The sequence below is a fragment of the Lycorma delicatula genome, chromosome 1, assembly GCF_047948215.1.
Source record: "Lycorma delicatula isolate Av1 chromosome 1, ASM4794821v1, whole genome shotgun sequence".
Classification (NCBI taxonomy): domain Eukaryota; kingdom Metazoa; phylum Arthropoda; class Insecta; order Hemiptera; family Fulgoridae; genus Lycorma; species Lycorma delicatula.
The window spans coordinates 196,242,536-196,386,714 of record NC_134455.1 but is presented as its reverse complement, the minus strand read 5'-3'; the positions used below and the strand labels follow the sequence as shown (position 1 = coordinate 196,386,714).

At 29.9% G+C, this 144,179-nt stretch overlaps 4 protein-coding genes and 1 non-coding gene across 5 annotated transcripts; 4 read left to right on the top strand and 1 right to left on the bottom strand.

Moving 5' to 3' along the window:
* The first annotated feature begins 25,258 nt into the window (after positions 1-25,258).
* LOC142318243 (sodium channel protein Nach-like) lies at positions 25,259-61,421 on the top strand. Its single transcript, XM_075354807.1, has 9 exons — positions 25,259-25,418; positions 27,612-27,815; positions 32,102-32,270; positions 40,969-41,114; positions 46,942-47,131; positions 49,859-50,138; positions 54,475-54,531; positions 56,101-56,352; positions 60,619-61,421. Exons 1-9 carry the CDS (start codon positions 25,306-25,308, stop codon positions 60,828-60,830), a joined length of 1,623 nt encoding a protein of 540 aa, XP_075210922.1. The 5' UTR covers positions 25,259-25,305; the 3' UTR covers positions 60,831-61,421.
* A 9,885-nt stretch (positions 61,422-71,306) lies between these two features.
* Orc2 (origin recognition complex subunit 2) lies at positions 71,307-103,510 on the bottom strand. Its single transcript, XM_075369621.1, has 9 exons — positions 103,254-103,510; positions 100,607-100,771; positions 98,849-99,229; positions 93,960-94,171; positions 90,295-90,515; positions 87,699-87,831; positions 78,772-79,015; positions 73,076-73,309; positions 71,307-71,615 (listed from the first exon to the last, which is right to left on the bottom strand). Exons 1-9 carry the CDS (start codon positions 103,360-103,362, stop codon positions 71,416-71,418), a joined length of 1,899 nt encoding a protein of 632 aa, XP_075225736.1. The 5' UTR covers positions 103,363-103,510; the 3' UTR covers positions 71,307-71,415.
* A 161-nt stretch (positions 103,511-103,671) lies between these two features.
* On the top strand, positions 103,672-130,783 carry LOC142326893 (peptidyl-prolyl cis-trans isomerase NIMA-interacting 4). The gene is made up of 3 exons (XM_075369628.1): positions 103,672-103,942; positions 113,770-113,889; positions 130,562-130,783. Exons 1-3 carry the CDS (start codon positions 103,820-103,822, stop codon positions 130,718-130,720), a joined length of 402 nt encoding a protein of 133 aa, XP_075225743.1. The 5' UTR covers positions 103,672-103,819; the 3' UTR covers positions 130,721-130,783.
* LOC142326902 (uncharacterized) lies at positions 105,188-107,607 on the top strand. The gene is made up of 2 exons (XM_075369634.1): positions 105,188-105,340; positions 106,758-107,607. Exons 1-2 carry the CDS (start codon positions 105,277-105,279, stop codon positions 107,021-107,023), a joined length of 330 nt encoding a protein of 109 aa, XP_075225749.1. The 5' UTR covers positions 105,188-105,276; the 3' UTR covers positions 107,024-107,607.
* Positions 130,784-143,852: 13,069 nt separating the features above from the next.
* Positions 143,853-143,956, top strand: LOC142318616 (U6 spliceosomal RNA). Its single transcript, XR_012754990.1, has one exon. It is a non-coding gene; the product is annotated as a U6 spliceosomal RNA (small nuclear RNA).
* Positions 143,957-144,179: the final 223 nt, after the last annotated feature.

Below are 144,179 nucleotides of genomic sequence, written 5' to 3'. Positions count from 1 at the left end.
TATCCTGTCATCGTTGTTACAAATCTTTGATACATAATTTATGTGATACATAACTCAATATACATGTGATAATTTCTGGTAGAGTAAACATTTAGTGTATAATTTAAAGAAAAATTAATTGAGAGATTTCAGCTACTGTGAGTAGGTTCATCTGCTCAATTTTAAGAATACTGATGTAAGTATAGTTCTGTTATAAGGATTTTGAATATGTTTAGTTATTTTATTGTTAGTTCTGTTAATTTTTCAAAATAATGTATATATTAGAGTTAAATGCCTTAACAGTAGATTCGTAAAGTTTTATCTATCCATGATGTTTTTACATTCTAAATTTTAATATCACAAGGGGTAATAATATGTAATTAATATTTTATGTAATAATTCTACTATATTTTTAATTTATTTTTTTGTTGAGATAATGAAATATCTTTAATCTGTTTTCTTGGAACAATGAATAGATGAGTTCAATGTCTATAATTGACTTGAAGGATAGAAAGTCCAACAGCAGGTAATTCTTCTATATTCTGTTTTTATTCTGGCTGGCTGGCGCCCTGTAACAATTGCCAACGAATGATAATGAAATGAAATTTTTTGTAGTGCGTGGAAAAGTGCTGATTCTGATCAGGACTCGAATGCAGAACCTCCAGATGAAAAACAGACATTACCACTTGCCATAGAATTTGGGAAAAATTTAATTAAGAAATAAATTCTTTAAACATCTTTGCATAAATTCATTATAATGTTTTAAATATAAGATAATTGCTTATTTCATGTTATTTATTGAATTTATTACATATTAATTTTGTTTTTATTAATACTTGTTATTAATGCCCAATGTAACTTTTTATATTTTATTATCTATTTGTTTATAAAAAATTAATTAAAATTCTCTCGGTGTCCATATTTTTATTTGTACTTTATGAATGTGTACATTTCTGAATATGAATACATACTTGTTTGAATAGTTACTGCATTCATGAATGTAAATAACATATCAATGTTAATATTTTAAATTCCCTCTTCAATATAAATTTGTATATCTTGCATTTCTGAATTGATTTATTTGTGGATGCTTTTGTTTGTTTATGTTTATATTAAATAAATAAATATATATATGTGTGTGTGTGTGTGTGTGTGTGTGTGTGTGTGTGTGTGTGTGTGTGTGTGTGTGTATGTGTGTGTGTGTGTGTGTGTATGTGCGTGTGTGTGTGTGTGTGTGTGTGTGTGTGCATGCACATATATATATATATATATAGTATATGTGTCTGCATGTGTGTGCACACATGCATGTGTACATGCATGTATGCTGTAATCAAATATGGACTGTTCTTCCATCTTCTTTTTACTTTCATTTGTTGTTTCTCCCACTTAAATTCAAGAAATCAAGAGTAGTTTCATCACGTCTTTGTAACTATGTCAGAGTGAGTATTTTTTTAATGGTTTTTTACCATTTACCTTCTGCACCTAAGGTACAAACATGAAAACCTGACTAAAAAAAGTCAGGTTTTCATTTAAATGATATGTAAAATTGACCTAATATAGGAGTATTCTCAGCTTGTGTTAATTTGTAGAGCCTTTAAGAAACTGAGAAGGGAAGGTAAATATACTAAAATGTGCTTGTTTTACAAAATAATGCAAAGTAAAATTGTTACTGCATTTATTTTTCATTTAAAGTCTTTAAACAACTTTAAATATAATTTTTAGGATCCCACAACCTGAAAAAAGATTGAGCTAACAATTATTTACTATTAATCAACAATTATTTTTCAGGTGTTTGGTATAGTTGATGTATGTTTTTAACCAGAATTACAAATTTTTATTTTTTGTTTGTGAAATGAATAAAATAACTAATATTTACAGTACTTACTGCACAAACATCAGATGTGTGTCAGTTTTTCTATCAGGCATAGTTTTTTTAGTAATTAACAGTATTAACTAAAAAAGAAACATATTATCATAATAGACAAAATATATTGAGTTAAAAAGATACATAATAGTAATATTAACAGTACATTACATGCCTAACTCATGCTTAACATACCAACCTAAAATCTACTTCTTCTATTCTTTCTGCTGTAATTGGCATGGGTTAGATTAGTCTTTACATTCCAGTAGTAAGCAGTTTTTGGATTTTATTTGGTTTCATTCTCTGTGTTAGTCACTCAAAGTGCAGATTGTCGTGGAAAAATAATAAGTGAATTTGGAGAAGCAAACATGTTATATGCAAGTTCTCTTTAGATTTGAAGGTGCTCAGTCACAAGTTTTCTGCAGTTTTCTACTGTGGTATTATTTAAGAGGAAGCTGTTATTCACATTTTTCAATGATTTCTATATATCAACCTCAACTTAATTCAGACCTTCTTCAAATACAAATATTATGCCTTCCTTTATGTTTGCATAATTTTTATTTGGGAATCTGTCTTTCAGAAACTAGAATCCTGTGCAATTATGATTCATTTCTTTAACAAATTTTTCATTAAACCTGGTTTAATATGTAGTAGTAGAAAAACATTTTTCATAGTGTTACTAGTACCTGACTTATTACATAGATCTCTACAACAATCAGTACCCCCCATCTCTCTCTCTGACTAATTTTTTTTTATATAATAATTTTTCATATTCCTGATATCTTTTTGCAGAAAATCAACAAAGTTTAGTGTGCTGAGCATGAATGCGATCACTTTCAAATCTCCACAAACATGGCATAAATATTTTCCATACTGAATCCTACCTAATACAAGCTTCATATTTTCAAATGACTCAACTACGTAAGCTAAAGGAATTGGTGGGTATTTAATTCCAGTGTCAGATAGGATACTTTCAAAATAAGCTCTTAAGAGTCTAAAAAAAGACACAATTCTTCAGAATAGTGTTTATGTACTGAAACTTCCAGTAAAGAGTTCTCCTCATTACAGTAATACTAAGTTATATTCAAATTCAACTGCCTATCACAGATGACATTTATTTTTTTAATAGTTAAGATTTAATATTCTCTTGTAGAATATTTCAACTTAAGGATCTTGATGCCAATATTCCTGTTTGACATTTGGATAGATTTAGATCAGGAACGAGATCATTTAATTCTAATTGAATAATTAAGTGAGCTTCAATGTATGTACTTTCCAGGAAGTCTGGGTATCTTCTTACTGCATTATGTGATAAATTTTCATAAGGCTTCTCATTATTAACATCTTCATCTTCATCTAAGTTCCATGTTGTGAAAGAAATGGAACTGGAAGCTTTGGACTGCTGCAGAACTTGAAGCTTTGTTAGCAAGTTATGGCTAGCGAAAGATTTTGCCTGAATCTCAGTTTCCCTAGTGAAGTGAAGTCGTACTGAAATTTTTTGGACGTTAATATAGAGACAAAATTAATGGTTTTCCATGGTTTCTGACCTGAAAAATTCAATAAAATAGGTCTCACAACTGTATACCGTTTAGTTTTAAAGATATCTGAATTAAAACCGAAAATTGGGGGTCCAAAAAACAAATTTATAATGTTGATAACTTAAAATAACTTTCTTAAATAAGTAATAAACGTTTTCCATAAAACTTGTAGAACATTTAATTATTAAAAAAGTGATGTATTCAACGTCTATGAATACTGAACACAATGTTTTCAAATTCGTTTTTACTGTAAACCAAACACAATTAAACAGTTATGAAAACTGAACACTACAAACGAAGATTTAAATTATAGGCCTATTTCTCACAAAATAATTTTAACCAAATGTTCATTTAAATATTCCACAGTATTTTTCATGTAAATTATTTAAGTTGATAAACTTACAGTGAGTGTTACATTAGCTGTTCAAAATGTCCACCTCCACTGGCAACACATATTTTAGCGCGACGATTTCAGGACGCCGCTGCCCCTCCAACATTCATGGGCGGCAACCATGATTCTTTGTAGAAGTTCACGTTCATTGTTGGCTCTTTGAGTATACAATAATGACTTCATGTGTCCCCATACAAAGAAATCTAACGGGTTCAAATCAGGGGATCTGGCTGGTCACGCTATGGGTCCTCCTCGGCCAGTCCACCTATTTGGGAATGTTTCATTAAGATGCTGAGTTACACGGCGATCAAAATGTGCTGGGGCTTACTCATGTTGAAAATACATAACTCTTCGCGTTACCAGAGGAACATCCTCTAAAGTATAGGAAGTTAATTTTGAAGAAAAATTTAGATAGGCTCCCCACACAGTCGACGATTAAGACGTAAGGTCTGATCACAATATTTCCTATTACACCGCATGCAGAAATTAATTCTCAAATTGTAATCACGTTCTTTTAGATGTTGTACACGCTGAAGATGGTATGGCAAAAGATGTTTACGGCGTAATGTTCTCCATATGCTAACATGCGGAATATGTATACGCGCAGGTAATCTTCTTGTACTTGAAGGAATTCGCTGTGTCATAGGTAATATCTGTTCGTGACTGTTGTGTTTCCATTCAAAATGTAATACAAATGACTCACGTTCTCTCAGTTTTCTGTGAATACCTGTCTCTTGGGAATAATTCGATTAGGTATTGTATACGATATTCCTCAACAGACTCATAAGCATTACCATCGTAGAACCCATAGACAAAATGTATATCTGCATATTCGTCGTCCGTAAATTTATACAGTATTTTTCACTGTTATTGCAAATCAACATTAACTTACAGATCACAATAAAATAAAAAAAAAAATAAAATAAATATGAACGTTATTACACCAAAAACACTTAGTACCTAACAGTTAACACTCTTCTCAGTATTATTTCACATTGAACTATATACCGCAGCACAAAACTAAACATTAGTACAATGTGTAAAAACATAACCAATAACTTTTGCAATGGAACATATAGTAGATGGCTTCTATGTGAAATCGTTAAAATGCTGGCTGTTCCATTTTAATGAGAAAATTATGAAATAAATAAATTGTTATAAATATATGCATTTTCCATACGTATAAATATGAGTTAAGTCTCTTGTCTACTCACAATAATATTAATTATTTTAGAAATCATGATAAAGTTTGCAAAATAACTGTATTTACAGAATCTCTTTCCAGTCATCAACTTCTGTTATTATCATTTCACATTAAATCTTTATTTTTTAGTCTTGTTCCTTCATGAGTTTTCCAACTTTGAGAAAACTGAATATGACAGAAAAAAATATTCTCTCTATGAACAGAAAAAATGAAGAAAGATAGATTTATTACTTTCTGAATGTATAATGAAACATCATCTAGCCTGTAGTATTCAAATTTAATAACGTTTTCATTGTTGGAAACTTTTCATTTGATATCTCTTGATTCAAGTATATAAATGAAGTCTAGAATTTTATCTAAATTTTCTACAGAATATCTTAGCTACCTACCTATTTGTTCATATTATTAATATGATTTGGTAGATTCAAGAATTAACTAAAGAATTTTTTCATTTAAATTAAAAATTTGAAAAATGAAAAATCTCTAAAAGTCTGTTAATGGAAGTAAAAATAATGAATTAAAAAAAATACAATTTGAGCATAGATGACTGATATATGATATGGTGAGTATCAACCACCCTAAAATACTGGAATGGGACGCAGATTTTTATGCCTGGTCAAGTGGCAGAGATACACAAAGTTTTAAATTAATCTTTCTATGTATTTAATAAAACAAAATACTGATAAAAATCTTTTAAAAAGTTAGTTATGATTAACTAACTTTTTAAATGTCTTGACATTTTTATTAATTTGTTATAAAAAAAAAAAAACAGTGCACCTGGCATCCGGAAAAGAACTCCACTGTTTTAAATTAAATTTGCTTTATTACATTTAGAAATACAAATGTAGATGTAGTTTATTAGATGAAAGAACAAAGTCTATTTTTTTTTTTACCTCTTAATATGAGCACCATTTACAATCCTGCAGATGTCAAACTAATAATCTGCCTCCTTACACACTCTGGCGAATCATGGCTTCCATGACTACTATTCTTTGGCAGGTGAAGTGACTAAATTTTTTTCTTGACATATGATGTCTTTTTTGTAGCCACAAAAGAAGAAATCCTTTGGTGTCAAATCAGGACTTCATAATGGCCAAACAACGAGAGCACACAAAGTTCTTTTAGCATATCTAAGAATACTATACCCATAATAATTTCTTCATGGGAAAAATGGCCAAAAGATTTGATTATGCAAGATGTGCCAAACCAGACATTCACTTTTCAATGGTAGCCAATGAATTCCACCATTCATGTGGATCTTCTCTGACCCCCAAACTTGGCAATTATGACGATTCATGACTTCATGAACTTAAAATGTTACTTCATCAGAAAACGAAATGCACTGGAGACAGTTTTCATTAGTAGAAATGAAGTCTAACGTGGTCATTACAAACTGAACTCCTTTTGTCTTATTGTTAGGTTTAATTTCATGGAGTAGCTGCAGTTTATAAGCACAGACTTTTGATTGCTTGCAAACAACATCATAGAGTTTTTTTAGGAATGTTTAGTTGATGACTAATACTACAAACTGGATGTTTTGAACTTCATTGGAAAGGCAGTCCGAATTCTTTCTGTGTTTTCGGCACTTGTTTTAGGGCTACCTGGTGAGTGTCCTTTTGCAATTCTTCCAGTTTCCAAAAACTACTGTTGCGTCTTATGTATGCTTTTATTTTGTCACAGAATTTCTACAACAGACTTGTATAAAATTTCTTTGTATTACAGTCTCTGATTTTGTTTCTGTGAACTAGTACACTCACAGTTGTTCCTCTTGTAGTGACGCCATAGTACTGATGCCAGGGCTCATAACATCTTGTCCTGTGCAACAGTCTAATGTAACTGGTATCTGATAGAGAATGTGTAAACAAAACCTAATTTTTGTTGCTTCAAGATTATGTATTAAACATTATTAAGTACCCAGTATATCTTGACTTAAGTATATCATAACTCTGTCTTGAGAGCAATAAACATGATAGAACTTAAGAACAGTTATAATAAATACTTATTTATAAAGATATGACTGTCCTTTTCACCTATCTAGCCATCAGTTTTTTTTTTTCTGGAGCAGTAAAATTATTTACTGCTGCTCTATAATTAAATGAATACTGAGAATATGATGAGCAGTTATTATTCTGCTTTTAATCATGGTGATAATTTTAAGTCTTTTACAGAACATGTTTTAGTTTCAATGTTATATTTCAGTTTGCATTTTCTTCATACATAATTTTTTTCAGGAGAAGTAATCTTAAGAAATTCCGCAAAGACTCATTTGGTCTGTAAGTATTACAAAGTTTTCCAGATGTCTAATAGAGTTTTCTTGATTCAGGATTCCTTAGGCAAACTCTACCCCTCATTCAGGTAATAGGTACTTGCAGTCAGTTATATCCATGGGTTGTCAGGCCAGGATGTTTTGTGAACTATAACCCAACAACAGAACAGAGCTCAGTAACAGTCAAGGAATTCTTAGCATTAAAGTATAATTGACCAACAGATCAGGCCTCAGGCCACAAGCTAACAATTTCCTTCATAAGAAGGCTGGCGCTCAACCATCTACACCATTTTAACTCCTCCTCAAGAACTAATGTAATTAAGCATGATTGAGATAGAAAAAATATTAAGTGTAAGTAAGGAATTAAAATAGGGACCTACAGTTAGTTTATCGGAACAGTTAAGACCAATGTACATCACAAGTTTTTGTAAAAAAATTTTACTTTTTTAATATCAATTTTTGTTTTCGAAAGTTCATTTCACTAGGAAAGCAGCAGCATTTTCATCTGTTTAGATGTAAAATTGCATAAGTTTTGCTATAGACCATATATTTTATTGTTTTACAAGAGCCTGCTTAAAAGTAATATGAAAGTATCCACTAAGCTGATAATCTATAAAAGCGGCCTCTGTGGTAGCAAATGTGCTGGTTACCTTTCATGGTATCTGGTGATTGATCTAGTTGAATGTTGAATGAAGACATGTGAAACATTTTTATGATGCTATCAAAATAAAACGTAATCTAAATTCACCTTTCTTTTGTTTTTCCGTTTATTTACCTGTTTAATTTAGCAATATAAAATATTTTATAATCAATTTTATGTAGAGATATCAGTAGAATAATTTAATTGGCTGTTTGAGATGTTGAACTGTAAACTAGAAACATGGGTGATGTTTGTGTTTTAAAATGTAGGAATACAAACTAGTATTTGCTCAGAAATTGATCTCAGGTTGTGAAATAGGAAAAATACTACTACCATCGAAGTTCTGTTTTGAATTCTATGTTACAGCTGACTAAATAAAACAAGTGTGAAATTCAAAAAAATTTAAAAAGGTTAACTTAATGTTTATTTATAAAATATTAAAAATTTTGGTTATTAAGTGATTATGATCTTTGTGTTGACACTATAATTCATTCATCTTTGGTAACATATGTAATTTGTCATTCCTTTTCATTACACAATAGCTAATTTTTGAATCCCAAATATTTTTCCAGTAACTGTAAAGTAACTTACAAAAACATAAAACACAAATAAATAATTTAGTTACATATAATATCAATTTGATTTTTAATAGTCAATCTTTTTAGTATTAACATATCATCTGTATACTAATGTCAAGATTCATAAAAAAATAAAGGTATCTCAGCTTGTTGTTTCAAGGCTACTTTTTCTTGTGCTGATCAGAAATGCCAACTTATTCCACCTTTCTATAACACTATATGAAATTTTAAATTCATTAATTTATTTGCTTGTTTACATTTATGTTATACGCATAATCAGTCACTTGATATCTACCTGTTTACAAAAACAAGTTTTTTTACACAGCATTTTTTTCTTTAATTTCATAAAAATATTTCATTACTATTCAAGTTAATTTATAAAGAAAATGGGTTAATTTATAAAGAAAAGCACAGAAAGGAAGCTGTTGTGAAAGATTTTATGTTTTGAATGTTATCTTTTCATAGAAACAGTATTTAATAAAATTTTCATAATTGTTGAATAGGAGAAAATTTTAGCTAACCGATTAAACATTTTTTTACTTATTTTTCACTATGTTAAAATTTAATATAGCATAAGAGATTGATTGGCACTGGTTAATGATAGCTTTAATTACTTTATCTATCTGTATTTATTTACCACTTACAAATAATCAAAATAAACAATTTCACAACTCACTTAAACTTTAAATAGAAAACAATTGAAATTACAGATAGTATACTAACAGATTATTTTGTATTATGAAGAATTGCCTTCAAAAAATTAAACTAAATTTTATAATCAGGAAGTTTCATCCCTTGTATTTTTTCATGCCTTCAGCACATGCAAAGTAATCAAAGCCAGCAGGTGTGTTACCTGTCTGTAAGTAAAATTGCATAAGTTTTGCTACAGAGAAGTGTTAATTATATTTATTTTAATTACACTGACAAATGGAAACAAAATTTGATTGCTAGAAAATGAATAAGAAAAAAACTATTAATTTGAGTTTTACACTGAAGTTGATGACTGCACATTGAGCAGCTCAATTGATTGAGATTTTATCAGAGTATGATTTCAGTTATCTGAAAACTTATAATTACTGAAATACTTCATCTTTGAAAGGAATTCCAATCTCAGATATCTAAGAACTTATAATTACTTATTAAAAGAGTTCAGTCTTGAAAGGAATTCCTACCTACATTCTAAAAAACAAACTTTAAGTAAATATATATAGTATTATTAAAATATACATATAGTTTTTCAGAATCTATCTGCATGTTCAAATTATGTTAATATTTTCCCAAAGGTTTATGGAAAAATGTGACACCATAATCTGCTTCCCATACGTTAAAATATAACATTTGTTGTATGAATTGATAATAGTCTAAATATGAATTTAAAAATTTTGGGTGCTAACTTGATTTTTAGATCCTAATGGGTGTTAGTTAATGTTACTTTGACTTTTTAAATTTAATGGACACTAGTACATGAAGGTAATAATAACATGTGAATAAGATAGAAACAACAGCTTGAAAGGAAGAGTAACTTGTGTAGTTGTGATATTTCTTACTAATTTTCCATTCTGATGTTTCTATTAATTCCTTTTAACAATGGGATTAAGTAATTTTACAATAATACCAATGAAAAATTATTATTATTTTGTTTTTATGTATAGGATTTAAAATATTTTGATCACTCTTTGAAAAAGTAATTTAGTTAATACATTTCAGCATTTTATTTGAAAATTGTTTTTAGATAATGATGAACTATAACAGAGATCATTAAAGAACTGATGAAGAAGATAAAAATTAATATTTCTGGCAAAAACAGTAAATAAACTGAATCTAGCTCCTCCTCCATACCATCTTTCACCATATTTATATTTAGTTAAAAAGTTGGGCTACCATGATAGAAAGATATTAAAATTGTAATAATATTATAGCATGAATTATTTTCTAATCTTCTGTCAGTACTATTAAAAATGTTGAACCAATATATTTTTGCTATTAGACACACTCCAACCTGTAAATTTAAATTTAAGTATTATTTAGAAAAACACACCAATCAAGCATACCTCTGCCATGCTACCTTTACCTCTGGAAAAAAATTAGCAGCACAGCATGAAGCTATGCATTTCAAAATTGCACCATAAACCAATAATTTTGGGTAAATGTATTTATTCTATTACATATAGCTTTTTGACAATCTGTGTAGAATATCCAAACTGATCTGCAAATTTGATGGTTAAGTAATTAAAAAAAAAAAAAATGAAGTTCATATATGATTAATAAGGATTACTATTATCAAATTTATAATTATAAATAATGTTTTCCTCAGTAGTAAAAAAGAATTTCTCTTTATTATATAAATAACAAGTATTTAGAAATTTTAAAACATTTTGAAGATTGGACCTAGAAATATTTAGTTATTCCTTTTAAAACTATCGACTATAGGAAACTTATTAAAAATAAACCACGGATTTCCCAATTTTTCTCATCTTTTCCACCTTGTGATCTAAATTCATTCAATAAGTTAAAATAAATTTCTTTGCACTTCTACTAACTGGTGTCATACATAGATATTTATAACAATACCCGATTATTATTTTTTGAATAACCTATTAATATTAATACAAATTCTTACATTAATTTTAAGAACATATGGTTATTAAGGACAATTACCTAAAAAATTACAATTTACTGCTTTATGAATGAAACATGTAAATTCAACTATAAAAACAGAATAATGTTAGTTGGACAGATAATAATATGACAGCTGGAAAAAAGTGTTGCGTGAAAGCACGTAAATTAAAATTCGCAAAATTACATGTATACTGTAACTGAATTTATAGAGAAGCTATCATTTAGAATATATATAATTTATGAGTTAAAATATAATGTTTAACTGTTTATACAGGTATATAGGTTTTGTTAAGTTTATTTATAGCAGTTGACACCTGGTTGTATCAGTCGGCAAACAATACATGGAGTTGGGTTTTACTTATCCAACTCAGGGCTAAAACAGCTCGTTTACTTCAGTGCCAAATATGGATTACAATTTTCTTACAGAAAAAATCATTTACACAATGGTAAATCCACAGTTTGTATCAGATGTACGAATACATGAATATTATATATATGAATATTGTATATATTACAATATATATTATTATTATATATTGCATATATTTGTATATATGAATATTGTTTAGAAGTTAGATATCATTTAATGAAGAGATGTAACCAGTATCTTGATTTTAGTACATTAACCCTTAGACTACCAAGGGGGGCTTTCAACTGTCTGCACCTTACAGTTTTATCGATTTTACAGAAATTGCTTGTTTTAAAATCATTTCTTCTAAGCTATGTATCAAAAACAATTCTCTTTTGTGGAAAATGTAAAAAAAAATATGAAAAATACACATTTTTGCATGTGACAGATAGAAAAGTTACAAGTGGGCTCTTGGAATCCCCCTGTTGGTAATTGATGTGACAAGTTTTTAGGCATAAGAATGTCAACTTGTCTTAAAACACATTTTACTTCATTCAGAGGATTATTTCTTTAAAAATTCATTTCTAACTTTCTACAAACAATATTTTTTTATTTATATCTACCCAGGAGTAGAGGTCAAACCCACTGGGTTGGTCTAGTGGTGAACGCGTCTTCCCAAATCAGCTGATTTGGAATTCAAGAGTTCCAGCGTTCAAGTCATAGTAAAGCCAGTTATTTTTACATGGATTTGAATACTAGATCGTGGATAGATCGGTGTTCTTTGGTGGTTGGGTTTCAATTAACCACACATCTCAGGAATGGTCGAACTGAGAATGTACAAGACTACACTTCATTTAGACTCATACATATCATCCTCATTCATCCTCTGAAGAATTATCTAAATGGTAGTTATCGGAGGCTAAACAGGAAAAAGAAAGGAGTAGAGGTCAGTGTTACATATGCACAAGAAGCATTCAGAAACTGTAATAAACTGCACCCAATGTGTTCCCTCAAGTAACTTGTAATGAACATATTTCAATTTACAAAACAATGTCATTAAAAATATATACATAAAGTAAAATCTTTTTTAAAGTAAATTCTAGTAATTGTAGTTGTGTAAGCCCTAAAAAGTCATTTTTTTGTAATATATAGATTAAACTGTATTAATTTTAATAAAATAGTGTCATAACAAGGTTAGTCACCAATGAAGTCTGACTACTGGGGGCTCTAGGAACCCCCTTTGGTAATAATTGTAACAAAAAAAAGCTTGTTAGTCTAAGGATTAATCAAGTAATCAACATCATCAGCTTCAAAGAGGAAAAAAATGTATAAATCTAATGCCTTTTACTATTTATTTAAGTCTCAGGCATACAATATGACTTGAACAATCTAATATTTGATTCTAATAATCACCATCAAAACTGTTAGTAATTTTTTTTATCTACTTTTGTTGACATTTGTGTCAACAGTCAACAAAAGATGTCAGAATAGAAATCTGTACCTTTAATAGTATATTACTTTACTTAGCGTTTTAAACTTGAGTTCTTTTAATATAAAATATATACTTCGTTAGCCAGAAAGTAACAATAATAGCATGTTCCACAGGATTCATTATTAAAAATGATGCCGACTGATTAATAATCCATGAGCCTTTAGGATTTCTAAAACTCATTTCTCTTCAATTATCTATAAGTGGGACTCAAAGTCACTCACTTTTGTATCATTGCTTGCTGTTGTCTGCTACTTGCACACCCCCTACAGTCATTTATGTTTAAGTTGTAAAGATACAAAATGGATCTACATTGTTGCTGACTATGAAATTCTGGCAGTTTTCGGACTACCAAAATGAAAAATTAATTAGGCAATATGTTTCTGTGTACAGTGTTAATGGGAGAATATAATAAATGCACAAGAACAATTTGAAATATTTCGAATTGATTAACTGCACGAGCATGCCTCGTTCAATTACCAACGACTTGAATAAATATTGTAACGATGCAGTGAAATCGTTAACATTTTATGTTTGGAAACGATTTTTTCAGATATTTCAAGAGGAATTCTTGTGTAAAACAGTACACATTGATTTTGAATACAACCAGATTTTTTTGTATCAGGATAACTCAATACACACAAAAATAAGTATTTAAAAGGATTTTGTTTGTTGTTTTGACAACCACAAACAAATGTGAAGTTGGATTGGAATTTTTCTTCTCAGAGTTAACTGGAAATTTGTGTTTGTTTATTGGTAAATTAACAAAATTATTTCATTCCAAACCTAAGAAATACATTTTCCCATAACCTTTTCATGTTTTACCCCGTTTTTCATAAAAAGTGAGATAGAGTTCTGGGACCACTTTTATTCAATTTCATAGATCGAAGACCATTAGGAAGCACCAAATTTACCCCTCAATTTGTACCCCAAGAATTTTGGTGCGGTTTAATCTCACAGAGGGAGCAGAAAACAGGGCTAAATGTTTCACGAGTCGAAACTCGCTAACGAACCGTTTTCTGACCTATATGAACTTTATTATTTTTGGCTGTAGAATCATCTCCCGAGAGATTGCTGTGCGGTTTAGAATCACTCTGCATGTATATAAAACATCTGTTCTCAGTTAACTGCGTTATTTTGTTGTTTCAAGGCTGAACAATTGTCAGAGGATCAATGAAAACTCATAAATAAAGATTTTATGTAAACAAAAAAAATTATTACAAAATAAGATTAACAACTCTAGTAGAATTCATACTGACTTATAAAAATCAATTTCATGCATACAAAATAACAAAAATTTGGTAATAAAATTACCAAATTATATATATTATTTAAAATTAAATAAATATACAGTAATACTAAAACTGTGTTGGTAACAAAAATTATTTGGTTATAAAATGTTTAAAATTAAAATTTTAAAACTTTTTTCTACTTAAATTACATACTAGCCTACTTTTTAAGGTACACTCTTGCCGCCGAAACTGAAGAATTGACCGTAACGGTCACGAACTTCAAAATAACCTTATCATACTCTTTTATCGACCACTCAATCAATCGTTCTTGACACTCGTCACTCGCCATCTCCTTCAAATTTTCTGCACTTCACATTCCTTCTCTTTTTGAGTAGATGGAAGTAGCTCGGAGTAATGTCCGAACTGTACAATGGGATATTGAAAACGTCCCAGCCTCTTGTCACGGCTGCGTTATTGTTTCACAATACAACGTCCTTTGTCAGCACGACCCATCTCCTCCAATAACGATTTCGGATAGCTCAGGCAACTTTGAGGCTTTTCACAGTAGGCTTGTGGAGTAATTGTTGTTCCTTGTGTGTGAATTTGAACTGCAGGACACTACACCACCGACCTCAAAAGATTACACTTATCAATTTCTGCGTAGACAACGTTTGCTTGCCTCTTTCGTGTTTTTTCGGCAACAAAGAATGATGCAATTCAACTAACTGGCATTTAATTTCTTAGAGTGCTATTCAATAGCTAATAACAAACAAATGGAAAAATCCAACACTTTCTTTTGTTAGTGTCAAAAATTCCAATCCGACCTCATTTACATTTGTTTGTGGCTATTTGATGACCACATTTCAGTAACCTACTTATGGACAGGACGATCAAGTGTCTCTCAGTTCTAGAGTCTGCATAATAAAGATTAACTGTTACAACTTAAAAGACTAACATTTCTCAACATTAATTTACTTGTATGTGATCCTTATATGTATAAAACTTCCTTAGTTTCAACCAAATACAATAATCCAATTACTGTAGTTAATTTTTTTTGTTTTTTCAACCAGTAATAATTAATAATAATTTACTTATTAATAAAGCAACAGCAGGCTGATGCCCAATAACAGGTACTAATGGATGATAATGAATTTTGTAGCATGTGAAAAAATGCCATGCCTGACTGAGACTCAAACTTGGAACCTCTGAATGAAAGTTGGAGATGTTATTACTCCGTCACAGAGATTGGGCAATTATAATTTTTATTTAAATTTATAATTTTAAATAAAAAGTTTTTTTAAATAACACATTGCAATCTGCAATCGTATATAATTTTTCAAAACCTTAATCTTGTAAAAATATATTTATTTCATAGAAGAATATAATCTTTTTATAATGAAATTAGCCAATTGTTATAATCATTTTATTTACATAAACTTAAGTTTTAATAATAATGCATTGCACATACACTAAAACCTCTATACTTTGTCCAGATTATTTCTTTAATTATAGTAACGGTAAATAAATTTTACAAATCGACAATTTACTTATTGTAATACAAAATGTAGATTTTATGTATATAATCTTCACTCTTTTCTTACTTAATAATTTGCTGAAAATTATATTATAATGTAATTACCAATTTTAATATAACACCTTTATTTGTATAAATTATATTTCCACTTAGCAACAATTTAAAAAGTGTAAAGCCTAGTATTTTCGGAGCTGTTACTCCATCTTCAGGGATTTTCTAAAAGATGTTAATTTAAATTCAAATTAATGATTGTTTTTAAATTAAACTTTTATGTTTCATAATAGTCAGTCATCAAGAAATAAATTAATTCATATGTCAATAAGACAGTAACATAATGTTTGTAAGATGTTTGCGACTATTATAAAATAGATTTAATATTAAATGAAATGTTACCAATCTATTAATAATTAATTTTAATTAATTATTAATGAAAAATTAAACTTAGTAAACCAGTAAAATTAAGCCTAGCTTAGTAAATTAAACCTTTTTATTTTCTTTCTCATTTTTAGACAAGTGTATTAAAGACGATTTGTTACAGATATGCTTAAATTTATATCATCAAATTAATAACAGATAAGTTAAAATTTTTATCTTCAAATTCTCTTTGAAGACAGATTAGTATTTCTCTTTGTGGTTGATTAATTTGTAGATTTCCTAACTGCCTGAAATTATTCCATTAAACATAAGTTATCTCTTTGAGCCTAACAGAGTCATATTACGACATACTTTCTATTTTCTTTAAAGTATTAGAATTATAAAACGTTTTGCTAACATCAGAATTCATTGTTAGTTTAGGATGAAATTAGGTGTAAGATAGGTTAATAAATGTGTGTCGATAGTTAACAACAAAATTCCCTAACTTAGGATAGCTTATTTTCCATATATGTGGAAGTGAAGTATTTTTTGGGAGTGAAATTTATTAAAACTGTAAATATTTAAATGGCAAACTAAAGTTTTCAAAATTTATATTATAAAATTTTCAGTTGTTTTTGTGTGGCCATAAGTAACTGATATTATTTTCACTCTGATGTTAATGTTTGTGTTTTTTATTTGTAAATAAATATCTAGAATTTAGAATTCACTGGGTTTCAGTTGTGTTTGTTCCTTTAGCATACTGTCATGTATTAAAAAAAAATTCATAATGTTTAAGTGTGTTAAAATGTATACATGTATTATGATCCAAAAATCAGTTGTAAAATTTTACTTAAAATCTAAACCAACTTAATAATCTTATTGTTAAACAATCATCCAAAGTACACACTAGTTTATGAATTAAAAAAAGATAAAAAAAAGATGCAAATCCCAGCCAAAAATATTTATTTTGTAATGTTTTATGTATTCTCTATTTGTCAATTAATATATATTTTGTTGGTTTTCCATTATTTTTTAATGTTAATATAAATCATAAACCATTACAGATGAAATATTATATATATATATATATAATTCTTCTGTGGTGTCTATTGATGACTGATGATATTGTTTAACAACTGAATTGGCTATTAAAGTTTAGCTTTTAAGTAACATTTTTTATAAGTGGTTTTTGAAGCATAATTTTATTTCTCAGTTTAATTCAATAACCACTTAGCATAGCTTTTTATTTACATTTTGTATTTGTTGATTTTGATAACTTTTTTTGTATGTATAATATCAATGTTGATGGATTTGTGATTTGCACTATGAGATGGGGTAACAAGTATTCATTTGTATTCTTGCAGTATATTTATGTTGGTGATTTTGTAATGATTTGTTTTGTTTATTGTTCTAAAATGCTGCATTATGTTCAGATTTTGTTTTTGCAGTTTTGAGCTAATATCTGAGTGTTGATTTAAGTGTACTAATGAGATGTATCTTTTGTTTTATTCATCTTTGTTTTTATTTTAATATTTGTAAGTATAGGAGGAGCATGACCATGAGTATGGTGTTATATTTATTTGTGAATGCTAAGTATTTTATATAGTTGAGTTCTTTTATGCTATCTGACAGTTGACATGAGTTTGTTAAGTAGTCTACAGATCATACTTCTAAATGCAGATAGTTTGGGTTGAGATTGATTAGTTTGAGGTGTTGTAAATTAGAGGGTCTATGATTATTAATTTTCTTTGTACTATTTATAAAGTGTGTTTTTATGATGGTGAGATTGGGAAAACTGTGTGTTGAGTTTGTATTCGACTGAGCAGCTTTTTAATTTTGATTTTAATTTATTTGAAATTAATTAATTCGTAAATATTTTAATTATTAAAAAAACCCATGACATATGAACCACAAAATTTGTAAAAATATTTATCAAAATTGTGATGCTAATATACTAATATTAAAAATTTTATATATTGATTTATTTTATTGTCAAATTAAAAGATTTAAATGTAATAAAATAAGTATTATTATATTAAAAAATAAATTAATTAATGACTTTAAAATTTATTACAATGTATGTTTTTTAAAAAATATGTTTGAAAAAAAATGAATTGTGTAACTTGACTGGTGTAGCGGAGAAAGTTATACAATTTATTGCTGTCTTTTTTTCAACATGTTCATGCTAAATATTGATACCAAAATGAGCAGTTTATTCTTGATGGAACTTTCAGTTTTAAATGTATATACTGTGTGATGCATTTGTAAATAAGATAGCATCAATAAATGCTCAATTTCATTAGGTCTAGTTTATTAATTGGATTAAATTTACCCAGTACTCATGCTTTACTTAAGAATATGATGCTGTAAGAAAATTTTGATAGCTTTTTAAAGATTGTTGTCATTTGTTCACATGATAACTTGAATAGTAAAGCATTATAAAGCTGTTTAATGGAAGCAGTCATATAGGCAGCCCTTTGTTAGCTGTTAATTCCTTCCTCCAAATTGGGAAATAAGGATAAAAATAAGCCTCCTCTTTATTCTTATTCTCTTCCTTACCTTTCATTCTTTCTTTCTTAGAAAAAGAAAGAAAATGTACCCACTCGCTTTCTTTGTACGTGTTCTCACATAGTTGAAGTCCATCTTCGAATTCTGCTTGTAATCTAAGCCAAATTGAACGCACTCTTTCCACTAAAAGGTTCATTTTAATTAATTATGAATTTTTATTTAATGAATTCATAATTACGATTACAGTTATAATAATGATAATAATTAATAATTTTTCAGATTACCGTCAAAATGTTATAACTTTGTGCAAGATTTCTAAATTTAATTTTTATTTTTAATCTTATTAACCCTTAAAGGTCATCTCGGTGCAAATTTGAACCATCAAAGAATTAAAACTTGAGTTATTTTATTACAGATAAATAAAGTATATACAAATACTAAACAACTTAATTAAACAAAAAATATATTTTAAAATACAGGAAATGTCTATAAATACTTATTCGAAAACACTGTTATAAAAACTGCGCCACGCTTTTATTTAACTAAATATTTTCATTACTTTTAATTTTTAAACTTAATAATTATTACATTTATTTATTGGTTATTTATTATATATTTACATAATTTACTTTTTACTTTTCAGTGCATTTTTATATTTGTTAATATATTATATATTTTTTTTTTAAATTCTCAATTTGATTTAATTCTTATTTTTTACTTTTTAGAGGAGTTTTCTAATTTGTTTCCTTTTTTATTAATGTTAATATTAGTTAAATAAAAGCTTTTTTAAAAAATAATTTTTTATATGTAATCAAATATATTTTTGTAATTTTGTTTTAATATAAGTATATATATAATATTACTAAATTACAGCAATGAAAATATTATGTAACATTATTTAAATAACCTTGACTTGTACATAATTCTAACTGTATTTTGCACTGTTTCTTGAAATACAATTAATGGAAACAAGCTCTTTTACTGTTCCTTTTACCTTTGTATGGATGGATATGTTTATGTAATTTTGGTTACAATTTTTTGTTGTAGGAATGTTAAAATTATAAAAAAAGTTAAAAATGTAAAAGAGATCTTGCTTTAAAATCTAGAAGTTGCATCTTAGATTCTGTTCACTTAAAATGTTAATAACTTAGTAAAACTGAGATTCTTGATGGTATAATCCACTTGACATCAACACTTTGACAATCAAATACTTTTATATGGTTTTAGTTTGAAGTAATTACTCTACTGTGGATTTGAGTGCAAAATGAAATGTTTTATTCACAACTCCCAAACCAACAAAAGTTTGACTCGATGGTGTACTGAAATGATTTCTATGGTATCCATCATAGTATTCCTCTGCTGATTAAAGTTACCATGTATATTAAAAACATTTTAATGTAAGTAAAAAGCTTTAGGTGCATTACAAATCTGGTTTAGTTCCTCTTAAATTTAATTATTTTATGGTAAAATTTTATTTAATTTTAATTTTAATGTATCTAAAGAAATAATAAACTGTGTATAATTATAATCATAAATGTGGAAAAATAGGTTCAATAAGTTAGTGTTTTCTGGTTCATATGGATTATTTTAATATAAATTTGCTTAAACTATCAGATTAATGCTTATGCTTACTTTTTAATATTAGATAAATATGTGCGTTATTTTATAACAAGAAAATTAGTTTGGTCTGTAACATAAAAATTAATAATATGCAGTCCAGTCCAAAGCAAAGTAATATGCAATCAGTCCAAAACAGTCATCTGTGTTTCAAATAAACTGATCTATGAAACTGGTTTTATTATAGTTGCATCTATCTAGCTGTAGTAATGATACTGCTATAAGCAGCTCTAAGATAACAATGTATCACTGTATATTTTTACCTTGATTAATATTTTATTTTGACATATAACTGCTATATTTTATAAAATTTGGTTTAGTAATTTAAACTGTTCAGACGTAATAATTACTACAACAGATTGTTTTAGGTGTTACATTAATAAAATATGTATGACTAATAAATTAAATCTAATAAATAAGATTCAAAAACAAAGTTTTAGTTAACAAATGACTTTACTAATATTATTTATTGTATACATAACATTTTTTTTCAAAGAATTTATACGAGTGCTATGTGAAAATATATAGTTGTTTATGTCTTTTGTTCAAAAATTCTACGTACTCACAAGAATGAATAATAAATAGCTTGCTTAGCAGTGAAATAAAAATATAAGCAAGTGTACAAAGTTATTCAGATAGTACAATACATATGAGTAATATATATATATATATATATATATATATATATATATATATGTATTTATATGAGTAATATATATCTGGTTACATTACACCATTGTGTACTTACTACAGCTTTTGCAGTGCATTTGTCAACAATAACAAATTTAGAGTAAATAACTTCTGTATTCTTTTTTCTTAAATAAAGTTTATGTTTTTGGACAGACTTTTTCACATTTTAATACCAACTATTCTAACTGATTTTTAAGGTATGTTTTATAATTATTTCTCAAAATGAATTCTAGGGATTTTAATTAAAACTGGAATTGTCATCTTATATATAATTCTGAAAGTTTGTCTGTTTGTTTGCAACAGTATCATGCGAGAACCAATTGATTGATTACTTTCAATTTGCAGGATACGTTCTTGTTATCCCAGGGAAGGTTTTAAACCATAGATCGAGGCCCTAGCCCTCTTAGAGGTGAGGTTGTGGATTAAACAAAGTAAAAGTTAATCCTTTTTCTTCATTATTATATTTTTGTCACCATGACAACAGAAATAAGTTGTGGAGTTTACAGTTTACCTTGTCTGAGGTCTGTGTACTTTTGTTATTGTAGTTACTACTATTTTGTCTTTAGTACTTTAGTTTCTTTTTCACGTTTCTATAAAGTTGAATACTTTAATTGTTATTTATCAGTATTATTTTCAATATCGTATGTAATGAATCCTGTGGGGTCCAGGGGACGGAGCCATCTGGCTAGACTGGAATGGCGAGTGAAGCTACCCCTATGGTGGTCAAGAGGAGAACCCCCTGGTCCTACGGAGATGGTGAGCTAAGCGGGCCATGAGGGTCCAGGTTGGCTAGATGATAGCCAGGTATCTTTCTTAAAGAGGTGGACCCTTGTATTTGTCAAGAAACTGCAAAGAGGGCTAAGCTAAGGCCATGCAGGATGTCGGCTGTTCATGTAATATTGGAACCTGATAAGCTAAAAGGATGCAACATTATTCTTGGTTCCAGGTGACTAGTGGTTAAAAATCCTGCCATGCTATCCGTTATCTGGTTCGCAGATGAAGTTTGGTTCCACTTTTTTGACTATATTAATCATACAACATATGCATTTAAGCTACACAACATCTTCTGCCATTCATGAAGAGCCTGCGCACCCATTGAAAGTCAGAGTTTAGTGTACATTATTAGCAGAGAAAATATGGATTCAATATTATTTGAAGGAACTGTAAACATGCAAAATAACCCTGCATTTTCTTGAAATTCGTTGAACAACTGGATGATATTGAACTATATCAAGGGTACTTTTTACAGAATGGGGCACATGCTATACTTCATGGGAATTCATGTATTTGACAGAAAGTTTCTTTGACAACTACTACTGAGCCAATTTAACCCAACCAGATTTCTTTTCTTTGGCGTAATCTGAAGACAAAAACACACTACATGTCCTTGGAGTTAGATGATTTGAAGCAGAACATTATGTGCAAATCAATAGTACTGACAAGGCAATGCTCCATCGAATGACCAGGAACATGGAATGACATGTTTAGTTATGTCTTGCGGTGGATGGAGCACATTTTTCAGTGCTTGATGTATTGTTAAAATAATCTCCCCAAGATATTATACATTTCAAAATCAATTAAATGTTTGTAGACCACCATTATTATTAAAATAAACACATAAAGGAATTCATGAGTTTTTACATGGATTATCTACACAATATACGTTTAGAAATTGTAGTTTATCTGATAAGTAAATATTCAGTGTATAAAAAAATAACATATTCATTCTGAGTTGTGCTTGTTTATTTAATAGTATTTCTGTCAAATTTAGTACGTTTATAAATTTCATTTTGCTCAATTGTGTTGGCTCTTGCTATATTTAAAATATAAATATTGTGGTTAATATCTGTGTCTTGTTTCTCTGAGGTAATTTATGATAGTTTCTGCTGATGAATGAAGTTTAAGAGAGTGTTGGGGCAAGATCGATAGATGCTACTGGAATTTAAAGGGAAATGTAATATTTAAATTATGAATTTGTAATTTAGCATCCTAGCAGTACATAATAATTATTATCAATAATAAATAAAATAAAAAAATATCACTTACTGCCTACTTTTTAAAAAACATTTTTTTATATTAATGCTTTTGCAGTGCCCACTGCTTCATCAGATGAGTGAAACTTAAAGATTTAAAAAAAGAAGGATGCTATTTCTTCTTAGTCAGATTGTTCAACAATCTGAAGAAAGCGTTAATGTAAAAAATCTTTTTTAAAAAATAATAGCAGTAAGTGATATTTTTTTATTTTATTTGTTGTTGATCATGATATTGATTTTCTAATGATTAATCACTTTTATTCTGAAAATTAATCAGATGTTTGGGACTACCTTCTAATATTTTTGAATAATAAAGCTTGCAAAATGAAAGAACAATTTTTCCTTCAGCTGTGAGTTTTATTAGTATCTTTTTTCATTATCATAGTACGAAAAATAGGTAAGTAAAACAGTTCTGTGTGCTAAGATAGTAATACCAGCAATGTGGTGGTATCGGTGGGAGCAGTTATGGTATGGTAGTAGAACAAGGATAGGAACTAAAGGATGATGTGCAAATAACTTTGAAAGATATCTATGGAAATTTTAAATTGTACTAATTTCTTCATCAGAAACATTTTTAACTATGACCATGATCACAGTTTTTTGACATAAATGTCTTTGATAAAGTAGCTTGTGTTAATGACATATACTCTTATTGTGTTTTCTAGAACAGGTATTGCTTTTGACTACTTTATAGTTATTGTTTTGGTCTACTTTTGGATTAAGTCATTCAAAAATAGTAATTTTCTATTGACTGACAGATAAAGATAGTTTAATTGCTTATTAAAACCTGAATATTTAAGATGCTGCAGTGAGTAAGTTGATGAATAAGATCCCTTGGCAAGCAAAAGAAAATTTATAATGGTTCTGTGAGGCTACACTCTCTTTGCATAATAATATAACGGCATCAAACTAAAGGAACTTCTAGTATTTACAGAAATCCTAGAGATTACTTTATTAAGAACTAATTATTTCAACATCATAAAAAACAAACATGATTCAATGAAACAGAATATTTTCATTATTTAATTTTTTTTTATAATAAAGTTTATGCAATGAATTATTAAATATTTCTCAGTCTGTTCAGAGAATCAGAAAATTATTATTTCTTCTTATTCATTCAGAAGACTTACGAATCAGAACTAGAAAATTGGATGATAAGAGATCATCATCAAGCTAATCACTATTCCAGCCAGCCAATAATTATATAAACAGTATATGAAATTTTCATATAAATATTTTGCACATAATAATATAATCTACATTAAGTTCCATAACAGTAATTGTTACAGATGGCCTTGCAATAGGCACTAGTTCCTCTCTTGATACTGGCATAGCTATTTCCAATAATAACATAATCTTATGCCTGGTTTATGAGGGAAAGTAACCAGTGAAGTGGTTTCCAATTATCTTCTTCACCTAATTGAATATACTGTTGCATAACATCATCCCAAGCTCATGAAAATTGAAATGATATTCAGCCCTGCAAGTGATACCTACATTCCGCTCATCTCAGAGATGGCTGTATAATTGACATCATTGCTCTTAGAAAAAGTTACTGGGACTAGTACCACTTGTAACTCAGGTACTTTGTGTGAATTTCATCATAAGAAAGACTGGGTCAGATGGCGTAAAGAAACAAATTACTATATCTTGTGTCTCTTATCCATTATATTTACTTTTCAACACAATGAGGTATATATGTAGAATATAATATGATGTATTATTTGTAGTGCTTTGTAAAGGCATTGGATAAAATATGATTAAAGAGTTAAATGAATGAATAAAAAGAAATAATATCTATTATTGATATATGTTTTATATTATTATTCTATTATTGGTAAAAAGAATATTTTACCAATGTCGCCGCATGGCATTTAATTTTGAGTGACAAGTGTAATGTTTGGTAATTAGTACTCTATTCAGCATTTTTTTCTTTAAGTGGTTTTGATGTAATAGGTTCTTTTTTGAAATGAAAGAAAACATACTTATGATACTCCATTATTATATTGAATTATATACTATTCATATCATGTGACAGTCAAAGAAATATAAATTATTTGAGACAAGTTCTATTGTAAACTACTGCATTAGACTTATTTACTCAGCTGGAGGAAATTACTAATAACTGTTTACTTGTTCTATTTAATACTTTTAGTAAAAATTTATTACTGTAAAAAAACACAACTCTAAAAAGTAAGGAATTGTTTTGCAAAACTGAATTTTATTATCACTAAACCATAAAAAAAATCAGTTAAATGAATATATTATTAATTTTTGAATTCATTTTACCAGCACATTTAAACTGATTTTACATTTCTGATATTCAAAAGATAATAATTATGATTGGTTATACAGATAATAAAACAAAAGGAATTCGAAGAAACTTTGCCTTAAAAAGTAAAAGGACAAAAAAAAATCAGATGTTAAGAGATGGAAATCAATCATTAAGTATTCTATTAAAAGAATACAGTAAGCATTGCACTCTTCATGGTGTTCATTATGTTTTCCGTGATGATGCATCTTTCATAGAAAGGTTTGTATCCATATTATAAGAATGTTTGTTATATGGTATATTATAATTTTATTTGATATAATTATTTCTGTTATTCTATGTCAGAAGCATCACAGTATGTATGATAACATATCTTAGGAGATATAGGTGATATTCATCAAAGGTAATATAATATTGTCATGTGTTCGGGGTTTGACAAAGATATTGAGACACACTTAAAAAATATTATTATTTTTTTTTTATACAGAATTAACAAAAAATTATAACAGAAAGATAACAATCACAAAATCAACAATTCACTTTATGTAAGAATTATTCACTTTCAATGTTTACAAAAAGAAACCTTTACAAATGAATAATGTCACTTTGATCCTGATCACAAAATACTCATCAAACAGTTTCTGTACTTAACTCACTGTCAAAATACTCTTGATGCATTCTTTGTTCGTTTGTTACTGAACACTCACTCTGAATGTTCCTGCATATTGTCCTCGCATTTATCACACACTGATTGGAAACTGTTACTCTGCTGGTCCTTGGCAGTATTTATATCTCCAAGCCTAGGGTCAGACCTGCAGTATCAGTACCTGACCCACCCGTTCGTTTGTTCAAGCTTATGATTTCTATTGCCACACCTTCTATGCTTTTCTATAAATTCTTTGTTGTTTCTACAAAATTTTTCATTTTTAATTTTCTTCTTCTGGAAGCTGCTCTACCTGTTACAATATTTTATATCCATTTGAGGAAAGATAAATAAGATTAATACTTACGTAATTTTTGCCCAGAAGAATGGGTTATATCATTACATTACATATTTTGTAAAAATTAAAATTCAATAAATAACATCTCAATCTTTACTTCTGCCACAACAGCTGACTTTTGTATAATTTCCTCAACTCTATTTTTCCTCCTTCTACTCGCCTCTGTCATAAACTGAAACATAGATTTCTCTTAGTACTGCATTTTTTAAAGTCTTCACTCTTCTTTCATTTTTTTTTGTTTAGTGAATGGGTAATGAGCAAGATTTCTCCTTTGAATAATAATAATACAATTTTAATTATTATATTACGGAATTTTGTTTTGTTAACAGTAGTTTTAGTTAAGTGCTAAAGGTTCCCCTGGCTATAATTTTCATTCTACAGTCTACTTCTAAATCTTCTGAGTTTCTACTGACTGGTATTAACTGAAGTATTTAAACTCACTTCTGCAGTTAACTTTAATTTCAATATTTCATTTCCTTAAACCTGAATTTTTTCTAACTTGCATATACTTTGTTTTTCAGTGCTCACTTCCATCCCACTGACTTAATTTTCTCAGAAAATATTCCTGTCTGTTTTTCAGACTGTTTATGTACTTTGATCCCAGTTTTTTCTGGGTATTACATTGTGCAAATCTACATTGTTTTGACAGTGCAGTGATGATTTTGATCAAAATTAGAGAAGGATCCATCTAGCACAACAGTGTCGTGAAGTGGTATGATAAATTTCAGGATTCAGCTGCCTGTGTACTGCTACAACAGTGTCATGAAGTGGTATGATAAATTTCAGGATTCAGCTGCCTGTGTACTGCTCCTCAACCAGAATATTTAAAGCCAGTGAATTGCTACGATGTGTTGAATAAGTCAACACACATAACCCCACAAACTTAGAAACTGGCAAACTTAGAATTTGGCATCACATAATTTACAATTTGGCAAATTCTTCACAGCACATAGCATTGAGTGGGATGCACACACAATGATGTGTGATGTTAGTGAAGATAACAGGATTTAACAGCATGTAATTTTTTCTTATGGAGCTTCGGAATGAATTATGCTATGTGACCCTTTCACTGCTGATTTCAAGGAATTTGAAACTTTATGATGGCAGTGCTGCAGATCAGTACTGATTAATTATGATATTCTCAAATGTGTATGGGATGAAACAGAAGTAAGTAGACGTCTTCCAGATATCTGCTGCATCTGTATATTTGAATAATACATTGATAAACATCTATGAAATATGAAAATAACATTTGAATAGTTATCTTTGTTTTGATGTAATACAATTTAGAATCTGTTTCATACTGAGTTAACTATAAAATGTTTCATGCACTTGTGAATAACTTTGTACAGAATTTTTCTAAATATCCTAAGATTTCTTTTGAAAAAATCTTAAAATTATATCGTATGTTGCTGATCAACAAAAAATCTTAATGTGAAAACATTTTTTTCAGGAGTATATGGCTAAGCATTATATTTTTGTGTTTCATCTGTGCAAGTCTTCTTGTAAATACAATGTGGGTGAGGTTTAGTCTTGCTCCAACAGTAACTGTTGTGAAGGATACTCATTTGCCACTGCATCTGTTTCCTTTCCCAGCAATAACAATTTGTCCAAACAATAAGATCAAGAAATCTATTGCCTTAAAGTATATATCCAGGTGAAGTATGGGTTATTTTTACCAAGTTATCATTTTATTTATAAGCTTTATAATGTTACTTAACAAAATGATTATCTATCATACAGATAAACATTACATTTATTTTATACTTTTCTTGAAATTAAAATTTTTATTAGTTTTTCTTGAATAAGACTTTATACAAGTAGTAAACATTACTAACCTATCGTTCTAAGAATACATAATGTACTTTGCTTTATTTTATTTTCTACAAGTAGGATAAATGACCTTATTTTGCAAAGTCAGAACAATAATTCTGGCTCTATGGTACCTACACAGACTTTTCATGAGATTACCATTTCTCAATTGAGAATTAGAAAGTTCTAACTAGGGCCAAAGTATCTCCATTTTGCTTTGTGGTTAACACATAATGAGTGAACTAGTAGAAATTTTTCAAAAAGTCTCTTTAGATAAGTATCAACCTTGAGGTCAGTAGTTCCAAAATAATCATAATATATAGAATTATATATAACATATTGTTTCTTTAAAATTAAGAAAATACTTACTAAGAGTAAATAAAATGATACATGACATGATTCACTGTTGTCAATGGTTAAAGTTATAACTAATACATGAAATCCTTGTTATTAATTTTAAATTTATATCAAATTTGTCTTACTGTTAAATTATATTATTCCCTGATTCTAAATGTAGTTATTAATAATGTGCATTGTTCACTCATTTACATTTGCTAAAAGAGAAACATTAAAAAATAATATTGAAAAGGGATTCTTTATTACCCAAATTATTGTCAGATTTATCAAAACTGTAGTAAACTTTTCAAAAACTATCCTACTCATAGCCTTTCTGACACTATATAAAAGGAAACATTAAAAATTTATGTGAAGCGAGATTATGGATTCAGAACACAATACATTGTACTGTTCCTATACGATACAATATTCTTTTTCCTAAATTTAGGATGAAAAATTCCTGAATAGTATTTTAAGTTTTAATAGTCACTACTGGCTCCTGTCAGGGATAGAAGTTATTTGAACATTACCCAATCTTCACAAGAGACTGAATGACAGAATTCATTATATTTCATTTAAAATATAGTTTAAATTAAGCATAACTATTGCAAAATTATTGTTGTCTGCAGTAGCTCTTCTTAAACATCAATTAATCAGTTTCTAGCAGACAGTGCTATTACAAGCACTGTAATGTAGTACAAGCATTGCAATTCCTACTTATTCTGTTATGACATTTTTTGTTTTTTGTCATGTATTAATCAAAAATTTATATCATAAACATGTTACTTTATTCAAGGAAAAACAAAATTTTGGGGAAGTGGATTAACAAAGAAAGGAAGGAACTTTAATTTAATAATTTTAAGTACATAAATAGTATTTTGCTAAGTTTTTGACCATGATGGTTGGCAATGATAGTAATTTAAAGGTATAAATGTTTTAAATGACCAATCGAATCATCTTTTACAATAAAATGGATTGTTTCTTCTTAAAAACTTACTTCAAAATGTTTTCAATCATCTTGGTAAAAATCTTCAGGGACTGATGCTGCTATTCTCATACTAGCATCCAGGTGATATTACTACTGGAAATTTGTTTTGAATTAGCTGGAGGTTTTTTGATGGAAAAAGTAATACTTAAGAATAAAAATAGCCAAAGAAACTAATATGTTCACATATATAAAAAAATATGAAATGTGAGAAGCAAATGTCATTCATGGTTAAGAACAAGTAAAAATTTATTGACTGCAGTACAAGAAAAAAATTTTCCAGAGTCCAAAATGTAGAAAGTTTGATGAAATCGATGAAATTACTTTTGATTTCTTTCAAAAAACTCAATAGCAGATTTCTCATTTCTAGTAATGAAAATAAAACAAAACTTAAAGTTATTACTAATACAAAAATTCCTCCTTAATCATTTTTATTCATTTTAAATTTATGCAGCATTTGTCATGCTGTTAAATTATATTGTTTCCTGATTCTAGATGTAGTTATTAAAAATGTAAATTATTCACTCTTTTACATTTACTAAAGAAACATTAAAAAGTAATACTGAAAAGGGGATTTTTTATACCTCAAATTATGTGTTAAAGATTTATTAAAACTGTAGTAAACTTTTTAAAATAGCCTTTCTGACCCTATCTAATATCATCCCTTTCTAAGGGCCCTATCTAAGATCAAGAAATCTATTACCTTAAAGGAAAAGAAAGTTCAAAAAAAAGAAAAAAATAGGCCACTGAAGGGCATCATTGGGGTAAATTAAGTACTGAAAGATTCAAAATGCTTTTGTATCCAACAAAACAGGTGGAAGGAAAGATGTGACTTTCTGAAAACTGATAATTGTGAAAATAAGATTATTTCTTTTCAATCATTCAGCTTGGAAGATAAAAATTTTGATGAACTTCAAGAGGTATTTGAATTAAACTCAAGTAATTACAATTAATTTTACTTATATTTTCAAGATTTTCATTTTATATTTACTAATCTTTTTTTAAGTAATCTGTTAATTTTGTGCAATCATTACTCTTAAAAGATTGTGAAAAATATCTACATACACATAATTACAAAGTTTTAAGGCAATACCATATATTCTTAAGGGCGGTAAGGATTTTATTTTTGATAGTTTCTTTGAATGAATATATTCTTCTAAATTGTTATACCATACCAAACAAAAACATTTTTGGATTTATTTTTACTTTTAGTAAAACGTTTATGAGTTTGATATTATCCAAAAAAAAAATTTTCCTTTTTTGGGTTTAAATATGTTGTACTTATTTCTCTATTAATATTTAAGAATATGTAATCGTTTAAATGAACATAAATAATATTCAACAAGAGGTATGATGGAAAGCCTATTTCTTCCTACCTCATTATGAATTCTTATATATGCTAAAAAACAAACTATTAACCTTGAATAATTGACAGCAGCTTTGGCATAACAGATTATAAATATCTTTTGATAAATAGAACATTTTTATTATCTTAATCATTAAATAACACAAAACAAGTTTACTTTATAACAAAGAATTTCTATGATGAGTAATTATGAAAAAACTAAATTAAATTTAAAAATGAAAAATTAAGAACTCATAAAGAAGTAAGAGTTGTATAGACTCAGGTTTCTTTCATGTTATTTAAAATTTACTGTTAATGAGAAACAATAATTTTCATTTAAAACAGTAATTTTAAAATTTAAAGATCTTTCGGATATCTGCGATCGGCGGTACTTGCACGGTTTGATGCACTCGGCTCCTGACGTTTCAACGGCTCCTAACTACTATGTACGTAGGTCATGCTCGTGTCAGCCGTCTTCGATCACTCGCCAAGGACTCAAAATGCACTAATTAACTTACTTGATGTTACATATAGACTTAAAGATAATAATGTTACATATATTAATTACAAATACAATGAATTTACACAGAGATTTACCAAGTTTAGTAATGTTATATATATGTGTGTATGTATGTGAATGACAATTCAAATTTATAATAAAAAATAATTTATAAACAACTGCATAAAGGCTTAATTTATTTTAAAAGAATCAGCGAACTTCGACATACATTTATATTGGTCCTTCGGGCCGGATATCTTCGGAAAAATTTAAAGAATCAAAATTTGGTCTTTCAGAACCGTGGTTATAATTTTTCAACAATATTCAATAATAACAAACTTCGTACTACCAGGGTTCGCAACAAATATAACTACAACACTATCTATCGTAATATAATTTAATTTACATTGTTTCATCATTTATGTAATATTATTGATTAATTTCACATTTAATTTACTTTAACATTTTATATCATTAATTTAAGTTAATACAGGAGTTTAATAGCTGATGTGCTATGCCAATAGTAAAAAATTGAGCATGTAACCTGGGCAGAAAGCTCATGAGAAATACAGGCTTAATCCAAGGAAATTTTGAAAAAGGAGGTAGATGATAATTATTTACAAATTCATAATGAAATGTTTAAAATTATGAATAATCTCATGTCGTAGTTCAAAAGTAATTCAGTTTTATCAACATACAAAATATTTATCCAGAATTATCATGGTGGATATCGTCAAACATCAGATAAATATTTATACTTCAAAGCCTTCAGCATTAGTTATGTAAACTAGGTCAACATAAATTAAAATGTTAAAACCTCCATATTTAAATCATCAAAAAAAAGGGTAAACATGAAAAATTGTAATCACTATCATTATTTATGCTCAGAACTTTATAAATTTGTGTACAGTAAATTATAAGAAAGTGGGTTAATTTTGGATGAAAATTAAAATATTAATATTTCAGATACTTGAACATATCTGATGATAATAACCTAAAACAAGCTCTTCACTTCTTAAATGTTCTTTCTTTATTTCAACATCCATACTACAGTAGAATGTTTGAACATTTGGATCAATGTGCTGATATTTTACCAAGTCTTCAAGATATCAATGTAACTGATCTAATGATACAGGTTAGTAACAATTTTCCATTTTTGATTTTCATCTCACATGCAGTCTACTTCATAGTTAAGGGTTACTGTACTATTCCAAGTTGAATACAGTAGAACTCATCTGTGTGGATGTTAAAACAGAGTGGAATGTATGACTACAAATTTATATGTGTGTAAAGACCTTTCCACAAACTCAATCCAGTCTTGTTGGTTCAGAAAATGCTAGCAGGAAATAAAAATTTTTTGTCCATTAAAATTATATACAGGAACCTAAATGATTCAATAAAAAATTATGATTGAATTATTTAATTAATTAAATTAAATGCAAGTTAAGATAAGATTATTAAAAATAGTTGTATCAAAAACTAATTATATCAGGGAGAAATGTTAGAGCTGATGGCTCAAGGAATGCTAATGACAATTATAATTATAATTATTTAGATTATTTAAACAAAATATTAAAAAAATATGAATTATTTTACAATGTAATGTTTGAAAAGTTACTTTAGTTTATACAATTTAATGTAGAAACTGCATACAAAATACTGTAGAAACTTGATAATGTTAGGTTGGTTCTTCTTCTCTTTGATCCCTAGCTGGCGATTGGAGAGGATGGCTGACTGCACAACCAGTACGCTGCTGTGGGTGCTATAGGATTCTGAACTTTGCTCACAACACTTTTCCATGCTTTATGGTCTATAGCGATGATCCTGGCCTAGTCGAGGTCAATTTGCTGATTCCTCAAGTCATCTGCAACTTGTTTTATCCAGATATTCTTTGGCCCAGATCTTTGAATCTCACTGAGTAGGACGTTGCCTACAGAGGAGTCTATGAGGCAAGCGATCTGAGTCCATCTGGCACACATGATCAAACCATCTCAGCCTCTGCACTTGGATCTGCTCTTCAATTGTTGGTTGCTGCCCGCATTTGGATCTGATGACTTCATTTCGAATATGGTCATACAGTGAAACCCATATGATTCAGTGCAAGCACCAAGTTTGGAAAAATTTTAGCTGGTTCAAGTCTGTTTGAAGGAGGTCCAAGTTTCTGATCCATAATTGGAGAATTGATAAGTCTGGATGGTTATGTTTGCTTGCTTTCATATACACCATTTTAGTGAGGTGAAAGCTGTAACTGCCTGCCCAGTTCTGGCATCGATTTCAGTTGTAGATGCGACTTTCTTTTCTTGGACCAGTGATTTGAGATATTTGAATTCTTGGATTTGTTGATTTGAGCTCCTCCAAGGTAAACAATGGACTGTGAGCCATCACTTGTTGGTATCTTCATTTTGACAACATTGATCCACAGTCTGAAGGACTCTACTGTACTAGAGATCTCATACAAAATATCTGTTGCCTCTTCATCACTGTTAGCAAATATGGCGCTGTTGTCTGCAAACATCAGGTTGGTTAGGTAGTGACAACCTTATCATATTGTACTCTCCACGCCTTCCTCAAATGATCTCCTCATTATAGCATCAATTACAATGTTGAACAGAAGTGGAGAGATGACATCCCTCTGGCGAACTCCTGTTTGAATGGAAAATGTATCAGATAATTTGTTTCGGATTTGCAGACAGCTGGTTGACCCATTGTACGAGTATGTTGCTTGGAAAAGGTGAATGGTTTCCTGGGGTGCATGTTCAGCTTTCAGTGCATTTCAAGGTGCAGGCCAGTGGATTCAGTCAAATGTTGACTTAAAGTTATGAACACAATAACTATGTTCGTATTCCGCACTTGATTCTTTCTTCCATCAGCTGGCGGAGAGCAAAGATCTGATTACAGCACCCACGATGTGGCTGAAATCCAGTTTGCTCTTCATAGCTCATCTGTTCACAATGTTTCTGCAGTCGCAGTTGAATGATTTTCATGATCACTTTGCCAGTGATTGAAAGGAGGCTGATGCTGCATTAGTTTTTGCTATCTTGACTGTTCCCCTTTTTATGGATTGATATGATAATGGATTTATTCCAAGTGGAAGGTACATACTCTGTGATCCAGATCAACTGAAGTAGTGTGGAGTCGGTGAAGCAAAATGTCTCCTCCAACTTTGATTGTCTCCGCTGTGTCATTCACTCCAGGTGCTTTGCTATTCTTCAATGACCTCACTGTAACTTTAACTTCTTCAATCACTCGTTGGTCATGGTTTAATGGCATTGCTGGTGCATCAATTTGTGGTGGGACTGCAGGAGATTCTTGTGGAGGATTGTGGCTGTAGAGTTCCTGGAAAAGCTCCTTCCAGCACTGTAGTTGTTAATTTGGTGATCGCACAAAGGATCCATCCAACTTTTGGATGTTGTCATTGGTTGATATTGTCTTCCTGTTTAATTTTCTGAGTGTGTGGTAAAGGGTATGGTATTCGTGCTTGGATGCAACTTCTTCAAGGTCAGCTGCTACCTCATTCAAAATATGTCTCTCTAGCTTCTTTCATTTTCCACTGGACATCTTTGTTCAATTGCTGATAGTGTTCATAGTTGTTCAGTTTTGCTTGTTTCTGTTCAGGCACTGATCTGAAATCCATAGCTACATTCTATGGCAGATGACAGCACAGTGATTTGATGCAATCCATGATGACTTTAAATACTTGGTTCTCCTCATCCTTGACATCATCTGTTATTGCCAGTTGTTCAAATTGATTTGAAAGTGCAATCTGGAATTCCTGCCTGCATATTGGATCCAGCAGGTGTGACTAGTTCAGTCAGGGTGTTGGTGGTGACTTGCGCATGGCGCGATGAAGTAGCAGATGTATTTTGGTCTGAACAAGATAGTGATCAGATCCACAAGCTGGTCCTTGAATGGCACACACATCATGGAGTGATGATCGGAATTGGGAACTGATCAGAACATAATCCAGTACTGCAAAGTCAATGCTAGATGGATTTCACCAAGTGATCTGGTGCTTAAGTGGGTGTTGGAAGATGCTGTTGCTCACAAGCATTTTAGTAAATGTCTATTATTTGATGCTGTAAAGGACAATAAGCACAGGCCATTGTTGTTGATGACTCCATGCCTGAAGTTGCCCATTGTTAGCTCCCATCCAAGCCTATTCACACTGATGTGGGCATTGAAATCGCCGACTAGGATGATTATCTCAGTTGTTTAGATTGAATACAGCGTGTACTGGAGCTGGGTATAGAATTCATCCTTGGCTGAATCGGAGCTTGTTTCAGCTGGGGCACAGATTGACAGGATATGAGTCCTGATGGAACCATTGATGCTGAGTACTGTTAGCTAACTTGATATTGGCTGGAAGGTCATTATGCTTTTAGCTGCTCGGCTGTCCACCATGAACCCAACACATTTATCACCAACAGAATAGATTAATGTCATTGTCTCATTGGCAACTGGAGGTTGTGCTGTCATCAATCTAGATCCAGTGAGCCCTAGTTCAGACAAAGCTGCAGTTGATATTTTGCATTTGGCTAGTTCCTGTGCTCTGACCTCCTTTTGACGAACATGATGTTTGGTTTACACATTCCATGTGGCTAGTTGAATTTCTTCTCTCAAACTGACAACTAATTTCTTTCTTTCTCTGGCAAGTAGTCCACTTCTCACCAACACCCTGGGTTCCCAGTGTTGGAGCATTGGCTGTCCCTTATGTGGTAGCATTAGCAGTTAAGTTTGATTCAATTTCCAGACGGTTTCTTATCTAGCTTTCCCCCAGTTTCCTGGATTCTGGTCAACTCAGCAGAATGACCACCCTCCTCCTTTTACAGGCGGGCTTGGGACTGTCCTTGGCAGAGTTAAGTTGTTTAATAATAATAATAATAGTTGTATTATCCTCCTTTCATCTGGAGGTCCAGGGTTCAAATCCTGGTCAGGCATGGCATTTTCACACACCCTATAAATCAATCATCTTATCCTCTGAAGCAGTGCCTAACGGTAGATCCGGAGGTTTAAAAAAAAAGTAGTAATGTTCATTTAAATATCTCAGGAAATGGGATCTGCAAAACTGAAGAATGTGGATAGGGCAAAATGTTATAGCCAAAGCCAAGTTTTATGAAGTACAAATTACCAAAGTTAGAATATTGGGTGCAATTAGAGCATGAGTATTTATTAACGGCTAATAATCATGCCATTTAAAAAAAAAAAGAATAAATAATGATAAAAATTCAGCACAGTAGTTTATTATTAAATAGATAAAAGTTGGTGATTGCACAAAGGATCCATCCAACTTTTGCATGTTGTCATTGGTTGGTATTGTCTTCCTGCTTAACTTTCTGATTGTGCGGTACAGGGTGTGGTATTTGTGTTTGGTTTAATTGTCCATTTACCTTAACAAAAGGACAGGTAAACCTTACAGACAGGCAGGTAGTAATGTCTAGTAGTTCAGTTTTATTGGACAATACTTAAAACCTACAGTATTACATCATTGAAGTAATATTTAATGTAAAATGACATCAGTTTTCTTCTTTTTTTTTTTTAAATTAAACTTCACAGTTTACATTTTGTAAGTACTTGTATTGTCTTCATGAGCTACAAAACTTACTGTAGGTTTAAGTGCAAAATAAATGAGAAAAGTTGAAATAGCTTAAAAATTCTAATTTCTTCAAATCTAATAATTAGTATAATTATAGAAATACAAAATTCAATATGAAAAAAAATAATTACCCTAAAAACTACACTCATCTTAGAACGCAGTAAATAATAAACGTAGTATCAACAATATATACTACAGCAAATAACATACATGATCTAAACTTGTAATATATTCCAGGAGAAAAATCTCTATATATTTAATTGCTTTGATTCTTTTACATTTTCACATATTTTATTTTACTACCTGACTATTTTACTACTACCTGATTATTTTACTATAATTAAGACCTTTTAAAAAATTTATAACAGTACAGTACTTCAGATGAACCAAAAACGTATCTTTGAGGTTACTTTCCTGATTATAATTGTTTCTCCGAGAGAACTAAGATTAATAAAAAACCTTCTCCCTTAAACAAATAAATAAAATTGCAATCCTTGCACATAGATGTGAAAAGTAATTGGTACGACACAGTTGCCTGTCGATGTATTAATAAACTTGTTATGTAAAAACTTAAGATCTACCGAAAGAAAATATCTTTCAAATAAAAATAATATTTATGCAATAAAAGTTTTATTGACATTTTTTATTTACAAAAGATTGGTGAGCATGGATGGTATCAATTACTTCAATTCTAAGAAAAAAACTGATTATTTATTCTAGAAAGTACAAATCTCTTGATCATACATTTCGCCACCTATCTTTTTAACTGCAATGAAATAAACAAGCAGCCTATAAATTACTAAAGTAACTTTATTGAAATTTAGCAAATAAAATAACAATACTCCTTTGTTTGTCAGTGTAGATTTTATTGGAATAAAGTTTTCAGTTCATCTTTAACTTGGTGTCATATTGAAAGAAATCATATGTTTAAAATTTATAAAAGTTATCATTCAAAGGCTGGTTTAATATTCTTATAGCTGTAGAATAATACAGGGCGTTTCATAATGTTCTTAGGAGTTACAAAAATTCAGTACAAAAAAAATATTTCACTTACCTAAATGAAAGTTGTATGAGGTGATGCAGGGACTTAAACAGTTTTTGTTAAAATCTATAAATGTTCAATATGTGCTCCTCTGGTGACATGGTACACATCAACACGAAAGTCTAGCTCTTGCCAAACTCGTTCTAACATGTCATTTTCGATAGAGTTGATTGTATTGATTATGCGATCCTTTAGCTGAGCGATATTGGTGGGATAAACACACATTATCTTTCACGTAACCCCAGAGAAAGAAATCACATGGCTTGAGGTTTGGTGATCTTGGTGGCCACAGAAATATCTCAGGAAATACGAGGTGTGATCAAAAAATACGGTGAATAATTTTTTATTAAAAAAAGTAATAAGGTTACATAGAATTCGATTTAATCTCCTTCAAGTACTGTCCTTGGCTAGCAATGCACTTATCCCAACGTTGGCTCCATGACTGGAGGCATTTCTGGAAGGCGTCTTTCGGAAGGGCTTTCAGCTGCTCGGTCGTGGCCCTCTCAATGTCAGCAATGGTGTCAAAACGTTTTCCTTTAAGCACAGTTTTAATTTTTGGGGAGAGCCAAAAGTCGCATGGTGCCAAATCTGGTGAGTATGCGGATGTGGACAGACAGGAACACTTTTTTCGGCCAAAAACTCGCGAATGAGAAGCGAGGTGTGATACGGCGCATTGTCGTTGTGAAGAAGGATGCCATTGGTCCATTTTTCTGGTCGCTTTCTTCGTACGTCGTTTCGCAAACGTTGCAGTACACCCTTATAAAATTCAGAGTTTACAGTTGTTCCCCTTGGAACGAACTTTGATCGCACTATGCCCTCACTATCGAAAAAAACAACGAGCATGACCTTGATGTTGGATTTTGACTGACGTGCCTTTTTAGGGCGAGGAGATGAACTGGTTTTCCATTGGGAACTCTGCATTTTGGTCTCAGGGTCATAGCCATAGACCCAAATTTCATCTCTAGTTACAATTTTGGCCATGAAGTCCGGATCTGCATGAAGACGACCCTTCAACTCCGTGCAAATTGACACTAGATTTTTCTTCTGTTCATCACTCAAAAGTCTGGGAACAAATTTTGCACTCACTCGTCTCATTTGCAATTCATTAGTTAAAATGCTTTGAACGGATCCGTATGAGATGTTAAGGTCTTCCGATAGCTCTCGAATAGTCATTCGCCTGTTTGAACGAACCATTGTTTCCACTTTTTGCACATTTTCAACTGTTTTTGAGGTTACTGGACGTCCCGCACGCTGCTCGTCTTCAACAGACTCATTTCCGTTTTTAAATCGGTCATACCACTTGTACACTGTCTTCAAAGTTACCACATTATCGCCGTACACCGATTCTAACATTTGGTGAGCTTCTTTGGCACTCTTTTGCAACTTAAAACATAACTTAATGTTAATGCGTTGTTCAAAATCCATGTTGCGCGACAGACACGATAAACACAACCTCACTCTAGCGGCTCTGGCAGCTGACTGGCAAGTGTTACAACTTGTCCACGCCTGTCTCAGTTGATCACGCTATTGGACAAATTACAGCATATGGATGTAGTGTCGGCAGTTGCCGCTATAAAAATTCATTCACCGTATTTTTTGATCACACCTCGTATGTGATGGTCTTCTTCAGACGCATGTCCTATCCAGCGCCGAGGTAATTTTGTGTTAAGGTACTGTCGAACCTCGTTATGAAAATGGGCAGGTCAACCATCTTGCTGGAAAATGAAGTTATTTCGGTGTAATTTTTTACATAATATGAAATAAAATCTAAAAATATTGCTTGTTTAGTTTGTATATACTTTTATAATTCAATTATCATCTCATTTATTTACAAAAGTCGAAATGAAATTTGTTTGTTAATTTTCTTATTTTAAATTAATTATAAGCGAAATGACGTTGAGTAGCTGAAGCATAAGCCATAATTGTAGCATATCCAGGTATATCATGCCGGTTACTGTTTCCATAAAAAAGAACGGCCCATACACTGCCTCACGAGAGATCGCACAAAAAACGTTTACTTTCGGAGAATCCCGAATGTGCTCCACATAAGAGTGTGGGTTTTCAGTACCCCAAACTTGCACGTTATGACGGTTTACTTTGCCGCTAATATGGAAAGTAGCTTCATCGCTGAAAATTATCTTGTTTTGAAAACCTTCATCTAACAACATCTTTTCCTGTAACTGTAAACAAAAATCGAGCCTACGTGTTTTATCTCCATCAGAAAGACGCTGGATTAATTGAAGAAGGTACAGTTTGCATAATAAACGTTTACGGAGAACTCTCCAAACTGTTGTTTTCGGAATTCCTAATTCTCTGCCTGCAGCCGCAGTCGATTTTGACAGGCTGCGAATGGAACTTGCACGCACACGTTCGACATTGACTTCTGAGGTTGATAGACGACCAGTAGATTTTCGCTTGCACAAGCAACCAGTTTCACTGAATTGTTTATACCATGCACGAATTGAATTGTCACTTGGTGGCTCCTTATGAAATTTCAACCGAAACGCACGTAGCACAGAAATTACTGACTTTGACAATGAAATTCTAACACACAAAACGACTTGTCACTTCCCGTGGCAGCCATTTTCTCTACTGTCGATGCCTAGCGAGCAAATGGTTTACTAACTGCCTAGTATATGTGGAAAAAACTATTTGAAGTACTCTTTCGTACAGTACTTGTTTTATTATTATGAGTGAAATAGTTTTTTGTTAATGAATTTTCGAAACTCCGAAGAACATTATGAAACGCCCTGTACTATTAACAATTACAAACAAATTTTAGGCCACATGGTGAATGGTTTTATGCTTAGTTATAGGGTAGAATCAGTTCCTTTTTTCGTCAAAAATATGCAGAACAGATTGATAATCAACACAAAAAATCTATTACGGCTGCGGTACTGAAAAATGACAGCTAATTTTCAATTTCTAGACTGTAATTAGAAAAAAATACAAGATATCAGAAACATTTTCAAACATATTAATTTAAAAAACTTTATTACTTGAAAATCAGTATGAATGTAGCTCTGTAATCTTACATTTGTTAAAACAACTTTCTTAGATATAACAAGTAACTGGGGAATGAATAGTAAACTGATACAAGATACCAGCTGTATATGCCATTCACAAATGGCATATACAGCTGGTATCATATATAACACATTGATACATTGATGTTAAATTTTTGTTTCTGATGCGCAGGTGCTACCGGCATGTAGTGAACTATTTTTAGAATGTTCATGGCATGGTAAACCAGATAACTGTTGTGAGTTATTTAGTATGCAACGTTCTGAAGAGGGCTTCTGCTATTCTTTCAATTCTATGACTTCAGAAAAACTAAATCAGTGGTAAGACCTAAAATGCCTTGAATTTTGGTATTTGATAATGTCAAATGATGTTTGACAGAAAAATGACAAAAAATATTTGACTTGATTGGTTTCACTTTTCATTAAGCATCTTTAGAGATTAAGTAAATTTTTAAAAACCATTCCTTTATAACTTAAATGAATAACATTGTTATCTATATATTAACACAAATGAAAATAGAAATAAATATAAAGGTTGTCCACAAATTATTTAAAAATTAAAGATATTTATTAAAATTACAACTGAAGTTAGATACTTTTGAAATGATTATATAATATCAAGTAAAATTTTCCAGTCATTAATGAATTTTTACTTGTGTCCCATTTCATTGTCAAAATGATATTAATTTCTGTCCGAAAGAAAAATTTCATAGGTTTTTATGTCTGGGGAAAATGGGACTAAAGAATCATTTCAGCTATTTCTACCCAATGATTAGAAAATTATTCATTTAAAAATTCATAGATGTTTAGGCTTTAATGAGGCAGTGTTCTCCATTTTGTTGAAAGATTACAGTGTTGGAGCTCATAAGAATTGTGGCACACATACTTCTGTGAGAATGTCTAAGTCAGTTGTTACTACAGAGTGATTTTTTTAGTCCTGTTACCTAATTTTAAATGTAATTTAAGAAAGGAAAATTTAGGTGGAATAAAAAATGTATTTGTTACTTACAAAAGAGATTTAATAAAAAAGCTATTACTTACATAATTGTTAAAGAATATGCTGAAAATGCACACCCTTTGCGGTTATACACGCACGGACTTTTTTCAGCATATTAGCAGAAACTTTTTTCAGAGTTACATTGGAAATATTCGTGATTAAGTTTGTAATATTGACTTTAGGTTTCATCAATAGTGTGAGGATTGTTTTTGAAGGCCTCGGACTTAATATAGCCCCACAAAAAGTAGTCAAGAGATGTGAGGTCTGGGAACCTTGGAGGTCATAAGCCCTTGCTTATTAAACGATCATCAAAGAACTCTTGCAGAAAATCCACGGCTTCTCGTGACGTGTGGCATGTCTTGCTGAAACCAGCAATACCGTTCTTGAGGTTCCAGGAGTGACACAAATTGGCGCACAAAATTCCTGTGTACTTCACTATTTACTGTCTGTTGAAGAATATTGGTCCGACTATGCGATGACGAGATATCGCACGCCACTCACCAATTTTTTCAGGATGCAAAGATTTGTCTTGTAAAGCGATAAGATTTTCAACCGCCCAATTTCGACAGTTTTTACTGTTCACATAACCATCGAGATGGATCCAAGCTTCATCACTAAATGCTGTCAATTTTTAAACTTCTGTTTAAAATTTCGATTCCGTTATCATTTACGAGAGACCTAAACCAACGGCAATATTGCAATCGCTTGTTTAAATCTGGAGGCTGAAGCTGTTGGACTAATCGTACGCGATACGAATACAATATCAATTTTTCAGCAGCTTTCTGAACACTCGAATATGACAAACCAACTTGCGTGGAAAGTTTTCGTAAACTTTTCCGTGGAGAATTGAGCAATCTTGTTTTCACATTCTCTAAAACGTCATCTGTCAAGCGAGTTGGTCGACCACTACGTTTTCTGTCGCAAACACTACCTGTCTCTCGAAATCGGTTTGCTAGCCTAGAAATTGACATTTTTTCTGACGGAGGAAAACCAACAAATGTAATTTGAAGTGATTCCTTTTACACTCGCGTACGATTTCGTAGCAAAATATTGTTCAAGAATGAAAACTCGTTGTTCTATGGTAAAAGACATTCTGTTCGTAACACGACCGGAAACAGCATAAAAGTTTACACAGCTCAAGGAGAATCGACTCGCACTGCCGTATCCATACCGGTTGAGTAGCGCTACCAACTTCGTGTCACAAAACAAAATTTCCCTTACTTAGAAAAAAATTACCAGACATTAAGAATTGGGTAACAGGTCTAAAAAATCACTCTGTATCTTTTCAGAAAATAAGAGTGAACCAATAACCTTTTAACTAATATAGAATAAGTTCCTTTTTTTGGCAAAAATATGCAGAACAGACTGATAATAAACACACAAGAGAAAAGCAGATACACTATCAAGTACGTCATCAAACTGAATAAAAATGATTAATTTACAACTCTTCTTTTCAAATTACTATATGTTCCAAAATAAAATAAATAAATCTATTATGGTTGCTGTACTGAGAAATGCAGCCAATTTTCAGTTTCTTGACTATATCAAGAAAAAGTGCAATATATGCTGTCAAACATATTAGTTTAAAAAAATTATTACAGTAATATCATTATGAATGTAGATCTATGATCTTACATTTGTTAAAACAGAGTTCCCTTACATACAACGAAGTAATTCAGGGATGAATAGTAAACTGGTATAATGATTCACAGGCGTCATATACCTGACCAATGCAAGTTTTTATTGTGAAAAATTTGCATTACACATTAGCCCTTGGACTGTCACATTTGATTTCCGTAGTGATGGAGTGTTTTCAGATCCCCAAAATCTTATATTATGCTTGATAAGCTTTCCAGACCCATGGAAGGTTGTTTCATTCATAAAAAAATGCTATTAAGGAAGTTATTGTCTTCAAATAAATTTTTGCAGAATGCTTGCAGCAATATCTCTTCATTGTGGTTTATCTAGCTGAATTACTTCCAATAATTGATGCATAGAGCCTCAGGTTGTATGGGAAATTTTGTGAATTATTGATCTTAGTAGTTGCAGTTTGGATGGACTTAGTTGGGATGTGAGGTAAGACCTACATTAGCGAAGACATGGACATGTCCATTTCTTCAGATTTGTAGATAGATTCACAGTTCTTGATTCACCATTCCTGTTTCCATAAATTGCATATGCTAGATAGCAAACTGACTGGTATGCTGGAGGATTTTTTCTATATTTCGTTATAATTTCTTTGTGTCTGAATATCTGAGTTTGTTATGATAACCAGATTAGAGATCACATTTTTTTTTATGGTGCAGTCATTTTTGAACAATTTTAGTTTTTAATTTCTTTCTAAAAAAAAAAAACAACCATTGATAACAACTATAATAATAACCTATTAACATTAATATGAAAAAATAACTATTTTGTTATTACCTTATTTAAAATTATAATCAATTTTTTAAATTGCCTAAAGAGTTTGTTGACAACCAGTATTTACTTAAACCCAGTCTTTGATATAAGTAAGAATGTACTTATAGTCTTAAAAAATAAGAAAACAAAGGTATGTCAACTGATGTTTTTAATCTGAAATAATTTTTAAAATATTCTTTACCAGAAAGGACCTGTTCAAGGTTATTGACTAGTTAATTCATTATTGAATTTGTATCATAAAATAAGTTATACAAAGTTTTCTTAAAATTAGCAACATCATCAAGATGTGATCACATCTTGATTTTAGATAGAAATATTAACAAAAAATTAAAATAAAAATATTATTAAAGAAAAAAAATTGATAATAAGTTTTGTTCATTTTATTTTAACCAGACTATTTAAATTATTAAAAATAATACTTTGAAGTATAAAAATTATTAAAACTTAGTAAAGCATCTTAAATGCAAGAGTAATAGCAAGAGATTTTTTATATGTGGTGTTTAATAATTATTTTAATTCTATCTCATGTAGCAATTAAACTTTTTAAAATTTTTCACAAGCTTGCTAGTTCTATTTTATCACGTTTGTCAATTTCATATTTAAAAGAAATGTATGATGAAAGCAGAAATTCTTAGCAAGATGTAATGGTTTTTGAAATTTTTAATGTCATAGTAATTAAATTATAAAACCAACTAAGAATTTTGTTTAATTATTGTACTTATTTACTTCAATCTTGCAGTCATGGTTTTAAACTGCAGTGATAATGATTATACTTTCGTTAATGAAAGGAGGAAGTACCCAAGTTTGAGATGGTAACATTCTATAATAGAATATTATAATAAAATATATAATAAATTAAATCCCTTTTTTATACTACTTTATTAACAACTTCCTTAAATAAAAAGAAAGATGTTATTTATATATTAAGGAAAAACAATTTGTATTCCTTTTTACTGATATACCCATTTCTCAAGCTCCAAAACTTTCATGCAAAATTGTAAGTTATGCTTGGTTAACAAACGTGAAAATATGAACCTTTGACTTGTATACTCATAAAACTTTAATTAAATTCAAGTATTATTTTGGTAGTGATAAACCTTAAAATAGTATACAGAGGTTAAATATTTAAAAGTGATCATCTGTACAATTTTGAGGATGAGAAATATCTAAAGCATCAAAAAGAAAATAATTTGTGTTAAAAAATACTATATATCAGAGATAACAGTCATATGGAATAGGTGTAGCTGATGACCTGTATAGCTATGGATGAGGTGGGAGTCACGACTGACGTAATTTTACTTTTGATGACCAATGTAGAATAACAGTAAATGAAACGATTAAAAGGAAGATAAATGAACTAATTGAAATTAATAATAAGCTAAATCTTTAAATATTTCAAATCTTACTTATGAGCTGGAGTCATTAAAATTGAATACAGTTCATTAGAAGAGGAGATTTACAAATTAAGAATGATGGAAAAACTCAGCTGTTGCTGACATTCATGATTTTATGTCTGGTTTTGTAATGGTTAATCAGTGTGACAGTTCAATGGAGAATATACATGGAGAAATACATGTGCCATTGCGACTGTTGTCATTGTTTCTGTTCTTAGTGTGATTTATTTTATTTTTAAATTTATGAAAGTCAACTAAAAGGTCTTGCTTTTTGTTTGAAGGGATGTGTAAGTAATGTTGTTTTGAGGATTGTTTACTTTGCATGTGTTAACAGTAAAATTAACATTTTTTTGTAAAATTATATTTTTGCATTATGTATGTTTGCATATTAATGTTTGTACATTGGGTCACAAAACCTAACAGTTGTAGGCAACCTGGTGTGAAAAAAAATCACAAAAATATCCAGGTCATTACCCACATATCCCATTCCAGACTATTTGGGAAAGTGAGGAGTGAATGGCTTCCCAGTGCTTTCTGCATTATGTTGTTTCATATCTCAATGTTATGCCATCCTAAATGTTGCTGATTCAGTCCTACAAGCGACACCTATACTCTGATTACTACAGAAATTAAGGATGTAACATAACATTATTTTCAGACACTGAAACTCTATTTAGTGCCATTTTCAACTACTTATAGCTTAGATCCTTTACATCCGTTATAGGTATAAGAGTGCGGAACTGATAGTATTAATACAACAATTATGAAGAAAAGAAAAAAAATTCAAGTTTTCCTTTCTGCCATGAAATAATACATTACCAACACTGTCTCCACTCAGAAGCAGAAGCATTTTAATATATTGTAATTTAAATGATAATATTGTTATATGGAAACTATATTACAACTGTGTTTTTAATATTATATGTATGCTAAAACTGGTAAACAGTTTTATGTTCAAAATAAAAATAAAACTTAGATTACGAATATAACAGTATATTATGTTTAGTTTTCAGTAGTTATACTTTATTTTTATTAAAAAATTACATTGTTTCATAAAATATTATGTCTCCACAATCTGGCAGTTAGTTGTCCTGTTGCAGGCCAATCATTGTTATTATTAATGACCAAATTTCACCACTAACATGGAGGTTCATATCTAGTAATACCTTTAAATGAACTTGAACCAGTCCTGCAGCATTAAAATACACTATAATAACAACTTATCAGTGATGTCAATAATAACTGTAACTGGTTAAATTCTAAATTAAATGTATGTTTTTTAGATACTCGTATTTTTAGATATTATTTGTAACATGAAGACAATTATTTATCACAGTGAATTAGAACTTAGCTCTCTAGATAACAAAGATTCGAATGAAATTATTGGTTATGAAGACATGGATTGTGTATTGAGACGTAATACAGCTGCAGGTACTGCCACTGGTATGGAAGTGTTTGTCAAGCAAATTGATCCGAATGAAAGTTTGCCAGATCAGATTGATGTGACTGGAATTTCAGGAGTACGAGTAAGTACATTGTATGATACTCAGTTTTTTTTGGCTTATAAATATAATGATATTTTTGAATAGTTTTTCAAAAAACAATAAATTTTTATAAATTTGGCTTGTTTAAAATTTTATTACACAAAAGTGTGTACCTTGAAAATTTAGAAGTGATTTAATTATGAATAGATAATACATTTTAATAATTAAAAATATTAAAGTAAAAAAAAATCTTAATAATTTTTGTTTCAACTCAACATCTTATAAAAAAAAGAAAAATAAATATAATAATTGTAGTTAAATGTTAGCTTGTTGCCAGTAAAAATAAATAATGGTAATATTTATTAATGAAGTCTTAAAACAATAAAAAAAATTCAAAACAAATAGAAATGTCAATTTCAAGAGGGTGGTTTGAAAAGTTTGCGGCCTAAGAAAGACAACACAAAATTTCTTACCTTTTTTTTTTTATTTTTCAACGTAGTCACCTTTTAAAGTAATACACTTAATCCATAGCTTTTCCAGCTTATTTATTCCTTCGGTAAAACTTTCTCAAGCTCAGCAAAACAGGTGTCTGTCCAGCTATGACTTTGTCATGAGGCAAATCTTCACCAAGCCATTTCTTCAAATTTGGGAACAGGAAATAATCACTTGAAGCTAAATCTGGCGAATATGGTGCATGTAGAAGCAATTTGAAGCGCAGTTTGTGAATTTTAGCAGCAACAGAAGAATTGTGCGCAGGTTCATTATCGTGGTGAAAAAGCCCTTTTTTCTTGCTCAAATGTAGACATTTGATCTTAATTGCCTTCTTCAATTGCTCCAAAAATGCTGCGTAATATTCTCCAGTGATTATTTTACTTTTTCCAGATAGTCTATGTGAGCACCTCACCACGAATATCCCAAAAAACAGCGGGCATTTCTATTCTCGCTAAACTGAACATTTTTTGCCTTTTTTGGAGCATTTCCACCAGTTTCGACCCACTGTTTGGGCTGTTGCTTTGTCTCAGGGCTGTAACAATGAATCCACATTTCATCAGGAGTAATGAAACATCGCAAAAATTCAGTTGAATTATGGTTGAACATGTCCAAACACTGCTAAGAAATATTTATTGGAATGCGTTTCTGGTTAACAGTTAAAAAATGCGACACCCATAGTGCTGATAGCTTTCTCATACCCAAATGCTGCTGTAAGATGTTGTGAATATGGTCTACTGGTAGTTTTGCAAGCTTCAATCATCAATCATCTTCAATCATCGATCTTTTATACTGCATTATGGGTTTTTGCGATGTCTTCATCGGTCATGCCGGTTGCAGGGCGTACTGAACGCTCATCAGAGAAGGAGGTTTGATCGGGTTTGAATTTAGCTGCCCACTTTTTTACCGTCGAAAACGATGGAGAAGATTCATTTAATATTAAATCTAACCCCTTTTTTTTAAATCTGTTGGGTTTAAACCTTAAATTTTTATTGTTGGGTTTAAACAACAAAATATATTATTACTGCTCGAATTCCGATTTTATCCATTTTGCACAAAACAACACTCACCTCTAAACTACAACAAATAACTTAGTAGGCATGTTGGAAACTGTTTAGTATTCCTTCTAATGGATATTACATTAACTAAAATCGCTATCTATTAGTAGTATGTCTGTATCAGGCCGCAAACTTTCCAAACCGCCCTTGTACATGTATTAGTTAACAAAGCCACTTAATAACATTTTAAAAAAGATTGAAAAAACTGGTACTCTTATAAAAAGTTTTATTGACTGTATAAATGAAAGTAGTACTTGAATATTATGATTAAAAATTGTAGGTATTTGTTTTCACACTCAATTAGAGAATAAGTTCATTTTTATGCATGTATATGTTTTAAGTCTTTCAAATGTGTAAATATACTTGTCTTATGAGTTATGCTAAATAGTATAACATACAAGATAACTTAAATACACCAGAACATCATATTTTGGAAAATACAAAAAAAGCATATGTGTTTTGTAAAAACAGATGATTAAATAAAGTGTTTACTTTTAATGTCACTAGTTATGCTCCTATATCATGCTATACACACACTAACTAAACATACACATATAAACACTATTACTCAGCAGCATACAAATTGCATAGGAGAAATTGTAACAAAACTATGCAGTAAAACTGGATGTACATTAAACTACAGATACATAGATCACATCAAATCATGAACAAAGGGAAAAATTAAACTTTGGAAACAACCTTAGAAACACACACGCACAACACACACCATGAAAATCTTGCATGTAACAAAAAAAATCTATAAACTTTTTCCAGTTTGGAAACACATTCATATATCAACGGCATATATTTCATAAAAACAACAAATTAAATGAACAAACTACACTGCTTATATGTACTGTTTGAACATTACAACAGGATGCATATCCAGTTCCAGAACACAGATGGTCATGTCCAGTACTGAGTTTATAGGTATAAAATAATTTCCGGTGGCATTCATTTGTACCTAGTTTTAGTTCAAGACATAATATTAAGCTAACTTGGCAATAAAAAGAAAGTCTTATTATACCTTTCCAGATCACATACCCATTTGTAACCATAGATAAAAATATAATTAATAATAAAAACCCAAGAAATAAGTTCAAATTGCAATATTGTGAAAAATATTTTTAACTGAAACCATTTTTACCGTAAATTAAATCCTAATATCAGTTTTGAAATTCCTTTACTGAAAAGAAAAATACTGAAAAAATTTATGTTACAGGTTCAAGTGCATCATGTAACTGAATATCCAGAAGCAGGGATGGGATATCTTGTACCAGCACAGCACGGTTTAAAAATGAGTGCAACAATAAAACCATCTCTCACTCAAAGTACAGAAGCTATAAGACATCTTTCTATTTATGAACGTAACTGTTATTTTGCAGATGAGAAGAAACTTGGAATTTCAAAATCATACACAGAAAAATCATGTTTGATTGAGTGCAGACTTCAATATTTGCATGAAGTATGTGGATGTCGACCATATTATTTTAATATGAGGGGTGAGTTTCCAGAACAGGACTAAATTGATCCCTTTACTTTTCTCTGTTTAAAAATTCTGGCTGATTTCTGTTTCAAGATATTTCCAGAAATATATTTTTTAAACAATGTATTTTTATCATTATCTAAAACCACTCTCATCTGTATGACTGCTAACTGTAAGTGAAATAAAAATATTATACTTATATAAAAAAAAAGAAAAGTTACATAGGGAATTAATAGACTTTCCTAGTTACAAAATGACAAACTAATGCATTGGAGATTTGTGTTGTGTTGCACTGTCAACAGTATTACATGTGAATTGCAGAACATTCTCCCATTTGTTACTGTATCACTGATTAAGTATTCTTAGTTTAAAAAGAAAGAACTTCATTCAGAAATTGACTTGTAATGTAAATGAAGTGTAGTCTTGTACAATCTCAGGTCGACCATTCCCGCACATAATTTTTTTAATAGCACTTTCACTGGTACATGAACAGTATCAGTTTTCTCAAATAATGTAGTGTAACATTGTAAACAATACCCAATGTTATTCCATAATACAATATACATGTAGATGTTACATATGAATAAGAGAACAAGATAAACAGCTAATTTATAATAAATCTAATTAAATAAATAATGTAGACTATATCTGGTTTATTTTACCAGGTATTGAACTGTTGTTGTAATGTGTGTGCGTGTGTGTATTGAATTAATAAATGATATGTATGATTTTTAGTGATATTATCACTAAAAATCATATATGAAAATGATAAAAAAAGTATTATTTAAACAAAAGGTCAATTAGCGTTTAATAAACATAATCACTATTTAAAAAAAAAAAAAACAACAGATATAAAAAAAATAATACAATTTAATTATTGTACAACCTTGTGATCTTAAATATTAAATTCTTTTCATTATTGTGTTCTCTATTACATAAAGAGGAAACATTTGTTAGTATGTTAGCCAAAATATCAAGAACACCTAAACTAATTGTTACCAGATTTTAACTGAAGCTTTTTTATGTATTTGTAATGTCATAAGTTATATTAAATAAAAAAATTATTTATTAAAACGTGCAATCGTGTTGTTAAGAGGCAAATTGTATTGCTCTTGCTGATTTGATGGTGTTTATTTTATTATGCCAAGAAAGCATGTAAGAATCATTCAACATAAAAGTTTTTCAAACATGGTCTGTTGGTAAAATATAATTACTATATATAATATAAAAAAATAGGTTACTAATATATTATTTGATTTCCTCAAAAGTTTCCGGCTATTCTGCCATCTTTAGGAGGAATTTATATTTAAAACATATAAAATTCACATGATAAAATTAAATACATAACAATTGATCGTCATAAGTTAGATTAAAATAATTATGTCTGTTTTGTAATAGTATCGCAACTGTTATACATTCAACAATAGCACTTTTTATTTAAATATAACAATTAATAAAAACTTCAATAATAATAAATTAGACATAAACATGTATAGGAAACCGACCCAACAGGATTCCATAATATTGTAATTAATTTCATCCATGGATATGAATATGTTTTAAGTCTTTCAAATATGTAAATACACTTGTCTTATGAGTTATGCTAAATAGTATAACATATAAGATAACTTAAATACATCAGAACATAATATTTTGGAAAATACATAAAAGCATATGCGTTTTGTGAAAACAGATGATTAAATAAAAGTGCTTACTTTTAAATGTTACGCACCTAGATCATGTTATATACACACTAACAAAACATACACATATATAAACACTACTACCCAGTAGTATACAAATTACATAGGAGAAATTGTAACAAAACTATGCGGGAAAAACGGGATATATATTCAACTATAGATACACAGATCACATCAAATCATGAACAAAAGCAAAAATTAAATTTTGGAAACAACCTTAGAAACATACATATCCACAAAGATATCAACACACTTTTTTAGATCAATTATCTTAAACGTTGTGTTATTAATTCCGAATTAGCCTTTGACTTCTGCCCATATCAATTCTATTGGGTTAAAATTGTAATCGTATGGAGAGACGCAACATGACACAATTATTTGATATTGCGTTTCATCTTCTTGTTAATGAAGATATTTTTGTTAAACTTTTTTTACTATCTTTGAAAGTTCTACTTTTAACATGCTTCGATGTACGCGATCTTCTTCCATTTTAACCATTTCAGTAATTTCCGAATTGTAGGTGGAAGGGTTTGGAATTTTTTTCACTATTCTGATAATGGTAGGGCGCATTATCGATTACTACGACGGATCCTTCAGCAACAATTTCGACAACGTTTTTAAACCACTGTATAAAACTGTCACCATTGATTTCATCGTGATACTCTTGGGAAGATTTGGATTTAAATGTCAATAAAACACCATTCAAAAACCCATTTTCACTTCGTACGTGTGTTATTATTAATCCTTTACCTTTTCCAGCTGGGGTTTTCACCCCAGTTTGACAAACCTTTCAAAAATGCGTCTTTTACGCTATTTATTCTTTATCCGCTTATTATACCTTTTCCCGGTTGACCTAAGTTTCATCTAGAAAACAAAGTGTCTTATCCTCTTCACAAAATCGTTTAATTTCTCTTAAATATTTACCATGTTATGAAAAAAGTATCTTTGCGTTCAATCAATAAAGAATTATTTTTTCTGGACATTAAAAGAAAATTCATTGATTTTAAAACACGATGTAATGTACTTCAAGAAAAATTCGGCAGTTCAGAGTCGGTATTCACGTCGTTTAATGTTTTGTTCGAGTTAGGAAGCTCGTTATTGAAATAAAACGAATGAACTTTTTTCTGATCGCTAACTTTCAAACGTTTTCGAGTTTTTTAGGGTTAATATGTTTACCATCAATGTTTTATGTTTCTTTATTGTATAAAAATCTGTTCTTTCGTTAACTCCTCTTGCACTATTTGCTTTCCGAGCAATGTCTCTGACTGCAGTTTTAGGATTATCTTTTTTCGCAGCTACTTATTAATGCTTTTAATTAGCAACTTAATTGCATATAGTGATAGATCTATTAAATTTTTTTTTCGGATATGGGTTTCCCGATAGAATTACTCATTGTTAAAACCCTATTGCCAGTAGATTAAAATTTATGAAAATAACACTAAATAAAACTGTTATAAAAACGAACTATGAAACTGTATCGTACCGTACAGAGTAACACGATAACATAGACTGAAATACTTTAATAATGGTATGAAGCATTACAAATAATGTTATCGTTATTAAACATCTGTAACAAAGATAACAAATTTTTAATTGCTTATCATCGGCAACTCACGGCGCCAGTAATGTAGCCTATATTACCATTATTGTATACATAAGTAATAATTGCACTTGTACGTTGGAGTAACAGTATGACTGTGCTTAAACTACTGAAATAATACTCATACATGTTGAATTTATATTTATATCTGCTGCACGGTTTTGTGAGACAAGGTGTAGTTATTCCAACAATAGTAAGTTTTAAGAAAAAAATAAATTTTAGGATATAGAAATTGTCATGTGCCGAAATATATCACTTACAAAGGTATTACAGGAGGAGTTTGGAAACTATTTAGATGATCTAGAACTACAGAGGATTGTAAATAAGAAAACTATCTGTGTAGAAATACAAATTACTGTATATCAGTGTTATATTTATGGACCATTTTTAGTGACTAATGTTTCTGTTTGTACTCTAACATCAGTTGATGTCACTGCTGGTGTTTTTTTTTTAATTAGACATGTATTTAGAATATGATTGAAAGTGCTTCAGAGATTTGACTTGTCTACTTATTTAGAACATCATAGTTGTGTGTTTATACGTTCCATAGTGTTCAAGATCTCTTCTTTCTTTCTGTATATGCAGAATATAAAGGATGTTGTCACTGTAGATGGATTTGTGTCTGTGAGAGGGTTGCAAATGTTGACACTGCCTTGCTATAAAGGGCTTTCAGAGACCATTGTATCTTTGTTTGAAACTGCATTTGCACGACTGATGTAGAACATTGTGAATCTGAAAAATAATTGTAATCAAAGACTCAGAGAAATTAACTCACAAATTTAAAAAAAATCTGAATTCAATATAGTGTTCCAACCAGAAAAAAAAAAAAATGGAAACATACCACCAAACAAACACCATATTAATGGAATATATAAATTACTGTTCTGGCTGCACAATATTATTTTATTTAAAATCTTCAATAAACTGGTTCCCTTAGGTTGCAATCAATCTGTACAAGATACATTTTATGTTTAAGAATGATAGAAGTAATGGAAAACAAGTACTCTTTAGGTATGTAATAATCAAAATACAATAATTTTCTTTTTCAGATAGTTCTGTACATGTCTGCAATTCAACTGAACTGAAGTGTGTAGCTGATCACAGTGGTAATCATAAGGCGATTTTAGTTATACATTGTTTTTCCATAACTAATTTTAGTAAAATATTTGTTTAAAGTTGTAGTTTATAGATTATGTTTTAAAGATTTCTAGAAAAATAAAGTTCTGAGATTGCATATTTATAATATTTTAACATTAAATAATTAAATCTTTCATAATAAACATACTGTAAAGGAATTAGTGCAAGCAGATTTTTTCTGAAGGGATGATGCAAGCTCAAATTCTGAAAAGATTTATTTACTAATGTGGAGACCTATTTCATATATCAGTAACCAACCAACAATTGCTTATGTTCACAATGATGTTAACACTGTTCGTTTAAATAAATAAAAAAACTACTAACAAACCGTATACAAGTATTTAAAAAAAAAAAAATAGCAAGAATTACTTTAGAAAAAATAATTCTTTTCTTTGTATGAAACAGAATTTCACATATTACATTTGACAAAAAACCGTAAAAGAGGGGCATGAATTTGGTCATCAGTACATTAAAGTAACTTGTTCAGAAACTTAGATTTAAATTTTGAAAGATAATTTCAACTAATGACTAATTTATTGTTATATTTTAAGAGCATATTTTGCAGCTTGGCGGGGTGCAAGAGATAATCAGGAATAGGCTAAAACTAATGTATTATGGACACAGAAAGTAAATTGCATTAAAGTTTTCAAGGTTACATCTACATTTAAACACAATACTGTGTACTTGTAGACTTGAATTTCCAAGCTTGTCCTTAATAACTGCTCAATGCATAGTATCAAATCCTAGGTATCCTGGTCAAGGAGAAACATGCATTAAACTACAATTACATAAAATTTTACAATTTAATAATCCTGAATAGAATAGTGAATTATAGCTTAAATATTCCTAATTAAAAAAAATACCTCAGTATTTTTTTTGTAATTTCAACAAAAAAAACAGTTTAATATTGACAGTTGTCACTGAAATGATTGTTTTTCATATTTAATATTTCAAATATACTTATGGTTTTATTTTTTTGAACTAAAGTACCCGATTGTATGAGGACTACATATTAAGTAAGGATTCAGAGTAGGCATTCAGTTATAGTTAACTCCTTTTGGTACAATATATGGTAGTAAATTATTGCCATGTTATACAGCCAAAGCGATTTGAGTTTACTTTTTTTATCAGTATTATGAGAATGTTTTGTAACAAAATCAAATTTGAATAAAATTACACAGTGGCTTCTTCCTTAGCATGGTAAATCTTGAACATAGGGAACTAACAAAAAACTTACTTATTTTGGTAGAAAATATATCTATTCCATCCAACTTCATTGGTTTTGATTTTACATCAAATTAAAAATCATTAGTTAAATGTATTTATTTTGTGTAAAATGATTCACAAAATCGACTAGTGGAAAAGGGTAAACATATTCAAATTGAAGAAAAATTTTCTTGACAGATTAATTTCATGTTCTGCAGCAAACTATTAGATTTGAATAGTGGAAAGTCAAGTAGTAGAATTTTATATGTAATATATTAAATGATTAATTAACAAATCTTCTTATTTGTAAATATAATTTTTTTCTTTTACAGTTGAGCTTCGTTTTTTTAGTCCTCCAACTGGTATTTTAAGAGGCTTTGAAGGAACAGAAATGTTCAGCCCATTAAACTGTTCAGATTGTCTTCCAACTTGTCATGAAAATATGTATGACATTGACAGTGACTTGGTAATGGATTCAATGCCAATGAGCCAAAGTAGTTTTGGCTACCTTGATATTTATTATAAAAATGAAGGTGCTGTTAAATATCAACGTGATGTTACTTTTGGATGGATCGACCTATTAGGTAAAGTATTACTAGCAAATCTTACTATATCACAGTCATAAAAATAAAAAAAGATACAATTTTTCTGCATTTAGCAATCATTTAATCTAATGGATGATCATCTATCAGGTAACATGAAAAATAATGATCAACATCAAGTTTGTTCAGTTAATCAGTTAAAAAAAGTTATAGAAATTATATTATTCTTCTGGTTTAGATTCAGTTATATATGTTAAAAATTATAAATAATTTTCATTGATTTAAAAGATACATCGATATAAAACTGTTGCATGACATTCATAATTTTCTTAAAATCGTTTATTAATTGTACAAACAATAATTTCTTTAATATTAATTTTAAAACTTCTTTACACAGTTAATAACTAACTCTTAAAATAATTATTATAACAGAACCAGCTCAGAATAAGAAAGAACTTAAAGAGGTTAAGGTGCTAATATCTTCATTTGGGCAATGCAATATTAAATAAAAATTAAGAATACAAAGAAAAGCCAGATCCAGCAGTTCTTAAAATAGTTTTTTTTATTAATAATTAAATTACTTAATGTTCAGAAGTACGTACAAAATATTTAAATGTTTTAGGTCAGGCTGCTTTTCTGATAGTTACAGTTTACAGATGCGGCTGATAAATGAAACTGGCTTGGAATCATATTCTCATGGTGAAAGTGATGATATTTACTTAGTTGTAATGTTACACTATTCCTTTTAACTGTAGTAAACATTTTTTTCAAAAATTAAATATCTATTTCCTTTGAAATTCTTCACTTACTCAATTGTTGTATTTACAGAATACTTGTATCAATCGATACTTTGCTATTAGGTGCCTCATAAAATGAAGATTGTTCTTTAATCTTGTCCTTCTTTTCAGGTCAATATGACGTGATAGAACTTTTGTCCTTCAGTCATTTCTTTTCTGCTGAAGATTTTACTTTATGTTTTTAGGACTAATACTTTTATTTTGAAGGATTTGGCCACAAAATTGTTTTTAATATTATTTTTTATTACTATAGTAATGTACTGTTCAGGTCAATATGACCCAATGTGTATTTTATATTATATTACATAGTTTTACCAAGTAAATGAGGTGGGTTGGGGAATATGTGGTTGTGTTTGTACAGTAAAATGTCCCTGTTTACTTGAAAGATGGATATCTCTGAACTTGCATGTATTACATTTTATTATCATCTATCAATTATGAAACACTATTCAAATGAAACAAATAATTCATAAAAAAAAAAACAAGCATTATATAACTGAATATGTTCAGAGAGTTTATGTGACTATTATAATTATGCAAGTTTTAACATGAATTTTTGTCACACCTGGACATGTAACTTGCACACATAACAGGCATGGTACTATAAATGTAGCTACAAACAATTCAGTCTATTTCATTGTTTTATATAGTGCAGTGTGAGTATGGCAAATCAAATAAAACAGAATAAAGTTCCAGAAAACATAGCACTTTGTGAAAATGAAGAAGTGTCAGAGACTGAAAATCATATAAGTGCCGAGAGTAATAGTGATAGTGATGGCTCTGATGAGGATGATGAAGCAAGGCAAAAAATTTCTGTGGTAAGCACAAGTATACTTTCTAAGGATGTTGAAAGTGTACACTTTCAGGGTTCTTCCAAAATTTTGAAAGTGATTTTCCCTAAATATTTTCAGAATTTTCCCTGAATCTAAAATAACCATGATATAGATGAAGTCTAGCAATATCTTTCTAAACAATGTTAAAAATAGCTCATAACTGAATCCTTTATTTCAAAAACCATTTATGTGCAATGATATTCATATGGGACATAGTGAGTTTCTGAAATAAATGTTTCAGTCATAATTTTTCAACTTGGAAAGTCAAAAAACTAGTGATATTTTTCAATATCATCAATACAAAATTAATCTCAATGTAATATAAAAATACATGATTTACCGTAGAAGTATTTTAATCTTATTCACAAAAATAATTGGGGAAGGATAGTTTTAAAGTATTTCTCAGTTAAAAGTTTTTAAATACTTAATTCTAAAATATTATACTTGACTCAGAAACTTCAAGTACTGGCACACCCATAATATATGTATATATTACCAGCATGAATCTTATTTATTCATTGTGCAAATTGTTATATATTTGAAATTTGCAGCCCTGCTTAAAAAAATCAATTAAATCGATTTCATTTCAATGGGATCTGGCTTTATCTAATTTGAAAAAGATTTAGGTAGCTCACTGAAGAAACCTGTCTAAAAAATTTTATTGAATATAATAGGATTTGGCTAGCACATTGTCCAATTCATTGAGATTTGCATTTCTTGAACTAATAGTAGCCTATATTTTTCAAATATTGATGAGTTCGGTCTTTTTCATTCCAAAATAGAATATTCTCCTCTAATATCAAAATGTTTTGTAAAATTTATTGAAACCTCATGAAATACTTTTCTGCTGACCATATCATTTGTTATTAAATGATAATATCAATATACTCAAAAATAGATGTGTCAATCTCAATTTATTACTTTGTTTTATCTTGAGAGACTCTTCTCAATACCTAATAAGAAACAACACTCATAAATTATAACACAAATTCTATTCAACTATTATTAGCTTCATCAGTGAAGAAGATACATAAGTAATCGTTATCTTTTAGTAATTTTTCTACTCAAATATATTTTACAACTTCAATAATTTCCCTGACAAATGAGTGATTTTTCAAAATCTTCCCTGATTAAATCAAAATTCTCTGCCTTTCAAACAATATATTCATAGTAAACCTGCCAAGTATGGTATAAAGTTAAGTATATTATGTACTAGTAATACTTCTTACACACTAAAATTGAAGATCTGGATCAGAAAAGGACCAGTTGGCCAACCAGATAAGAATCAGAAAACAAGAGTTGTGTGGGATTTGATTAGTGACCTCAAAGATCATAGTGTTATATTAAATAATATTTTACATTGAACAATTTAGGGTAGCTTCTGGGTGTAAAATAACAGTGCTTGGTACTATAAGAAAAAATAGGAAAGAATTGCCAATGCAAATGACAAATAAGGATGTTCACAGCTCATCTTTTTTTTGCTAATAATAGAGTAGTGAACTATGTTCTAAAAAAAGAACATAATTGTTGTACTTATGAGTACTTTACATACTGGAGCAGGGATCAGTGCAAGAACTGACAAAAAACCACAGATCATTTTAGATTATAACACTACTACAGGTGCTGTAACTATGCTAGGCCAACTCATAGCCACATACATTTGCAAACACAAAACTAACTGGTGGCCAGTGATAATTTTTTGCATGTTTGACAGATCTTCATACAATTCATATGATCTTTGGATATCAGTCTATCCAAACTGGGAAAAAACGATTTTATTTACAAGAATTGGGAAAATCACTTACTTCACTACATATAAAATTAAAAAAAAATACATGTCTAGAACACTGATTCACTAAATATTGTGAATGCAATGCAAGGACAAGATAAAATTTTGCCTCTCTCAGGAACGTCTAAAGGGGAAGTTAGAGAGGCAAAATTCTAACAGGGAAGTTACAGGGACAATACATGCATAGAGTTTGTCCTTCAAAAAATGCCAATAAAATAAACATTATTTGTTTTATATGTAGCAAACATTTATGCAAGCAACATGTGATTTAGAAATATTTCTGTTTTTCATATTACAGTCAGTCTACGTTTCATTTAATTAATGTTTTCATCCATTACATTTAGTGTTTAAATTTTATTTTTTAACTTTTATTCAGTTTCCATTGTGTTTTGAAATTTGTGCAATATAGAACACTAGTAGAGTGTTCTCAAAATGGAAATGGAGAATTCTCAAATAATAATTCAAGTAAATCTATTTTTTGTCATTGATTTCATTATCCAGTTATGTTTCGTAAATACATAAGTATTATTATTTACTGAATTGTATAACATGAATAATAAATAATTTTAACACACTAAAAAAAAATTATTTTTATACACAATATAAATAATTTAATAAAAAAATATTGCATGGGTCATACTGCCTGAACAGTACATTAATACAGTAAATACAGAACAGCCAGGGTTAATATATTTATTATGAGTGATTCATTTTAAATATTAAGGCCCTCCTTAATCAGATCATTGTTTCATCAAACATGTTAGGTCAAGACTGGCTTGTTTTAATACATGACCCAAATCTCAAATCCATGTCATTAGCATAATTTCATATTATAGTACTTAGAACTAATTTTTCTGATAATGTAAATATTACTCATTATTTATTACAGTTTCATTTGGCGGTATAGCTGGACTCTTCTTGGGATTCAGTTTACTAAGTATTGTTGAATTTATCTACTGGACAATCAAAGTATGCTGCTTCATATTTCAATATGAAAAACAGACTTCACAGTCCAAAAAAATTAAAATTTTTGCTGAAGAATTAACAAGGAATATTCCATCCTCTCGGCCACCTGGTCCAGCTCCTAACTATTTTTACTAATGTAAAAAAACTAAATAAAATGAATTCACAAGCACTCATGATTAATTACAGGTTAAATCCAGTTACATAAGTTAATGTATTAATGGATGCAAAAGTATATTCTAAAAATGAGATCATCAATGTACTACTTGCTTTTTTTAAGTGCAGTGTGAGTAAATACATTCACAAATCTTTTTTTTAAATGACCAAAGAAAAAATCATTTAAAATTATGAATAACACATGAAGCTCAGCATAATTCTAATAAAATCTGAATAATATTGTTTTGGATTCATTATGTTTACATAATTTTTTCAATGATAACATTACACATTTTTGTAAAAATCTTTCTCAAATCGTATTATTATAAAGATGAAGGCTACATTCTACTGACTACTAGGAATACAAAAAATAATTCTCTATAGAATCAGAAAATAATTACATTATATATTATTTTCTTTTAATGCTATGGCAAAGGTCTGCTTATGAGGGATGGATTGTGTATAGTAACCGAGCACAGTATGGCAATCTATATTAAAAAAAAGTGTAAATAAAAAGAAATTCTCAGGTTTAGATAAGAAATAATATGTAGACTAATAAATGCACTACTGATTTTTAACTGCTGAAAGTAAAGTAATTCAACATATTGATCAGTTAAGCATGATAATTACAAAATATTATTTTACAAAAATAGAAAAATTACATTACATTTTATATATAATAATCAGAATATTTTTCAAAAATAAACCATTTTCCCCCAAGTCATGCAAAGTTAGACAAATAGCCATTGATACACTGTTCTTTTCATTATGTTGAAAAGTGAAAAAAATTAGTTACCAGTTATTAAATTAGTGAACTTCATAAATTTCTTCTAACAGAATTTGAATCAATTTAATTACAAATTTTTTCTTGTAATCTATAGGGTATTTGACTAATATTTGAAAGTTTATAAAGTTAAATAAAATAAAACTAAAGAGAATTCGTTGAAAATTTGAATCTTTGTTATTTTGTGAAATCTTAACTGGTCAATATAGAATGGGTTTAGTAATCAAAGGTTCAAATCAAAATTGCAAGTAGAGAAGAAAGTACTGAATAAATAATAATGTAAGCTTAGAAAGCATGTGCTGCAAGATTGTAATAATTTAGGGGTGATCACTAAATAATGGTTTTACAGATTTTCAGACTTTTTTTTAATGATAATTACCTAAACAAAGGTTTTATTTACTGAGCTAATCAACAGCATATAATACATCATAATTATGGAAAATACCAGAGTTGTGACGCCTACATAAAACTGATTATTGGTAACTGAAAAAAATTATTATAACTTAATTATTGTATATTCCAATATTTTCTATTATGCTAAGTAATATTACATATTTCTTTCATTTAACTTTCCTAATTAGGTGAAAATTTAAGTGGAACTGCAACACTTAGCATAGTAATGCTTATAGGTAAAAAATACCACTAGGGATTTTTGCCAATCAATATTTTTTAGTCTCTCGAGTCAAAAAATAATAGTCATGACTAATATATCATAATTTGCGTAAGTTATATTTAATGTACAACTTGACTCACAATATTGAAATCTGGTGTGAATGCTACCTATTAGGTTGTTAATTGATTACAGGTATTATATGTTGAAGAGGGGCGACTTCCATGAACATTTTATTTGCGCTTTTTTAGCTTATCTTTAAAGATTGAAAAATTATTGAAAAGATTTTCATAAAGATTCCACTTTGCCTTCATAAATTTGATTCTTAAATAATTTTCTAATTTCTCATAGTTCCAATTTATTAATATATTTTTTAAATTATTTCTCCTTAATTAGGTGTTGTTAAAGCAACAATAGTTCTAAAACCTTTATTTATTACCCTAAAAACAAGAACTCTTTTACCTTTTTACAATTTAAAAAAAATATTTAATAAGGCAGGAACAGTTTTCAATCTTTATGCAGGTCGAGGATAATCTTTTTCTTAAAACAAAAAAAATAATGTTATTTAAACTGTTTTTAACTATTTGTAGTGACACCTAAATGTAAAAACTAACAGAAATTTATGTTTCTGCTAATCTTTGAATAGGTTTAAAAAATAACATTAAAAAACTGCTTTTAATGTGAAAATATATACATAAATAAATAATAAAATAAGGACGGTAAAAGTAATAATTATCGTAATGATTAAATGATTAATAATAACACAAATGAAATAGATACTTTTGATAGTTTGTAAATAATTTATTTTTAAATTTAAATATAACTCGTCCAAGATTCTATAATACTTGGTTTGGGAGCTGTTTAATCTACCATAAGTGTACATGTTTTGACTAGTTTTTTTTCACCACAGAATATTTTCATATGTATTTTAACATTAATATTGTTTTCATAATATTTAAAAAAATAATTATTAGCTTTTATTGACAATTTTATTTTTTTAAAATTATGTTAATTTTAAACAGATATGAAGCTGTATAGTGTAAGCTAGTGAAATAAAGTCTTATTAAATATATATTAATGAATTTTTTGTACTTACAACTTTATACATTGTATTCAAAATGTTCTCCCTCTCAGTAGAACATTATTTAATTCCTCAGAATACCATCTTGGTTGTTTTATAGACCATTCTTTTCAGCAAGCTCCAAAGACAAAAATCACACCATGTTCAGTATTACCCACAAACCAATCCAAAATGTTTTATGGTCAATTTTATGATTCTTAATTTCTTGAACCAAAGTAACATGGCAGAATTGTATTCTAATTGTGTAGAACATGTGATAAGATTTTTGAGGATACTTGTTTCTTGTAAACGTTGTCGACTTATTGGGACTACATTCAACCCAAAAGAAATTGTCAGCAATGGCCTCTGGGGTTTGAAGAGTACAAGTTTTTTGTTTCTTTAAATTATTTAGAGAACTTGTGGACCGACACCTTTTCATTAAATTTTGTATTTTAAATTTCCCTTCACCTTCTCTTGAATTAATTTAAACAACTTACTGGTAAGATAAAGTTCAACTAATGTTTTTCATATTTTGATGAATATTGCATATTTTATTTAAAGTATAAAAATAGCCTACGAAAAACAATAACATACGGTAGATGTGTTGAACTGTAGGCCTGCTGTACACTAATAGTGAAACATGAATAAGAACTACCTGTGGTTAATTTAGTTGGGAATTATTTTTTATGACTAATATGCTACTATATTTCACTTTTTATAGTGATGAGCTTTTTCTATTACTGTATCAATAAAATTTTAAATATACCTTACCAGTTATGAATCAAGAAAATGATTTTTAAATCAGTTACAATCCACTTTTTATAAGTGTTCCATGTGAATCACATCAGTTAACATGGTAGTGCAATTCATCTCAAAAACATGAAAAAAATCACGTTGGATACAAGCAACATTTGTGGTGGTTTTTAAACTATCTACAATAATGTTCCTTTATCCTACAACTTTACACGTAAACAATAATGAAATTATTTTATGAGAAAAATAATCCTTTATTATAAACATTTTACTTAAAGAAAATAAATTGAGATGATTGCGTTTGTTTTTCATTTTCAAAATTGTTTTCAAGTGATAAAAGATGATTCCTGTGTTTTAGTTTAACACAGATGAAAAACCTTTTTCACAGAGGTAAGACGTGGAAAACTGGATTAATATTTTCAATGCTTCTGTGATTAAATTTCCATATTCACTTTGAAGAGTAAGCCAAAACGTATCTAAATCTTCAGATGTGAATTATAATTCTAACATTTTATCGGCAGACATTTCTATGAGCTGGTCATAAATCTCAACTGGTAACTTAGCAGCTGCAATGTTTTCACAAATTGAATCAGTACCCATGTTTTTGAGAAATAATTTTTATCTTCTGGGAAATACACTGCCAAGTGAAGAATTTTTAGCTCATGCAAATGGATGTTCATTCTATCCGAACTGTGGTGAATAACAATCTTCATCCAAATTTTTCTCAATATAATCGGAAGTGACTGGAAACATTAAGATTTTTGCTGCTTAGAAGGCGAATAATCCCAGATATCAAGCTTCTTAATGAAAGCATTAACTTTGCCATTAATAAAGTGTCTTTTATCACTCTGACCATCATCTTTGATGGCTGGTCTCACGCGGTCAACTCTTTTAAGAATTTCTTGGTAAACATATTGATTTACAGTCAATAGATATTAATTTTCTGTCCCGTAGGCAAAAACTAGCAAGATTTTGATTTGCTAATTTTTCCTTTTTTGAGATGTAGTGAGTTTGAAGTGTCATTCCTTGCTCTGGCGTATTATTTCTGGGTCGTACTCAAATATCCAAGATTCATTACTAGTAATAACATTTTTTTAAAAATCAGGATCAGTTTCAATTTGCCATATAAGATCGTGGCACACTTCCACCCTGTTGTTTTTCTGTTCAACAGTGAAGTTTTGGGACTGATCTTGCACAAACTCTTTTCATATCCAATTCGTCTGGCAAAATTTGATGGACTGGGTGTGGTTCAAATTCAATTGTTCTGCAATCTTTCTGACATTAATGGTCTTCCAGAGCATGGATCATCCGCAACTGATTCCTGGCCATCTGAAAATGCTTTAAACCACCTAAAAAGTTACTAGTAAACATATAACTATATGTTTACTAGTAACTTTAGTGTTGCCACTTTGGCTGCCAAACAAAAAAAACTACCTCATTACTTTATTTACAGATCTCATAATATGCTTCAAGTGTACTTTTATCAGCATGGTTTGAATTACAAATAGAAGCTTGTTAATTTTTCAAATTATGTAATTTCCTTTTGGAAAATTCCAAGGGTTTGCTTTTATGAGCCAGATGTCTCCAAGTACAGAATTAGAATTAATCTTGATGGCTTCATGCTTTCAGCGTGAAGGACTTGAAAGCAAACAGCACACTGTGGCTTTCCATCCAATGAGGTAAAATCATAATTTCAGTCAATGTACAATTTTATCATTTTACCAATCGATTCACTGGTTGTAGATGACCCACTTCCCTTTTTTCACAAATTTATCCATTCTGTATAAGAATTTAATTGGAAAAAAGAATAGTTATGCCATTTGTCCGCACAGTAAAAAACCGAAACTCAATTATTATTTTTGGTGAAACTACAATTTTAAAAACTTAATAAAGGCAGCAGATGCATGCTTTGTATTCAAAACTAAGCTGATGTTCTGCAGTCCCTTATGCCTCTTTATACTGTTGAGAGCAAAATGTATTCAAACATGTCATATAAATGTTTGAACATGACACTCTCACCGTGAATATTATGCAAGAAGACCAAGTTATAAGGAGCATGTACACATCAAGTTGAAACCTATAAATTACTCATGTTTATACACTTCATACATGTATGTTTATACCTGTTGCTGTCAATGCAGCTAAATAGTTTTAATTAGGTTTCATTGAGTTGGGGTTATAAAATATTCATTATAAATTTTTTTTACTTTTTGGAGATCATGGTGCTAAAAAAGGTTGAGAATTACTGAACTACATCAACAGGAAGGGGAGGGACAAAAACTTTGTTTTTTTATAAAACCCCACAAAAATATTCCAAATTAACAATCAAGAAAAATTAGGCGAGGAAAGAAACTAATTCTTTCAAAGTTCCTACATGTCCACACAAAAACCTTTACATAGGACTTAATCATCACCTAAAATTTGTACTAACTCCAATTTAATAAGTCATTCTGTTTCTGCAAAAGTTTTCACGGCTGATTAGGGAACTAGTAATTTCAAACTGCTGTCTTAGATAATTTACCAGGACTAGATAGTACAGAGCACGAACACAATCAGCTTGATCTTCCGAAAAAAGATGTCTTCCAGATCTCTATTTTTACAGATTCCTTGATTTTCTGATTGCTTTTTCTAGTTGTAGATGAGTTACCTTGTTGGTGGCTGTTTATTGTACTTTGTTCTGAAATGTCCCAGAACAATAGTAACAAGTTTGTTTAGTTAATGCGAGCAAACTAAAAAATTTCTCCACTGTAACGGCCATCATTCCAGATTGGTTTGCAGCACAATAATTATTAATAATCAATATTGATCAGCTGCAGTTTTACAAACTTAAAAAACAATACCTATAAATCCATATCAGTTACTATCCTTAAATATACATTTACATTTTTTTTAAAACTGTCAAAAGTATTCAACCTATTAAGTTATTCACCTACTTTATTGAACAATATTTTGATAATTGTTTCTAATTTTTGTTTTGCAAGCTTTAAACTAACAGAAGATGATATGATACAATACTGCTAGTCTTAAACTAAACTTTTAAATGTTTACTGGTATTATGGTAAAAAATGGTTTATGCAGTTGTAAGATTTTCATAATCATACAATCACTTTAGCTGCTGATCATCATTTTTACTGTTTCTAGCCTAGCAAAAGATAGAAAATGATACGTTATAAGACATTTGCTTAAAATACATAATCTTTTGTATATTACAGGCTGATACAATGCTAAAAGTTCTCAGCTGAAGCTGAATTTCTGGCAAATTACTTTCAAAGGTGCAGATGAATGTTTCTAAGAGTACAGTAAAAAAAAACTATTATTTTTCTGAATAAAAATTAATATTTTTAGTATTTTAGTTGAGTTTTGAATATTACAAAATGTAGTTGTGTCAAAAATGATTTACACCTTATTCTTTCAAATTTTTTTTTAAATTAAAAATTTTTATTATTTTCAAAAATATTTTAGATATCTTGTTTGTTATAATGAAACAATAGAGGTGGGAATTACATGTGAAACATACATTTCAATTGCAAGCTCTGCCTTCATTGGTTGGCATCTTCATCTTTTCTCAACTCATGAGGAAAGAAATAATGCTACAATATGTAGTCAGGAGGTCACTTTTCATGTAGAATAAATGTTATTCATTTTATTATAAACCAAAATTATTGGATAATAATGAATTATTCAGTAAGAATCTAATTTGAAATAAAAAAATCCCATTCAGCACACTGCAGGAGGTAGATTTCACTGGTGCTAAGCAGGGATAAAAAGCTTAAAGTTATGAAAAACTTCAAATTTACTCAATACAACAATGGTTGTATGTGAAAAACAAGTTTCACATGTTTAGCATACGACAAGCCCCATCTTACCATCTTACAATTCATATCAAAAATTGTTTCAGACAAAAGTTTTAGTTAATGTTTAGAGGACTAACAACGCTTTAAATCGATTTAATACTGTGACTATTATTACAATATGTATTATTTATATATGTCGTTATCACATGGTTTTTATTTGTGTTCCAAAGTTTGTTGCTCACTTTCAATGGTGAGTGCTTTTTTCAGTCAGCTTTATTCAGCTAATCATGAATTATTGTTTGTCACTAGCTCATTTCTTATTAAAATGTCATATATATATTTATTAATTCATTTCATTAATAACTACCAATGTTCTTATTCAATCTATTTATAATATTATTGCATTTAAAATTTTTAATTATTATACAATTAATTAACACAACTTACTGTCTACACATTTAATTTTTTAAATGTAAACTTGTACCAGTAATATAATCCTTAATATTATTATAAAGAAAAAAAAAATAATAAAATTGCTATAATGTTAGGTTACTTTTGGGTGGCACTAATAATAAAGAATATGAACACCTACTTACTTGATAGCTGTTTCAAAGTATATTAATGTAAATTTTATAAATATACCTAATAGGTAAGGTCAAAACTATTATAGTGATATTCAGGTTGCTATTTCAATTATAAAGCAAATAATAATATAGTAGAAATGATCATTATATATACTTGTATTATTAATGTAATAAAACTTTAGAAAGTGATTATGGGGACATCGAATTCACTAATCAGTTGTGGATAAATAGATGCTTGCTAAAATTACTGGTATTTTTATTACAGTTCCAGTAAACTTGTTTCTAAGCCTTAATTCTTTTTCTGATTTCTGAGAATTTTTTATGACAGAGCAACTAAGATATCTAAATTTTTTGAGAATTTCTTTTTGACTGATCTGCACTAGATTTAAAACTAGATAATTAATAAAAATTTATCAACTAAAAAATTAAAATTTAGATAATTGAAAAATACTATTTAGTTTGCAAATCTAATGATGTTCTAAGTAAGGACTAGGCAGAATATTGATATTTGTATTCTAACAGCTACATAAGATGACATCCATCTGTTTAATATTGGGTATACTGGATATTTGAGGTATGTGCTGCTGATCTGCTTCACTGTGACACTTGAATTATAACCAATTGTATAAACCAATCAACTATTAATGATTTTGTAACTCGGTAGGAGTTTTTCAACAGTTTTAAACAGTTGGGACCAACCATTTTCATCTGAAAATTCAGATCCGGTTAAAAGTACTAAATTTTCACAAAACTTTGATATATATATATAAATTAAAAATATATGTTCCTTTTTTCTGGATGGGATGATATTCCATTAAATATCTTAATATTGGCCATTGACATCTTACTTCCTCATTGACGTATTAAGTTATCTTTTAAATTTTTACTTCCTATTTGACTAAGTTAATCTTTTCAATTCAGTTAATTTTTTCAACAGATCATTTTCTCAGACCCAGATTGTTATTAAATAAAATGTTAGAAATGGAAATCCTGTAGTTATACAAAATTACCATATGTACTTTCTGATGGCTCAGCAGCTGAAAAAGACGTTAATTATTTGTAAACCTGAAAATGTTATAAAGGAAACAAATAGCTGTTTTATAATGGATTCATCAAATTATTTAGCAGCTTTTGTTATATCTTCATTAGACAAAACAAAAACTAGAACTTTTGTTTAAAAGAAAAAAGTAAGTTCATTAAAATCCTGGATATAATTAGGTATACTAAAAGGAACTTTCAGTTCATTATTGTCTTTAATTTTCATTGTTCTCCTTTTTAATGTAATAGTAAAGACTTTGCTGTAAGTCAATTTTATTAGATCAATACTGATTTCTAGTGATATCATAATAGATTTAGGACAAAAAAATATTATCATGTTTAAAATCACATTATTATTACAAATAATATTATCACATGGTTATTTATTTGCTAACTGACAACAAATGAATGATTTAAAAAAAACAATTTTTAATTTTAATACATTTAATAATACGGACAAAAATTTGTTGATCAAATAAGGCTAATTCTGGGATGGTGTTGGATAAAAACTGTAAAGGAAGTAGAAAATAAATCATTTAATGAATAAAGTAATACTTTTGCAATAATCTATCTAAAACTAATGACCAAGAAATAATAGTGATGATTTATTCTCATTTAATTTATACATTAACCAAAAATTCTGCCTTAGTGGTGTGTTAAAAATATATTAGAAAAATAAAAGTTATTTGTCAAATTTAATTAATTTAATAAACAATGTGATTCTGTTTTTCTTTCTTTTTTGAAGAAATTTACTTCTAATGTACACTTTTCTATATGTACAGAAAAAAGGTTTTATAAAATAGTGAACATGATGCTAAGTAGTAAATAAAATAAATAAATCAGAGTTTGCTAAAAATATACTTTAACTTGTAGAATTTTGAAAATTAAGTGTGATTTATTAAAGCATTTCACTAAAAGTTATCTCTGAGAAAAATCTATGACTATATCTATAAAAATTTAAGATCCAAGTATACCCAGTGGTGCAGTGTAAGTGGGGGGTGGGAAAATTTCACAATAAATATCTTGTACTCTGAACTAAAAATTTGAACCATTTCTTTTCATATTTTTGTCACACCTACAATTCAGACTGATTAAAATGAGCATGGAACTTTTTATTATTTAATCTGTGATGGAACTGGGGAATCCCTTTCTTTAAGTGAGTGTAGTCATCTCACTTGTACTAGCAATTGGCAACACTGTACTAATCTGTTGCCTTGCGGTAATTCCTCGTGTTTTATTTTGTGCTTGAATTGTTCATGACGAATATTCAGCGACAATTAATTCTTTCATATAAAGAATAAGTTCAATATTGTCTAATAACATATGCAACATCAGTCGTCCAATTAACTTTTGACTTATTTAACCTCAATTCATGATTTTCTTTAAGTGCATGTTGTGATTTGTTAAATTATTGAACTCTGTTGAAAAATTTTGTGTTATTAATTTTATGTAACAATAACATAATCTTGTCGACACATATCATAAATGTTGTGTATATATCAATAAGTGGTATATGTGTAAGAACTTTTGTAATACACTGTTTATTATATTTTAAAACATACTACATGACTTCTTTATTTGTACCCTGTACAATACAAAATAACAAATTTATTCTTGCCAAAAAGATCTTTGGAATTTCTGTAAATTTTGGAGCCTTTGGATTTAAATACCTAAATAAGGGGGTGGTGAATTTGGCCTATGCCCGGGTGGCTGAAACTCACACTACGCCACTGAGTATACCTTATGATAAAGAATGATTACGACATAAGACATTCAGTACACTAGGAAAATAATGAAAGGATACGATAGATTTACAAAACAGTGAACAAAACAAAAGTCTAAAATATGTTCTATTACAGTTATTAGTAATGTTTATATAAAAATAAACAACTATACATTTTTAAAAATGACTGTTTAGTGATTTATAACAATCTGTTTATGAATTTATAAACAGATCTCTTGTAAGAGATTTTGAAATTGTTCTAGAACTGAGGCATCAACAGGTATAATTAGATGATCTGAATCTTTACGCCACTTTATAAGTTGGTGGTCAAGGAATTCAGTGAGCTGACTGCGCAAAGCTAAATCTGTACTTACCAAGAAATTATCACGACATCTCCAATACAAATCACTGAATCCAATACCTGAAATAATCATTTCATTAAAATTAAATTCACCCATTAAAGAATAAAAAGTAATACTAATTGTGGCATAATGACTAAGATAAGAAATATATTATTTTTGTAAATAACAATAGTTTTTCTAATAAATTTCGTTCACTGATATGCAAATTCCACAATGTACATCAAAACCATGCTGTCGGTAGAATTATATTTATTAGTTGGAGTATTTATACAATTGGAGAAAATACTTTTTACTCTCCAAAATGTGGACATCAAAATAAAAAATGATTGTTTATAAGTTGTTTTTAGCATTTAAAATATTTTAAACTTTGCACAGTGACAGTGTTGGACATGCACTGCAATGAATTAACAATTTTCAGACAAGTACTATAAAAGGCTGAAATTTGAACTAAATGAGCTGTGATATTAATTGGGAAATGCAATTAAGTAGCCTCTTTTGTTGATTTTTAAAAAAATATAAAAACAATTAAATTTTTTATAAAGAGGATATCATTTAGCATTTCCTGAATAACAAAGGATTTATAGAAATTGCAGTGCTAGAATTATGAGAATGAGAGCCAACGTATACAAGAAGGGGTCTATATAATAAGTCTACTACTGCTTGAATGTGGCCAATGTTACTGAACACATTTTAGACATACAGTAACATTTATTTTGTTCATAAATGTTGTATTTATCAATTTTAAAGTTTGCACAATGTTCAGGCTCATACTTTGCATCTAGATGACCTGGTTTAATAATTTTTAGTACTTTAGAAGATTATCGTAGCTTCTGTATGTAATGTTGGTGTGAATGCAGCTTGTGTACAATGTGTAGAAAACAACTGGTTTGGGTTCTGATGGGTCTAGTTCCCATACTCTCACTTTGCAAGCCCCTTAGCAACTAGATATGGACAAATTACTGAAAAAGGATAATTTTTTTTTGACCTTAAGAGAAAAAACTCAAAATTTTATAGATTTATCTAATTTCCAAACCAAAATCATACTTAAACAAATGGCCTTGAAAGATGACAGATGATTTAACAATCAGAATTTAGTGTGACTCAAATCTCCTATTCCATAAAATATTGCAACACCAATATGAAGTACAATAAGTACTGCAGGATCAATAAATATGGAATAATGACAAATTCTTAGCCTTCTTATGTATAATTTACAAATATAAAAGATTTCAGTAGAGTAAAATATATTAGATGTTATATTGCAGGGTTAATCATAGAAAATTATATAATTTTAAACAAGGAACAAGTAAGAAAAAGGCTTTTGGGAGGTTTAGGCTAATCATTAATTTAGAATATTTTCACTTTAAAAAAAAGTAAATTGACACCAAAGCCAATATATCTTAATTCATTACTCATTAATAATAGTAATCTTTGGCCAATGAAAATATAAGATTAAATAACTTTTTATCCTTATTCAAAAGGAATAATTTAACAAACAAATTAATTAGTCCCAACTCACCTGAATATTTTTTATTCTTTCTGTTGGCTAAAGAGTCTTCTAAAAGAATTTTAAAGATTTCTTTACCATTTTTAGTAAGTGACTGGAACACATTTTTTAGTGATGCTAAAGCAAGTGTTCCAGAACGCTGAATAAGTAGAGAGTTTTCAAAACTTGTTTCTTCAGTATATGTGTTATATGTTGTAACATCTTCCCAGATAAAATTAAAATCACTTAATTTTTTGTCATTCCATACTGAAAAGATTAAAAACAGATAGTAATTTAAATACTATTTAAGAAAAAAAAAAAAAAGTTTAACTCTTTAAAATGCTGTATTCTATACCAGTTAATTATCTACAAATCAGTAACATTACGATATTACTTCATTGCCACCTTCATGTTTATAAAAATATTTATAAACCTTAAGGCACATATTTATTGAAATTTTAATTAACTATTTCATAAATTCGAACAGGTATTCAACTGCCTTCTTAAGTGTTGATTATTTTTAGTAGAAATCACATTGTCAAGATTATATTTGAAATTTTATATTTTTTGCAAAAAAAAATAAGATATCAAAAAATAAAGTGTGTACATGTAAATATAAATTGTGATGTAGTTTAAAAATATCAGTTGTATTTAAAAAATGAAATTGTTTATTAAAATCACTGAACCCAAGAATGAATTAATGCTTGTAACCAATTTTTATTACTATACACTGGACACCACTTATTCATTTTTCTTCTTTATTCAATCACAAATCAATTACAATGAGAAAATAAAGCAATTATGTTTTCCATTGCCACTCTACAATAGTGATAAATTTATTTAAAACTTATTTGGTGATAATTACAAGAATATTTTTATTATCAAACAAGATTACATAATCTAGTCAATTATGAAATAAACAAAACTTTCAGTTTTTTTCACTTACTGTAAACTAACCTGTTTTGTTTCCTTATTGCACCAATAAAATTGTTTTTTTTTGTGAATTAAATCAATTACTTTTCAACAAACAATAGCTAATAAAATAATCTTTTTTTCTTACTGCACTATAAATGTAGGAAAGAATGTAATTTTTGGATGTTAAACACATTTTTTATACTGCATTATTTACAAATATATGTAAAAATAAAAAATAATTTTACATATATAACAAACAATGTTACAAAAAATGCAAATTACATTACGGTTGTAACATAGTTGTTGAAAAAGTACACTTTTTAATGAAACATCCTTAAAATAGAAATTTTATAAACATTCATTTTTTCCCAGCTCAACATTTTTAAACAGTAAGAGGAAATCAAGTAGTAAAAAGAGTAAATGAAGCAATAAATATGAGTATTCAAGTTTATTTTTTTTATTGCTAACATCAAAATCTGACCCACCAGGTTGGTCTCGAGGTAAAATTATCATAAAAAATCATCAGTTTAGTATCAAAGGTTTTGAGGTTTAAATTAAGTTAGTTTCATATGAATTTGATTACTTGACAATGGATACTGATATACTTTGGGGGTTGGGGTTCAACTAACCCCACATATCAGGAATGGTTGGCCTGATACTGTACAAGAATAAATGTCAGACGTATCATCCTCTTCTCATTGGGCCATGTTGTTGCTTAATGTTCACAAGTTGAACAGATTGCAACATTCACATTAGAAATAGAAAATAAATATCAAAATATAGTTTTATGTTTATTTAAGAACTTTGTAAAACCAGATATAATTTGTTATGTCTATTTCTAGTATTGATATGTCATTTAATGTCTGAAAACATGCCAACCATAGAGATATTTTATGTGTGCCTGGCCACACATGGCAAATCAGACAGTAAGGCAACAATTGCAATAATTTCACTGGAAAATCTTCTATCATCCAACCTGTCGTAGCTCCCAGTATTTATTTTGTTCTTCATCACCTTTAACAGTGCTTGCATCACAAAGTTTTGACAATAATGACAAATTGAAAAATGGTGTTACTGTGTGGTGTAAGTCACTAGGAGAGTTACTGTATGGTGTAAGTTACTAGCGGGATAATTTATTAACGAGAGAAAGTTCAAGTTGAAGGTAGCTATGTAGAAAAATAGTAAATGAATGTAGTTTTTCTTTCTGAAGCATAAGTAATAAAGTTTGTTTATATTTTTCAATTTTATTATTTCAAAATTGTCCTAACTTTAAAAACATGTCTCACGTATACTACTAAACATTTTAACTCTCCTTTTGCATAAAAAGACCTTCCAAATGTCTATAAAATTTATAAAACAAATTGGAATTTTGTAATTATGTTTTTACATTGTCTGGCATGTAATTCTTGATTATTTATTTTCTTTCAGAGTTCACTTTAGTTATTTCAGATGTAATTTTGTATATTTTGTTTACAATATAATATTATTTAGTGAAGAGTGCCAATAATATGAGAGAAAATGACTTTTGATAATAAAAATGAAATAATTAATAAAAAACAAAAACTGACTATTAACTGTACACATATACCTCGAATAATTATGAAAATGAACAAAAATCGTTAGTCTTAATGAAGTGGAGGTAATTAAACTCTCCAGCTCAATGTAAAATGTACATCCATTACAACATAAAATGTAAATGTAATATTAAATTTCACATTTCAAACTAACTTACTCTATCCTGAAAAAATGCCTGTAAGAAAATAAAGAAACTTTTTTCATATTTAGTAGTTTTTTGTTGTTTCCATAACATCACTGTTCAATATAGCAGTCATCTAGATATAATACAATGGTTTTTTAAAATATTTTTATAGAAACACTGTGCTCTTTAAATAGAAATTTAAATGATAATGTATGTGCATGTAAAGTTTGTACGTATCAGTTCATTAAAATTATTTTAATTAAATCTAATATTTGATTAGAGGTAGGGATATTGCACAGGTTCTAACTTATATAACGATAAAAGGTAGATATGCACAGGTTCTGACCTGTCATATGCCGTCATTAACAGCAATGCAATACCACATATACTGGCAACATACAGTACAGATGGCTGCCGCAATGCATTCCAGCTTCCTTTTACTTACTCAAGAATGATAAAATTTTCAAAAAAATCACAGCATATAAATAGTTTTTCTTTTTTATTGTTTAATGGAATACCATTATTAAAATTTGAAAAATAATGTTAATAATGATATTAGTAATGGTTAATGATTAATAATAGTTAAGCTAAAACAGGTATGCCAATTTAAGTAGTTCATCATGTTCAAAATCTGCCTGATCATTCATAAATGAGTTTATATTTCTGAATATTTTTCAAAATTTTCAAATGTATCAATATAATTAGTTTATAGTATTTCTTGATGTCTTTCAATAATTTTTATTATATGATCATATATATTGATGCGATCATTACTTTTGAAAAATATTTTATATATATATATATCACTTGAGACCTAACTAAATTTTTGACACTCGAAATTAAATTTGTAAATAAAAGTGAAAGTTATCTTTGCACAACAGAGCAGATAACATTTGATTTGAATGTTAATGAACAATAATGTAATTGCATGTAACGCATATGTGTATCAATTGAGTAAAATTTTAATTAAATTCACTATTTGATGGGAGATAGGGATATCACACAAGTTCTAAAATACAAGGGTGAATCAAATTTAAATGGTAATTTTGCTTTCTACGCAGCAAGCAGTAGGGAACTGGATGGTGGAGTGGGGGGTAAATGTTCAGTGTTAGAGAGGGGGAAACCAGCTTGGTTAGCTCCTCCTCTCTGTTTTGTCGTCAATACAGCCATGAGTGAGCAAGAGATTCCATCGTCTGTTACACAATGTGCAATCATAAAGTGTTTAACTAATGAAGGGAATAAACCCACGGGAATTTTAACTTGTTTAAAGGTACAGTTTGAGGACGCTACACTGTCCCAGAACAGAGTGTATACATGGGCCAGACAATTTAAGGGTGGGTGAGAAAGTGTAGAAAACAAAAGTCATGATCGACGCCCCAATGTCAAGTCTCACAGCAACATCCGTGCCGTTTGAGAGCTCACTGCCAGTCCACTGTTGAAGGATTGGCGTCGGGAGTGTTCAATCCATTATCACTGATCATCTCTGCTTTAGAAAAATTAGTGCTTAATGGATTCTGAAGTTGATAATCAAATATCAAAAAACTGGTCAAGTTGGAGATCTGAGACTTCTGAATTGATTTTGGCAAGAAGAGGATGATTTTTTGAGGTGGATTGTCACATGTGATGAGACATGGATCCATCATTACACTCTGATGTCAAAAATTGTGAGTAAGGAGTGGCGAAGAAAGAATGATCAAAAAAAAAAAAAAAAAATAAAAAAAAAAAAAAAAAAAAATAACCTGCCCAATGAAGGCCAAAACCTGTCATCAGCCAGAAAAGTTCTTACAATGATTTTTTTTTACTTAAGGGGAGTTTCGTCACAATCAATGAATGGTGAATGCGGCTTACTATTGTTGGCTGCTACAGTCAACATCAAACACCACCTACCGAAACAAAAGACAGGGTATGCTCATCAGAGCTACCCTGTCTTTTGATTTTCATGGACATCTTTCTCCATGACAATGCCAGGCCATACTCCAATTTTTACAAGGGATAAATTGGAAAAATGCGCTGGGAAACCCTTGACCATCCTCTCTACATTCCAGATATGTCCCCTTGTGACTATTTTTGGTATGTGCCCTTGAAAGAATCACTTGGAGGGGATGATTCGAAAATAATCAGGACATCGAGGAGTGCATGCACAATTGGTTGATAACTTGATCTCAAATTTTTTATGAACAAGTATTCAAGCTTCCAAAAGTTCATTGGGAAAAGTGTGTAGATCGTGCAGGAGACTATATAGAGAAATGATGAAGGTATGAATTGCATATATTATTAATCAATAAATTTATAAAAAAAAAATTGCCATTTATATTTGATTCACCCTCATAAGTAGAGATATTGTGTACAGATTCTGATCTGTCATAGGCCTATTAACAGCAATGCATTCCTGGTTCCTTATGATGAGCTAAGTTTTCACTTGTATCTCAAGAACGATAAATTTTTAGAAAAAATCACGAGGCAAAAAGAGGTTTGTTTATCATTTTCATTTTATGGATTACCATTATTAAAATTTGAAAACAGCGGTCTTTAATTTTATCCCCAAGTGTAGCGCTTACCCACCTTTAGGTAAGACAATTTAAGGTAGCTTATGTTACTTCCAGACCAATAGCATAGTTAATTTTTATTATTTATTATCAATTATAAGAACTGTACTTACAATGCTTTTTTTAAAAAGCAACATTTTTTTAACATAAATGGCCTTTCATTGACATCAAAATCTTTAGAAAAAAAAAAATCTGACTATAATTTAAAATTAAATGCCTTAAGAAATAAGAAAAAATATGCAAAAAGTGAAGATGAAAATATTATTCTATATTATCAAAAGAGTAAGCAATAAACTTGGATGCGCAAATCTTGATGCTCAGATTTGCTGTAAATTACATATACATAATCATTCATTTCTTTTTAATATAATTTAACTAAACTCTGTCCATCTATGCACATTGCTGTGGTACAATGGCATGAAAAATTTTCTATCTCTATGAAAAATAAAGCAGTTTTAAAACTTGCAAAGGATTACAAATAATATAATTCAATTACACTTAAAATTTATTTATCCTGAAGCTTATGCTAATATAACATAAAAATTATATAATAATTATAAAGTACATACATAGGGGGGCATTGATATGATCAATTGAAGCTAGTAAACTGCATTTAGGAATGGAAGCTAAACGAGCTAGTGAAGCTTGAACTTTATCAGAACGTAACATAATACCGTCTAAGTTGTGAACTATAATAAATATACGAGGTGAATTCGGCCAACTTAGTTTTGCTTCAATTGCTTCAATAACTTCATGCAGTTGTGAAGGAACATCCTTAATATTCAGTAAATCATAAGTTAAGGAATCAATAATCTGTAAAAAAGAAAAAAAAATTAAAATAATAACTATGTAAAAAATTTCACATTTATCACACAATTCAGCAAATAACATAATATTTTCAATTAAACTTATATCACAGAAAACAGAATAAAAATTGATTTATCTGAATTTCACAACAAAACTATGCTATCTGTTCATGATTTAATTGTTATTACTGTGCAAAATAATTCAATTCTATACAATGACAAATGTAAATAAATTCAGTGATAATTTTAACACCTAACAGCTGTCTATTCCAGGAACCTTTCTGCTATTCAAATCTTTTTTAAATAATAATTTCTCAAATTCTGATCTCAGTATTGTTTCTCCCTTTTCATTCTCTTCGACTTCCTCTTCTTCCTCTATAACACCATTTTCTAATTCATTTCCTCCATTCCACCCACTTATAAACTTTTCCTTTCATACTATAAATCAGTGTACCATCTTTGTTTAAGACATTAGATTTTAATTTATGTACCCCAAAATTTTCCTTAACTTTCCTGTATGCTCCGTCAATTTTAACAATGTTTATTTCTCTTTCCACTTCTGAACACTTTTCTTTAATGCACTCTTCTTTCGCTAGTTTGCATTTCCTGTTTATAGTATTTCTTAATTGTTGATAGTTCCTTTTACTTACTTAAGAAAAAGTATCCTTAGGAAATATAGGAATTTCTCCTTTGTTCTTCCCCTGTCCGCCATTTTGTTATTTTTATATAAAAATGCATATCTCAAGTTCAGATAGATGAATCTCATTAATATTTGGCAAGTGTCTTGATAATAGTTTTAAAATTAGCAAAAAATCAGGACCTTTGCAAATAACAAAATGGCGGCCATTTTTATTTTTCAATCCGTTATATCTCCATAAAGCCTTTTATTTTTAACAAAATTACATTCTATTTTTTAAAATCGATTAACAAATAGCCGAGTTATGGCAGAAAATTGATGTAATTTTGTGCCTGTTTTCATGTCATCCACACCATGTTCAATTCGATTAAATATTTTTTTTATTTATTGCTAATTCTAGTATTGTAAATTAGTGTCAAATAAGCAATAATAATCTTTTAACAATACACCTAATAATTATGACAAAATTACATCTTCTACCATAAATTGGCTATTTGTTAACCAATTTAAAAAAAATAAAATGTCATCTTGTTCAAAATAAAAGGCTTAATATTTTAGCAAATAAATTCTATTAAAACTAATATTTATGAAGATACAATGGACTGAAAAATAAACAGGGCATTAATTTTGTAATTTGCAAAGGTTTTTAAGTCCTGATTTTTTGCTAATTTAAAAATTTTATTACCAACCTGCTTACTAATTATTGTGATTCATCTATCCGATTTTCTTGAGATATAATTTTTTATATAAAAATAAAATGGTGGACAGGGAGGTAACAAAGGAGAAATTGCCATTTTTCCTAAGGATATTTTTTGTTTAGTTTTACAAGTAGACTCCAAAAAAACGTATAGCCAGCCCACCATTTTAGAAACACCTGTGTGTCTTATATATATATATATATATATATATATAAGAGGATTGTTCAATAGTGTGGCAAATGAGTGTGAAGGGGGAATTAGTTTGTCAAGATGATTGCATACACATTATTAAGAGCCTGTGTATGCAGTGAGCCTGTGTCAGCTGTGAGTAGATAAATTTAAAAGTGTTTTAAATATCAAAAACTGTTGATGAAGCACAACTTACTGTGGATGCAATAGTACAGAAATAAAGTGTTAGTGTAGGTACTGTGCACAAAATTATTCATGATGAATTGCAGTTTGTTAAGAAATTTGCTTGCTGAATACTGAAATGACAGAAGCACGCAAAACATTAAGATTACAGATCTGTACACAAATGTTAATCTCAATTTGATTGTGAGGGTAGAGCAAATCATTTCGAATGTTCTGTGATGAGGTGGATACACCATTATGAATCAGAATCAAAATAGAGTAAAGCATTAAGAAACAAACCAGATCTCAGCGACAAAGAAGAAATTCAAAACGCAGCATTCTCTTGGAAAAGTGATGCTTACTGTTTTCTGGGACATGAAAGTCCCTGTTCCTTGCCATTATTTGGAAGGTTAATGTACTATCAACAGTGCCATTCATTTAGAGTGGAAAAAAAAGTGAAACTGGCTGTTTACATTAAATTACATATGACTGACATTCTTCAACATGACAATGTTGAAGGAGATAACAGTGAAAATAATGATACTATTAAAATTTATATATACTTATTAGTAAAATGTTTTCCCTTGGTAACAATTTTTTACATATGATTTTTGCAATCTGAAGTTATTGGAGGTGTGTTATTATCTATTTGTATTTTGACTATCTACAACTGAAATAACGAACTGTTAAGATTGTTTACTTTGCTGAAAATTTGGTAAGTTCCTTGTTTAATTTACTGAAATGAATGTGGATGAAAGTCCCTGTAAAAAGTCTAAGTGTTACTTTGTCTTGGTATAAAAGTATAACACAAAGACAAATATGAGAGCTGTTCAGGCAAATTCAGAACTATTAATTTTTAATAAATGTAGAACACTTATTATAGTTTAAAATACTGTTTTCCTCAATGTAATCATCACTTGCTACATTTATTACAGCGTTTTACTAGTGCCTGGATACCTGCAGTGTAGAAAGATTTGTCATTACGTCTAAACCAAAATAGGGCTGACTGCATCACCTTATCATTGCTATTGAAATTCTGTCCTCCCAGGAACAATTTCAAGGGTCTGAACAGGTGAAAATTGCTGGGAGTGAGGTCCGGACAGTACAGGGAATGTGTCAATAACTCTCAGCCAAGATATTGTGTGCATGTCGTGCGATGGGCTGTATGTAGTCGTGCATTGTCCTGCGGAAACATAATGCCTTTAGTGATCGCACCAGGCTTTTTTTTTTTGAGAGCATTGGGCACATCTTGAAGAACTTTGCAGTAGTACTTAATATTAACAGTGATGCCATAGAGTAGAAAATCGACATGAATGATATAACTTTTATCCCAAAAAAACTGAGGCCATAACTTTGCCTGGAGAAGCCAGTATTCGAAACTTTTTGGGAGATGGTGAGTCTGCATGCTTTCACTGCTTTGATGCATGTTTTGATTCCCGGGTAGAATGATGGACCCACGTTTTATTGCTTGTACGTTTTGTAATCTTCTTTGCCAATCAAAAGCAGAAAGTTGTCTTGGTACCCAAGATGCACTGACTTTATTAAACTTCAGACGGTTGTGAACAGCCTTCTTTTAAACATTTGCACCACTCAAATATTTTACTACAATTAAAAGTCATTACCATACTGTGCAAGGAGTGGCAAATAAATTTCACCAGGTTTTAAGCGTTCATTCATGAGAAATTTCATTACAATGTGCTGTTCCACATATCCATTCTACACTGGACACCGTGCTCTTTGTAACTGATTGTTGTTGTTGTGTAACATTGTTTCACACCAGTGCTCCATGTGGTACCATATGTACCTTATGTGTACAACCAACAGAATGGGCGGAATCTCCATTTATACTCTAGTTTAACAAAAGTCCCAGATTGAGGTGAACATCCCTTGTAAATAAAAAATATGACGGGTTAATACAATTTTACTGAAACCTACATTGACAGTTCCATTTTCTTGTGATTAAAAATAGAAATGTGATTGTAAACATAAAACAACTGCGAGTGTTAAGTGTTTATGGCAGAAAAGTACAATGAAGCCATAGCTATAAGATATAGATTTGAAGTGTGACTAAGAGATCAATCACATGAATGGACAGTTTGAAACAGGCTGCCAGAAGCTGGAAGGTCACAAAGACCAAAAAATAAATTTTAATACCATTTGTATAAAAATTCTCTCAGGCACAAAAATATAATAAGTGAATGTTCATAAATGGAAGATGGTGACTTTTTTCAGAACAGATCCTGTTTTATGGGAAGACGCAGAAGACCCTTAACGAAAGAAAATTGTCAGATGATAAAACTGTCTCCTGCTCATATGCACCAATACTCAAAATTTTCAGTCAATAAAATATTTTTGCAAAGATCAATAAAAACATATCTGTTGAAATATGTTTTGTTCAGATTAGTCTTCTATGTACTGTTTTTTATTTATAAGTTTTATATATATAAAAAATGTTTATATTTAAATATATAATAAACTGACATTAATATTAGAATTACCAAATATAAAATATTCATAATGAATAAAACTCAATTAAGATATCTAAAAATCTGAGATTGTCCATCACCTTGGTTTTTTAATTATAATCTACATACATTATTAATGCAGTAACATTTATTGTAAAAAAAACCTTTTGATCACATTTGTATCTTATTTGGGGACATTTGATTTGATGTATTAACAAGAATTATTATTCCATTAATTTATATAAATTATAATTACGGAATGACTAATGATAAAGGTTTATCATTAATTATAAGAAACAGCATATTCATAAAAACGTAAACATCAAATTAAGTAAATACTATACTGTGATACAATTAATGTAATATACACACAAGAAATGATTGTAATAAAACTAAATGAAATATTATATTGATAAATCATATCTGCACTTAGTTAAAAGGCTGATTTTACTCAGAGAAATTTTACACATAAATTTTTTTTTCTTCAGTCACTTGACTGGTTTGATGCAGCTCTCCCTAGTGCCACTCATTTCATTTCATTCCCTCTACATCCTACATCCCTAACAATTTGTTTTGTTTTACATATTCCAAACGTTGCCTGCTTGCACAATTTTTCACTTCTACCTGACCTTCTAATATTAAAGCGACTATTCCAGGATGCCTTAATGTGGCCTAAAGTCTGTCTCTTCTTTTAACTATATTTTTCCAAATGCTTCTTTCTTCATCAATTTGTGCACAACACCTCTTCAATTGTTACTTCATCAACCCATCTGATTTTTTAAAATTCTCCTCTAGCACCACATTTCAAAAGCTTCTAATCTTTTCTTCTCAGGTACTCCAATTGTCCAAGTTTCAGTTATATGAAGTTGTTTCACTTATAAGTATATGTTTGAAGCTATGCTCCAAACATATACTTTCAAAAATGTTTTCCTGACGTTTAAATTAATTTTTGATGTACACAATTATATTTGTGACTGAAGGCTCATTTTGCCTTTGCTATTTGGCATTTTATATCGTTCCTGCTTCGTCCATCTTAGTAATTCTACTTCCCAAATAACAAAATTCTTCTACCTTCGTAATCTTTTCTCTATCGTAATCTTATATTCAGTGGTCCATCTACATTATTTACTACTTTTGTTTATTTTCATGTGGTAGTTCTTGCATAGGGCTTTATCCATGTAGTTCATTGCTTCTTTTAAATATTTTTACTCTCAGCTAGAATTACTATATCATCATCAAATCATAGCATCTTTATCTTTCCACCTTGTACTGTAATTACAGATCTAAATTGTTCTTTAACATCATTAACTGCTAGTTCTATGTAAAGAATAAAAAGTAATGGGAATAAGGAGCATCCTTGTCTGACCCACTTTTTTTAATACGGCTTCTTTCTTGTATTCTTCAATTATTACTAATGCTGTTTGGTTCCTGTAAATGTTAGCAATTGTTCTTCTATCTCGGTACTTAAACCCTAATTTTTTTAAAATACTTAACATTTTATTGCAGTCTACCTTATTGAATGCCTTTTCTAGGTCTAAAAATGCCAAGTACATTGGTTTGTTTTTCTTTAATTTTCCTTCTACTATTAATCTGAGCACTAAAGCTGCTTCCCTTGTCTCTATACTTTTCTTGAAACCAAATTGGTCTTCTCCTAACACTTCTTCCACTTTCCTCTCAATTCTGTACAGAATTCTAGATATTCTTGATGCATGACTAATTCAGCTAATTGTTCTGTATTCTTCACATTTATCTGCTCCTGCTTTCTTTGGTATCATGACTATAACACTCTTATTGAAGTCTGGTGGAACTTCCCCTTTTTTGTAAATATTACACACCAGTTTATGTAATGTATCTATCGCTTCCTCACCTGCTTTGCGTAGTAATTCTGCAAGCATTCTGTCTATTCCAGGAGCCTTTCTGCCATTCAAATCTTTTAATGCTCTCTTAAATTCAGATCTCAGTATTGTTTCTCCCTTTTCATCCTCTTCAACTTCTTCTTCTTCTTCTATAACACCATTTTCTAATTCTTTTCTTCCATATAACTTCAATATATTTCACCCACCTATAGACCTTTCCTTTCATATTATAAATTGGTGTTTAACACATTATTAGATTTTAATTTATGTACCCCAAAATTTTCCTTAACTTTCCTGTATACTCCATCAACTTTACCAATGATCATTTCTCTTTCCACTTCTGAACACTTTTCTTTAATCCACTCTTCTTTTGCTACTTTGCACTTCCTGCTTATAGTATTTCTTAATTGTTGATAGTTCCTTTTACTTTCTTCATCACTAGCATTCTTATATTTTCTATGTTCATCCATCAGCTGCAATATATCCTCTGCTATCCAAAATTTTCTATCAATTCTCTTTGTTCCGCCTAAGTTCAGTTATGCTGATTTAAAAAAATTTCCTTTTTAACATTCTCCCATTTTTCTTCTACATTTTCTACCTTATCTTTTTTACTCAGACCTCTTGCGATGTCCTCAAAAATCTTCTTTACCTCCTCTAACTCAAGCTTCTCTAAATTCCACCAATTCATCTGACACCTTTTCTTCAGGTTTTTATCCCTAATCACATTTCATTATCACTAAATTACGATTGCTATCAATGTCTGCTCCGGGGTAAGCTTTGCAGTCAACGAGTTGATTTCTAAATCTTTGCTAAGTATGATATAATCTATCTGATACCTTGCAGTATCATGTTCTTTTCCATGTGTATATTCTTCTATGATTTTTAAACTGGGTGCTGGCAATTACTAAATTATACTTTGTACAAAACTCTACAACTCAGTCCCCTCTTTCATTCCTTTTGCCCTGCCCATATTCACCACTATATTTCCTTCCTTGCCTTTTCCAATGCTTGCATTCCAATCTCCAACTATTATTAAATTTTCATCTCCTTTTATGAGCTTAATAGCTTCGTCAATTTCTTTGTATATATACTCTACCTCATCATCATCATGGGAACTTAGGCATATAGACGTTAACAATTGTCGGTTTAGATTCTGATTTTATCCTTATTACAATGATTCTATCGCTGTGCATTATGAAATACTCTACTCTCTTCCGTATATTCTTCTTCATTACAAAACTTCTCCTGCCTGCCTTTATTTGAAGCTGAGTTAATTATTCTAAAATCACCTGACCAAAAGTCATTTCCCTCTTCTAATTGAACCTCGCTAATTCCTGTTACATCTAAATTTAATCTATCCATTTCCCTCTTTAAATTTTCTAACCTATCAACCTTTTTTAGACTTCTAACATTCCACGCTCCGACTTGTAGAATGTTATTTTTTAATTTTCTGGTGACCCCTTCCTTAGTAGTCCCCATCCGGAGATCCAAACAGGGAACTAGTTTACCTTTGAAATATTTTACTAAGGAAGGCACCTTCTTCTTTATTACATGAAAATGCAGAGCTACATTTTCTTGGAAAAGAAAGCAGCTGTAATTTTCCATTGCTTTCAACTGCGCAGTACTCAGAACATTGAGTGATGTTGATATGTCTGTTTAAGTCTTCCTGACCTACACCCTTAACAACTACTGAAAGAGCTGTTGCTCTCTTTCAGGAATCATTCTTTAGTCTGGCTCTCAACAGATACCTCTCTGATGTGGTTTCACCTTCGGACCAACTACTCTCTGTATCACTGAGCACTCAAGCCCACTCACCATCAGCAAGGTCTCATGATTCATAGAGGGAGTACACATAAATAAACTTATCAAAAGAAAAATAACAAAAAGATATAAAAGAAGAATAAATAAATACACACACACACCACCAATCGTTATTAATCATAAACTTATAAATCATCTTATTACACAAATTTAGTGTATTTTTCCTACAAATAGTAGCAAACACTGATTACAGTTTCTTAATGATAAATGCATTGTGTAGGATATGAATAAAACACTACAAAATTCATTTAGTAAATATTATTAAAATATTTTAATAATAAAAAGAATATAAATAAATATTATAATATTGATGAGTGACGGACTCAATAATTACATAACTGGATAATCAGACAAAATATTTAATGAATAGAGTACCTGCTACTTAAGTACACAAAAAAAATGTCATGAATTGAATTATCCATTTGACATTGACTGTAAATCAGATTTTCCAATTTTTCATATTTCTGAATTATTTATCTGTTTAATTCTGTAAAAACTTTTCGGTCAAAATGAAATGCACAAGTATTCTTTCTTTTCAGGTAAAGTGGTAGAACCAGTTAAGAAAATTGAACTGGGCTTGAGGAATTTAATTGTACGCAGTAAATAAAAACTCACATTCTAAGTATATTTACACCAATAGAATAAAATATAATTTTAATTATTCACTGAACATTTTGATTAAAATTTTAACATCAGATTTAAAAAAAAAAAAAAAAATCATAAAACTACAACTGACTCTAAAAACCTGGAATCCAATATTTTTGATTCCAAGGTGAATTAGGGAAAAATATTTGTGTGTATTCTATTTAATGCCTGAAATTTTCAAATAAATACAGCAATTAACTTGAAAGTCAGAACATACCTCTTTAATGGCTAAACCTGGGAAAAATCCGTTGACTACAAGTACATGACTTTGGAGTAAAACTTTCCTATGGAATGCATTCAATATTATACGTTTTGAGCCTAATCCAAAAAGTAATATACTAAATCCTTCCCTGAAACAAGAAATAAACATCTAAACAATTTCTATGATCTTTATATTGAAAATGGTTAAAGAATAAAAATTTCTGTGCCTTAACATTTGGCTACTTTGGAATGAAAATCTAAAAAATTGTAGAAACTGACTTTTACATGAATTATTAATCATTATATATATATATATATATATATATATTTTAAATCAATTCTCTTAAGAATCATATTTGTCCTCTGTACTATATACAAATATATTTATTTTATTAGATCAACCGAAGTACAGAGTAAATAAAATAGAATGACTTACCTTATTCCACTAAATATGCAGGAGCACTTTCACGATTTACTTGCTTTGTCAGCTGCATTATATAATCATCTCAAATTACATTACAAACTTTGTAAAATATAACAAATCATGCATTTATTTATTTAATTTAAAACCTTCAATCTTTTTACTTTCAACTTTTATTCAGTTAAATTAAAAATTAGATTAAAATTAAATTGTAAAAACTTTTACATATGTAAAAATATGATGTCAAGACATAAAATCAAATTAAATAATTTTAAGTAAAGCTGTTATGCATATTGTCCATTTAACCGAACTTACTTTACTGATTGAAATATTTCAAATTATACATCAATATCAAAATAGATTGGTAGTCCCATCTACTGCAGCTTTCAAAATACTGTCATCCTCATATTCTGCCTGAAGGCTGATCATATTATATATATTTTTATTTTTATATATATAGTATCTTTCTAAAATGTCAAATCCCTTACTATTTGTATTCATATTACATTTTTTAATTTCCAGTATTTTTAAATTTGTCCTAATCTCAGATATTGTATGTTTATTCTTAATCAGATAAATTACAGAAACCCAGTTTATCTTTCATAATTTCTAAAATGTTCCAAAAATCTAGCCTTAAATGATCTAGTGGTCTTTCCTATACAAATATGGTTACAATCATTATATTCAATTTTATAAATAAGTTATTTGTCTGATACGCAGGTATATATTTATTATTATCAAAAACCTTTGTGTAATATGTTCAACTATTTTATCAGTATATTTTAAATATACATTGACAACTTTTTTTGGGCTGTTTAATGTTATTAAATGTGTATTATTTTTTTCCTGCATATGTAGTGGAATAAGTTAAGTTATCCTCCTTTATTTATTCTGTACTTTGGTTGATCTAATAAAATATATATATATAATTTTACTGAAATTAACTTTTTCAGATTCATAGTATTCCTCTGTACTGTTAAATTATATTTAATAAACCTCCTAGTGCAGAATATTGAGATAAGGCATAACTAACCTTAATTTTTCATTAAAGTACTTCATGGGATCCTGCATTATCAGTCATGATTGAAATAATAAAAATGTTAAGTTTTTGCATAATAAAAATGTTAAAATAAAAATACTAAAATTTCATAATAATTTACACAAGTGTTTCTATCTGTTGCAGTTTTTATAAGATTATCTCCCTCAAATACTGCCTGATTGAAATTTTGTTTTTATTTATATATGTATTATTTTTCTAATATTTAATATTTATAATATATAATATTTAATTTTAATAATATAATATCAGAATGTTAGATTAATATTCATTAAGAATATTTAGAAATTTCAAGAAAATTAAATCTTGAGAAATGGTCTAGTGATGTGTAACCACTTCTGCAAGATAGATCGGTTACTGACTCAGACAACACCCCTTATCACTGATGTAAAAAGGATAAAATTCCAGCTGTATCTTGAAAAAAAATTATATCAAAAGTTCAAAAGGGCTGATTTCTGAAGATGAACTTGAATGAAGAAGGTGATTAAAAGTAAAGTATTAAAAGTAAATTTAATGTCTACAAAATTGATAAGTAAGCTATATCTAGTGGTAAAACTTTGCTTTAATAACCTTCCTATCATTGCAAACTCAATCTAATTCAGTTAATTTGGGGAAAAATGAAAAGTTATGTAATATCACAAAATACTACTTTTAAAATATCTGATGTTAAATTTTTATGCTAAAAGCCATCGATAAAACACGGGCCAGCAGGAATGGAAAAACTGTATAAAACATGTAATAAATACTGTTGAACTGAATTATTGGGAACTGAATCATACAGCAGAAAACAAAATTGAGCCTCCTACTTTATCTCTTAATACTAATAGTACTATGGATTTCTCTCAATCAGATGACGAAAACTGAATTGCATTTATTAATTGTTTATTATTAAAGTTTATTATCTGAATGGTATAATTTAGCATTTATCTGGTAATTAAGACAGTGTCTGAATATGCCCAATAAATATCACTAAATTTCAAGCACCATTTTCTGTAAGGGAGAGTTTAGCATTTAAAATCTGACGATTGCAACAATGACTGGGTGTTTCCAAATTGCAACTAGAGTTGGTTAGTTAGTATAATAAAAATTCACATTGTTAAACTGTAAAAACAAATAAGTTCTAAAATTACTTACTTTAAACAAAAGCACCACTTAGAAAATAATTCATCCATGCAACTCTCATTTCTTAAAGCCTCTAATGAAGATTGATGGGTCAAATTTTGGTTAAAATCTCCTAATAATTTATGCAATTGATCCTGTGCTAATTTTGGATTTTTTAAACGGTTAAGAGTATGATTTGATGTCTTATTTTTCTTTCCACTGTTAGAGTTGAAGTACTCATCAGCAGTGATAGCCTGCAAATAAATTTTAGTCCTATTAAAAGGTATAAAATATTATTCTAGTAATACGTAAAGTAATATTTTACAGATTATTAATATCTCATGATTTGGAAATTATGAAATTAAAGAATATGAACACATTACCCATTTAAAAAAATGAAGTTTCTTCACTTTTAAGTACTAATTTATATATTTTTAAGGTTGAAAAACTTTTTTCCACCTTTAAAGATAATAATTATTAGAACTTATGTAATCATACTATAAAATTTTTCATTTCATCAAATGTTATCATAAGAAGCTTTAAAACTGTGGTCAATAAAGCTTTTTAACTCCCTACCTCTGTTAATAAATGACAGAGGTAATAAATATTATAAACAACTTTATGTTTTTTGAGAGTCAAATTTTTATAATGTCTGAGCAACACATTGGCAAAACATATATCAGTATTCCATAAATAAGGATAATCTTAATCAGAGTTTGGATTATAGCAAATATCATTTGATTCTCAGCAAACTAGTAAAAATTCTTAAGTTTTATTTACTAAAGAACAGGAAAATTATCCTTTGGAAGTAAGTTCCAATAAGACAATATCACAAAAAAATCAGAGAACAAAACTTTGATAACTTTAATTTTATTTTGTAATATCTTCATCCAGGTTTTTTTCTTTCACCAGTGATGGTGAAAGCATTCAATTCTGTTTTTAACTGTGCAAATACTGTATGACCTCTAGAATAATGGAAAAATTTCTTTATTCTGATAATATAGTGTATTTTTTCAAGGTTACTGTATTTAACACAATATAACAATTCCTTTCATACACTTGGAACACAGACACATATGAACACCACACAGTACTTCATACACTTGGAACACACATATAAACACCAAACTGTTTAAAGTTAAACATATAATGTTTACTGTAATGTTTAACATTAATGTTAAAACATTACATAACATATAATGTTTAACTGTTCATATGTTAAACTGTTCAACATTAAACAGTATAATTAAATAAAACTTGCCACTAAGAAGTGTCTTCCAATGAGAAGAAGCTATTTTAATATTATTCTCAAAAAGAAAATGGAAAAGACCAAATAAATTCAAAATGAAATCTGACTAACTTTTATTTTGTAAAGTACGGAAACTCATTTAAAAAAAAATTAACGTTAGACTGCTTAACGTTTTCATTAGAAATGTTAGCTGAAATATCTTCTGGGCAAATAATTTACACAAAAAAAGATTTAACAAAAATGGAGACTGAAACCCTACCTGAAAATAAAAAAAAGAAAGGTTCCAAGAGAGGAAACAAAATCTCAGTATTATTTTAATAAGTATTAACATTTTTACTTTCTAAACTTTGCAATATTTTGAGTTTTATGTTGTGATCTAATATTAACTTTACACAAAGTTTTAATACCCAAAATTCTTGCAATCTTTTATGTTCTCAGTATCAAGTCTTTTTTTTTTACTGGGGTAAAGAAAACATGAAAATAATTAAAAATATGGTAAGGAAAGACTAAATCAGATTTTAGAATGCACAACAAAGCAGTTAAACGAAGTCATAATAAAAATCAGAAATATTTTGGATTTTTTAATTCAAGAATGCATACTAATGAATAGTAGCTCTCTATATAGTATCTATATTATCTTCAAGTAAACAATGCAATAATATTAATAAATGTATATATTAACATCAGCTGTATTTAGGCTAACTAGATATATGGCTGCCAAAAAGAAGAAAATGAGACTGTACTAAAATATATCATAAAAAATATATAGTAAATAAACATATGGTACTGACAATGGTTTTAGATTTTACTGCAAAGGTAAATATAAAAATAAAAATAGATTTAAATTTCATTACAACTATATTTAAATAACTTATATACCCACTTCTGTATAACCTGCACAAAACCTATATAGATAAATTAAATTAAATCTTTAGAATTACTTTTTTATTTAACAAGAAAAATAATAAATTTGTGGAAAAACAAATTTTTTTGCTAGAAACATGTAACGAATGTGGATTCACTGTTGGAAAAAATTCAGTTTGAAAATGTAATTACAAGTGAAACCCTTTATCACTCTTTCCTCTTATGACCATTCACTTTCTTTTAGTTGTTTTGAAGATCAAAATTGTGAAGATCAGTAAATTATATACTCATAAAATCTAATTTGATGAGTCTTACTAACATGATGGGAAATTGCACTAACAATTTATCAATCAATAGTGTTTATGTTAACAATAAAGATTAAAATGGTCGTGAGATATTTTTTAAAACAGAGGATCTGTCCATAAAATTGTAAAGCACTGAGGCAGATGTCACTGGTGCTAAGTATGGGATAAAAATTTTTCCACCTTAAAAGTTAAGAAAAACTTCAAATTTACTCAATATGACAATGGTTGCATGTGCAAAAAAGTTTCACATGTTTAGCATATGATAAGCCCCATCTTATTACAATTCCAGCAACATTTTGGTCATTCCTTGCCTAAGGGTTGGTCATATCAAAAATTGTTTACCAAAGTTTTAAGTAATGTTTAGAGGACTAATGACCGCTGTAAACTGATTCGATACTGTGCCTATTAAGGGAGGTGATATCAAAAAACTTTACTTAGATAAGTTTTAGGCCCTTTCCCAAGAATATTAGAAACTTTAAACAAATTCAATATTTTATTTAACAAGAAAGTTATAGCGATATTTTGCTTTTTCGAAAAAGCACCTCCACTTCCATGGTCCAATTTTGCTCATTAACGAACTCTATTGAAATTTTGGGTCGTTATATTTTATGTATCAATTTAAAAGTGATTGGCACAAAATTACAGTAGTTATTGTGTCCACAAGAAAGTATATATATATATATATATATATAGTTATTGTGTCCACAAGAAAGTATATATATATATATATATATATAGTTATTGTGTCCACAAGAAAGTATATATATATATATATATGTATAAACTATTGAACTGATGGTGGTTTTGGGGTCTGGGGGATGTGAAACATGAAAATATGTCAAAATTTTACAGAAGTCGAATCACAGTACCCATTATAATAGGCAGCTTTCTTATGAAATCTACCTAAAACTTAAAAATTTTAGAATAAATGGAAACATTAATTTAAATTTTAATTGTAATAACATTTAAATAAAACTTAATCGATGTTAAGAAAAATAAAAATAATAATAAAATCTGGTATTATAAAAATCCTAAAACTCATTAATAATAACCAGTTTGTAAAGCTAATTTCTTTAAAAGCAGAATATCTAATCTTCTGATCTACTCGTATCCAGTGATTTTCATAGACTTGTGGATGCCATGTACATAAAACACATTTACACACAAATATATGAAAACGCAGCAACAAACTTAACACCGTTGTTTAATTGTGATGACAACAAAATCTCAATAATTGAAAAAAACACATTAAAAAAGTTATAATCAGATGGAAAACTTACATAAGTTAAATCTCTGCGTTTACGTTTTTGAGTAGGAGTATTGACTAATGTTTTAAGGGGTTCTCTTTTATGTATGTTTATAACAGCCAATGGTATATCACTTTCTGAAGATGATTCTGAATCACTGTTACTTTCATCAAGTTCACTTGGGACAAAATCTTCTTCACTATCACTAAAATCTTCAAAACCACGCTTAACTTCAGCAGCAATCTCTTAAAACAGAAATTTTTTAAATGTTAAAAGTTCAGTACAGCCAGATAATTATGTAAATAAAGTAAAATTTAACATAAGAAAAAGATAAATATAAATTATCATAAATATCATCTAACAATTAAACTTCAATGGACTGAATGGAGTATGAGAAATTTTCAATTTCTGTAAAAATATCACTTTTTTTAACTTACACTACAAAAAAAAAAAAAAAAAAAAACAGTATCTTAAATCACACTGTTACTAAATAAAGGAAACAATTAATTAAGACTATTGTTTTACAAACCTATTATCTCCTGTATTTATTCATTCATATACTTCACTAAATCCTTCAATTTTTCAAAGGAAAAATATGCCCTTAATTAGATATATATAAAAATGCAATTCCAGTACAAAGTATTCAATAAGAGGATCATCCTTTTCAGTTATAAGCACAATGTTGAAAAACATTATCTTACAATCTCAATTATAGTAGAACTCTTTAACAGAATGAGTCATGTAGTGTTACCGGTGATTTCTGAGCTCATTCTACTAGCAAAAATAATGAAAAAAGTTTATATAATCATGAGAAATGCTTCATTAGTGATTTATGGCTAGTGAAAGATTTTGCCGATTCCTGAGCAGAGTGAAATAAAACCATACTGAAATTCTATGAAGCCAAATTAAAAGGGTAAACTTGATGATTTCTGATCTGAGAGACTGAATAAAACAGGTTTCAGAACCATATTTCCAGTAATTTTCATAATATTCAATCTATAACAGAAAAATTTGTTGTCTAAAAAACTTTTGTACTTTTGTAATACAAAATCTTTGTTAAATGACTAATAAACGCATAAAATTTATTATCAAAACTGTAGAGAATTTATTTTCGACATAACATTTGTTATTAGTAAACAAATTTTATTTTATTACTAACATTTACCATATGAAAAGAAGTGCTTACATGTACAAGGCATATTTGCTTTCCTACAAAGTGCTAAGATACAAAAAATAAGTGTCGTATAAAGATAAAAATAAAATTAAAGAATTAATGAAGTAAGAAACCCAGTACTAATGTTATTCAGGTATTAAAGTTTATTATCTTTCTCAAATTCACTGTCAAATTGAAAATTAGAGAAATTATGATTAGGTAAAACAAACATATTAGGTCGATGGGAATGCAAATCAGCAGGGCAACAATGCATTTTGTTGTGTCATCAGTGTATTGCATGTTCTATATTACAGTTGTGAATTGTTGCCAGTACAATGTAGTATAATTGTGTGCGCACCTCTGTTTCAACTGGTGTCATACTACATCAATTCCTTTGTTATTTATAACTGAGGAATACGCCGACATGATATTTATCTTGGAAGTATGTGATGGAAATGAAATATCAAAGATGTTTTCCTAACCGCAGAGTTCCAAATCCTAAACGATTAGTGGAACATTCCATACACTATGAGAATTGTATACAATTCCCAATATTAGTACTCACCATGCGTTCTGCCTATCATGATGCTGATATTAATGAAACCATTAGTGATGCAACTCAACATAGTTCGGGTGTTACTAATGACACCTTTCCTGGTGGCTCAGAGTTTCCCAGTCTATGGTGTGGAGTACACATCATAATAACAAGCTATATTATCCTTACCATAATCAATCAGTATAAAATCTTCAACCAGAAGATTCTCCTCTTCATATAACTTAGTTGAATATGAATTGCCAATTGCACAGGTCCATTTTATCTACTGATGAGGCTCGTTTACTCAGGATGGCATCAATAAATAACCTTCGCAACAAACACACCTAGGCAGAAGTCAATCCACACAACAGTAGAACATAATTTCTGACCTAATTTAGCAACAACGTGTGGTGTGGTCTAGTTTATGATCAGCTAATTGAACCATTCATTCTCCCAGGACATCTAAATTTTGACATTTACTTAAGGAACAATTGCCACTGCAATTAGAAGATGTTCTAGTAGCATCAAGATATGCATGAACTTTCAGTATGATGGTGCACCTCCCACTTCTCATGTGCTATATCGGCATATTTAAATGAGCAATTTCCAGTCATGGATTGGCCACTGTGGACCACACTCCTAACTACCAAGATCAGTTAATCTAACACGGTTAGACTTTTTGCAAGTAGGGCTGCATGAAGATTATTGTGTACAAGAGAAAATTTCAGATATGTGAAGAGTTAGTTGCTCATATTACAGATGCCACTGTACAAATTAAGGAAAGTTGTGCAGAATTGCAAGAGCAATGCTAACAATCCAAAAGCATGTAGCCAAATGTATTGAAGTAGGGCAGATTTTTGAAGATTTATTAAATGTCATTTACATTTTTATTTTTTAACATTGTATTAATTGTACATTAACTTCATTTTCTGTGTTTGATATTTGAAAGTTTTCAGTTGTGTTAATAATAAAATCAAATTTCTTGAACTTATATTTGTTTTTTATTGGGTTATTTTAGATCAACTTTCTCAAAATTAAATTCTCTAAAGTTTTGATAACAGATTTTATAAATTTATTAGTCATTTAACAACATTTTTGTATTATAAACATAAAATACATGGTTTTAGACAACAAATCTTTCTGCTTTATGTCAGATACTATGAAAACTGTAGAAAATGTAGTTCTGGAACCTATTTTTTCAGTTTTTTTATTATTCTAATTTTATACAGTTCCTCAAACCCTACTTTCAAATTAATTTGTAAGTTTCCAACAATGCTTGCAACAATTAAAACATAATCAACAAAGGCTATTTCTGTTAGCTAAAAGGCTGTAAGTTATAATTTTTTAAATGTAATTTGTTTTTCTTCTCCTACGCTTTTTAATTGCTTCAGAAATATAAAGATGAGTAGGCTCAGGCTGTGACCTGTCTTATGTCCTGTACTGTTTCAAAATTCCCAGTTCTGCAATTTCATGTAGATTCTCATGTAATAATTTTTTTGTCTACAAAAAAAAGCCTAGATGAGCTTCTTTGAAACCACAAAAGCTTGTTCTAAATCAACAAAACCAAAAAGATATACATTGGAGTCTAACCCTAATTCTACATATTATCGAACAAAATGAGCTCAGAAAGTGCCAGTAACACTATGTGAATTATCCTATATAGCAATGAAGAATGTTATAAGTAGGACAATGGTGAAAGATAAATGTAGACATTAGGTTCTTCTTAATTTCATATTTCTTGACCTGGCAAATAGTACATAGAGTGGTGCACTATGTGAGACAAACCTAACTATGTGGAGTAAGGAATAATAAAAATGAGGTATCAAAATTCATTCATATATTTTAACTTTTCTGGTGTCATCTTCTCATGTCCTGCAGTTTTGTCCATTTCCATTCTCTTTCATGCAGTGTTCCAATACTTCTACTGAAATATACTGATATATATGATGATATATTGAGAATCCACCTGTACTTCATTCCGCAGCTGCTCTTACTCTTATTGGTCATCAATTCCCAACCTGCATTCAGTGTTTCACTAAAATATTCCTTCCACATTGGCACAATGCTATCAGGTAGTATTAGTACATTTCCTTGCTTGTTTTTAATAAATTTTATTGGGCAGTCCTTGCCTTTCAACATACTTTTATTAATATCCTATAAAATAATTTACCATTCTTTCAAATTTTAAGATGGAGCTGAATACCAGCTGGTATGGCAAAAATGTCAACACTGACAAAGTTTTGAATTCTTGGAGGCAGGCTATAATCACAAAAGATAAACAGAAAGGCCATAAATCAAACCAGGTATGGGCTGTACTCTCTCTAGACCATTCTATGTCTGAGCTATTGAAAATGGATTCCTTGTCTTGTGTCATTACCAGGATTACCTGTGCTTTCATGCTGAAGGTAGTGGTGCCACTTTATAAGAGTACCTCATGATTAGTTGCTTTTGGTGTAACTTTGTGCTTTGCAAGGTGAATACAATTTGGCAGAGTTGGTCACATCTGAAACCTGTAATAGGTGATGGTTCAGATCTATATTGAAAAAACTGATTGTTGTTATAAAAGTGAGTGACAGAACATTTTGTTTGTGCCCTACAAAGAAATGTAGATAGTAAAAAGATACCCATAATGACGTGTTGCATTTGTCAATATAGGCGTTGGTGCTACCGGAAGAGTGAGGAGGTCATCACATTCAAATAATAGGCATAATTTATTAGATTTAATTAAAGAAATGAAAGTATTTTTCTCTCATAAATACAAACATACATGTGTATATTCTGCTTGTACATAAAGACTACATCATTATCAACCATCAGCTGTAATGAAAGTATTCAGAGATGCATGGACCCAGGCTTATTTGATATATAAGCTGAAATCATATGTACAAATTTAATTAAGTTAAAATGTTAATGGTGTACTACTTTTGTTATTAGGGTTTTAACAGAACTATCATAGTAATGTTTAACCTCATATTTGATGTGGCTTATTGCCGAGATATATAATTGGGCTAGCAGTCTATTTTAAAAATAATACAAAAATAAACAAAGGATTTAAAAGAATAAATTAAGAATGTTATTTATTAAAACAGTATAAAAAATACATAATCACATGCATAAAAGTCAACATTATCTGAATGCATTAAAAAATTTAGTCGGACATAAAAATTAAAATAAAGCAGTAACCTGACTATTTTAATACCACTGATTGATTAATTTAGACAAAATAATACTTACTACTTTTTAATTGAGCACGTAGACTATAAGGTGTTTTAGGAACAGTCTTCTCAGAAGCACCATGTTCACTAGGTCTTAGTCTTTTATGTCTGTCGCTTGCACAGGTAGACTGTTTCTCATCCCCTTTCTTCCCACTTCTATCACTAGTTTCAGGTACACTTTCAATATTTAAATTCAATGCAATTGATCGTCTAACTCTTGGAGTAAATCCATAATCTTTCTTATTAGATGTAGGTGTACTTGGACTAGCAGCTGCACTTGGTAAAATGGATGTCCTTTTCTCTGCAGATTCTGTAGCCTTCTCTGCCATAGCATTTTTTCTTTTTGGTGTATGAAATCCAAAAACAGCTTTTCCTGGCACATCACCATCCTGAAATAAAGCTATCACAAAAAACCATTTACTGTTCGGTAAATCTGTACAAAACTAAAACCTCAATAGCAATACAAATAAAGTTATGGAACTAAATATTAATAATCATCAAAGCAGGCAATTTTGAATGTTTTTTGATAAAAACGGAATGACATTTTTATAACTTTATTCAAATTTAATTAATTTTATGTAGGGCCAAAGTTCAAGGAAAGTTTTTTCTTAGCAAAAAATTAAAGCTGTTTAAGCAAAAATTTTACTCATTTACATGCTTTATTACTTTTACTCATTCTCTCTTCAGTAACAGATAATTTGGATAATTGTAAGTTTAGGATTAAGACTATTCAACATAGCCTACTCATGTTACTGTTACTGTTGAAGTGTATAATTTGATCATTTAATAGAATTATACGAAATTCACTGAATAGACTATATTTTATTATTCTCGTAACTAATTGTGTTCATTAAATGATAAGCCCTTAATTTATATAGTAATACATTTTTCTACAGTTTTCTTTACCCATTAGTTCTCAAGTTTGGTATTAAGTTTTTTAAAATCTATTTTTCAGGGCAAGAAAAGTGAACCATGGGCTTGTAAAATAGTGATCTAAATAATATACAAGAATTCAATCAAATCTAGTACCAGTTGACAGAAATAACAATTAAATTTAGTTAAAAGTACATAACCTACAAATTATACATTATGATGGCACTTATATTATTTGGTTAAATAAAAACAATTTCCAATTCTAAAGATAAATGAATCTGAGATACTTCATGAAAAAGTAAATATACAAATATATTACAAAATTCAGGGTATTATTTGGAATAAAAGATGTAACTAGAGATTACTTAACAAATATGCGTCTTCAAACCTGCTGTAAATAATTAATTAATAATCAACTACAAAAAAGACATTGAAAAAATTTAATATATAGTAAAAACTATCAGGTACAGCTAAAGGTAATAATAATATTCATACATATATATATATATATATATATAAAAGAAAAAAAAATACTGCAGTTGATTTAGAAAAAGCTCTTAATTTTAAATATTTAAAACAATTTATATCAGAATTAAGTAAATGTTACAACATTTTTTGTTACTAAATTCTCCTCTTTTCAAAAACTTTAGTTTCTCTCCTTTAATTAATTTTTACCATTTTTTGGATTTAGATTGCTGATAAAAACTTAATTATTTTTGTAAAACCTACATCAACACAAAGTTATTATGTGCAACATTTTGTGATGTTATACATAAATGAATATGGAATCATTGTTGACTATCACTCCATGTAACAATATGTATATAATAAAAAATTCCTGTAATAAAATATTGTGTATATAAAATGTATTCAAAATAAAATAATGAGAAATTGTCTATCTTACCAGCTGGTTTAGTATGTACAGTTTCTTCTTCACAGCTGTCACATCCACTATTATCAGTATCCTCTACATTTTCAGGTTTTTTGCCAGCTTTTGTTTTTTTAATGGATGATGAATCTTTATCGACCTCTTTTAGTGATTTGCGTCTTTTTTCATTCAGATCTGTTTCTAAACATTACATTCTAAAGTTACAAAAAATACAGAGGAGAAACATTACACAAAATATTGGATTAATGTTTCAAACTATACATTTGTTTTATGGTTCTTGTTCGATTTGATATGATTCTGCAAACTCTTATTTTGTTTTAAATAAATTGTGACTTCTGTTATAAAATCACAGTTCACCCTAAAAAAGTAAACTGTTTTTTTCTTACTTAAATCTTTTGTTTGTTCTGATATAGCTTCAAATGACTTTTTTTATTTCCCCTCAATATGATAAATTTTATCAAAACGCAATAAAAAAGCTTTGATTTTTTAAAAATATTACGATATTAGAGAACTTAATTGCTTTTTTAAAGGTAGACATTTTAATATATAATTTTAATAAAAAATAATCAAAATCATTAGTACTCACCAATTTGTTTCATATTTATATATGTTTTTTAAACTTCCTGAATCTTAAAAACCATTTGTAAACTAAGATATGATGAGACTTAAAATAATATGTTTCTTATATGTGGGAAAATGGACCATGATTAAGTCTGATTTTTAAGTCTAACAGTTTTTTCTTAAAAAGATATAACTATGAATCAATTAAATCCTCAAAAGGGAATGAATATATCAACTAGCACAAACATTTAATTTTCATTAAGTATTTCATTTATCTCCACATTAGGGCAGATAAAGTATTGTCAGTTTCTATATTTTAATTTAAAACAATGACATATAATGAATGTTATTAAACAAAACCTGGGGATGATTTAATTGTAAATAATTTTCTTCAGTGGAACAGCATTTACTGGTGTTGTGGGATGAACAAAATGAAACACCTATGTAATGCTAAATAAAGCAGCTAGTGCTGTAATAAATCTTCTATAAAAGAAGTAAGTTTCAGTAAAATTAATCTGAAAAAAATGAAATCCTTGCATAAATACTATTATTTTTATTATAAAGTTCATCTGAAACTGATAAATATTGATATTAAAATATATTATAACCTCAACTTTAACAGAAAGCATTCTAATTATTCTAGAAAATTGTTATTTTTCAATCTATTAATAAAAAATACTTATACATGACACAAACCTGGTCATGCTTAGTGTTGATGTTGAAGAAACTGTACCCATGGCAGCAGCTTATATTATTTTAACCAAACAAATAGGGTAGAAGAGTATGAGTGCAGTCCGCTACTAGCAAGATTAAATGTAGTGACCGTGGTTTTTTTACACAATTTAAATTGTGACAACTGCAGCCCTTAACTGATATTGTATGTGATGGGAGGGTAGAGATTTTGTTACGAATAATCAGCTGTGACTTTGAATATTTAATAAATATGATGGTTACAAATTATCAAAAAAGAATACTTCTTTAAGCAATGCTATTCCTGCAAGAGACAAAGTTGCTCTAACTTTAAGGTTTTTAGCAACTGGGGATTATTTTTTATCAGTCTCAATTACTTGCTCAAAATATTCTAATCTTCTATATCCCAGTTTGTTCAAAAAGTATACGAAACTGTGCTTAACCTAGTTAAAGATTGCACCAAAAAAGTATTCCATTACCTCATTGAATACTTTTTAATTAATACCTTAATTCTACTTGGCATAACTAATCTGTATGTATGAAAATATCCATTCTTGAGGGTGTATGAAAACTCTAAGTTTATAATATAAAGAGCAAAAACTACAGAATTTAATAAATACACATTATTCAAAGTAACTATAAAACCAATTTAATAAAAAACAACACTTACAGAGAATGTATTGTAAAACTGTACACATAAGGTAGTAAAATCAATTTAACTTCCACTCCAAAATAGATAAAAAATTACTAAAATTATAAGAAAATTAAGTAAACGATTGACAGGTACAAAGTTTATAGAAAAATAAAACTGAATGAAAAATAAGAGTCACAAAAAATCTCTATGTAAATGAGATTTAGAAGTCAACAACAACTCATAAGTTAGATTGTGTGGTGTCCAGTTGTTAAATTATTCAATTTTTTCTATTTCAACAGACAATGCATCATTTCACAGTTATCCACAGATTTGTGTAGTCGCATTTACTGATAGTTTCCAGGTCCATATTTTGAATCAGAAAACTCATTCAGTGATGTATGACCTTGTACTGAATTCACTTTTCATGTATTTTGGCTTTTTTATTGATTTTGAATTGAAATATTATACTATTTATTCAATATTTTGCCATTGCATGAGTAGCTTTATTTAAGTTTTGTGTTTGGCAAGCAATGTATTCATCTAACACATCAAATTTGTACTTTTATCTGTTGATTTTTATTACCATAGTGTAAGCCTCTTTGATTAATTATTTTTTACAGGATTCATTATTTGTTTTGGAGGATCGTGAGTAGACTGCTGATGTAATTCGCTGTATTACACGATGATTGCTCGATTAGGAATTTCTTCTGCAATTTTTTTTGCAGAAGATACACAGAAACGATACTTGACTATAATAAAAAAAAATATTTAACCTACCAGATTTGAGTTCCGCAATAGTTTTAATCCAGTGAACATCATTATCATCAACAAATTTTACAAAGGCTTCTTTTTGAGTTCTTACGCATTTCTTTTTGTTGAAATTCATTACAATACCAAATTACAAATTAATAAATTTCAATAACGCAGAACTGACATATTACCTAACCAACGTTACAAAATCTTTTGCTTACTTCAGATCCCGCCAAATATTGTGACTTTTGGAAAGTTTACAATCAGTTCTCTGAATGTGCACAGTGCTCTGCACGAACAAAGTAGTGATATTTAGTTACACTGAACGAGCACATGTTTTAGCTGCTTGGAAAGAAGCATTTCCAAGCAGTTTTCTTAAAACTATTTTTAAAAATTATTAACTTTGTTTTCCAGTTCAAAATACATATTATTTTATTCTACTTAGCAATGTGCTGCTGAAGTTACGTTATAAAACGAAATTTACATTACCGTGTCAGAAATTATTATCAGTGCTTATATCTAAATGGCACAACAGATATTTGAGGTTATGTTTCTCTTGAGTAAGATCAAATCTGTGGAACTTTGTTTATAAAATGCCTCCCAAAAAAGACAGTAAAGGTAAAGGTGGCAAAGAAAGCAAAGGAAATCAGCCAAAAAGTAAGGAAGAAGGTTCCGGAAAAGCATCTAAAGAATCTAAGGGGGGAACTGCTGTGAAGGTAACAATTATAGTATTGTTTAATTAAAAACTTTTCAATATAGCTGTAGTTTTTATAAATAATATCCTCGGGAATTCGCAACTAATATTTTCAATTTTGGCGATGTACCTAATGTTTTGAAATATCTACGTTTAGATCGGGAGAAGTTTAAGTAGATAAGGACCCTTATTCGTTATTTTTTGTGGAATATACTAATACTGAAAGATGTTTTTATTGGTTTTTCATTGTATATTATTGTGTTAGTATTATCTTTCAGTATGGTTTTATTTGTCATATATGGGGTTGTGATTCTGTATGTGTCCCAAGATTTCAGAGATAGTAACAGTATGTCTGAACTATGAAGTGCTTTGTGAAAGAATTGGAGATAAAGTTTAACATACTAATTGAAACGTAGTTGAAAATAAGTGTACGTAGATAGGTAACTTGTGGTTTAAATGCTAGTGCCAAATTAATGATTGACTCCGAAACTTCCTCTTTTTCTGTTTAGCCTCTGGAACCACCGTAAGGTATTACTGTAGAGGCTGGTATGTATGAATATAAATGAACTGTAGTCATGTACAGTCTCAGGTTGACCATTCCTGAGATGTTTTGTTGCTGATTTGCGATGACTTGCTTTGATTGATTCATTTGTTTGATATTCTCAACATCTCCAGATTTCTAATGTAGTGCTGTTTGATTCAGAGAATTTAGATAGCAGAACTTTTAAATAACTTAACTATTTGCACTTACAACACAGTGAAAATATCAAAATCTAATTATAATTTACTACTCATAAAAATAACCAACTTGTGTTCCATATTTTAATAACATTATAATAATTTATATGGACTCTATATAGTCAGTTTATAATTAACAATGTACTTTAAAATTTAGTATTACTGTACTAGCTTGTGGAGCCGTGCATGCATATATATGCATAATTTTGATGTACTGAACCTTATTCTTTGACACTTAGTGCAAACGCGCACTACTGCAGCCACGACTGCGGCTGGTCAGATGCGGCCACAAATTTATAGAGTAAACATGAATCAACGTGCACATGGCTGTTGCGGCCAGCTGGCTGCAACGGCCACTCCTTGTCTATGTGACCAACTACCAACCAGCTGGTTGTTACGACCAAAGGTTTTATGTAATCTTATAGGACAACGCGCACGGTAGATGGCCAGACAGCTATCTGTGAAGTACGCGTTGCTGTTGCTGTAATTTTAAAAAACTATTGAATCATGTCATTCATTTAATTCAATACTAAAAAATTCATTCTCGAGGTGAAAGAACGGCCTGCTTTATGGGATTTATCTTCTGATGAATATGCAAACAAAAATGTAACGAAAAAGATGTGGGAAGAAATAGCAATTGGTGGCAGCGAATGCAGAACACCAAAGGAGAAAAATAAAGTATGTAAGTATTCGAATATAAGTTTATTTTCATAAATTTACAATTTGTTATTTTTTTTAAATATATTTTTTCATCATATAAATTTATTTTGCCACTTGAGAGCACCTTCATTTACAAAGTAACAGGCAAAAATGTTTCTGTTATTTGATGTGCATCTACGCTGGTTCGTTTGTATTTGTGGTGAATTATCCTGGTGTATTTGTAGGATATCCACAGAGCGTTTCCCGAAATCTCACACCATCCCTACTTCTGACATAGTTATATAATAAGCAGCAAGCCTTTGCAGCATAGTGAAGTCAATGTCTAAATTTATGGGCCTGTGAAAAATCCTCCATTTATTCGCCATTATCCCAAGTGTACACTCTATGAAATGTCTAGCTCTAATTAGGCGATAATTAAATTTTTTTTTTCATTATCAAGTCGATTGCCAACATATGAACATATAATTCTGTGAAAATTGGAAAATGCATCATCTGCCACAAATACAAACGGCAAAGGTGTTGGATTTACATGTGAGATTGGCCTGTCTTCAGGAAGATCGGCTTGATGATTTAGTAACCTTTTATAAAAAGTTGACTGTTCAAATATTGTTGAATCGACACACATCCGTAAGAACCTACATCTATCTATGTAAGTAAACTTTGCGTCAGCAATGGCCATTTAATACGATCGAAAAGTATTTTTTATAGTTAAAGTAAATTGACGCACTGTTTGGTGGTTTCATAATTCTTACGTGCTTGCCGTCCATTGCTTAACTGCGCCAAGGCAGTTCGGGAAATTTGCTGAAGATTTGAACCCTTTTGCTATTTGTAACCAGTCTTTCATAGGTATTGGTAAAAATTCTTCTTTTAAGTACACCAAATTGCACAACAAACTCTTCTTACAATTTCTCTGATAGTTGTCTCTCCAAGGTGAAAAGCATGGTGCAAATCAACGAATGAATTTCCTGATGCCAGATACCTGAAAACAAAAACATTAATTTGTAAAATTAGTTCAATAATTGTAATTCGGTATTGATAGAATAATTTTATTGAAAAATTAATGTAGTGGTTCACAAATCACTAAAAATGTACAAACTTATTATACTTAAACTATAACTTACTGTACTATAACTTACTTAAAAAATTTACTATAAATTTGATAGTTTTAGGCCCTATGAATTTTGTGTCCGTAAAATTAAAAAAAAAGAAATCCTTAAAATTATATCTTCAATAATTTTTTACAAAGTCAGAATAAAACACACTTTTTTATTTTCAATTTGATCCTTTTTGTATAATTATTGCCAAAAATTTTGCAAGAAAATTTGTAAAGAATAAACCCTGAGTAAAATGATGTTATTATAAAGGTGGATTTTTGTATGTTCTTGAAAAGAATCGCTTTTAAATATACTTATCTATTTTATTTGTTCCTTTTGTTACAGGTATCAGTTTACAGAACAAGTGGCAGAACATAAAGGACTCTTACAACAGAGAAAAAAGAAGGTTAAGTGGAGTTAAGAGTGGTTGTGCGGCTGCCAGAAAAATTCCTTACGTGTATTTTAATTTGTTATCTTTCTTAAATTCCACCAATCTACCAATCACAACTCACTCTAGTTTAGAACTGGACCCGCAAGATACACCTGCAGGACCTTACCAGAAGGGTGATTGCAAAAAAAGAAAGCCGCATGACAAAGTAGGCGAAAACTAATGGAAGTGTTGAAAGAATCTTCGGAAGCTAAAATTAATCTTGTAAGAGAATTATTAAATGATGAGGATAGGTTGTTCATGATGTCATTAGTTAACGAATTGAAAATAATTCCTCCAATGCTTAAGTTACTGGTGAAGCGACAATTAATCAATGTTCTGGAAGAGGCTCAACTGCAAGCCTGTCATGCATCAAATGCGCCTTCTCCGCAGGGTTATTCAAGCCAATGCAGATACCACCCTAGTACCTCAAATTCAAATACTTACTACAGTTAAGGATATTCAACTCATTCGTATCCTACGCTGCAGTCTCCTGAGGCATCATTAATGTCCACTTCGGTTTCTAGTGAACATAACTATGTTCTTGATGAAGGAAGGTCACCTTTAATTACCTGTTTTGATGAGGCTCAAGACCAGTAACTTTATAAATAAAAACTAATTTTAATTTTATTAAAACTACTTTAAAAATAATAAGATAAATTTTACTAGCGGTTAAAGACATTGTTCTTTAATTGATATTGCGTACGATTTTGAATTAGTCTGTTCAGTAATATTGTCATGTTATTATGAAAAATAAAACTTACCTCAAAGTTACGATTAGTTTTTCTTCATTTCCTATTCACTGGCGCATTGCTGTGTCTATGCCTCTTATATTTTCACCAATTTTATGTAATAAACAATCAAAAATTTTTACTGACATTCTAGTAAAATTGAAAAATTCTTTTTCATGTCGTAGATTGCAAAAAAATGAAAAATATTCCTTTTGACAACCGGTCGTGGCCGTAGCCGCAGTAGTACGCGTTTACCCTTAAGTATTGTAAATGTCAGAAATTAAGTTGACCACATCCATAAAATCTAATAAGGAAAATATATATATATATATATATATATATATATATATATATATAAAATAGGTAACACTGAGCAGTTACTTGATCAAAGTCAATTTATTTCATATTGAAATTTGTTAATGTATCGACAGAAAAATTAAAACTCAACATAAATTAAGTGTCTGAAATCCAAAATAAACCTTAAACTAACCTTAATAGTTGTCAAGAGTCAGCCGCTTTTTGTTGGTGCACTTTGTAAGGTGATTCTTCATTGTACACATGACTAATAGGACAGAACATGTTGTGTAGTCTCTCTGTGTAATGACTACATTTCCATTTAAATATAAATTTAGCCAAGTGTCATATAAGATGGTGTTTAATATTGCCATAGCTTGGTACTTTACCTGTACTCTCTCCACAAAACTCTGTCCTTAACTGTAACCTCCCTCCACAGACCTCTATCCTAAACTTTAATTCTAACTACTCTGTACAGAATGGATTAACATCTCAACAAGTCACCATAACCCATGAAACTTATTGTTACTTGACTAGAAGGTAGTAATGTGTTAATATTGGGGACACTTTATATGCATTTTTTTTAAAGTACCGCCTCTTTTCTCTGTTTTCTATTGCTATTTTGTATGTTAATTATTGTATCTAGTTTAAATATTATTAATAAATTGTATATTTATCATTAACTAGATTATATTAGCTAGTAGAGTGAGCATAGATTATGTTGATATATATACAATTCATTAGCATAAGGAATCAACATATTCTAACCAAACATTCTACGCTCACTCTGCTCGCTAACCTCATGTAATTAACATTAAATATGCAACTTATTAATAAGAAAAGTAAACTAAATATGAAAATTAGCAGCATTTAAAAACAGCACAAATTGAGTGCCACCCTGTTAAAGTGGCGCAGATTTTGACCTTGTATGGGCTACCCATTGTCCAGACCTGCTTACTGACAGATCTTGTGTTTTCTTAATTCTAAGCAAATCTAATATCACATACTAAAGTATGAAAAACATTGAAATTGATCAAATAATTGCTCAGAATTATTGATATTAAAATGGAATATAAATTAGCAAACAACCAAAGTAATAAACAAACCAGCAGTAATTTTGAAATTTTAGTGGAAATACATGAAAAACCGTATTGCAGCATATAGTAATATTTGTACATTTATTCCTATTACATATGTAGGAAACTTTGTATTTAAATCTTCTTTTGTTTTATTTTCTAGCAGACAAGTCTTTTTTTATAGTATTTATCAAAAATCTCTTGTACAGGTTGCTCAGTTCTCTTTATATATGCGTGGATGTGATAGAGGGTGGCCATCAATAACAAAGTAGTATTGACCTTTTGATGATAAAAAATTTTATCAAGTTCTATTCCAACACCATATTAAGTTTGATGTATTTGTTTAATTATATTCACTGTTCATTTTTTTTGGTGTTGTGAGACTTCAAAGGTGATCATGCTATTTCTTAAGATGAATTCTAATAAATTGGAGTTAAATTTTTATGTGCAAATAATTAAAATATTAAAAGGGTTTTGAGGGAGGTATGTCTGTTCTTTGTCATGTTTAAATCTTGATTTCTATGTAATTCTCTTATTTAAACAATGACTAAGAGAATAGACTTGCTTTAGCTCTCTCAGTTAGTAAAAGAAGATATATATATATATATATATTCCAGTACGAGACAGCAAACATTTACATATATGCTGATTATGCTATTCAAAATATAAAAATTATAACGTCAAATAAAATTACAAAAAATTAAAAGATTATGTTTTAATGTAATAAATATTGGATTTATTCCAACTGAATATGCAGGATACCGTGAAAACTAGTTATTGGAAATTAATGTGCTAAGTTAACTAATCTAATTACTGTTTTGCTGGTTTTTATTTCATATAATATATATATATATATATATATTAACAGGAGTATCTGGTTTAACCTAGCTAGAGGTTAAAAATGATGGTTTATCTTTCAGAATTGGTAAATGTAATATTTCATGTTAAAAGATATAATGTAGCCATGGTTTTTTAATTAACTTCCTATCTAGATTGGTTAATTTGGTCCTGCTGTTATATGATATGAAAATTAACTGGTAGAAATAGTACAAAGTGGATTACTAATAAATTTATTTGAATCTTATCATTTTAATCACAAAGGTCATAAAAAGACTGCATTGATGGAGATCTGTGTACAGCAGTTAAATTTTATGAATGTAGATTTTCAACAATTATTAATTTCTGAAATATTAATTTTGCGATGATTGTAAAAACTGGTGTGAGGAACATTTTTCAAATTTTTCAATTATAAAGTTTTTATTTGCGTCCAAGAAATGTTAAGAATTTTTTGAGTGAAGATGTTTTTATATATGTTTTTTGATCCATAAAATAAAAACAAATTCTAGAACTTTCCTCCAGTAACTTTCACAAAAAAAAAAAAAATAGTAAACTAGAAAAGACTGGAAATAAAATACATACTATTTTAGTTTAATGAGAATTTATTGCGTTAAATTATCAATAAACTAATAAAACATTGCAAAAAATTTTTTGATAATTTAATTGTGAAAAATTCTATGTTGAAAAATCAACTGAAAGTAAATAAAAGTTAAAGAAATTAAACTTTAATTAAAACTTTAACTTAGGAGGAAACTATTATAATTTTACACTAGTTTAAAAGTCTTTTGGTATTGTTAAAAAATTGAGAAACAAAACTAACTACCGAAAATGAAAAAATCTGATGTGGACACCACATGACTTACTTGTAGCCTATTAAATTACATATACACATTTTTTGCATAAATTACTTAATTTGAGCTTATTTAATTTGAAAGTGAGATATGTTCCTCCAATTCTTTAATAAAGTGGACAGTTACACAATTGCTGAAGTATTAGTTTTTTTTACAATCACCAAATATTTACATCAGATATTTATACAATTATTAATTAAACAATCTTACCTGAAATATTAGGTTAGAGTAAATGTTCCTTGATTACTCTTTAAGTAAATAATCCAAAAATAAATAATAATAAAAAAAAATCCAATAATAAAAACTGGTTATTCTATATTGTATGGTCAAAATAATATTTTTAACTAGTATGCATGAGTTCACTAAACAGAATACTTTAATTATTATTACCTTTTATTTACAACAATGTTATATGAAATATTAGGATAGAGTAAAAGTCCCGTTAACATTAAGGAAAGATGATAAATATAAAGAGGAAAGAAAACGTTAATACCAAGGAAAGAATAAAAAGGTTAAGAGAGGATGATGAATTTAAAGAGGGAGAAAATTTGAAAACTGGAGAACACGTACACAAATTAAGATCAGAAGAATTCTGTCAAACCAAAGAGTGATTAAATGATGGGCAATAAAAAACAAATAAAAGACATGATGATCAACTCTGACTTAGGGAGGATATTGTTATTGGAGACAATATCAGAGGAGTAATAAACTAAAAGATAAGAATTTTTTGCAATTTATTAAAGATCAGGCATGTATGCCTCAGTGTATATGTTGTTCTTGTGAGAGTTATTTTTCAGTCACTCTGTAGATAAAATTAAACAGAAATTCCAGAATAATTAAATAAAATTAAACTAGAAAATCCAAAAATAATGATTCTTTATTATAATTTTCAATAATATTAATCAGATGTTTCACCAAATCTATTACACATACACATATGTAATAATAATGCCTATTAAATTACGTCGTACACTCATTTTTAAAAGTACATAAAATTTTATTTCATTAATAACTTCTGATTTTTAAAATTTTTATTATTGAATTATTAATTATTGTAAATTTTTTTACAATCACAGTTTAATAATTATTAATAAATCAATATATTTGTATTTAAATTAAAAAAAAGTTAGAAAAAATAAATTAAAAAAAAAAGTTAAAAAAAGAGATGAAGTTTGATTCAAACCGATGTCTTTCCTTGTAAGATCCAAATATTTCATTATTTAAAATGTTATTTGGTAATAACTCTGGATTGAATAAAAATAAGTACTACTTATGATATATTGTTGAAAAGCTCTCAATGAGGGATTATTACTGCAGCTAAGAAAAAATCCAAAATACAAATTTTTGGGGATTTCGGGCTTTTTTGGAAACTTCAGTTCACTTGATTGCACTAAAAAGGGGAAGTGCACAACTAGATGTTAAAGCAGTCCTAAATCCAAAATTTCAACATCCTACGGCTAATTGTTTAGGAGTGATGTGAGATACGTACATACATACAGACATCACACCGAAACTAGTCAAAATGGATTCAGGGATGGTCAAAATGTATATTTCCGTTGAAATCTGAAAACTGAAATTTTTTGTGATCACAATACGTCTTTTACTTCGTACAAGGAAATAAAAAGAAACAGTAAAAAACTTTCAGATGAATAATGTTCATAAAGCTCTTTTGCATTGCTTACATGTTTGGTCCACACATTTTAAAACTTATTGGGCGGCCTGTATTGAATTATTGTTGTTTATTATAGCTTTAGTAGTGTTGTAAATCCTTATTTTGCCTATTGTCTCTTATTTTAACTCTTTTATTGTATATTTTGTAAGTTTTTATGTGTGGGAACCATTGGATATTTTAAGGAGAATTAATAACAGACATGTGATAATGTAATGGCATTAAATCAGCTTATCATAAAGCTTGAAAGCTCATTAATTCATCTGCTGCATCCAATTAAATTGTTTACTGCAGTTATATTCAGATAATTCATATCTCACAAAAGAAAAAAAAGAAAGTTTTTTTGGTATATAAGTACCTTCTAAAGGAGATTCTAAGATATTTTGTTAGAAATTTAAGACACATATCTTGTAAACCATTCGTAAAAAATTAGCAGTCCTAAAGTTTTGTTGCCAATTGTACCATTCCAAACAGTAGCATAAAATCCATATTGTTGTATTATTGTTAAGTAGAAACTACTTTTTACTGTGTCATATACATTGTCCTCTATGTTCTGTGTCCTTTTACATGTTTGGTAAAATCACCTACTTCCTCATCTATGTCTTCTATTTCTTCACTCTCTATTGAAGAGACAAATGATATTCTAACAGTTGTTAAAACTGATCTTTGAAAACCTATATTACAATAATTTTGTGGTTTTAGGCTTTGAATCTACTTTCACTAGAACATTTATCTCACTGTGGTGCTTATAATGCCATAAATGTACCAACCTTTTATTTGCTAACCATCCTACTCCAGCATTTTATAATATCTTGATTAAAATTTCTGTTTCCTTTAACCTTATTTCATGAACTTCCTACAAGATGAATTGGTAGAATCTTGCTTTTGATCTGGAAGGTTCTAGGTTTGAATCCTGGTCATTTTTCCTACATTTCAAAATTAATTTCTTATCCATTAGAAAAGTTATGTAAAATAAAAAAGACAAACTGTTATTGGATTTCAGTCTATTGCTACTTTGGAATAAAAGTAATTGTACTAGTTAACAATATAACTTACTTAAAATTATTTATTTCTCATTTTATGTTACATAGTCTACCATTCTTTTATAATTTATGATATTCCATACTCTGATTCAAAATTTTATGGTTCTTATACTTCTGATATTTTCTTGAGCAGTTCCACCTCAAGATGTAGGGACTATTTTATTGTTGAAATATTTTACTCAAGAGGGATTCAGTCATAGTTTTTCACTTAATTTTTAGTTTTGTTTCTTCTTTTTTAATTGTTATATTCTTTTTACCATAACCTTATTAGTTTTCCCTGATTAAGTGATGAATTAATTTACTGCTGCAACTTTGTGTTAGTGTAGTTCATTATACTTTCATCCATTTGATATGTTTTTGGAACACATTCAAAATATTCTTATGTTTATATTGTTTATATTCATTACATTCATATTTATTATTTTATAGGTTAGACACATATTATGTGAGAAACAGTCAAAGTCACTTGAAGCTCTTGAAAAATTAAAATCTGGAATTAAATTCAATGAAGTTGCTACTCAGTATAGTGAAGATAAGGCGAGACAGGGGGTAAGATTTTCTTCACATTAAGTTCTTGAATTTCAGAATTGTAAAAATAGTTGTGTAAATAATAATCTTTTAAGGTTTAAACCAGTTCTGTGAATAACTGTCAGACACTATCAAATGTTGGGAAAACTGAACAGTTACAAGGAGAAAAAACACTTCATTTCCTGGTTTTGTGATATATATTGAATATCATTATTGAACAAACAACATCTATGTTTGTGAATAGATGAACTCGTATGGATCATGTGCTATGTTACAGATGATTGTATCTGGCATTAAAATTTGTGTTCATTTTTCTTATCAGTTGTAATATGTGTTTTATATATATATATATATGTATAAAGATCTTTTTTATTGTGATTTATTTGCATTTGTTTCAGTGCTGATAGTAAAGCTTAGTTAAAAAGGGAAATAATAATTATTAAATGAAGACCTAAAACAGAGAGAATGAAAACACTTTATGAAAAAAAATAGGTGTATAAAAAATAAGTATGAAAACAATTATTTTTTTACAGAGTAAAAACTATGAGACCACAAGTGACTGATACTTTAAATTTTTGATTTTAGATTTTAATTGTCTGCTGTCATAGAGTTTTACATCTGTAAGAATGTACACGCATACACCAGGTGATCGTAATGATCCTAAAAGAAATTGGCTTTGATAATATTATTGGGCTGGTAATTGAATTGCCATTAGATGTGACTTATGAAACATTTACAGGCTTCGTAATGTACATTACGTGTGCAATATTATACCCATCCTGTCACAATAATATTAGTTGAAAAAATAACTTCTACATTTGATTGAAATTAACTTTTTTAAGGTTCATATTATTCATCTTTGCTGTTAATTATATTAATATAAACAACCTACTACAGAACATTGAGATAAGACATACCTTACCTTAATTTTATCATTATTACAGTACTTTTGGAGGATCCTGCATCCTCAGTCGTGATTGAATTTATTCTATTAATTGCACATTTAAAAGAGAGATATTAAAAATATTAAAAAATTAACAAAATACTATGTTACTAAAATAAACCTTGCACAAATTGTAATGTTTAATACAGTAATGAACATTACACCATATGTGTATTATAATGAAAACTACATATTAATTTATATTTTAAGTGCTGCTACCTGTTGCTGTTTTGATAAGAATGTCTCCTGCAAATACTGTCTGATGGTTTATCAAACTGGAATTCTGTTTGTATTTATATATGTAATATTTTTATAATATATTTAATTTTTTTGTCATGTTTATTAATTTCTGATATTTCTAAATTTGTGTCACTATTAAAAATTGAATGTTTTGTTGTCTATGAGATGGTCTGTCATATTAGATAAACCTAATTTACTATTCTTGATTTCTATAATGTTCAAGAACTCTAGTTTTAAAATGTTAACTCTAGTTTTAAAATGATCTATTCATTTTTCCTATATAAATACCACCACAGTCATTACATTTAATTATAAATTCCACACATATTGTTTATTTTTGTTTTTTACTTCCTTTTATGACATAAAGAAAGTATTGTGATTGTGAAAAATGTAGGTTTTCAGATTTCAATGGAAATATCCATTTTGACTAGTTTCAGTGTGACTTCTGTACGTATGTACTTATGCACATATGTGCATTTGTATCTCACATAACTCAAAAATGATTGGCCGTAGGATGTTTAAATTTTGGATTTAGGACTGTTGTAACATCTAGCTGTGCACTTCCTCTTATGATTGTAATCAATTGAACCAAAAGAGTACAAAATCCCAAAAAATTGGATTTTAGACTTTTTCTTAACTGCAGTAATAAGCCCTCATTGAGAGTTTTTCAATGATAATTCAGAAGTGGTACTTATTTTCATTGGTTCCATAGTTACAGCCAAACAGAATTTTAATTAATGAAATGTTTTGATCTTACAAGGGCACATCGGTTTGAATTGGACTTCATCTCTCTTTTTTTTTTTTTAATTCAAATATATTCATTTAGTAATAATTATTAACCTGAAAAAAATTACAATAAATAATAATTCAATAACAATAAAAAAAAAAATATGAAAAAAATCAGAAGTTAGTGAAATAAAACTTTATGTACTTTTACTTAATTAAGTGTGTATTTTTAACTTAATAGGCATATAAGGAAGTCATGTGGTGTCCACATAAGATTTTTAAATATTTTATTAGCAGTTATTAGATTTGTATGCAGGTCTAAATATCTCTTTATGTAATTTTTAGTAATGTTTTTATGTATAAGCACTTTGTGTGTATGTTTTCACTTTTGTGTGTTTTATTTACGTGTTGGTTGTAAGGTAGTTATTTTATTTTGATAATTGTTTTTTTATATGTATTAATTAAAGTAGTATTATATCCATTTTCAACCGCTGCATGTGTTATGATGTTTATTCAATTAATAATCATCCGAGTATAGTCATAATTATATATACGAGGGTAAATCAAATATAAACAGGATTTTATTTTTTGAAAAATAAAAGGCAAATATAATTTATGTTTCTACATAGGTTCCTGCTTTAGAAATACATTTTTCCCAGCAAGAAGGAAGGTTTCTTATCGAAGCATTGTAGAATGAAGCTGGTTGTGTCAGGAGTCAGTTACGCACGAATCCCTCCATGCCCTCGTCATCTTCAAATTGTTACCCTCCTAGAGCGTATTTAAGCAGCCCAAACAAATGAAAATCATAGTGCAATAGGTCCGGGCTGTAGGGAGGATGATCAAGTGCATTTATTCTAGTTTTGAGACCGTTAGAGCTGTAGTATGGGGTCTGGTGTTTTATGGAGGAGGATGGCCTCTCAAATTGGTTGGTCTTCTCTTTTGTGGCGATATGCAGCCCTCACCTCATTCAACAGCTCGCACTAGTAAACAGCATTGATTATGCATCATTCAAGCAAAAATCAATGAGAAAAATGCCTTGCCGGTTGAAAAATCCAGTTGAAAGAACGTTGCCAGCTCATAAATAAGTGTTGGCTTTCACTGGGGATGTCTCTCCTTTTCTCCGTCACTCTGTACTGGCTTGTTCCGACTGGGGAGTGTAGTGGTGGAGCCATGATTTGTCCAGGTGACGATCCAACTCGAAAATGGATCACCTTCTTTCATAGACCTTGCTGTAAGCCTCCAACAGACCTCCAAATGTCTCAACTTCTAATCTGCGGTCAAAGGCCGAGGGACCCATCTAACACACACTTTACAGAACTGTAGGTTGTTTGTGATGATCGCTTGACAGCTCCGATAACTTATTCTGATCTGCCCTGCAATTTCGGATACTCTTACTCATCGATTGTTTTTAAGAATGTCTCGAACTGCACAAATGTTTTTGACTGTAATGCTGGTCCAAAGATGGCAATCGTGTTCCTGATTTTCTACTCGTTCTCGCCCTTCCTTGAACTAGTTATGCCAGGAAAACACACGAGTCCTTGACAATATATATCCCTGAACTGTGCAGTCAATTTTGCAAATTTCTGTCTCTTGAACTCCTTCACGAGCAAGAAATTTTATAATTATGCATTGTGCAGAGCATTTGTTGCTTTGACATCATGAGTGTTACTGACGAATTGGTTGGGGGTGTGGAATGGCTGGCTCTCTCCATTCCTAATGACCCCATCCAATCGTACTAGAAGCAGGGGTGCAGTCTTACCAACCGTAGATGCTCAGGAACAAAAATCCCATTTATATTTGATTTAACCTTTTGTGTGTGTGTGTGTGTGTGTGCGCGCGCGCGCATGTATATATATATATATATATATATACATACATTGTGTCATAAAAGTATTAATTTTATGACACCAGCGTAATTTGATTTTTTATGAATCATTGTATTATTATATGTAGGCTTTGTATATACTGATGCTTCAGTTTGATTATCCTTGTTTATTTCAATATTGACATCAAAATGATTTAACATTCTATTATTATTTATTTCAAATGTGAATATTAAATTTTCATCATGAATATAATCTGTTTAATATTATTTTTATTACCGGCGTTATATCTAATGAAAATGTCTTCCACATATTGTTTTCATATTAAAATTTTATGTACATGATGCCATGCACTAATTTACTCATAAATTCATGTGAATATATTTCAAACATGATTGCTGGTAGTGAAAATCCCATAGATAAGGTATTTACTTCCTTGTATGAAGTAAAGGAAGCCTTGTGATTGTGAAAAATTTCAGTTTTCAGATTTCAATGAAAATAACCATTTTGACTTTCCCTGAATCCATTTCGACAACTAGTTTTGGCATGACATCTGTGTGCATGTATGTATGTATGTATGTATTTCGCATAACTCCAAAATGATTAGCTGTAGGATGTTGAAATTTTGGATTTAGGATTGTTATAACATTTAGTTGTACACCTTCCTTTTTGATTGCAATTGACAACCAAAAGGGTCCAAAAAAGCCCAAAATCCCCAAAAATTTGGATTTTGGATTCTTTCTTAGCTGCCTTATTTTCTTAGTAATACGCTCTCATTGAGAGCTTTTCAACAATATATCATAAGTGGTACTTATTTTCATTCATTCCAGAGTTATAGCCAAATAACATTTTAATTAATGAAATATTTGGTTCTTACAAGGAAAGACACATCGGTTTGAATCAGACTTCATCTCTTTTTTTTTTTAATTTATTTTTTATAACTTTTTTTTAAATTTAAATACACAATATATTGATTTATTAATAATTATTAACCTGTAATTGTTAAAAAAATTACAGTAATTAATAATTCAATAATAAAAATAAAAAAAATCAGAAGTTATTAATGAAATAAAATTTGATGTACTTTTAAAAATGTGTGTATGTAATTTAATAGGCATTATTATTTATGTGTATGTGTAATAGATTTTGTGAAACATCTGATTAATATTAATTGAAAATTATAATATAGAATCATATTATTTTTGGATTTTTTAGTTTAATTTTATTTATTTATTCTGGAATTTCTGTTTAATTTTATCTACAGAGTGACTGAAAAATAGACCCTTACAAGAACAACATATACACTGAGGCATACATGGCTGATCTTTAATAAATTGCAAAAAATTCTTACTCTTTTGATTATTACTCCTCTGATATTGTCTCCAATAACAATATTCTCTGTAAGTCGGAGTTGATCATCATGTCTTTTATTTGTTTTTTGTTGCCCATCATTTAATCGCTCTTTGGTTTGACATAATTCTTCTGATCTTAATTTGTGTACTTGTTCTCCAGTTTTCAACTTTTCTTCCTCTTTAAATTCATCATCCTCTCTTAATATTTTTATTCTTTCCTTGGTATTAAAATTTTCTTTCCTCTTTATATTATCATCTATCATATTCTCTTAATGTTTTTATTCTTTTTTTTTGTTTGCAACATTTTCTTCTATTTTTCGTTTTAACATTTTTTCCTCTTCATATTCATCTTCTTGTTGTTTTTTTGGGATATATTTCTTAGGTTATCTTTCTTTTTCCTGTGTGATTGTTTCTTTTTCATTTTTATTATTCTCCAAATAATCCAAAAAACTGAATATTTTACACCATAGGTTGAAATTTGTAACCAGTATACAGTAGTTCAGTAAACAGAATAGTTTAATTATTATTAACTTTTATTCATACGACAAACCAGAAATCTGAAATTTTTGTTAATCAGCAACTCACGAAGATATGAATAATACTGATGTAGTAATATGAGTAATAAAGGGACTTTTACTCTATCCTAATATTTCAGCAATTGTGTAACTGTGCACTTTATTAAAGATCTGCAGGATCATATCTCACTTTCAAATGAAATAAGTTTATATGAAGTGCAGCAAAAAATGTGTATACATAATTTAATAGGCATACAAGGAAGTCATGTAGTTTTTTTTTATGTATAATATTTGTAACAGGTTCAGTGTTAGACTAGAAATGTGCTCAACACAGATCAGTTTTAAATGATTGAGGACACCAAGATCCCACGATTTGATTAGTCCAGACTTCTTTTTGTGGGTTTACTTAAAAAAAAATTGTTTATAAGAGCAATCCATGCACTTTGCAGGAATTGAAGACAAACATTACCAATGTCATCCAGTAGGATACTGCTAATACGATTAGCCAGAAACATAGTCAAACATGTTGATAAGTGCATAGAAGTGGGTGGACGTCACTTTCAACACCTGTATATTATTATGTTAAGTGCTTGCCAGATAACTATTATTTATAGACTAACTAAGTGATGGGGCCTCTTTTAATTTGAACACTTTAGCATCATAATTTACATTTAAACTTTTTAAATTTATTTACTAATTCATAACCATTTTTTATATTAAATGTATTAAGTAAATTCATTCTTTTGTATGAATTTTATAAATTATTTTGAATATAATATACGTGGAGCAGATTTAAAATTGATCAAACAAATTTATAAATTTTTGGTAGTCCAGTTGACTAGGGGCATTCGGTTCAAAAGAATAAACCTAGAATGGTATTTTAAATGTATTATTATAATTAAAAATTGGACTGAATTCTTTTATTAAATATTTTGTCACTTTTAGAAATTAACTGGTTGGATCATTAATTTACTGAAATTTATTTTAAAATAGATAATAATAGATTGTTAAATTATTTAGATGTCAATATTGAAATAAACAAGAATAACCAATTTGAAAAATCAATACATAAAATAAAACCTACATCTTGTAATATAACAATTCATAAAAATCAAATCACCTTGGTCTAATGAAATTAACACATATAAATGTGATTAATAGAGCAATCCAGTATAAACATAATTAAAAGAAAAAAAATAAATATAAAATATTACAGCGGTTGACAATGGATATGATACTATTTTAATTAGTAATATTTATCAATAATAAGTTTATCAAAACACAATAACAAATTAACTACCTTACAACCATCACATAAATAAGACACACAAAAGTGAAAACATATACACAAAGTATTTATATATTAAAACATTACTAAAAATTACTTAGAGATATTTATTTAAATCTGCATACAAACCCAATAACTGCTAATAAAATATTTAAAAAACAAAAGTAGTAATACAAACATAAACGATCTGTGTGGAATTTATAATTAAACGTAATGATTGTGATGGTATTTATATAGGAAAAACAAATAAATCCATTAAAACTAGACTTCTTGAACATTATAGAAATAACAAAACTAGTAAATTAGGTTTATCTAATATAACAGACCATCTAATAAACAATAAACATTCAATTTTTGATTTGACAAATTTAGAAATATTAGAAATAATTAAAGATGCAAAAAAATAAAAATATTACTGATATAAATGCAAACAGAATTTCAATTTGATAAACCATCAGACAGTATTTTAGAGAGACATTCTTATAAAAACAGCAACAGATAGCACTCATATAATAAATTAATAGGTAGTTTTCATTATAATTGTACAGTATTGTAACGAATATTACACCATGTGCAAGGTTTATTTTAGTAACATAGTATTTTGTTTTCTTTTTAATATTTTTAACATTTTTATTTAATGTGCATAATAAAATAAATTTAATTAGACTGAGGATGTGGGATCCTGTGAAAGTACTGTAATGATAAAATTAAGGTAAGATATTTCTTAATATTATCTTATTTTAATATTCTTTACTAGGTTGTTTACATTAGTAGAATTTAATATAGTTATATATATGTAAATATTCATTAACAGATTGATCACTGTGTTTTTATTAATATTGTTTGAGGTATAAAGAATAAATCATTAATCATTTAAGATTTTATGATTAATGATTAAAGATCAATTAAAGAAAATTAAAATTAATTAATCATCATTAAAGATTTATTTTTGTTAAAGATTAAATCATTCTAGTAGTACTGGACAGCAAAATTTATAGATACGTTCGTAGTACAATTTAAAATTTAAAAACAGAAAACAATTTGGAATAAAATGACAAATTATTAAAGAAATATATTTTAATGTAGTTGTAGAATTCAGTATCATCCGTAGATGCAGGTTACTGCAAAAATCAGTTGTTGGAAATTAATATGGTAAGTTTAACTTATCTAATTACTGTGCTTTGGTGGTTTATTTCATGTAATACAGGATCCTGCAACTAGGCATGGTGATTTTGAAAAGGCTGTCATACACTTACTTTTGAACTAATTTCAAAATTTATTGTTGTTATATATTAATGTTACATTGCCATTTGATATTACATATTGAAATATAATAAGAAAAAATACTTGGCTGCAAAAAATCATGTCTGTTAGGTGGCGTCCATTTTTGTCGAGGCACTCTTGTAGACAACTGGTGAAGTCGTCCATATTCCTTCTAAGCCTTTAAATTTCTTGTATTGTAGTATTGGAAAGGGCTTCAAGAGTACATGGTTTGTCTACTTAAACTTGAGCTTTTAGGTAACTCCAAAAAAAAAGTGACAAGGTGACAGGTCTGGTGGCTGAGGAGGCCATTGACATCCCCATGCAATGAAATCAGGTGTCCAGAAAGATGTTGTCTCAAAAAACCCATAGTTGCTTTTGATGTGTGGCAAGTAGTCCTATCTTGCTGAAACTTCATGTTGAAATACATTTTAGCATCAAAATACATGAAGTTAATGTGTTGTCTTTGTAATTCTGGCAGGAAATAATCACCCATGGCAAGGTAGCAATAGTGATCTGTGTTAACAGACACTGTTCATTTGTTTTCATGAAAAAAATAAGGCCCAATAATGCAGGTTCGAGATTAGCCGCACCAAACAGTTAATCTGTGGTAGTACAGAGATTTTTTCTGCAGTTCTTTCGGGTTTTCGTTTGCTCAGTACCAGAAATTCTGTTTGTTTACCATCTCTTATAAATGGAAGTGGGCTTCATCATTCATGATAAAAATGATGTTTGTCTGTCAGCAATTTTGATGCAGTTCTTGTGGGTTTTCGGGTGCCCAGTACTGGAAATTCTGTTTGTGTTTACCATCTCCGATAAATGGAAGTAGTCCTTATCACTTATAATCAAAATGATGTCTGTCAGCAATGTCAACATCATTTCTGTAAACCTGATGAAGTCGTTTTGTTGTAGTCTCTGAACAACCATTTTCTTATAGGGATGGAAATGGAGATCCAACTGTAAGAATCTCCGAAGTGACCTTTCTGACATTCTGATAGCATAAGCATGATGCACTGTTGAACAGTGAGGGCTGGCTTCCACAGCTTGTCACACCCATTAAATGTTTTCTGGGGTCCATACAGTTCAATCACCTCTGTGTGCAGCCCTCTTTTCTATTTTTTTTTGAAGGTGAAAATGCATTTACGCACAGAGTGTTGGACTCTTGCTGATGTTCTTATCCGACCACCACCAGCAGACTACTGACTAAAACCACCCTTGTAAGTAGTAAAACTACACACCCTGGAACCACCATGAGCCATAACATCAGAGTGCGCAGGCTCCAAAACTGGTTCACTATCACTTTTTACAAGAGATCGAACCAATATTTATATTTAACTTGGCTGATATTTAACAATTTCCACATTTTTTTTTACATCATGTAAAAAGCTTTACTAACGACGCAGTCCTATTGGCTACACAGGAGTGTATTACACTACGGATAACAAAACGACAAAGTGTTACAGGTTACGTAAAACAAAGGAGTGACCAATGAAACGCAAAACATAAAACTGGATCTTGAAGAACACGGAGCCCGAAAGAACATGAAAGTAAAAATGTTGGTAGACATTCAATCAAATAAACATGTCATTATGATGCTAGAAACTGGGCGCAGACGCCTTAGCTACAAAGAAAATAATATGAATAATAGAGTTACAATAAAAAACACAATAATTTTTTTTTTTTAAGTTACCACTACAACAAAAGCCTTACTAACAACGCAGCTCTCTTGGCTACACAGACGCAAACTACACCTTGAGTAACAGAAAATAAAAGTATTCCACATTTGTGTAAATGAAGACACAAACAGCAAGACGCAAAACATGAAACAAAACACAAAAAACAATCTGACGTAACATGAGAGTAACACACTGAAGGAAACCAGAAGTTCGACCAGCTGATTACAGCGTGATTATGACACCAACTATTGGGCATAAACGCCTTAGCTATTCAGAAATATAACACAGTTACAACACGAAACACACAAGATAACACTGCAACATACAACTTTTTTTTTTTAACAAATAGCTTCGTTCATATAACACCTTGCCACGTACATACCTCACCCATAACACAACACAGGCACACTGAACATTTAATGCCTTGATAACACCAAATCAGTCAACCGCTGCATCGATCATTGGTTCTTGTTCTCCTTCTTCCTGGACATAGATGCCATTATGAATCTAGCTGTGGCCGCCCATGACTCTTTATTTCTGAGCATTATTTCAACTATGTTGTCCGGGGAGATGGGACCTACAAGCCGAACAACATCTCTTCTTTGTTTCTCCCAGTGTGAACAGTCAAACATGGTTTGCTCAGCAGTGTCCTCTGCCGAGCAATACCCCACATTCACGGTTGTCACTCCTTCCCTCTTATAAAAGTAAGAGTTGAAACACCCATGGCCGCTAAAAAATTGGTTGAGAAAGTTACCCAACTCACCCATTGAGTTGGGCAACCAACTCAAAGTTGCTGCATACCCAATGCTCTACGTTGGGCAGCAGTCTCCTGGTCCAAGCCTCTTTTGACTGATAACTCCCATTGTCTCTGCCAATGCCTGAAAAGATTCGATCTGGCCTCGCTCTAGGTAGCCCCTTTCTTCCTTTCCCTATGCTGTCTGGCCAAAATATCCCGGGAGGGGACTCTCGCCAGAACCATATCCGCATCATACAATACTGCTCTGTAGGAGGAAATGACCCTTAAGGCCATCCTCCTATGTAATCTCTTGTGTATGTCTCTTCCCCTTCCCACATTCAGATCCGTATCCCAGGCCATGATCCCGTAAAGGATAATCGAATCCACAACTGACACCAGAAGTTTTCTCTTAGACTGTTGTGGACTCCTTGTTTCGACATCAGGCGGCTAAAGGCCACATCAGTCCTCTTGACCTTAGAGGCCGTTTCCCTGATGTGTACCTGGAAGATCAGTCGTTTTTCCAACCAAACCCTCTAGGTACTTAACTTCCGACACAGGAACAATGACTTCCTCCCCCATTATGAACACAACCTCCTCCTCCCTGCGAAGATGATGTCCTGTGTCTTTTCCATTGCAACCTGTAACCCACTACCCTCCATCCAGCCCACGATTGTCCTTATTGCATCATCATATCTGACGATCAACTCTCCTCCATCCTGGCAGTCATCAGAAAAGCAAGATCATCCACATATGCCATGGTTTTTGCCCCTTCTGGTAATTCTAGCCTCAAAACTGAGTCGTAGGCAATGTTCCACAGGAATGGGCCCAAAACTGACTCCTGTGGAACACCAGCCATAACGCCTCTTCCACACATGCGCTCCCTCAGACTTGTAAAACCATATATCTTTCGCTCAGTTAGTTGCCTATACTTCTCCATAGGTTAAAACTGACCTTCCTCGCCATCAGGACTTCAACGACCATCATCCAAAGGAGTGAATTGAACGAGTTCTCGATGTGGAATTGGATGAGGCCTGCCATTTTCCTTGTCCTAAGCATTCTTCTGAGCGCATAACATCCTTCACAGTGCCCCCAATCCTTCCGAATGCATCCATGTTAGATCTTCCCCTCCGAAAGCTAAACTGGCTATCTGCCAGACCACCACTCTTTTCGATCTCTTCCTCGATCCTGGACAGCAACAACTGCTCAAACAGTTTGCCCTCCTGCATTGAACAGGCCTATTGGCCTGTACGGCGAAGGGTCCTCCATGGATCTTTCTGGTTTCCTGAGAAGGATTAACTTACCCTTCTTCCAATCCACCAGGAAGCACTCACAATAGATCAAATTGCTCAAGCAGTCTGCCACCAACTGAGGTGCTGCCTCCACTGGTGCTTGAACTACCTTGACTGGCACCTCATTCGACCCTGTACTTTTGCCCATGTTGACCTACTGGCTGCCTTCGTCACTTCTTCTGGAGTGAAATTCCTCACTTCATTAAAGCCCAGCTCCTCCCAGAGCTCAAGCTCACAGTCTGGAAAGAGAGTGTTGACCACCCTCCTTAACAACCCACTGGCTAGCATCAGAAGAGGCCTATCAAACTTCTTAGTGACGATGCAATAAGCATCCCCCCAAGGATCTCCGTCCAGCCTTCTACACAGAACCCTCCACCTCTCTTTCTTTGACTCCCAGATGGCTGCCTTAAATTCCTTCCTGGCTGCATGAAATGCCTTCTATGCCTCCTGTCTACTACTGCCATTGCTTTTCCTACCTTCTTGAATAAACCTCCTCTTTGCCCTCTTGCACATGATGCTCTTTGCCACCACATCCAGACATCACCACTATACTGTTTTTCTCCTACAATTATCAAGAGCAGGTCTCACCGCCTGGCAAGTCGAATCAAGCATGCCAACCATGTCTCGAAGAGTCATAACCTCCTACATTCATTGATCTCTTTGGGGGAGATCATCCTTCTCCCTTACCTAGCGTTGGTAGCAAGGCTCACGGACTGCAACTCGAAGTAAACATAACAATAATCACTTAATGATGACTCTTTGGTCAAAACCATCCACTCTCCAAACATCCTGTAAAGGTCTTCCTTCACAAATGTCACATCAAGAATGCTACCTTAGTCATGTCTAAGGAACATCGCAATATTTCTGAGATGCAGACACACCAGGCTCCTGAGGTCCATCATCGCCATCAACCTCCTGCTCCTTATATCTATTTGGATGCATCCCCATTCAGCATTCTTTGAGTTAAAATCGCCAGCCTCCGTGCAGTTCCTGGTCTCAAAGATCCTGTCATTTGAAAATTATTCACCCACTTCATAATGGTATCGCATTTTGGAATGCGACCATGATAACCAACATTAAAATGGTTTTGAAATCATTTCTGTGTGAGCACTACAGTACAACGTGTTTCAATGAAGGTGTTGTAAACAAACACGTGATGCGCTACAGACTACTAAGGCTCCATTGCTATTTAAATGGCATTTGGCAATGAGTACATTCAGTCATTCTAGCCCTTATTCGGCCCATCACAACACGTATGACGGTCTTTTCAAAACCACCATACCTTGTTGCTGTACTCTGCAGCATATATATATATATTGCAGATAACACTAAACAATAGGTCATAATTTTTTCCCAATTGCAGTGTGCTGTTCATAGGCTTAATTGTATAATTTTACTATATTATACTGTTCTGCTTTCTTTTAAGAGAATTTACATATTTATTGTCAAAAGTAGTAATATTGTGATAACCTTTCTTATCCTTCTACTATAATTATGCAATAAGAGTTAATGAATTGCCATCACCAGTCTAAGTAATTATATTATTAATATTAAAATCAGGCGTGGTGTAATGTTTAGGAACAGACTTTGTAACTCTTTTCCAAAATAACGGCTTTAGAAAAGTTGGATTGAGCCTCCATAAGGTGCTCCTGGATATATCCAGGTAAATAGGAGAAACTTGTCTGGTGAACTGAATCTAAACGAACTTTACAGTTTCTTTTATCATCACATCACACCTCACTAGATCACGTCTAGAGTTGTAATTTGGGACCTAAACCCAGACCCACCACTAGTGATTTCATAATCAACCATGAAAGGATTTTTAAGGAATACACCACTGGTTGAACCAAGCAACACCAGAGTTCAGAGAAGGCAGCATTCAAATACAGTGGGCTGCCACTTGGAAGATAACATGTGATCAGAAGCATTGGAATGCCCCAACACTACACACGAACAAGAAAAATACAAAGTCCAAAACATACCAAAGCAAATCACTTACATTATTTCCCCAAAGAAAGCAACAAAACTAAGCCCCTAAAACTAAAAGAAAAATGGACCCTACCCAACTAATCAAGAATGAAAATTAACAAAAAGCAACTGAAAAAATAACTATCATGGATAAACTTGAAGATCTATTCAACAACCTTAAACAAATTGCAGAATAATAAGCCCAATAAAATCCCCCCAAAAAAAACAGCAATGGTGGAACAGTGAATGTGATGAAATAGTGGAGAAAAGACATCAAGCATGGCTAATAATACCATTCCCCAAAATCAGAAACATCCTTCCCAAAAATGAGAAATGTCTTATCAAAATCTAGTAAAACAAAGAAAAGAAACCACCCTAACACTAAGGGGAGTAAAAAGACAACACCATAAAGACACACTTAAGTAAATAGTAGAAGAATTCAATAAAACACAGCTGAGAGTCTACTACAAAATCTTAAAAAATCAGCTCAAACAATACAAACCCCCAAACTTTCTAATAAAGAATGAAAACTGTCAACTGGCCAACAACAATAAAGACAACACGTAAATCCTAACTAAATATTTCAACAAACTCCCAAATTGTGAAGAACTGACAGAACTCCTAAACTTAAACACCAATACCTCAATAACATCACCACCAGAAAACATCACCCCTCCCTCAATAAAAGAAGTCTACCTAGCACTGGGAGAGATGAAGAATTACAAAGCAGCAGGAGAAGATCAGACTTTTGTAGAGATCTGGAAACGTGCAGGAAAGTCAGCAAAAATATCCCTTCATCAACAGCTTGTCAACATCTGAATCAAAGAACTACCAGAACACTGGAAGACAGCCCTCATCCATCTGCTACACAAAAAAGGGGACAAAACAGATCCTAACACTTACAAGGGAATCTCACTCCTAGACACAACATACAAAATTCTTTTAAGAATCATCCTCAACAGGATCAGTTCACAACTCGAGAAAGAACTAGGAGAATATCAGGGAGGTTTCAGACCCTGGAGGAGCTGTCCAGATCAGATCATGAGTCTCAAGCCAAAATGGATTACAACTGGAAAAGAAACTGCGATATGGTGATAACATTTGTAGATTTCAAGAAAGTTTATGACTGCATCCATCAAGAATCCTTGCTAAAAATTGTAAGATACCTCAGACTACATATCAAATTAATAAACATGATAAAACTGACCCTCACAAACACAAAGTCGATGGTAAAATCCAGGGGCGAGCTCTTGGAACCATTTGAGATCAAAACAGGACTGCACCTAGGTGATTGGCTCTCACTGCTATTATTCAGCTGTGCTCTAGAAATGGGAATGGCTCAAACAATGCCCCCAAAAGTAAAAATAGGCCAAAAAATAAAAAATAAACTGTCTTAGTTTCACTAATGACTTGGCACTGCTAACAAACAACATTAACAAAACTGAATCACAGATATTAGAACTTCAAAACATTATAAATAAATTTGGCCTCAAAATATCATTTGAAAAGACTGAAATTATGCCCCAAAAACTAACACGATTAAAAGAAGTAAACATAAACGCTAGTAAAATCAAAATAGTAACCCAATTTAAATACTTTGGAGAAATAATAAAAGACAACCTAAATGAAAGTACCTCTGTCCAAATAAGAAGAAACAAACTAGTTAAAGCTCAAAAATTAACCTGTTACCTTACAATAAAAAATGCCTGTCAATAAATGCAAAAATAAGATGCTACAGCACAGTTATAAAACTAGAAGTCACTTGAGCAGCAGAAACACTCTTTCTTCCAGCTGAATGAACAATCAAAGTCAGAGAGACTCCAGAAAATCAAAAGAAGAATTGGAAGAACCTGCATCAATAAGAAGCACTTGAAAGACAGGCAGTGGTAGATTGCGCCCAACAAAGTCATGTACAAAGAGTTGGAATCCATCAGTGATACCATGCATAAGAGGAGACTATGATTCTTTGGACATATCATGAGGATCCAAGAATCAAAACTTCTGAAACAGTTAGTACAGTAAAATCTCGACTTGAAAAACACCAAGATAGGATGCAGATGGACCAGAGTAGTAAGAGAGGATCTGAAGGAAATTGACCTTACACCAGAAGACACCACAGATAAGATAAAATTAGACAAGAAAATCAAGAACAAAAACATTCTATTTATTTATTTACAAGAAAAAACTTGTAAATAAATATGTTCAACACTTTCTAGTGTTGAACATTTTCAACACTAGAAAGGGCACAAAGATCGGAACATATGAAAAAGTACTGGGAGGACCACAAGGCCCAAACACTCTAATTGAAGAGACTTAGATAGTGGACTCACTATCCAAGTGAGTCATAGAAGTGATTCTATGAGTCATAAAAGATAATAAAATCAGGCTACTGTTTTAAAAATTTATTTAATTATCTTAAATCCTTTAGTTGTGAAAATTTCAGTATTTATTCTCAACCTGCTAAGATCAATTGATAATCCATTCTAATTAATTTCAAAACCTAAGTATTAGCAATCTAAAAGTAATGTGAGTTCTTGAATTACCTATAATGTGGGTACTATTGTATTTCTCAATACTCATATTATAGTATTTTTTTCGGTTATTTTATGTTTAGTTTTTCAGAAGTAGATTTTTATTTAAGTTTATAAGTTAGAGAAGGTGCAGTTTATACTTTTCTATGATTTATAGATTATATGTTTTATGAATGGTTAATGTGATTCAACTTTATGTTATTTGGGATTATTTTCCCTAATGCTCCATAATTTTTGGTTGAAAGTTTATTTTTATAATTTATATAATGTAAATATTTCTAATGGTATATAAAAATGTTTTAATGTACTTACTTATTATTAACTTATCATTACTTACTATTTACAGGGAGACCTGGGATGGATGACGAGAGGATCAATGGTAGGTCCTTTTCAGGAAGCAGCATTTGCTTTACCAGTATCATCTCTTAATGCTCCTGTGTACACTGATCCTCCTGTAAAAACAAAATTTGGATATCATATTATTATGGTTGAAGGAAAGAAATAAATTATCTTATCTATAAGTTTGTTATTTGTTATTTATTATAAAAATAAATGTTTGGTATGGTTACTGGAGTGTTAGTTAATTAAACGGAAAACAAATTCGTAGTTGTTCATAATTTAGAGAAAAAAAAAAATTGTATATCATTATGAGGTATCCAAGTTTTTAAATTTAAAAAATCTGATTTGGTCACTACATGACTTCCTTATGTGCCTATTAAATTATATATGTACACTTTTTTTTAAAATGAAAAGTACATAAAATTTTATTTCATTAATAACTTCTGATATTTTTTTATATATTATACACTTTTTTTTAAAATGAAAAGTACATAAAATTTTATTTCATTAATAACTTCTGATATTTTTTTATATATTCTTTTTTTGTTGTTATTATTGAATTATTTATTTAAAATTTTTTTATAATTACAAGTTAATAAATCGATATATTTAAATTAAAAAAAAAATTTAAAAAAAGGGGAGATGAAGTCTGATTTGAACCGATGTGCCTTCCTCTTGTGAGTCAATATTTCATTAATTAAAATTCTATTTGGCTCTAACTTTGGAACCAATGAAAATAAGTACCACTTATGATATATCATTGTAAAGTTCTAAATGAGGGCTTATTACCGCAGTTAAGAAAAAGTCTAAAATCCAATTTTTTTGGATTTTGGGCTGTTTTGGACACTTTGGTCCAGCTGATTGGAATCAAAGGGGAGGTGCACAACTAGATGTTACAACATTCCTAAATTCAAAATTTCAACATCTTAGAGCTAATCGTTTTTGAGTTATGCGAGGTACATATATACATACAGATGTCACGCCAAAACTAGTCAAAATGGATTCAGGGATGGACAGAATGAATATTTCTGTTGAAATCTGAAATTTTTTGCGATCACAATACTTCCTTCGTACAAGTAAGTAAAAAAAAAAAAAATTTTGTATCTGTAATTATATGCCAAAATCCTTGCCTAAATAACTATAGTTGTGCCTAATTTATGATTAGGAAATCTTATAAAACCATCAAATTCATTCTGAAAGAGATGACGTAGACTGTACTGCTATTTTAGGTATTCTTTTTGTTAATTATTTATAAAATGAGTGAGGAAAAATATGGTGGTTCCAGTTCAAACTAAATTGATAATGTTAGAAAATTTAGGTAATGTTTCAAAACTAAAATCAATGAGAAGTCAAGTGTTGAAACAGCGGTTAAATCTAGAAGAAAAACTTTTCACAGATAAAAACCTCACTAAACCAAATTAATGCTGCAGAAAAATTTCTGAATGGTTGGGGTATATTTGTTAAACATTTTTAAATGATTGCCAACTAAATACAGGCTTACTCTGGTATGGAAAATGGGTTCCGTAACATTCTCTACAGAGTAGCCATATCCTTTTTTTCTCTTTTCTTTGGTCTTCTCTTTTCTTATCGCCCTTTTTTACTGATGCTCCTGTTTGTGGTTGGTAAGATATGCCAAAGTGTGATGCTTAAGTGTATCAAAAAATTATGCAATTTTATGTGGCAGATAATATTGTTTTAGGTTAGGAAGTGAAACAAACAAACAAATATATTTAACCAACATTAAACAAAACAAATATATAATGAAATTAAACAAATCAAAAAATATATAATATAACAACAAATACTTGCCTGATAATAAGAAAAATACAGCTGGAAGGGATTGTTGTCAAATTTCTGTGATTAATAGGGAGATATATATCCTCTGTTACCCTTGCACTCCATTCCATTCCACCACCATTACATACACTTTTATTGTAATTTATTATTTATTGATCTTTGTTTTTCCCAGTTTTGAAATTACACCTTAATGTTAGACATTTTGGTTCTTTTGCAGCATCTTATTCTGCTGCTTTTTCAATTTTTTCACTTTTAATTTACTATTAATTTAAATACATTGTTCTTCATGAATATTAGTCTGATCATGCTCAAGAATAGTCTGTAGTAATAAGAAATAAAATTCCATTTCTTTGCTTACTTTTTTCCCACTAAAACAGGCTATAAAATATATCACACTGCTCTGGATATTGAACACAAGACTAACTGATCTTGATTTTACGGTAACCAGTTCTAGATTGCAGATCTAATTTGCCAGTATCAGTTATCATAATTATTATATAATTAATTATAAAAGAATTTAATTTATAATTAATCAGTTATATAATTACATGGAATCAGTTTACTGTTCCTGATTATTGGAATATCAAAATATCAACGACCTGTTTTTAAAGAAAATTTGTAGCAAAATTACTTAACTAAATTTTTGTATGTTGAAACATGATTGGGTTTTGGATTTATATATTATAGATTATTAAAAGAAAAAACCTATACATATTAGAGATCATTCACTTTTACCACTCATTTTACACTTAAAGTATACATAAATTAACTGCAGTCTTGTGTGTGTGTGTGTGTGTGTGTGTGTGTGTGTGTGTCTATTTATTTACTTTCTTTCCTAATGTTGATAAGTGAATTGAATTCAGAGTTACTGACCTTGTTATAGGTTATTATGTAAGTTAGTGATGTTATGAAGGTCAAGGAGAAAGTGCGATTCACCTCACGCAAGCAGCAATGTTAGTCTTGTATTATGTTATTACACAACATTTTCTTTTCATGCCTGAATGAAACATAGCTTATACAGAATTATAATATAATTTTAGCTATTCATGTAACTGATTTGTCTTTTTATTATTAACATGCTCTTTGATCTATGTTTTGTTCAGAAAGAAAGAAAATTTAAACTTTCTCTGCTGTATTTTTCATTTTAACTTTACAAAAAAGTTTTCTTCACATATTAATGTAAATTATTCTGATGATTAAGTTTTCTAAAACTACTATCTTACTTTCATTCATCAAGATTATTGTAATTTAAATACAATTATAGACTTTTGTTCTTATTTTTCCATAGAGGAAGTGGTGTAATTCTCTTTTCAAGCAATAAACAAGTAGAAAAGAACAAATAAATAATAAATTGGTGAAGTACATAATTACATTTATTTAACTTATGCACTGTAATTACTTGACATGTGGTTTTTAACTGCTGTATCCGTTATTAGGCATGTTATTTTATTATTTTTATGCTTTGCGTTAGAAAAATAATTTATTTAATAACTTAAAAAGAAAGAAGTGGTGAGAAAAAATTATTTTTATTTGTGTAGTTGCAAAAGAAATTTATTTGATAATTACTTTTCAGACAATTGAATGATCCTTGAAATACATTTTTTTATTGCAATTATATTTATAAGAGAACAGTAAATGTTTATTGAAGACGATAATTGAGATTGTAATTCATTTCAAAACATTTAAATGATAAATGATAATCATCATTATTTTGTGTATGACAAAATAAAAGTTGTCAGTGTACAGTGGTGATGCTAATCTTATTTTCACTGTGGGCAATAACTTCTGGTTTGCATCTCCCTATCATAACTTCATGTATGTATAACAAATATATACAACACACAACTACTTTGTGTATGTATGTATATTCACACACAACTACAGTGTAGATCGGAAAGAAAATTGAGAATAAAAATAAGAATATGTAATTAATTCCTACTTTATTAATAATATGTTTTTATTTTTCATAGATGTGAATTTGATTAATAAAACCATTGCCATTTTTTGCTTTGCATTTTTATGATGCAGTTGTAATTAAACAAGTTTTTTATTTTTATTAAATTTTGCAGTTATGTTCCTTACCAATAGTTAAAAAAAATGTGAAAGGAAGTGAAACAAAGTTTCATAAAATATTCTGTTTTCAAAATGGGAAATCAGTGCTCTTTGGAATAGTACTGGCTGTGTTCTTATTCACTGAGTCACTGTCATGCAGATGCTCTTTTAAATTGCATATAATGCAGATTGCTTAAAACTTTATAAATATTAATCATATATATATATATATATATATATATATATAATTTGAATTTGTTTTTTGTTGTTTCATGCATTTTATCTGCATAAAATTTGTTGAGAAAACTACAGAACTAAACTGTAATTAGTTCTTAAGCTATAGAAGAAGGAAGAAAAAATTTCAATTGTTGAGCTTCTGTTATGGTTTTTTTTTAAAGGTGTACTTAATTTAGTTGTGCAATGCGTCGATTATTCTTCAAATGTTAACATATTACTTTGAAAGTAGAGTCTATAAGGTCTTCCGCAGAACATATTTTTTTTCTCAAGATCTATCTAAGTTGCCAATGTCTTCTATTAAAGAGCAAAAAAAGAAAACACTTTTGTAACTGTGAAAACCTTTTGTGTTTGGTTTAATACTTCTGTAATGAGTAATGTTTTATTAGTTCTAAATTTATTTTAACTCTTATTTTAAAAATTTTTTGTCATTAAATATGCGTCTTCAATATCCAAAGAACCAACTAATTTGGATTGCAACTATATGGATTTGACAAATCCATAAAGATCCAAAAAGATTAGTTGTTAAACTAATAAGAGAAAGCGTTGAATTTAATTTATGAGCCACTATAATGTTATTACTAACTAATGTAAAAAGTATAATATATTGGAAAGTAGAAGGCTGTTTTCCTTAAAAATTTTTTATTAAGAACTTATTTAAAAAATGTCAGTGGTTTTCTTTTAATGAATGCATGTAATAGAAAATATTTCTGATTAACGACGATGTAATACTTTTACACACACTGCGCAGTTATGAGAATAGAAACGGGTGTTCATATAAGAAACCTTAAGCCTGTTCTTTGATGACATTTCACCTCCAGAGGAAAGTCAATTTCCTACAAAAATTTTTTTCATTTTTTAAAATTTATTTATTTACATTAATAACAACTGGATGATTCCCAATTAGAGCTACCTTCTTTTTATTTTTTGTATGATGAGAAATTCATTTTTGCAAATGAAAAATTCTGTCCTTGATAGTGATTTAAATCCAGAACCTTATAGATGATCGTCAATCGTGATTGATTACCACTTTTGTTAACTGACTTTTGAAGTTTATTAAAACAGCACAATAACGATCACTATTAACTATATCTTCAAAAAAATTGGACTCACAATGTGCGTTTTACTCACACTGACCCAGATTTTTGCCTCGTGTAAAGATTGTTTGTGTAATTCATGAGGGTTAGTTGTCAGCTACAGTCGTATATTTTGTGAGATTATATACCCTCCCAGATGAAACCAAGCTTCATCTGTAAAAAATTTAATATCGAGGCTACGGAATTTTGGTCAATAAAACGTTTAAACTATTGACAAAAATTTAGTCTTGGTTTGATCTGTGGGTTTGAGTTCTTGAACATAAAGAGGAAAAGTTTCAGTTCTTTTCTTACAGCTTGTGGGGTAGCAAGTCCGATATCTTGCTGCTGTGCTAATTTACCCATTGACTGATGGACTTTCAGCCATAGCATCCAAAATATCAAGCGGCTTCTGTTCGTTTAGATTAGGTGGTCTTTCATTTCGATTGTTCCAACAGAGCCTGTTGCCTGAAATTTTTCGATAAGGGCTCGAACTGTATTGCTGTGAGGAACAGGTATTTAACACATCACTTACTTTTTAATAACATTAACATATTTAACAGTGAAATTACTTAGAGTGTTGAGCAACAGTGCAGTATCTGAACATTTACAGATTAATGATAGAAAAATAATTTTTGCATCTAAATCTCAAGGCATCAATTTAAGTTTATAAAAGTAATAAAAAAAGAAGTTAAAAACATTTCCATGATAAACTTTAAAGTAAACACAGAAAATGTATTTACGGTATAATAAAATTTGTTTAAAAAAATATTTAATCGCATTACTTAAAATTATTTACTTAATTCTGATTATTTGGTTATAATTAACACACGATTAAGAGAGTTCGGGTTTTATTGAATAAATCAGTAAATGTATACAATACAGAGTGAAAAAAATCATAAGAAAATTTATTTTATTTAGTAAAAATTTTGAGAGTTGTTAATTACTCTTATCAAAATTACAGAGTAAAAAATAATATAAAGACAATTTTGTTTTTTTTAATTGCAAAGGAAACTTTCCTTGTTTGAATTAAATTAGCTTTAATTTGGTTCAAAACATGATCTTTTACGATGTTACATATAATTAAAAAAAAATTACAATAGCTCAAACTTTTTTTTTTCTTTGCAGGGTGTTTTAGTGAAATTGGTTTGAGTGATGTGAAAGCTGGAAAGCTGGTCGTTAAGCTTATTTTGCTAAACAAAATATCCATCCATTTGTGTAGGAAAAAATTAGTTAGCTATAGAAGAATATGTTGCGACCAACTTTATTTTTCTGATATTATTGAGTAAATATCTACTAAATTAAAAAGTCTTTAATACTTGTACTAGGTTTTTTTAAATTATTTATAAATAATTGTTCATTATATAAGTCACTGGCTTTATACCTGAAGGTTCAGTTTTGTTGACCGTTTTGGTTCTGGAAATGGTTCATTTCATTACCTACATTCAAAGAAAGCTTGATAGGTCGATTAAAATTTTGATTAATTGAAAGCATTATTACATTAAGGCGAGTAAAGAAAATTTATATCAACTAGTATTTTGCCTTCCAGGGAAATATTTTTGCTATTAAATTTTAGCTATTTTTTAACAATTAAATTTCCTGTTAAGCGTTTTTGTTATTTATAACTAGATAGAGGTAAAGAAATTTTATAAAAATAGATTGCAGTAAAAGTATTTTTAGGAAGAAAGTGTGCTGATCTCATACGATTTTTTCCTACAAAAAAGTCTTTGGATTTTCTTATGAAGCATTTTGGTTGCAAAATGGCCGACCCAGAGTCGGAAAATTTATTTCCTTTGGTTTTTAACTATTGCACATTTTAACTATTGTTGCTTACTATAGCTAAACTGTGCTAATAAAACTGGTTGAAAACTTCAGTATTTTTTGTACAATTTTCAGGAGCAATAAAATGTAAAATGATAGATTGCATCACTTTAGTTTGCGTGATTAAGATTTCCTTTAGCCTTTTACTGCAAATAAAGTTACATTTATAAATTTAGAATGAGCCTATATTTGAACTAGAACGGTTCTTAGAGCCTCAAAAATACCTATGTTTCGAGTTCTCTTCTAAAATAGGCCTGCCGAATAATGCATTGTTCTTAAATAGAATTCATACATAAAATCATGGGTCGGGGGTACATTAATGTTTCATGACAAGCGTTACGTGTTCAATTTAAGAAATATATCCTTTTTTATTTAGAATTTTACCTCTTGTTTTTTTTTTTTAAATTTTAATCCTTTAAGAAGTTTACGAGTCGACTTGTGAGTTTTTTAAAACCCTGTCGATGCATATTTAGTTTGCAAGGTTGTGTGTGATTAAATATATTAATTTTTTAGACATGCCAAACGGTTACAATTTTTTTTTTCTTAAAAGCGTCGCTGGAAAACAAGTACAAGATTCCTAGAGGAGACTCACTCACACTGGAGGGTTATTATATTATATATATGAATTATTCTGCGAATGATGATCAACATTTGTAGCTGTGTTCTAAACCATGTTAAAAATAACATACTCTGACGTTTTTTTTAACCTGGTGTTTTTGAAAAGACTAAGAGTTCTCTAGAAAAATCAAACTTATGCCCTACTGTAAATCGAAATGGTAAGCTTTATTTTTAGAACTAGTTTTTAAAAAAAATAGCATTCGATTATTGAATCTAATTTTTTTAAAATGTTACTTATATAACGAAATTACTGTAACATCATATTCTTAAATATTATTTTATATTTCTTAATATTAGTCGTTTATTTTATGAGGATTAAAACGAAAATAGTAATCGTACTGCAGATTCCTTTCATAATACGAACTCAAAATTTCGATGAGGAAATATTTTATGTGACATTCTACTTAGCGTTGCGGTTAGTTCGAATCAATTTTTAAAGAGAAAAACCACAATTATTGGTTTACCTTCTACCATGAAAAATTTTAATGAGAACCAAAACCAGTTGATTGCTAGACGAGTACGATAGAATTTTTATTTCAAGTTTAACACATTTCTATGTTTTACTATAATAATTTTATTTCTGATATTTTTATCTGATGAAATGCATAAAAATAAACCTAAAAAGAATTGCGTAAACTTTGAAAAACTTTTGCAACTATTGCAGTGGACTGATGTTAGATTAAACAGTCGGAGGAAACATCGTGCGTTTATTCGATGTGTAAAATTCTGTTTGGTTTTAATCTTATATTTATGATCAAAACTTAATAAGCGGTTTGCATTTTCCCTAGATTTTCTTCCTTATTTAAAATCTGATCGAGCAAAATAAATGAATCGAAGGTAATAATAGCGCTAAGAATTAATAGGTGGATGAATGACCAACGACTCTAAAAACAAATTTCCCAGAAGGGTGTCTTGCGAAAGGGAATACAATGGTTGACATAAATCACAGTATTTAGAAACGGTTGGCGCAACAAATGTTTTCACAGGCTACATTTGTTTATTGTAGTATATTTGGAGTGGGACTTGTGGCGCAATGTGGGAACTGCAGTAGTATAATTAATAATGATTTTAACTAAGATAATGCAGCCTCTGTCGTAATATTATGACCTCCCTTCCCTTCGTTAATTTTTATTCTATTCTAGAAAATATAATATTTTGTTTAGAAAAAAATGCTTATTATTTTTAATAGTAAATGAATGTTTCCGAATAGAGATAAGAAGAGGGAACACAATACGTTCTTACATCAATACGAATCTTGCCATTATTAAATCATTAAAACTTAGAAATTTCAACAGGAAAGATTTAATTTTAAACGTAATCCAACTGTCTTAAGTCTGTTTATTTAACAAAATAATTTTAAAATTACATTGTCGGTCGTGCCGATGAATATTTAAGTAATCTCAGCAAGGTTCTTGAATAAGAAACTCAATTCTTAAAAGTTAAAATCAATAATTAAATAAAAATAAAATAGTTAAATTAAAATAATAAAAATCTTAATTAATAAAATATTGTCTATTTTAATTAATAGTTGTTAAAAGAAAAACATAACACCAGTAACTGTTTATTACTTGTTTTTAAAAAGAAGGAAACAGTATTTATAAATAGGCTTAATTTTACGTTGCATGTTTAACAAAAAATCAGATTTTGATGAAACAGATTCCTGATAATAAGAAATCCGAGTTTTATATTTTTCTGTAAAATGTTATCTATAACAGTATGAAGAGGACTGATCTGTGGTAGAAAATCAGGATTATTTTTATTTTAGTCAGTCGATTAAATAACTTATTGTTTTTGTGTGAATCGGTTTGTCATAATGACTTTCCAAATTTATTTATATATAATTCAAGTCAATCTTTCGTTAAATATAAAACACAATCTTGGTGGATGTTAATAAATCCATCCTCTAATTCAGAAAACTAATCCTTCGGTCGGCTGATGATTTGAAACATCACTAATCGGTTATCACATTTTTCTATATGTAGTTGTAAAAAAAAGAAAAAAATGTGGGGACTTCAAATCTTATATTATTTTTTATAAATTAATACATTTTAGGTGTAAACGGAGTTTGATAAATATTCCGTTTAATTTAGCACGTAAATGTAGTTGATTTTGAATTATTTTAATCGCACCGGTGTAAAATATCTATATATTTTACGCATATATATTACAATTAAGCAGTTATATGACAATTACTTATCTTCTAATATAAGTATATATATTTATTATTATTTATTTTGTAAGTTTATTAAATTATTACGTATTAATATCTTTTATGATTTAATATTATTATAGTATTTGTTTATTATTTAAACTTACTTCTCGATGTACGAGAATATTTTGCGTAAGAATTGAAATCTTTTCAAAAGGGTTTGGATATCGCTATTAATGTGAGTAAAAACTCTCGTACTATTAAAAACAAAAATAAGTTCCGAGACAAGTTTCTATACACAAACAAAATATAACTTCTTCCACCCGTGAAGAATATACTACAGTTCTAAAAAATATTTGTCTACAACACACCTTTATTTTTAGAGTTTTAGAAGTAGTCTTTTAATAGCGTTTGATGAGACTTTAATTTTTAGTATGCGTTCAGTGAATGCATACTAGAATGAAAGCATACGAAAAATGAAAGCAAAAATGAAAATGAATGCATACGAATGACAAGGTGACTCACAGATTCCTTCGATGCGGTTTACAAGGTAAGTTTTTTTTCAGTGCAATTTACCTCTTTTTAGTGGAATTTGTTACGGCCTGTTGACGAATGTCAGAAGAGCCTACCTGACCTTTAACGCAGTTAATTAAGATTCCTTTTCTATTAGAACTGGAAAAAAATAAAGTAATGAACTATAAATTTTAACGTGCCACATTCAATAAACCTTGTGGTTTTTGTTTTGTTTTTTCTCACCTCTACTTCCCTTTTTAATAATTCAAAACACTTTTTGAAAATATGAAATATAGAAATTTTTTAATTTTCCAATATTTTTTTGTAGCTGAAGTTTCAAAAGATTTTCTATGAAATTTAAAAAAATCTTTAGTTTAATTTTTATCGCTAGAATTTTTTCTAAAATGCATCAGCTAATATAAGATGAAAAAATACGTTTGTCAGAAGAGTGGAGGATTCATCTTCGTATCGAAAGGAAAATGAAAACTGCCAGCGAAAGTCGATTTAAAATTTATTTTCATCCATTGAAATCATTTCATAAAATGCAGCACGAGCGTGTAAAGTTTTCAAATGTGCGTTCTGAGCAAGTCATTTAAAAAATCTAATTTTCTTTTAAAACTAGGTAGTCCAGCGTTAAACATTTCAACTGAAGATAGACAGTGAATAACTCAATCGTGTAAATGCTATGTGCGGTTAAAAACATTCGTTGTGCAAGTTTTGTCAAATCAGATTTTGTCGTTCGTATGTAATCTCTTACAAGCAGAAAAACAGACGAATCGAGAAGTGTTACATGATAATGGACACAAGTTAAAATAATGAGATTTTCTTCAGTTTTTGTATGAAATTTTAAGATAATAAGAAAATAAGCGCATCTTACTCGTAACAATTCACAGTCGTAACTTTAATTACATACGCTAGCGATCGCTACGAAAAGTATGTCTCTCGCTTATCTAACAAAGTTATGAAACGAGAAATTTGTCATGAAACGACCTATTTGTTAAACCTTAACCTTAACCTGTTTGTCAAATTCCATAACTTGTTGAACCTATTAAATTAGTGATATCTCGAAAATAGTTCACTCGATTTTAATACATGCAATACAAAAATGAAATTCAGGATAGTTTTTAATTTTATTTGCGGGAATCACGCATCTCTTAGATAACGAGAATTAGTTATTGGCACCTACTATATGAAAAATAATCTCGTAAGATAAGTCACATTTTCGGGTTTATGACTTACTATTCCTTCTGTATAAGGTGGTATCTTATAAGTTTATCCCTGTAAACCTCCTTGAATAAATAGAGTTATAATAATAATAATACTTTTTTTTTTTTGTGACGAGGGGGTACCAGTTACGTACGCCCCATAAGGGGCAGTGTCGGACTCGCCACAGGTTCCACAAGGTGTTAATTAAAGTGCGTATATGTTCCTGCGCACTACTGATTAAATCTAAATCCCTTCACCAACTCCCCCCGTCCGGAGCCAGACCGGCATTGAAGCATTTCCACGGACCCGGCGGGAGCCTTCGGACTCAGGGGATTCAGAGTCCCCGTGCGTCATCACCGTCGCCGATCCGCGCAAGCGCCGACCAGCGACAGCTCAGCAGGCAGCTGTCCTTCACCTCTTCGTCATCCAGGAGGCGTGCTCTTCTGCCTCTCTCAGAGGACTTTTCCCGGAAACTATCATTCCGCTGGCGGCACTGTAGAAATCCTACTAGTACCCAGCTCAGTCAGCCAGCATTCCAGTTTTCTGTTCTATTTCCTTTGCATTGAGAATATTTGCTACCGTACTTGATACCAGTTCTCATTGTTTTGTTTCTTTAAACATAAATTCTATCACATTTTCCGGTGTCAAGATGGCCAGTTCAGCCGAGACCCTAAAAGCATTCCATCTGTCACAAAAAGCACACATGTTCCGGAGTATCTTCCGCTCCACAATATATACAATCAGATAAGGATCTTTTTTTGAACCTGTTTTCGTATGCCCCAAATCCCCTGTGGCCCGAGAGTAACTGCGTGAGGAAGTATGACCCCCCCAAACCCCCTCCGGACCCAGGGTTCAAGACGGGAATTCAGACGCCTGGTCCACGTTCCTTTAGTTGAGGCTTCCCGGAACGCCTCCCATTCTTCCAGCATTATTTGGTTTGCGTGTTTCTTGGGAACCCCATCGTGAATTCTGCAAATCAAATTAACTCTCAGGCTGATCGGTGGCACACCGGCTATTACTCCGACCGCTGCCCCGGATACTGTTTAGTATGCCATATCGGACGCGATCGCCAGTCTAAGCTGGAATGACTGTAAAAGCCCACAGCTCCTCTTAATTTCTCGAACTGACTGGGGCCGCATATAACAGTACAGATGTTGCTACTGATAAAATAAGCTTCCTTATACCAACTCTGGGTCCAGATTTTGTCGGCATCAGTTTCCTTAGAGCAATCATGGTCCTCTCAGCTTTTGCAAAAGCCTTCCTGGCGTGGGTAGTAAATATCCTGGATCTCTCCAAATATACACCTAAGTACTTAACTACCCTATCCTCCTTTATTATTTGTTCGTCTACTTCAACAGCCGTATCCCTCAATTTCCGTCGGCCAATCATCGGCAACACCGCCGTCTTATTGGGAGCCAGCTCCAGCTGGCTCCCAATAATACTACTATAGTATTAATAATACTATTATCCGGCATCGTGAGTTTAACACATAACAACCTGATTGCCCACATGCTTGCCTCACCTGATCTCTGGAGAGCAGTGGACGAATTTTCAACTGACATGTTACGCAACAAGGACTTGAAGGGTAGAAGTAGAGGATATTAGCGTAGGAACGGTAGACAGCCTCAGCCACGAGGGCCGGCATGCTGAGGTGTGTCGGTTTCGATGAACGGTTGAGGACTTCAAGGGAGTTTAGACGTATGAAGCTTAAATGAAAAGATCAGGAACCAGTGGAGCGATTCTTTTGGAAAATCCTCACTAGAGTGAGTAAATAAGTTGTACACGAACACTAGGAACGCCAAGAAGTAATTAAGGTCATATGAAACTAGGTCGGCTTATGGGTTGACTCATAGATACAGATAATTCGAAGGATACAGAGAAGACTAGTATGGACCAGTGAAAGGATGACTTGAAAAAACGTGAAGCACTCTACATCTTCAAGCACGCAGGCATTGTAAAACACAGAAGACAAAGACAGGCGAGTGAGGGGGTTCAGGACAGCCTCCTGCCGAGTCGTCGTGCGTCCGCGCTTGCATGGATGGGCGACGGTGATGACGCACGAGAACTCTGGATCTTCCGAGCTCAAAGACATTCCCTGAGACTGAGTTATGCTTAACTGCGGTTCCGGTTCCAGGGGGGGGGGGTTCGGTGATATAGGAGGT

What these genes read in the sequence shown, in the direction of transcription:
- LOC142326893 (XM_075369628.1), top strand. Translation starts at nt 103,820, where the DNA reads ATGCCTCCCAAAAAAGACAGTAAAGGTAAAGGTGGCAAAGAAAGCAAA. An exon ending in AGGGGGGAACTGCTGTGAAG is followed by an intron (nt 103,943 to 113,769) that starts GTAACAATTATA and finishes ATTATTTTATAG; the next exon opens with GTTAGACACATATTATGTGA. An exon ending in AAGATAAGGCGAGACAGGGG is followed by an intron (nt 113,890 to 130,561) that starts GTAAGATTTTCT and finishes TACTATTTACAG; the next exon opens with GGAGACCTGGGATGGATGAC.
- LOC142326902 (XM_075369634.1), top strand. Translation starts at nt 105,277, where the DNA reads ATGTGGGAAGAAATAGCAATTGGTGGCAGCGAATGCAGAACACCAAAG. An exon ending in AAAGGAGAAAAATAAAGTAT is followed by an intron (nt 105,341 to 106,757) that starts GTAAGTATTCGA and finishes CTTTTGTTACAG; the next exon opens with GTATCAGTTTACAGAACAAG.
- LOC142318243 (XM_075354807.1), top strand. Translation starts at nt 25,306, where the DNA reads ATGTTAAGAGATGGAAATCAATCATTAAGTATTCTATTAAAAGAATAC. An exon ending in GATGCATCTTTCATAGAAAG is followed by an intron (nt 25,419 to 27,611) that starts GTTTGTATCCAT and finishes CATTTTTTTCAG; the next exon opens with GAGTATATGGCTAAGCATTA. An exon ending in ATATTATTTTAATATGAGGG is followed by an intron (nt 50,139 to 54,474) that starts GTGAGTTTCCAG and finishes TTTCTTTTTCAG; the next exon opens with ATAGTTCTGTACATGTCTGC.
- Orc2 (XM_075369621.1), bottom strand. Translation starts at nt 103,362, where the DNA reads ATGAATTTCAACAAAAAGAAATGCGTAAGAACTCAAAAAGAAGCCTTT. An exon ending in AACGCAGAGATTTAACTTAT is followed by an intron (nt 90,516 to 93,959) that starts GTAAGTTTTCCA and finishes ATTTATTTGCAG; the next exon opens with GCTATCACTGCTGATGAGTA. An exon ending in AAGTGGTGCTTTTGTTTAAA is followed by an intron (nt 87,832 to 90,294) that starts GTAAGTAATTTT and finishes TTCTTGTTTCAG; the next exon opens with GGAAGGATTTAGTATATTAC.